General features: G+C 33.0%; 16 protein-coding genes and 10 non-coding genes across 34 annotated transcripts; 14 read left to right on the top strand and 12 right to left on the bottom strand.

Annotated features, from left to right (window-relative positions):
* Positions 1-6230: 6230 nt before the first annotated feature.
* On the bottom strand, positions 6231-8236 carry LOC132054691 (uncharacterized). The gene is made up of 3 exons (XM_059446663.1): positions 8054-8236; positions 6635-6797; positions 6231-6533 (listed from the first exon to the last, which is right to left on the bottom strand). Exons 1-3 carry the CDS (start codon positions 8176-8178, stop codon positions 6408-6410), a joined length of 414 nt encoding a protein of 137 aa, XP_059302646.1. The 5' UTR covers positions 8179-8236; the 3' UTR covers positions 6231-6407.
* Positions 8237-9820: 1584 nt separating this feature from the next.
* On the top strand, positions 9821-15977 carry LOC132052832 (phosphatidylinositol/phosphatidylcholine transfer protein SFH11-like). Of its 2 annotated transcripts, XM_059444525.1 has the most exons (7): positions 9821-9988; positions 10927-11423; positions 12817-12989; positions 13489-13593; positions 14233-14489; positions 15068-15288; positions 15429-15977. In XM_059444525.1, the coding sequence occupies exons 2-7, from the start codon at positions 11079-11081 to the stop codon at positions 15801-15803; spliced, it is 1476 nt and encodes a 491-aa protein (XP_059300508.1). In that variant the 5' UTR covers positions 9821-9988; positions 10927-11078; the 3' UTR covers positions 15804-15977. The 2 variants fall into 2 exon arrangements, with proteins under 2 accessions (XP_059300508.1, XP_059300509.1); XM_059444526.1 differs by lacking the exon at positions 13489-13593.
* A 3833-nt stretch (positions 15978-19810) lies between these two features.
* On the top strand, positions 19811-19899 carry LOC132055054 (small nucleolar RNA snoR8a). The gene has a single exon (XR_009414517.1). It is a non-coding gene; the product is annotated as a small nucleolar RNA snoR8a (small nucleolar RNA).
* Positions 19900-32707: 12808 nt separating this feature from the next.
* LOC132054690 (uncharacterized) lies at positions 32708-36155 on the top strand. Its single transcript, XM_059446662.1, has 3 exons — positions 32708-33400; positions 33885-34052; positions 34304-36155. The coding sequence occupies exons 1-3, from the start codon at positions 32855-32857 to the stop codon at positions 35981-35983; spliced, it is 2394 nt and encodes a 797-aa protein (XP_059302645.1). The 5' UTR covers positions 32708-32854; the 3' UTR covers positions 35984-36155.
* A 3707-nt stretch (positions 36156-39862) lies between these two features.
* On the bottom strand, positions 39863-39934 carry TRNAH-GUG (transfer RNA histidin (anticodon GUG)). Its single transcript has one exon. It is a non-coding gene; the product is annotated as a tRNA-His (tRNA).
* Positions 39935-48867: 8933 nt separating this feature from the next.
* LOC132054034 (histone H4-like) lies at positions 48868-49219 on the top strand. The gene is made up of 2 exons (XM_059446116.1): positions 48868-49025; positions 49141-49219. Exons 1-2 carry the CDS (start codon positions 48868-48870, stop codon positions 49217-49219), a joined length of 237 nt encoding a protein of 78 aa, XP_059302099.1.
* A 1281-nt stretch (positions 49220-50500) lies between these two features.
* On the top strand, positions 50501-50574 carry TRNAV-AAC (transfer RNA valine (anticodon AAC)). The gene has a single exon. It is a non-coding gene; the product is annotated as a tRNA-Val (tRNA).
* A 967-nt stretch (positions 50575-51541) lies between these two features.
* TRNAV-AAC (transfer RNA valine (anticodon AAC)) lies at positions 51542-51615 on the top strand. Its single transcript has one exon. It is a non-coding gene; the product is annotated as a tRNA-Val (tRNA).
* Positions 51616-54404: 2789 nt separating this feature from the next.
* Positions 54405-60698, bottom strand: LOC132054033 (uncharacterized). Its single transcript, XM_059446115.1, has 6 exons — positions 60591-60698; positions 60179-60219; positions 59947-60055; positions 59831-59853; positions 59683-59712; positions 54405-54609 (listed from the first exon to the last, which is right to left on the bottom strand). The coding sequence occupies exons 1-6, from the start codon at positions 60696-60698 to the stop codon at positions 54405-54407; spliced, it is 516 nt and encodes a 171-aa protein (XP_059302098.1).
* TRNAV-AAC (transfer RNA valine (anticodon AAC)) lies at positions 58154-58227 on the top strand. Its single transcript has one exon. It is a non-coding gene; the product is annotated as a tRNA-Val (tRNA).
* Positions 60699-62047: 1349 nt separating the features above from the next.
* Positions 62048-62121, top strand: TRNAV-AAC (transfer RNA valine (anticodon AAC)). Its single transcript has one exon. It is a non-coding gene; the product is annotated as a tRNA-Val (tRNA).
* A 4121-nt stretch (positions 62122-66242) lies between these two features.
* Positions 66243-66316, top strand: TRNAV-AAC (transfer RNA valine (anticodon AAC)). The gene has a single exon. It is a non-coding gene; the product is annotated as a tRNA-Val (tRNA).
* Positions 66317-67398: 1082 nt separating this feature from the next.
* LOC132054032 (uncharacterized) lies at positions 67399-68811 on the bottom strand. Its single transcript, XM_059446114.1, has 3 exons — positions 68707-68811; positions 68288-68322; positions 67399-68143 (listed from the first exon to the last, which is right to left on the bottom strand). The coding sequence occupies exons 1-3, from the start codon at positions 68809-68811 to the stop codon at positions 67399-67401; spliced, it is 885 nt and encodes a 294-aa protein (XP_059302097.1).
* A 6393-nt stretch (positions 68812-75204) lies between these two features.
* Positions 75205-76294, bottom strand: LOC132054031 (protein yippee-like At3g08990). The gene is made up of 4 exons (XM_059446113.1): positions 76187-76294; positions 75615-75722; positions 75470-75525; positions 75205-75385 (listed from the first exon to the last, which is right to left on the bottom strand). Exons 1-4 carry the CDS (start codon positions 76292-76294, stop codon positions 75205-75207), a joined length of 453 nt encoding a protein of 150 aa, XP_059302096.1.
* A 5483-nt stretch (positions 76295-81777) lies between these two features.
* On the top strand, positions 81778-88025 carry LOC132054029 (uncharacterized). Its single transcript, XM_059446111.1, has 2 exons — positions 81778-82148; positions 87532-88025. Exons 1-2 carry the CDS (start codon positions 81840-81842, stop codon positions 87856-87858), a joined length of 636 nt encoding a protein of 211 aa, XP_059302094.1. The 5' UTR covers positions 81778-81839; the 3' UTR covers positions 87859-88025.
* TRNAV-AAC (transfer RNA valine (anticodon AAC)) lies at positions 83671-83744 on the top strand. Its single transcript has one exon. It is a non-coding gene; the product is annotated as a tRNA-Val (tRNA).
* A 1577-nt stretch (positions 88026-89602) lies between the features above and the next one.
* TRNAV-AAC (transfer RNA valine (anticodon AAC)) lies at positions 89603-89676 on the top strand. Its single transcript has one exon. It is a non-coding gene; the product is annotated as a tRNA-Val (tRNA).
* A 779-nt stretch (positions 89677-90455) lies between these two features.
* On the top strand, positions 90456-90529 carry TRNAV-AAC (transfer RNA valine (anticodon AAC)). Its single transcript has one exon. It is a non-coding gene; the product is annotated as a tRNA-Val (tRNA).
* Positions 90530-91279: 750 nt separating this feature from the next.
* LOC132054028 (protein yippee-like At3g08990) lies at positions 91280-92674 on the bottom strand. The gene is made up of 5 exons (XM_059446110.1): positions 92588-92674; positions 92309-92388; positions 92063-92171; positions 91915-91970; positions 91280-91818 (listed from the first exon to the last, which is right to left on the bottom strand). Exons 1-5 carry the CDS (start codon positions 92672-92674, stop codon positions 91473-91475), a joined length of 678 nt encoding a protein of 225 aa, XP_059302093.1. The 3' UTR covers positions 91280-91472.
* A 2998-nt stretch (positions 92675-95672) lies between these two features.
* Positions 95673-97059, top strand: LOC132052831 (NADH dehydrogenase [ubiquinone] 1 alpha subcomplex subunit 2). The gene is made up of 3 exons (XM_059444524.1): positions 95673-95818; positions 95978-96084; positions 96742-97059. Exons 1-3 carry the CDS (start codon positions 95733-95735, stop codon positions 96843-96845), a joined length of 297 nt encoding a protein of 98 aa, XP_059300507.1. The 5' UTR covers positions 95673-95732; the 3' UTR covers positions 96846-97059.
* A 2879-nt stretch (positions 97060-99938) lies between these two features.
* LOC132052830 (protein yippee-like At3g11230) lies at positions 99939-101893 on the bottom strand. Its single transcript, XM_059444523.1, has 5 exons — positions 101624-101893; positions 100909-100946; positions 100716-100821; positions 100553-100608; positions 99939-100470 (listed from the first exon to the last, which is right to left on the bottom strand). The coding sequence occupies exons 1-5, from the start codon at positions 101729-101731 to the stop codon at positions 100392-100394; spliced, it is 387 nt and encodes a 128-aa protein (XP_059300506.1). The 5' UTR covers positions 101732-101893; the 3' UTR covers positions 99939-100391.
* Positions 101894-106176: 4283 nt separating this feature from the next.
* Positions 106177-108681, bottom strand: LOC132052828 (uncharacterized). The gene is made up of 4 exons (XM_059444521.1): positions 107300-108681; positions 107107-107212; positions 106958-107013; positions 106177-106877 (listed from the first exon to the last, which is right to left on the bottom strand). The coding sequence occupies exons 1-4, from the start codon at positions 107347-107349 to the stop codon at positions 106553-106555; spliced, it is 537 nt and encodes a 178-aa protein (XP_059300504.1). The 5' UTR covers positions 107350-108681; the 3' UTR covers positions 106177-106552.
* A 145-nt stretch (positions 108682-108826) lies between these two features.
* Positions 108827-109457, bottom strand: LOC132052829 (probable histone H2B.1). Its single transcript, XM_059444522.1, has one exon. The coding sequence runs from the start codon at positions 109390-109392 to the stop codon at positions 108958-108960; it is 435 nt and encodes a 144-aa protein (XP_059300505.1). The 5' UTR covers positions 109393-109457; the 3' UTR covers positions 108827-108957.
* A 5888-nt stretch (positions 109458-115345) lies between these two features.
* Positions 115346-118802, bottom strand: LOC132052827 (uncharacterized). 5 transcript variants are annotated; one of them, XM_059444518.1, is made up of 6 exons: positions 118635-118802; positions 118437-118498; positions 116173-117188; positions 116025-116090; positions 115739-115937; positions 115346-115627 (listed from the first exon to the last, which is right to left on the bottom strand). In XM_059444518.1, the coding sequence occupies exons 3-6, from the start codon at positions 116977-116979 to the stop codon at positions 115563-115565; spliced, it is 1137 nt and encodes a 378-aa protein (XP_059300501.1). In that variant the 5' UTR covers positions 116980-117188; positions 118437-118498; positions 118635-118802; the 3' UTR covers positions 115346-115562. The 5 variants fall into 5 exon arrangements, with proteins under 5 accessions (XP_059300501.1, XP_059300498.1, XP_059300500.1 ...); XM_059444515.1 differs by having other exon boundaries at positions 116173-117177; XM_059444517.1 differs by having other exon boundaries at positions 115739-115947; positions 116035-116090; positions 116173-117177.
* A 3180-nt stretch (positions 118803-121982) lies between these two features.
* On the bottom strand, positions 121983-128445 carry LOC132054027 (zinc finger protein ZAT9-like). Its single transcript, XM_059446109.1, has 2 exons — positions 127923-128445; positions 121983-122567 (listed from the first exon to the last, which is right to left on the bottom strand). Exons 1-2 carry the CDS (start codon positions 128397-128399, stop codon positions 122031-122033), a joined length of 1014 nt encoding a protein of 337 aa, XP_059302092.1. The 5' UTR covers positions 128400-128445; the 3' UTR covers positions 121983-122030.
* A 7766-nt stretch (positions 128446-136211) lies between these two features.
* On the bottom strand, positions 136212-139420 carry LOC132052825 (protein SOSEKI 5-like). 4 transcript variants are annotated; one of them, XR_009414031.1, is made up of 5 exons: positions 138931-139420; positions 138762-138831; positions 137820-138662; positions 137065-137212; positions 136489-136627 (listed from the first exon to the last, which is right to left on the bottom strand). XR_009414031.1 is itself a non-coding variant. In XM_059444513.1 (4 exons), the coding sequence occupies exons 1-4, from the start codon at positions 139151-139153 to the stop codon at positions 136504-136506; spliced, it is 1260 nt and encodes a 419-aa protein (XP_059300496.1). In that variant the 5' UTR covers positions 139154-139415; the 3' UTR covers positions 136212-136503. The 4 variants fall into 4 exon arrangements, 2 of the variants coding, with proteins under 2 accessions (XP_059300496.1, XP_059300497.1); XR_009414032.1 differs by having other exon boundaries at positions 136490-136627; positions 137108-137212; XM_059444513.1 differs by lacking the exon at positions 137065-137212 and having other exon boundaries at positions 136212-136627; positions 138931-139415.
* Positions 139421-141124: the final 1704 nt, after the last annotated feature.

Raw genomic sequence — 141124 nt, 5'->3', positions numbered from 1 at the left:
AACAAAACCAAGTTGTTGATGTCCTAACAAAGGAGGGAGAAAGAACGAAATTTTTTGGTGACCCCCTGATTTTGATTGTTTATTCGGTGTATGCCACTTTATTTTTTGGGCAGATATTACACAAATTCCGGAAACGGTCTCTCTTCCCCCAAGCTAAGGGTAAAATTTGCGTCCACTACGCTCTCCAAACCCCACTTTAATTTTTTGGGATTTCACCGGGTATGTTGTTATTGTTGTCGTACATTACACGCACCACTTACACTAGAACAATTGAGTCTCTAATATTTGCAGGATTTGATAATCACGGACCAACTTGGAGCACATCTCCAAATGCTTTGTAATTTATTTAGTTTTGAATGCAATATCTTTTCCTACCAACAGAACAAAAAGTAAGTGTTGACACCCAATTTTGCCCCTCCTCTGTTCTAATTAATAAATCAATATCTTATTTTTACCTTTATTTTATTATAATTTCTACTACTATATTAATAGTTTTAAGTATTAACACGTCGTACATCGCTACTTACTTATTATGTATGAGATATAACTTAGGTAATATTTTACTCTATTATCGCTTCGTTTATATTTTATGTACTAATGCTCATATTCTATATTAACGTTAAATTACGAAATCTATTATTATGGTCATTATTATTATTATTATTACTACGTAATATATTTGATCTAATTTAGAAGCCAAAAGAAATACGGGAGAAAAGATATTTCAATCCAAAAATTCGGACCACAACAACCCATATTTTATACCCAAATTAGCCCATTGCCATTCGGACCAACTGAGCCCATTAATGACCAGGCCAAACCAGCCCATCCGAAATACCCGACCCGACCCGACCGGCCCAACATTTTTACCCCTAAAACCCTTCAGCCGCTTCCCTTTTCTCTTCTTTCATCTCTCTCCTCTCTCTCTTCACGTCGCCTTCCCCTTTCTCCTCATCTTCATCTCTCTCATCCCCTTTGAGCAAATTCCAAGCTTTTCTTAGCCATGGCAGATTTTGCTATGCTATTTCCATACAAGTTTCTCCCCTCTCTTTGTCTCAACGCTCACAACCTTCTCTCTTCTTCTATTTTAAACGAAAAGCCAAGCTACTTTCTCTCCAACTCAGACCATGCCTCTCCATTTCTATGAAATCTTTTACTTTAACATAAAAAATTTCAGAAAAACGAACAGCTTTACTTAATTTCAAACGGCTACTTCACTTCAAATCCCGCCCAAAAAACGAGTGAAACCCTAGTTTTCATCTACTATAAAACGGCTCTAAGTCCGTAGCCGAAGGAGGGGGATTTTTTTAGCCGGCAGCTTACTCAAAAAGTTCATACGACTTGATAAATCGTTTTGGTTTGCTCTTGAACACTTCTGATAGAGAAGAACTTCTGGGTTGTTTCAATCCGAACTTCGAAATCGTTCGTGAGTTAAGAGAGTAGATTCGACGTCGACAACCCCGTTCACTGCACCACAAAAAGGTTAGATCTAGACCTTACTCCATTTTCAGTTTGTTAGTGCGTTTTATGTGAAAATAGACATGTCTTGGACTCTGCCATTGGTTCATATCCGAATTTTTTTTGTTGTGAAAAGTTCATGAAATAAATCATGTCAAGGCTTTTATGGAGTTTCGGAATATAAAGCTTCATTTGATAATGTTTTAGCCTTCAGCCGTTTTAGGAATCATGCTTTGTGAAACTAATTTCTGCTTAGGTTATAATCTTAGTTTATTTCTGCTATTGGTTGTGGTGTCTATGTTATTATGTTAGTTTCTTATCTAGGTGTGAAATTTGGGCTGTTAGCTTATAGAAATGTAGCTTTTTATTAGTTTTATATGCTCTTCCTGATGCTATATGATAGTGGTTTTTCATCCATGTTTGGTTAGATAGCAGTTTGTTATGTGTGGATAGATGGAAGGTGTATAACCTCTGAAATGCAGTTCCTACTCATGGTGTATGATACTCTACGTTTGTTCAGTTATTTTCATCCCCATTTGATGTAATTATGTGATTTATGCCTTCTTGCAACTTGTTTGATGGATTTGCTGATTTGGAAGCTTGCATTGGGGTCTAAGGTTAATTAGTATTTGAAAATGATTATTTAGATTGGAATTTGGTATTTGTGTGTGCTAAAAGTGTCCAGGATCTTTGTTACCTAATTGTTTAGTCTAAAAATGACATAAAACTGGTTTTGAACCCTTTTGTGATAGCTTCATTGAATAGGTTCCCATTAGTGAGATAGTTGAGATGTATTTTATCCTTTTATAAGAGGTCAACATGGCCCTTTTGAGACTATTTGCACTAGCTTACACTCACCCAACTTATCAACATTCATATTGTCTTTTTCTGAAAAAATGAGTTTTAAGGTAAAATGGTTGAAACTGGGACAATGTTTTGATTTCAAAAGGTTCCATGGTTTAATTTTCCTGTTGTCTAGTCTGATTTGTTTAAGCCCTGTTTGCTCTTTATTATAAATTGGGACTCTGTCTTCAAGTCAAGTGTTGGTTTTCATCATGAAGGTCCTTTACAAATCCTGTTTCTTCCCAGTGTTAGTTGAGAATTATTGTTGGTGAGAATCTAGTTGATATAGTAGCGTTTTATGATTGCGGAAGGTTATTATAAGTTTTTTTTTTGGTCTAAAAGAATGGAGTCAGTCCCTGTCATGCTATCTTACTCCACATAGTTTAAACAGGGCTTGGAATATGAAGAATAGATAGTAATTTGAGCAGTTTTGAAGGGTCAAAAAGGATAAGGTAGGTTCTGGGTTTTCCTTTTAAAATAAGTGCCATTGTGTAATACATTGGGATGTCTGTGTGCCTCACCTAATTTGAAGTCTAAGCTTGTGTTTAGGGATTCACTTCCCTGGGAAGATGATAAGTGTGTAATTACAATAGTGATGCTTGGTCTGAGTTTGTGTGAAGACTCGTTTTCTTGAAACTAAAACTGGAACTGTCTAGCTTGTTCTCTCTAAACCAGTGTGTGTGTGTGTCAACTTTTTCCCTTCTCTTAGTCATGGCTGTAAAATGCTCGTCTTTCCTGGAAATCTGAATCTATATGAATCTGCCCTTTTTTTTTCAGCAAACATAGGAAGTTTGTTCTTATCAAGAGTTGTTCTAGTTTGGCCTACTTGCTTCCCCTTTTCTCTTTCAAAGACTAAGTTATAAAAATGTTCATTAGCTTCTAAAGGTTGCCTACAGTTGACTGTCTGATCTTTCCCCTTTCAAAACCAGAATGTCAAGCTTTTCTTGTTTAATTGAATTAACTGACACAATAGTAGCCACTTCATGATTTTTATCTTTGTTTCTTCCGCCGCTATTTGTGCCAACAATGAACCCCATCCATTGTGTTCAGGTGATTTGGTTTGAGCCTTTGGTTTGAAGAAGAGAATGTGAATAAGTTTATAACTTCACTTGATTTCAATTCATTTACCATTACATATGTTAATATGATAACCTGTTTAACCTCTATCCTATTAAATGAATGTACCTCCATTTGTATGTTAATAGGACTAAACCAACGCATAGAATGTGATAGCTAACTTATGTTCATATGAACCAGTAGCTAAGTTAGTAAAGCCCTGTCTCTATTTCATTTATTCAAATATGCATATAATATACACAATCTACTAATCTGTTTCGAGTTTATATTTTGCGTGTCTAATCTTATTCATTGATTATATACTAATCCTTTTTCTTTTATTTTATGCATGACCTTCGCACGCGAGTCCGAGGGACTCGTCTTCCGCATTCGATGTTGGGCCAAGGCCCAACGAAATATCATTTCCCCCTCTGTCCAGTTCTGTCCGCAGCCTATATTCAAAAGAAAGAAATGAGTTTTGGGTCAAAGCCCAATAGTATGATTGATTTTCAATTGGGTCTTGAATAATGGGCCAGATCCATTTAATTTTCTTCCCCTCTCCTTTATTTTATTGTTGTGTATTTTGATTTGTTTTGTATGACTAACACCTTATCTTATTTCATTTTCTTAACTTAGACGAATTCTAGTGAAACTAGTGGTTTAGTTTTAGTATAAAGGGTAATTAATCCAAAGGAAGCTAGTAATTAATCCCATAAGCTTCATTTTCTTCTTTTATATTTAAGTTATTTATAGTATCCACAATATTTACTTCTAGAATAATTGATAGTATAAATTCATATTTTCGAATTAAAGGAGTCATATTCTTATTATCTTAATTTCAAAACATCACTAATACGCAAGTATAAACTCAAGTATATTTTATAAATAACTCTTCAAGTTTGAATCAATCACGCAACTTTTAGCTAAGCATAGTTAATAAAAAATAATAAAAAGGAAAAGAAAACTCACTTCCTTTTGAATCCTATTTATAAGCCTAGATTTTTCTACATTGCTATATTCATATAATGTGGTTTATCCAAAGTTCAAAATTGCTAAATCTCATCTCAAAAGCTATTATTTATGAGCAAATTATCATATTTTCTACAAGTCTTATTTAAATAGCATTATTATACTCTTCCTCCAAAATCTTAATAACCTTTATAAGTCTTATTCTAAAATAGCCCCTTTAAGATCTTCTATTTTCTATAAATCTTATTTTAACTAACATTATTTTCCTTTAAAACTATAGCAATATTTGTAAGTCATTCTTTTTTAATTTAAACACTATATTTAGCCTTAATTAATTAATCTAAGTTTGGCCGGTAAACCGTAGTTAACGGATCCTAGAGGATGCCTAACCCCTTCCCTTTAGGATAATTAGAACCCTTACCTAGAATCACACTGATTAAGCAGACTATTAACGGAGGTTAGTTATCTTTACCTTAGTTAATAATTAGGTGCCCTAATTCACCTTAAAATCAATTAGGTGGCGACTCCTAAAATAAAGCAAAATAGAAATCTCCAATATGTTGTACCTAATTTGACCCCGGTTAAAATAGGGTATAACAGTAAGTAATAACAATTATAGGCCCAAATGTGACCAGGGAAAACCCCCAGGCCCCGGGAGAACGTTTCATAAGACCTGGGACCTGCCTCAAAGCCACAGGTATCCAACCTTCCAGGTTGACGTCATTCTCTTAGCTAATAGTTTAGCAGTTTAATTCAATTTCATCAGTCTCAGTGTTTTTGGGCTTGCTTAATGTTTCTGGGCTTGCTTTAACTGAATTGCCTGTTAATTGAAACACAAATTCAGTTTGATTTTGCGCGGATTGGCCTTTTTTTGGGGTGGTCTTTAATTTTTGTCCCTCAAAATGCTCGTCGCAATTTGCACGATTGTCCTTCATTCGGACTGGTCTTTAACTTTTTCCCCTCAATTTGATGGTCTTTAATTTTTGCCCTTCACTTAAAAAGGTGACCGAAATAACCCGAGGTTCTGGGTTCGAAACCCAGCAGAGTCGAAAATAATAATAATTTCGCAAGGCATAAGTTTCTTTGAACCTATGCCTATTCGGACGAAGTTACATAGAACCTATGCCGGAGACGGCAGACTTTTTGCAAAAGTCTTGCCTTTCCATTTTTATTTTTTTTGACTGAACGGGGGTTCGAATCCAAAATCTCGGGGTATTTTCGGTCATCTTTTTAAGCGAAGGACAAAAATTAAAAACCAACAATTTTGATGGCCAAAAATTTTGAATTGAACTTTGATGGTTGCTTAAATGGCAACCTGGGCCTAGCGGCACTGGGAAATTATCCGATCAGCCAGTGGAGATTTTTACAAGCTGAAGGCTTTAATTAGCTACTGGGTTAGTCCCGTGCATCAGGAATTGTTTCCTCAAAGGTTGAGCTGGATTTCAAATTGCATCCTCAATAATTTAATCCACCATGGAATCTGTTGTCACTCATTGAAAGAATTAGGAGGATTAATACGCTGGAGAATTTCGTGGTACTAAATTAATCTGGAAGAAATGCCAGCTGAACCAAAAGGAATGTTAGGATGGACAAATTGCAATATCCAAAATTTTGTCTATATGATCAGTTTATGTAAAGTAGTTACAATCATAACTTAGAAGCTACCACATCCAAATTGTAGTCTAAAGGAGAGGAGTCGTCTCAACCTTAGCATAGTTTTTGATGCACCTACTGCTCTTGAAGAATTGAATTCAATTGGAGGGATTAGGCATTACGCCCCTCGTTATTTTTAATCTACGACGTAGGGTCGACTCAAGGCATAACTCCACGTTGCATGGTGGCTATTTTCTTCTTCTTTTTTCAAAAATGCGGCATAAACAATAAGCTCATCCACATACATGTGGTTTAATAAAATCATCTGTCTATAAATATTACAAGATTATCCCACTTTTTTAACTACTACTTTATTCATGATTTACTACACAACAAGGATACAGTTTATTACACAACCAAACTAACAAACTGGGAACAGCTGAAATTATCCTAATATCATTATGAGCTTTGATGTGTAGTACGACTATTTAGGATCTGACATGGCTTCCCAATCTAACGATGTTACCATCAGGATCTCTCACATATCCAACTTTCTGTCCCCATTTCTTCTCCTCTGGTTCGCTCACCGCCAATGCTCCATTTTCGATTGCCCTCTGATCCAGAAACAGTGACAAATTCATAAAAACAACATGCCCAAGTTAAATTAACAGTCCAAATGAGAAATTGAAGTGATTAATGGAGCATATTCAAATACCTTGTAGGCAGCATCAATGTCCACATAATCGAAGCAAAGCTCAACGGGTTGTCTATCACCCCGAGATTGAGGGGTCTGGACCTGACCCGTTATGTCATCTGTCTCGTGCTGGTGCACCGGTGTGAATGCTATTGTGGTAGCTCCGCTCTCTAATTCTCCCCATCTACAACCAACCAACCATAACCAATAAGTTATTAATTTACATTTATAATGTAAAAATTCTTTAAACTGACCGCGTATATGGATTTATATAAAATGCAGCTTAAGTCAGTTGAGAATACTATTTCAACCAACTCCTATCGAATAGGTACCAAAATTGTAGCTCTCCTTAGACCGTAAATCACTCTCAACACACGTCCTATACTCATTATCATGAAAATTTGGTATACTCATTATCATGAAAATGTGGTATGGTACCCGTCCTTAACCTTACTTGGCACTGTTAAGGCCCACAATGTGGGGCTAGATTGACTTAAAAAGGCCTTTACTCCAGATTTTGGTCGAATCTGGAGGTACGAACTTAAGGGGTCTTACTTCACATTCGTAATTTGTTATTTCCCTCCATTTTGAATTCTTCCATTTCTCATTGAGACCACATCCAAAGCCAACAGTATATATGGATCATATTAGATAGTGCATAATAAATCAAACTTCCTATCTTAAAAACAACGTAGTTGTTAGTCTTTTCAATAATTAGATACAGTTTATGTGGAGGAAAATAAACAACGATGTCACAATTTTTCGTCATTCCGTAATGTGACTTTAAGAAAAAAATAACAACGTTTGACAATCCAACCAACAAGGTCGTTGTAGTATAGTGGTAAGTATTCCCGCCTGTCACCCTGGTGACCCGGGTTCGATCCTCGGCAACGGCGATATTTTTAGTGAAACTTTATCTTTGAACATCAAATACTGTTGTGTTGTCTTGAAAGAAGCTTACAGCATTCGACAAGTTGAAATCATTATCTTCGAGATAATAATAATATGTCATCAATGGTGAATCTATTTTTACTTATTTAACAAATCAAGCAAACGGACATAAAACAACTATTTAGTATGTTCTGTTGAAAATTAAAGCAAACGCTCATCAGGGGATCAGCCAGCTAGTGGGACGAACTAGCTTTCGTCGAAAGCTACACTATATATACGAGGTTATATTAATTTTTATGTATATATAGTAATGTTGAATCCGGAGAAACAACTTTGTGTTCTTACTTCTTCAAATTTTCAATTAATTCGTTGAAAATCTTGGTACCATTCTTACTAACTTTATATAGGATCAATTGTCATCCAATATGGTAAAGACCTAAAAACAATTCTCCTAAAATCAAATCTAAACGCACAAAACATAGGCAAATTAAAAGCAAAATCAAACTGATTTAATAGCTGATAATTATATATGGAGGACAGAAAACATACTTGCGATTTTCGTCTAAGCGACGAACGTTGTAGCCGAAGGCTTTAGCATAAAAAGCGACAGATTTAGCAACATCTTTACAATATACCACTGTATAAGCAAATGCTGGCCCCAGATTTGATGCCATTCTTTCTTCTTTAATTTTTTTTCCTTCTCGTCTATCACTATTTTAGGCCTTTTTTTTTCCAAGCAGATCCATAACACTCGTTATTGGCCGCCTTTATATGTTGCCAAAACGAAATATGATACAATACACGTGGTAATTGGAGCTGAAAGGTTTGGAACACGTGTACGTGGTGCATGATTTGAACAGGTTATGTGCCACGTTACTCTTGTGTGGATTATTTTTTTCGTTCAGTAAGCTGATTAACTTCGTCGATTTTCGGTGACCAGTATTAAAGTTATTTACGCATGAATTATTTATACAATGATAGATAGGTTTTTGAAGTCCGAGATTGATACACGTTTGACGAGATAAAAAATAATTAGACATCACTTTAAAAGTTATATAGTAAGTAAATAAATTCTTATGATAAACCTTATAAGTAGGTAAATTGATAAAGGTGATATTTGCCATACTACATGTATATCACGTTAAATTCATTGATAGTACAAGAATTTATACATTGTAAGATCTACAACTTGAATTGTAAATTTTTATGCAACTATTTTTTATCACAGATGTTGGTTGAGACGCTGTCCAGTTTGGGCTGCTCATATGAGATTAGACCTGTGGGCCAGCCAGCCAGATCCGAGTTCTTCAGTTTCCAGACAGTGAAACGGGCAATTGGCAGGAATGTCTTTCTTTTGGGGTGGTCTTTACTTTTTTGGCATTAAGTTGGTGGTCTTTAATTTTTGTCCTTTGTTAGAATCCCTTAATTTCGAAGTCGAATTCCAGTTCAGTCAAAAATTAAAAAAAATCCGCAAGGCAGAGTTTTGCATGCTTAAGGTAAAGTTTGAACTCTGTTTTGCCTTAAAAATCTCAAACATTACCTAAGTGTTCTCAATAATGTGTCAATTCTCATCCCTCAGCCTATGGAAACAGATAAAAAAGTTACTCAGCTAACACAAAGCAAAATCGCCTAAGTAAGTCCAATTTGGAGAAGAACACTATCAAAATGAATTACCTCTCACATATCTGCACAACAAGCGCTTTAATCGAGTTTCAAACTCTGCCTTTGCGAATACCAAACGTCTGTCTTTGCAAAATTCCTTCTATTTTTTTTTGAAATTTGACAACCGTAACTTCGGGATATTAGGCGAAGGACAAAAATTAAAGACCACCCCAAAAGAAGGACAATCCGCGCAAAAAAATGTAGTGAAACGTGGCAAAAATTTGTTAATGCTTAGAACATCTTAAACAATTTAATCATTAATTGCCTTGATTAAAAATAAAAACAGATTAAAAAATTCCTTGTTAATTTACTTTGAGACTAGCTGTATGATCTATTGGGAGAAAAGGATTATTCAGAAAATTTTCAAAGCAAAAATATAATAGAAATTATTCTATATTTCATTTAATAAAATTGTATATTAAACTAATTGCATAATAAATTTAATGTTTTCTTAAACGAAAATGGACATATACCAAATCCAAACTTCCCAACCATAAAATTTTAATGAACTTCACGTGGTCGGGACTCATAGTATCTGCAAAGTAACACTTTCAATCCCTACCCCAATTTTCTGTTGTCTTTTTATTGGGTCCCATATAAGTAGCACTCTCAAGAAATACGACAGTAAAGGCGAATCGAATATATCGACAGAACATCAAACTAATCAAAAGTCAATTAACACATAAAGTTAGCTTTTTCTCTCTCCCTATTTTTATGTACTAAGGGCAAACTGAACAAAAACAGAGCCGAAAATCCAGTTCCTTTTACACGATCTTCAAATTTGAGATCCACAAATCAAAATTCTCTGCCTATTTCCTCAAGGTAATGCTTCTTGTAGTAACATCGTATCAATTATTCTTGATGCTGTTGTTCTGTTTTTGATCCTGTCTCCTATAAAATGGTTTTGATTTCTCAGTTTCCCGAATTAGTATGTGACGTGAATATGATGTTTGTACATTGTCTCATTTCATACTTGTTGACGTAATTATTTGGCATAAAACGATCGAGTTATAGATATTTGACGTGCGTTCAGCTAGGTCAATTACCTTAAAACTAAACAGAATATTAACAAATAGGAAACAGACAGGCTAATTCACTAAGCTAAACAAATACCCTAATAGTATCTGTCATAATCTTCGCATCTGAATTTGATTTCACTTGATTTTGTTACAATTAGATCGCGGTTTTCAGAAATTAGAGGGGCTTTTTAGTCGTGATTTTTGTGCAAAATGGATTGCAGTATTGTTGTGAATTTTTAATCATAAGAGCTAAGAACTAGTATGAAATGTGTCTGAGGTGTGAGCAAGTTGGCCCGGACACCACGTTTATTAAAAAAAGAAAAAAGACTAGTACGAGATGAGCTCGAGTAGAGTAGGATACAGAGAGGATTCATATCACTGACCCCAACTTGTGTGGATTGAGGCTTGGTTGCTTGCTTAATTGATTGATTGGACATGCATCACTCGCATAGAGAAAAAGCATCTCGCATTAGCAGGGTAGCTTAATTTCCTTTATATTAACAGGATGGTCTATTTCCAGAAAGCTCAATGAGTTGAGCAAATTGGTGGAAAATCTTAAAACCAGAACTGGAGTGGTCTTTCTATTTTATGTACCTTCGATACTTTAGCGAAGGGAACTTAACTCTCTTTACTTGTTTGTAGGACTTTAGCTGTTGTATTGGTGGTCTTGGAATAGATTTAAAATTCTCATCATGTGATATATTCTTGGTTAATTGTCATCCATTTCATGTTCCATTTCAGGGTAATGCTGGATATGTGAGGTCTATTTCAAAAGTTTAGCGATGGTATCTCCCAAGATGTGGTCTTACCATTACATATCTTCGGGTAAAACTTTTGGCTGATATCTAGCATTTGTTTCTCCAGCTGTTGTGCCAATCTCTCATTAAGCTCTTATGGGAGACTCCTTTAATCCCACCCCTGGGACAAAGTCTTTGGTCACAACTGCTGTCACTACTAAAAATGAATCTAAACAGCATATCATTTCTTCTGGCTCGAACCCTTTTAAAAATATAAGGCAGATTGATCTGATAAAATATGGGAAGCAGAGAAGGGGAAGTGCTAATCAGTTAGTTTTCTTTCTGGTTAAAGTTGCTGCCTTGGAGGCTGTGCGTAGGATCTCACGGTCCAAATGTCCATTTGTATGGTCTAGCCTACAAGCTCTGCAAGTTGTATGCTACCCGCCACTTAAGTGGATGCAAAGGTGGAATCCTTTTCGGGTTCTGGTTGAAGGCATGCAGGTTCGTATGCAGTTATCCAACTCAGAAGAAATAATGTTGAGTCTTGTGAACTTCTCTAGGTGCATTCAGTCATTCTGGAAAATGTTGTCTTGCCCGTGAATGGGTGCATCAACTTTGCATTTATGGAAGAAGTATATGATCCTATATCGCCTAATATTATTGGGATGTCTAGTGCTGCTTTTCATTTGTGGGTTTATACACCAAGTTGAGAGAAACCATATAAAACAAAATAGAGTTATATGTGTATTACATATTAAATCCACTTAATTTATGTTAAAATCAAAGATTATTGCTCTTTTGAACAGACTATTTTATAGATATATGGTGGTCTATCCTATAGATTCCATTTGCTTCAGAACAATGATGAACCAAGCATAGATGTATTTACAATATTAACTGTAGCATATTGCAGATAGCTGTAGTCTTTATGTGACTAATACAATAGCCAAGTGGAAAGCTAATTTAGCACTAACATACTGTCCTTTGAGACCATTTTATGTATCTAAGGATCAATTGAATATAGTTGATAAGAATAGTTGATAAGAATGGATGTATATGCACAGAGAAATAGTTTCTTTTTCTATATGGATCAGTATATTTGTGGAGAAGTAAGTAATACTTCAATTACCTTTCTTCCAGTGCATGCATCCCAGGGGTTAAGTAGTTGGTCCTTCCCAAGTAAACAGAATCTAAAGATATTTTCTCTGTTTCCTGATAGAGTTCAATGTCACAAACAAGTGCTTCTTTCCCCTGTTATTCAATCCATGAACCCATTGCTCAGCGATCCTCTTCCACGTGAAGTTGAACTACAAACCTCACTTGATGTTTCTACAATCAGAGCATGAGCATACCTGTATTATGTACGTAACAACTTTTCTGCAAGCAGAAGGAGTATCTAATATCTTTATGTAAGCCTTAGGCTTGTCTAAGTTTTTAGTTTTTTTATTTTCCCTTTTTCTAAGTAATATCACGAAGTCCTTATGCTCATGCTAAGCCTGCGGAAGAATTTTCCTTTGCTGTTTGGTTCTATAGCTCTCTACTTCCATTCTACTCTGTGACAACCAATGACTACATCCCGGTGTAGTTTCTTACTTTCTTTTTCTATATGGTGTCTGATTTAATTTATAAAAAATAACATGCTTCGCAAATAAAATGGAATAAATAGCAGATCCTGAAATTAACATGGTTTTTTTGTAGTTAAACATACACTGTAACTTAAAAAGAGTTGAGAATTTATGTGTATATTGTCAATTTCATGCATTTTGTTTGATTTTCCTGCTCAATTTGGGAATATGACTGTCACTCTTACATGCTATAGAAGTCTCTTTTTCTTTGAGCTATCATGCGTTGGATGTTGTACGAGTACAGACTTACAGCATGTCTTTATGGTTAGATGCTATCGCGGCCACTGCTAGTGCTATCTATCGCTACAGCTTTGTCTGATCATTCAGAATTCAATAATGATACCTCAGATAGCACTCAAGTTTCCCCGGACACCAATGATACGCGTGCTGATTCAGAATCTCAGCTAGAAGTCTCTTCTGAGCAGTCTATCCCAAGTGAAAGGTACAAACTTGATATATTGCTCAAAGTGTAATGAACAATTACTACTGTTCTGTCTCAATCTATATGTGCAATAGTTATAATCAAACCTGAAGCATGATCCGACAAATCCTGTAAAAAATCGTCTGAACTGTAATTGTAGCACCATAGGAATCATTATGTGGATAACTAATACATATAGACAGTTTTTTCTCTTCTTGTTTCCTTATGTTGGAAATAGAAGATAGATCTCATATGTTAATGATAAATGTACATATAATGTGCTAGAACTTCATTCCAACTTTTAGGGCGTAACATATAATGTACTAGAACTTCATTCCAACTTTTAGGGCGTAACAGGTTAGCGTGTGATGTCTTAAATTACCTGCGTCGTCTTGAATTGCTTCTGGATTTATTTCTTAAACCATTGTTTGATTTATCCCTTGACATCTAAGCCAACTCAGACCAAGGTATCGAGACTGAATTGGTGGTTGATGAGTTATCCACTTCCATGCTTTTGCAGGGTTGGCAATGAAGTTTCTCAAAGTGTGTCTTCCACAAGTTTGGCAAGTTGGTTGCTTAAGCTTTACAAAGATCTGGAAAAGCAAGGAATTTGCCTGCCAGAGAGGTATCTTTTTGACAAACCAAACTAGAAGAGAACTTTATTGGAATATCATGAGTCTGATGTTCAAGTGCAAGAATGTGCGACTCCATAGCTAGTCCTAGATTAATGTCAAGGCTACCAGTTCAATTGTGAAGAATGCTTAAGGCGTAACAGAAAATGGAGAGAGTTTCTGCTCAAGCGTCTCTAGATACCCGTTAAGCATGATTATCTACACCTGTAATAAAGCGTCAATATCCTAGAGTGACTACTTGGTCTCTCTTGGTGACCAACCTATCACTTTTTACTTGAATTAAGAAGCAATAAAGCTCACTGTCTAACAACACTCCACTTTCCTCTTCATTTAGCCAATTATCTACTATTCTACCGAGTTTTATTTATGTTAGTGTTCTATCATGATGTTGTTTGGTTCTGTGGTGTACTAGTTGTCTTCCTAGTCCTCATATCATATGAGTTTCCATTTCCAATTCCCTTCGATCGTCAGGTTGATCTATAAGCTCCTGAATGCTTTTGTTCCATTCAAAAACTTGTCGAGCGGTGCATATATAATTATATATGCCACTAGAAGTTTTTCGCACAAAGAGATATTTTAAATTTATTGGTTTCTCTTCTTGCAGTTAACATGACACAATAGTGTTTATGCAGAATTGACGAAGAGGAACTCCATCAATTTTTTACGGCTGCAGATGGAGATTTTACTCGCTTACTTTCTTCAGTGAAGAAGACAATTCGCTGGAGGGAGACTTACAAAATTCTTTCCAGACACGAACTTGAAGTGTGGTCAAAAATGGTCTTTTGGCATGGATTTGATCAGCAGCATCGACCCTGCCTCATTGTCCGCCTTGGCTTAGCGTGCACCAGCTTGCCATCTCGTGACAGACCTTGCTTCGCCCAAGCAGTTGGTATGCTCTTTCCCTGGTACAGTTGATATCTGCCTAATTTTTAATATGATTCCCGCTTTTGCTTTAATTAGATGTATAACTTTCAGAAGTTTCCATTCTGATTTTTGTTTATCAACGTAGGAATAGGAAAAGCCACTTTTGTTTTCAGCAGTTGAATAATTTTGAAAGTTCCCCCGCCAGCTGTTTATGTTTAGTATACACATTTTCTTTGCATATATACTTGCTTCAGTTGGAAACAAAACAATAATGGAGGTACAGTTTATCTATTACTGCTCAATATCGGAGGCTGCAATACTTGGCACGTCTTTGCCAAATTATATGTTCCGTTGTAAGAACTTAAGCCAAAATGATCATGACAGAGAGCTTCTTCTATAAATAAATCACAAGAGAAATATGATCAGGAAAAAGGGAGTTACACACTTACACCTATCAAGTTGGATAATAGTTTAGGCATTTAATCAATCAGCTTATAATGTGGGCTTCTCTATACTGCTAGTTCATAGTTAAACTGATTCCAGGTCTTGTCAATATTTACCTGAATAGGCAAATTTAAAACAATGGATATTTTCTTTATGAAGTATCTCAGGTGGAGCATGGGGTTCTTCATTTGGTGGACCAGCAAAATTCTCAAATTACTGTTTTGGTAGACTGTGAAGGATTGACTCCATTGAGACTTCCCATGCAAATGCTGAGATCCTGTTCTACTCTTTTGCAAGATCACTTCCCAAACCGTCTAGGCTGTTTATTCGTTATACGCCTTCCTCCCATTGTTCGAGTTGTCGCACAAACCTTTGTGCAAGTAAGCTTCATATATACAATAATTATTATTTTGTTCATTTTCCTGCTTCATTCTTATGATTGGAAGTCATGGCCAATTTTATCTGCATAGAACTCCTTTTCTGGAAACTCAAATATAACTACTCTTGCACAAACATACAGATTTTCAAACCCGTCACTAGGCAAAAATTGAGATTTGAAGGGGAAATGTACCAAAAGATTCTTGCTGAGTGTTTGCAAACACTCCCATCTTATCTTGGTGGGCAGTGCACATGCTCAAGATGTGCTAACTTGGACATGACCCAGATGCCTAATACGAGCATGAATGACCATCAAGAGACAGCGATAACTGAGATTATTAACAATCCTCTGGATCTAACACCACTCCATTCAGGTGAACAGACTGAAATTCCGACAAATTATACATGTGATCAGATCCTAAGAAAGGGCATGCTAGGTATCCTTATATTCTGGGTTTTTGTTGCTTTAATTGCTGGAGTATTTGATCCAGAAAGTCGTCCTGTTTTACCTCCTTAAGCTATGCTTATTACATACTTGTACTTGTCATTGCTCATCTAATTTTCTTGGCAATATCTGTAACTAGTATTGGCCACAGTATCGAGGCAATTATCTGTCGACAAATCTGACAAAGTTGTGTACTGGAATTGGATGTTTTGGTGCTTGTTCAGTAAAAATTTCTTATGCGTCTAATTGTTCTCATTTGAAACTGAAGTGTACACTGTTTTGATTGTACACTATGCGATCACAAAGTAGTGAAAAGACCTCTTCATCATGTTAGTGAAAAGACCTCTTCATCTTGTTTAAGCATTGTAAAGTGCGCCGGGTATTTTCTACTCGGGTTCCATCATTTGTTTGTATTTTGGTGCGCATGCAGGAAGGTGTTGAAAGTTGAAACACGAGTCTATATGTGTGTCAAAGTTGGAACTGAAGGACAGTTTTTTTCCAGGTGTCTTTTATGTTAGTTCACACAATTTATAGTGTCTGTCTCATCATTCTCCCCTCTTAAAAGTAGCACCATAAAAACGAGGGTAAGATAAGGAGACCAATGGACCTACGACAATAAGCATGCAATGCTACATTGATTCTAGAAAACATATCACACATCGGGCCCTCATTTCGCAAATAAGAACTCTCCAAAGGCCGTTCCACGACCAATACACAACAATTAGCACCGGGGTCGAAGAAAAAAGTTATCCACAAAACATGGCTAAGGAGACAACTATTCACCCCGCAAATACCCCTCTCAATCAAGGATGCACCCTCAACACAAAACATGCGGAAAGGTCTTTGTGCCACACTGATTTTGGCCACAATGACCCAAATGAGGGTAGTTTAATAAATTCAAATAGGTATCTAGGTTAAATTAATAATTTATATTTAGTCTCTTGCATTTCTGCCATTTCTTCCCAAAGTTCATTAATTCAAAATACATGGAATACTCTCTCATCAATTTAATTTTGGTTTTTTTTTCCAATGCATTGAGAATCTCAAAAGATGCACACATACTTTTCTTTCTTAATTACTGAAAAAAAAAAAAATCTATTCTTCATTAAAAAAAAAAACTTTTTGAAATTTTTCATACATGGCTTACTTAGTTACTTGTAACTTAAAATTAATTTTTAAAGTTATAACTTTAAAATAATGACATGTGTTAGTCATTTTTCCTACTAAAAAAATTTTAAAATTAGAAATTTCAAGAGTTTAAGCTATATGTTGAACGTAACTTTATTGTTCTTTCACCGCCATCGCATATGAGAACTCAAAATTTGATTGTCATGGGTGGACTATTACATTTATAGTAAATGAGTCAGTAGTCTAAAAATGATAATAACATTTATATTCAGACGGTTCGCGATAAAATTTTGCTTATAAATATGCAAGCAATCAAGAAACCGAAATTTGTTGAATTTATTAGAAAATTCCCTCCCTTTTTTTAATAGAATAAAATTTGAAGATAAATGGTAAATAAATTCTTTCTATTTTTAAAATTGTGCATATTAATTAGACAAGTTGATGAAAAATCTATAGCTTTATTTTGATATTTTTTATTAGATTTAATTGATTACTTTATTATTTTTAATATTTTATGGTATTAATATCTTTTTGTTAATATTATATTCTAAAAATATTAAGATTACTAAAAAGTACTCAAAGGCATTTTTGACAGCTATCACATTTTTACATAATCAAATCAGAAGAAAATAAATGCATATTAACTAATAAAACTCACTAGAACTATTAACAAGTTCAATTAAAATTTTCAACTCTTATTCTAAATTAAGGGTGAAAGATAACTTATTCTAAATCAAGGGGTGAAAGATAACTTGTAGTATAAAAGAATAGAAGAACAAGAGGGAAAAAAAACATTATGGGAAAAAATAAAAAGAATAATGTAAATGAATACAAATGTAGACAAAATAAAAATAAAAATAAAAATAAAACCATGAAAGGTTGAGAGGGTAGAAAACCGAATACGTAAAAAGCAAAATTATATTAGCCTTATGAAGTTAAATTTGGATCTCGCTAGTGGAGAGACACTTTTTCAAAATTTAAGGCATCGGTAATCCCTCACCGTTACATGTGACTCCATCTTTGTGTTAACAATGCTTAGTTTATTTTTCTAAATTTAATATCTTTTTAATTATATTTATCTAATTTTCTAGAATATTTTCTAAGATTTGATTTATATTTTTTAAGATAAATAACTTTGCAGATATAGCAATAACATAATAATAAGAAACTTACTTTTACTATTTCTTTTTTGTTTTCAATATGTAGTATTCAAATTAAAAAATGTAACTCTACTTAATTGATGTATTATATATCTAGATCTAATACTTAATTTGAAATAAATTAAAATTTTCAAACAAAACGATGAGTCTTTTTTACGTTTTCTCCTCTATTTCTTCTTAAAATTTTGAATTGTTAATCTTGTTGCAAAACTTTAAGCTTTGGTGAGTGATAGACTTACCAACATTTGAAGTGCGAAAGAAAAAATAATCATAATGTTCTAATTCGACCATCCGATGCTTAACTAGTTGAATTACATATTTAAATTCATTTTTCAAGACATATTCAAGTATTTTTGAAAAATATATTAAATTAATTTTTGTTCTGATAAATTATTTATACGTATTCAACAGGTTTTATAATGCAAATATAATGAAAAAATTGTTGCGCTACGACAAATAATCCTTCTTTATACAAATTCTCGAATAAAGTTTTTAAGTAAAACTTCAATAGGCGAGATGTGATATTGACCAGAACTATATATTAACTTCTGCCGGAATTTATAGTTAAAACTCTAGTTCCGCTTTTTGACAAGAAAATATTAGTGTAGTAATAGTTTTTTTCTTTGGTGAGAGGGCTGGGAGTAATTTTTAACGAGGAAAAATTAATAATATAATTAATCATTTTTTCATCGTTTTTTAATATAATTCTTTTAATATTAGTTAGTCCTACAATATATTTTTTACCGTCATAATTAATAAAGGAAATAAATGAAATTGCAAACAAATATTGGGATTTAACATTTTAAATTATACTTTTTTTTTCTTCCTTTATGTATGCCAAAAATATCTAATAAAAGTTCGCACAACGTTTATAAAGTATTTGATTTCTTTTATACAATTATATAAAATTTTGGACCTATTCATGTTTTCATATTACCTCCAATTATTTTAAGTGCTAGGAGACAACAATATTTAAAAAATGAGCTAATTATTTTAATAATGATGATTTTTCTTTGATTAAAGTTGGCGAAAAGGATCAAGCAAGAAGAACATTCTATACATTATGTTATTTCAAATTTTTCTATTTATTTCTCCTTGAAATTTTCAAGTTGAAATCTACAAAATATTTTGACTTGAATAAGCATAAGTTAATGTATTTAATAGTGTGTTTTGAAGGGAAAATTATTGGTGGAAAATTGCTGGTAGCAAAAATTTTACAAGCAAAGGTTATGGTGGTCTTTTTATAGGTGTGATCAAATTTGGGCCAAATTAGTGTGGTAGTTTAGCTCATTTCCCTTCTTGTTTAGAGCAGTTGTCTTTAAAGTATGAATTGTTACTTGGGGTCAGTTTTGTGGGCGTCCTTTTTGTTATAAGCAGCATTTAAAATATAGAAAATTATATTTGGCATAACTCATTTTGACACAAATTGGCATAAATGGGGGCATTAAAAAGAACTTCACACGACTTTTAAGGGCATTAAAGTAACTTAAGGGCATAATAGTCACTTACTACTTTTCTATAACAAAACTACCCTTATGTGAAAAAAGAAGAGATGAAGTTCAAATTTCACTCTCTCTCCTCAAGGTAATTATTGTTTTTCTTCCCTATGCATTGAATTTCACTCTCTCTCTCTACTTAATCTAATTATTGTTTTTCTGTCCAATACATTGATTAGATAAATTTTTGCATGCTTATTTAAAAAAAAAAAATATTACTCTAAAAATGTCATCTTTAAATAAATCGGATAATTATCATATTATTGACATGTTGAAGAAACTCAAACTCAATTTAGTGGCTAAGAAATTATAAAATAATTCCACGTTCTGAGTATTGTTGTCACTGCATGATAGACCCCTTTACAACCATAGAATATGAGCACCCACCTACCTTGTCTACCTCGTCTTTCTTTTTCCTATGAATCGGTACCCATTTTCTTCAGTGATAGCAATTGATATGCAATTGGTTACCATGTGTGATATTTAGTGTTTAATTTTGGGTACAAGATCAGTATGTTAATGGGTAGTTCTCGTTGCTGATCTTGTCCATAAAATACTTTATTTAGTTTTATGCCTATAATCCAGAGTTTTGAAAATTTTGAAGAAAAAAGATTAACTATCATGAAAGAAAAGCTTTGAAGCTTTGGATGGTTATTGAAAAGAGAAAGAAGAAAAGAAAAAAGAAAAAAAGAAAAGAAAAGAAAATAGCTGGGTTTTAATTTTTTAAAAGTTTTATGGGTGAGTAATTGAGTAATTTAATCGAAAAAAGTCAAGTAGGTGCCACGTATGAATATTAAGGTGGGACATGGGGATTTAACGGAGTAAAGATAAACATGGCTTTTTTAGAGTAAAAGGGCAAATATGGCCCTAAAGTAGGATAGTAAAGGCAAATATCTTGAAAAAATATAACGAAGGACAAATATAGCTTATTTGTGAGAGTATAAGGGCAAATCTGACCCTTTTCCGTTAATTGAAACACTGAATTATCTCAATTTATCTAAGTACATATTATATAGAATTGGGTAGCAATTAGTAAGTTTAGATCTAATTCAATCAATAAAATAATGGATGTGATAAGTAGTCACCACTATGATTGATCAATTGAAATATTGAATTCCTTCAATTTAGCTAAGCGTTACATAGGATTGTGTAACAATTAGCAACTTTCGATTTAATTCAACCATTTAAAAAAAAAAAAAAAAATAGATGTAACAAGTAGTCAATACTATGGCTGACTTTAATTGAAACATTGAATTAACTCAATTATTTAAATATTAAATAGAATTGAGTAACAATTAGTAAGTTTAGAACTAATTCAATCAATCTAAACAAAAATAGTGGATGTCACAAGTAGTCAACATTGAGGTCGACTTTAATTGAAACATTGAGTTGCTTCAGTGTAGCTAAGTATTATATGGGATTAAGTAACAATTAGCCACTTTTGATTTAATTAAATCATTTGAAAAAAAAATAGATGTAACAAGTAGTCAACACTATGGTTGACTTTAATTGAAACATTCAATTACTTCAATTTAACTAAGTATTATATAGGATTGAGTAACAATTAGCAACTTTTGATTTAATTCAATCAATTTTTTTTTTTTAAGTAGATGTAATAAGTAGTCAATACTATGATTGACTTTAATTGAAACATTGAATTATCTCAATTAGTTAAGTATTAAATAGAATTAAGTAACAACTAGCAATTTTAGATCTAATTCAATCAATTTAAACACAAATAGTGGATGTAACAAGTAGTCAACACTATGGTTGACTTTATTTAAAACATTGAATTCCTTCAATTTAGCTAAGTATTATATAAGATTGAGTAACAATTAGCAATTTTTTATTAAATTCAAACAATTTTTTTTAAAAAAAAAAATAGATGTAATAAGTAGTCAATATACTAGGGGTAACTTTAATTGAAACATTGAATTATCTGAATGTTAAGTATTAAATAGAATTGAGTAACAATTGACAAGCTTAGCTCTAATTCAATCAATTTAAACAAAAATAGTGGATGTAACAAGTAGTCAACACTAAGGTTAACTTAAATTGAAACATTGAATTGCTTCAATTTAGCTAAGTATTATGTATGATTGAATAACAATTAACAACTTTTGATTTAATTCAATCAATTAAAAAAAAATAGATGTAACAAGTAGTCAATATTATGGGTTACTTTAATTGAAACATTGAATTATCTTAATTAGTTAAGTATTAAATCGAATTGAGTAACTATTAGCAAGTTTAGATTTAATTCAATCAATTTAAACAAACTAGTGGATGTAACTAGTAGTCAACACTAAGGTTGACTTTAATTGAAACGTTGAATAACTTCAATTTAGCTAAGTATTATATATGATTAAGTAACAATTAACAAATTTTGATTTAATCCAATCAATTCAAAAAAAAAAAAAAAAAACGTAGATATAACAAGTAGTCAATATTATGGTTGACTTTAATTGAAACATCTAATTATCTCAATTAGTTGAGTATTAAATAGAATTGAGTAACAATTAGCAAGTTTAATTGGAACGCTGAATTTCTTTAATTTAGCTAAATATTATACAAGATTGAGTAACAATTAACAACGTTTGACTTAATTCAATCAATTTTTTTTTAAAAAAAATAGATGGAACAAGTAGTCAATACTACGGTTTACTTTAATTGAAACATTGAATTATTTCACTTAGTTGAATATTAAATATAATTGAGTAACAATGAGCAAGTTTAGATCTAATTCAATCCATTTAAACGAAAATAGTAGATGTAACAAGTAGTCAACACGATAGTTGGCTTTAATTGAAATATTGAATTATTTCAAATTAGCTAAGTATTATATAAGATTTAGTAAAAAGTTTGCTAAGTGTTGATTCAATTTCATCAATACTTTTTTTTATATATAAAGATGTGGATGTAACAAGTAGTTAACACTATGGTAATGGTTGACTTTGATTGAAATATGAATTATCTCAATTAAGGTAAGTATTAGATATGATTGAGTAACAATTTATATTTAATTCAATTAATTTTAAAAAAAATAATGGATGTTACAAGTAGTCAACACTACGATTGACTTTAATTGCAAAACGAAATTATCTCAACTTAGTTAAGCATTAGATAGGATTCAGTAACAATTAGCAAGTTTTGATTTAATTCAATCATGTTTTTTTTTAAAAAAAAAAATAGTGGATGTAACAAGTAGTGTCCGCCGGGGACATCCGATAAAATTGAAACGATACAAAGAGATGTAACAAGTAGTCAACACAATGGTTGACTTTGATTGAAACATTGAATTATCTCAATTTAGCTAAGCATTAAACATGATTAAGTAAAAAGTTTTGCAAAATGTTGATTCAATTCAATCATTTTTTTATTTTTTAAAAAGAAGTGGATATAACAAGTAGTCAACACTATGGTTGACTTTGACTGAAACATTGAATTATCTTAATTTAGCTAAGTATTAGATAGAATTGAGTAACAATTTGCAAGTTTTAACTCAATTCTGTCATTTTTTTTAAATGGATGTAACAACTAACAAGTAGTCAATACTATGGTTGACTCTAATTGAAATATTAAATTATCTCAAATTAGCTAAGTATTAGATATGATTGAGTAACAATTAGCAAGTTTTAATTTGATTCAATCAGCTTTTTTCTTTTAAAAAAAAAAAAAAAAAAAACTGATGTAACAAGTAGTTGACACTGTGTTTCACTTTAATTGAAACATGGAATTATCTCAATTTAGTTAAGCATTAGATAAGATTAGATTGATTAAATATTTGTAAGTGTTGATTTAATTCAATCAATTTAAATAAATATAAAACAGTGGATGTAACAATTAGTCACCACTATAGTTGACTTGAATTGAAACATTGAATTATCTAATTTAGCTAAGTATTAGATAGAATTGAGTAACAATTAGCGATTTTTGATTTACTTCAATCAATTTTCTTTTAAGAAAAACATCGGATGTAACAAGTAGTCAACACTATGGTTGACTATGAATGAAAGATTTAATTTAGCAAAAATTTAGATAAGTATTAGATATGATTGAGGAACAATTAACAAGTTTTGATTTAATTCAATCAATTTTAAATATTTTTTTTTAAAAAAAGGACAAAACAAGCAGTGAACACTATGATTGACTGTAATTCAAACATTGAATTACTTCAAATTAGCTAAATATTATATAGTTGAGTAAATTTTTTTACTAAGTTTTGATTCAATACAATCATTTTTTTTATATAATAAATGAAAATTCGTCAAAAAATTAGACAACTTTTGTATGTAATTTAGTTTTTTTTTTTTAATTATTTAGAAGATATTTATAGGGTATATCGACATGTAGTTTGTATTGGTAGACCGTACAAATAGGTAGACTGTATAATTAAACTAGGTGTATGTATAAAATGTATAAAAAATTTAGAGGAAAAAATTGAAGTGAATCTTTACACAAGATCAATTTATGGGTTCTAGGTGTTGAAAAAATGAAATGCTTAAGTGTAATAATTGCTTTGTCTTGGAGGGAAAAAATTTGGAGGAAAATATCAAATGTTGAAGCTATTTTTCATTAAGGATAAAGTAGAGTTTGTACATATGTTGTCATACTTTGTGCTAAAATGACTTGTGCCATTTAACAGCACCCAATAACTATACCTTCCTAAAGAGAAAGGATTGGAATTAAATAAGTTAAAATGGAGTGCAACGAGTATTAAACATTTATACACAATTAGTTGTGATTTGATGTATAGTTATTGTAAAATAGAGAGGAACTGGAGTGCAGTTTCACCTTACAGCATTTAAAGTAGGTTTCATGACTGTCTAAATCCCACCAAAGGCTCTTTCTTCTTTAATTTTACCTTCTACAACAATATTAATAATTACGTCTCAATTCTGAACAAGTTGGAGTTGGCTATATGAAACCTCACTTATGCACCAGAGAAAAGAACGACATTTCCACTTTCCTTTCTCATATAAGAAACAAGCATTTCACAGCCATTCAATTCTAGTAAAAATGAGGTTGAGGATTTTCCATTCAAATGTGGAAGGAATTAATTCAACATCTCTTTGGCTTCCCTGATCGGGTTGCAACATAATTCGGTGGAATAATATCATGCCCATGTTCCCTCCTCTTTCTAGCATTAGGTGACATGATACTAGTGCCGTGACCACAAATATGAATTCGTTTTAATCTGTCTGGGGGCCTAATGTTCTATTTTGGTGCTCGTAAGTAATAAACATTTCCAATTATACTCTTTTCTGATTTTTCCCTTCCTTCTTAGTTTGTTATTGAATTTAATGTACAAAAATAATGAAAATTGAAGTATCATTGAACCCACATTTGTATTCAAGAGTTCCAAAATTTTCATTTTGTGATTATGGAAAAAAGGGAGCATCATCGAGACTAGGAAGAAACCTTTTTGTGGGATAGAAACCTTATATGCAGAGTTGAATAGCAATTATTCTCGTGTTTAAGTTCAAATTTCAAATATTGTATACTTTGACGCACATTGTTGTGCATATTTTACGCAAGTTGAAGGTCATCCAGACATCCACTTTGATTGACTCCAGTACGTATCCAATTAGTGTATCGAAATTCCTCCAATTTGCTTTATCATGTTTTGGCCTATGAGGATGCAGGTGGCACTTCCATTTACATAGATTTCAAGGACAGACGCTTTTATATTACACTAATAACGTTGTAGTTAATAAGAATGTTCGTGTGCTAAAAAGCAAAACAAAAGATAAAAAGTAAGGTGGCTAATGTCAAAGAATATTCAAATATTGGTGCTTACCAACCATGCACTAAGATTTCCTCAGTCATCAAGAAAATTAACAAAAGTCGAGAACTAATGAACTTGGTGACCTTTCACTGTAACGATAAGCTATAATCCTCATTCCATCATACAAAACCTAACTTTTCAATATTTTCATTTTTATTTTATCATCGTTATTTTTCTTTCTTCTTGTGTCATGGGAATGAGGAAAATAATAGAAAATAGCTTATTGTTTCGAGGAAAAATAAAGAGTAGTTTAGTTGTTTTTTAGTTGCATCCTCATCAAGTTCCGGCCACTGATAGGACAATGCATTATATAGAAGTGTGCCAAGCATTTAATTTGCCATGTCCTAACTGCATATGTCACTAACTGCATATGCCACCATCTTGCTCACTTGAAAAGATAAAACTTTTGCTTTCTCTAAAATGCATTTTTTTACTTTATAAATATGATGACCTAATTGAACTTTTCCCCCAGTTTTCCTACGTTAATTACAAATGATTGGAGAGTTGAATGTTAATTCTAGTCTGTCACCTGAGGCATCAATACCCTGCAATTCTCCAAAGAAACATAATTTATTAACGTCAGAAATAACAATAACAAAAAACAAGATTCTCTCAGATAATAAAGAAATTCCATTCTTTTATTATTATTTAGTTATTTCCTTATATAAGAAAACAAAAGAGAATAAATAAGATTCTCTCGGCTCATTCGGAAGGATCTCAAATTTATATCCATGGTGAATTATGTCTCTAGCATGACCATTTTTCTATCTATTTTTGTTTTTTGAGATCATGCCTCTAGGAAATCCGCACATCGTATTCTTGCCTTTATTAATGAAACACAATTGTTTATTACATTAATACAATTCGCAATAGGTTGTGGAATTGGGTTTTTGATTCGCAGTAAGGCTAGAATTGTGATCAAGCAATTGGTAGCTAGTCTAGTACCACAAAGTGATTGAATAGGCCGGTAAGTCATCAATCCTATTGGACAATATTGTAATGTACTTTATTGTCGGTTATTAATTAAGAAATGTCATTTTATCACAAGTTTTAATTAGGCAGAAGCAGTGATAAGAGGGCTAAAGCATGGATGCGTCTCTGCTTTCCTATTTCGAAATTAAATATACTCCCTCCGTATACTTTTACTTATCCGCTTTTGACTTTACACGCCCCTAAGAATTAATAAATGAAGTATGTATTTTACCATATTATGTATTTTACCATATTACCCATATTAATTGGTGTATAGTCTCAATAAACTTAGGAGATGATTTGAAAATGAGTAATTAATGTTAAGGGTAAAATAAAAAAGGTGAAAATTTATTTTTAGTATAGTGAACAAGTAAAAATGAACGGAGGGAGCAGTAACTAATGAGAATATTTATAGTATTAAAAGAAAGTTACATTCACGAAAAAGACACATTCATATAGATTGCAAAATATTTTTCTCATAAGTCATGCGCCAGCTACTTGCATGGAGTGTTATCGAAGCTTAGCAGGGGTCCCTTTTTTTTTTTTTTTTTTTTTTTGTTGGTTAGAACTGTTTGTAGTATATTCATGACAAACGCATTATATGTTTGTTTTTAAAGAAAAGTGGTAATATTTCTCTATATTTTTTATCCCTTTTTTTTTTCTCTCTTTTGTATTGTTGTGCAAAATGAAATTGCTTTTGCCATTATCGTTATGTTCACTCTCTTGCCTTTTCTGGGTCGATATTTGTTTAATTTCACTTCAGTATGAAATGGACGGAACATAAGTATATCATATCAGAAGAAACACAGTGAACAGTAATCCCTCATTTGTTTTTAGTAATGTGTGTGAGAGTTCTTTCGTATAACAAGGGTGAATTCTATTTTCATTGTCCACTTTTCTCTGCCCTTTCTTTTCCCACTGTGTAATACAAAATGATTCAAGTCATGTGCACTCATAATATAATTTAGCTTGTATAATATTGTATATCGGGGCACGCGGCGTAAACCTATATATTTTTTAATATATCCTATATTTATTAAATAGATCTAGTTATATGCAGTTATCTTTTATATATCCTTAATATCCTTGGACACATGAGCTGAGCTAGAAGTCCAGCTGTCCAGGTACGGGTTTGGCCAAATCCAGTAATTTTTTAGTTCAATTCCTTTATTTGTATTTCAAAATTCACTAAATATGTATAAAAAATAAATTCAGAACTCAATTACTAATGTGTGATATCGCTATCTTAAACGATAAAATTCTAATTCTGGCTCCGCCTATGTATTTTTAAGTTGTTGATACTATATACTTACAATAGAAATTTGGAATGGCAGGAATCTGTCAATCGAGCTTGGACAAATTCAATTTCCTAAACTTTAAGTCCTAGACTAGAAGTCTAAAAAAGATATTTGGCTTGGTATTAGATTCAGATTTACTAGATACAGGTGCCTTAGTGATATAATTCAATACGCATGTAGTGTTCTTCCTAGATACGAGTGGTGAAACTCCCCTTCTCCAAGAATATTTCGAAATCTTTGAGGTTATAACCTTTACAAGACAACAAAATCGAATAATATGACTTCACTTATCTATGTTACGTTATCCTGCTGAATTCAATCGACTTGTCATTTTTGGGGGAAACAGGAGAGAATTGTAGGGCTTCTCTCTTAAAATATATTGCCAAGAAACCACAAGACAAAACCTAGTAAATTCTGCATCTAATGCTATACAGACAGCACTGTATAAAAATATGACACAGAGGAATGAGGATCAATGCAACAAAGAATTGTTCGATTTTCTTAAGGAAAAAAAAAATGGAGAGGGTAAATTACATAGAAAGTTATAAAATTTATAGTTTAATTGCAGGGAAATTATCAAACTAATTTTTCTAACCAAAGATTAATTAACTTTCACCAAATCCTAAAATATGAATTTGGCCCCAAAAAAAAAAAAAAAACAGTGAATGTAGGCCAGAACTCATCCAAACATAATTTAAGATCATTTTCCATTAAAAAGATCGTTTCAACTAAAAGAAATGCTCTCAACTTTTTTATATCTAGAGGTATTCATCTAGTCTCCCTCTACTCTTTGTATTTTCTTATTTCTTAAAAGTTCTATTGCTACAAAAAATAAAAGGTAAAAGAAAACCTAATTAGCTAGTTATTTGGTAGAGTTGCATGAGAAACCAACCATGTAAAATCATAAAATAATTAAGCTGCAGGCAGCTACCAATTTCAAGGAAAACATATATACATTCTATTTTTTATGTCAGCTTGTTAGAAGACGGTTGGTAGGTAGTGATATATGCCTTTATTTATTTATTTATTTATTTATTTTCTTGCCTTAATTTATTTCTATGTGCACGAATTAACACAATGATCCACCAACAAAATAAAGTTTATGTGACATGAGATATAACCGCACCTTGTCTCTCTTTAAAATCCAAATGTAATATTCTAAACTCTTATGTATTGAAAGTTTGAAACGCTAAATAGAACTTTGTAAACCACTTCAAAAATACCTTTTTCTTGCACAAAAAAAGAAAAACTGTCATGACGTAACAGAATTTAATATTAGACAAACTCTTTGCTTTACAGAATAAATTCTTAGTCACTTGACACATACACATACAATGAATTTCTTTGAATATAGTTTGCTAAAAATAATAGTATGAATTCTATCCACAGAAAAACAAAAAAAATATGTACTAGTATATTATAGGAAGAATACGATGTGCAACTTTTGCTTTAACAAACTTGGTGTGATGTTTGAAAAAGCTACTACTAATATTCTGGGTATTTTAATTTGCCTAATCCGATTTGACCCTTTCCCATCTTCAAAGATCATTTCACAGACTCAAGCAGCATAACCTAACTTATTAATATAGTGGAATTCCTATAGGGTAAACCACTCTCCTTTTACACATAAAATGCTTTTATTTAAATATTGAGTACTGTTTCATAGCTTTATTTCACGCGGTTAATTATTTTTTTTTGTCCTGAAGCAGTACGACAAGCTTAGTTTCGCGATCTTTCCTTATAATTAGCAATTAATTGGGCGATTGGCACATTAACCCCTTATAAGTCCAATGGTAAAATTGTTTCATGTTTGGCATCTTATTGTTTAGTGGATACTAATAGTTATTTTGATCATCGGTAATTAAAGGCTTTAAGCGCAGAGTGGTTCCAATCTTTGTTTGCACTGATCAGTGAGTAATAGTATACTATTAGATAATTAGATTGTGCTCGAATGGTTTATCTAATCTTTGTTTTCCATACGAGCTGGTCGTGCAATGATTAGAATAATTAAGCTAGCCCATGTGATTAATGCTAACAGCCAATTAACAGAAAACTCTTAAGTGCATAGATCTAGGAGATAATTGAGATCAAGGTAGAATATTAGTAAAAGATTCTCAATCTTGCTTTTTCAGATAGAGCTTAAACCGTCTTTAAAATAAATCTTTATAATCTCTCTATTTGTCTTCTTCAAAAAGAACATTACGTAATCTGAATCTTCCGTTGCTATCTAAGAATAATTACGCAAAGATAATTACTAATAAGCCATTTAATTTATATATCTACAAGATGCTAATGAACTATCTCTACCGTTGATTTGATATAAATCCAAAAATTATTAGTAACCTCAAGATATGCACAAAAGAAAGACATTATAAACCGTATAAAAAAAACAACTTTTAAAGTCCCTTCACTTGAACGACTTGAGAAATATGAGAAATGCAAAATATCTAATAGCACGAGAGACAAGAGCAAGACAAAAATAATGTACAAATGAATGTAGTGTTCAATTGAGGAGTAACAGGGAGATAAAATTTGTAGAATTGCTTTGTCGTCATCTCATGATTATTATTTTTTCTGGTTTAGGATACCAAACAGGACTCTATTAATGAAAAATGAAGTTGCAAGTGATGGCAACTGTTGTTAATAGAGATTACTGTAACATTCAATATTGTAGCTTTCAATCGCAAATATTCACAATTGCAAGAACCACGACACCTGTACGGTAATTAGGGACGGGAGCCATGAATTATGATTATTTACATTGTAATGTCTTGTCCAAATTAAGAATTTGACGTCTTTATAGCTTAAATTAAAATGAAAATAGGAGTAAACGTCCTCCATTTGTGTCTAATTTGTTGGTGTTTGTTTTTTGTACTTCCTATGTTTTGCATAAATAAATTTAAAGGTGGTCTATTCATTCTTCAAACTCTCTGATGCCTCTTGCACATTTTTCATCAAAGTTTCATACTGTTGATCTGGACGTATAAAGTAAAAAGAATCACAAAACTTTTAGGACGTGCCCGTATTAATTGTACGTCACAAGTTAAACTTTTGGAGTATATATTACAGATTCCTCTTCTCTATTCTCCTTTGAAGGATATAGCATGTGTAGAATAAACTGTTTCATGGTTTAAATTATTTCCTCACATTTGCTTTTTTTTTTTTTTTAAATTATTATCTACACATATATTGTACTAATTAGTTAAGTAAGAGTACCGAAATGTGAAATTTGTTAACGCTTGATGGATCGCACTTAAGGTAGCTCAGGTCAGAGAAATTAAATTTTTCTTTCTTTCCTTCACAAATTAATTCTAAAGGTCTAGAGTCTACTATAACCCTCCCCTATAAGATATATGCAGCATAAAATTCGGGTGTAAGTAAACGTTTGATCTAATTAACAAATGTAGGTTATGTGCAAGTTAACCTTATAGAGAGCCTTCTTTTTTTAACGTGGCATATATGGGGGCTTTTACCATTGATATCATTTATACAACATACGCAAACCAATATGAGTGCGTATAGTTTGATCACCATTTTGTTCTCCCATTTGAATTAATCATTGCGGTAATCCAAATTCATATCCACTATTTTAGCTAAAGTGTCTAACAGCTTGTTTGGATGATTGTATTGTATTGTATTGTATTGTATTGTGTTGTTAGTTTAAATACAATGTTTGTTTTGATTGTTACTTAAATTTTAATGTATCGTATCGTTAAATCCATCATTACATAATGATGAAAAGTTTCATTTTATGTAACGACCAATTTGGTGTTATTGATTCGTTACCTTATCTCTTTTTCTCATTTTTATTATCTAATAATTCTATTTTATCATTTACCCTAGTTTTTCATGGTTGCTCTATCCCGTACCCTACTTTTCTTGTAGGTTTATCCTTCAAATCGTTGATATGTGAGATTATGTAACGATGGAAAACGATAAAATAGGTCCAAACGTTGTGTTAATCAAAACAATACAATACGATACAATACAATACATTACAATACAATACGATGCATTATGAAACAATATGTAACAACCATCCAAACAAAGTGTAAAAGAATCGCAATACTACCGGAGGATCATTGTTATCTCGTTTAAAAACCTTTTAATTATCCTCATCAATATTTTAAGAGTTTAAGTTTGGTGAACTGTCGGTGTATGAATTTTTTATACCATCAGATAACAACGACCTGCTATAGCAGGTTCAAAAGACCTTGAATGGAACCCATTCTATTGTACATTCTTCTGTTAGTCCTTAACAATCACACTTTACCAATTTTATTTCCTTATTTTGAATTAAATCTAACTTTCTTAAATTTTCCTTTCTGTCTTGTTTCTAAAATTTATTGGTACTTTGCCATGGAAATTAATTGCTTTGAAGTGTTCGTTGCAAAGGAGGGAAAAAAGGATTACATTATTATTTGTATCATGGGAATGTTATGAATTAGGTGTTCAAAAGAAAACAACTAATGAACTTCAGTATTCAAAAAAAACCGAGGGAATAAAAACAGGAAAAGAAAAGAACTGCGACAACGCTGCATTTTGCTGCTGTCATGGCAGTGAATTGGGGAAGGAAATAATTTAGTTACAGTTCAGCTAGGGTTCAAATTGCCTTTGACTTCTAAATTTCTAATTATAATTTTAAAAAAGATGCTAATATTATTTAAGAAGAAAATTACATATTTATCTTTAAAATTACCTGATTGTGTAAGAAGTCTGCTACACTGATGGTGCACCAAACTTAAACTCATATTTTAATCCACTCCCCCCCCCCAATCTCCCCGGCCCCACGTAGTTTCTAGTTTATACAAATGTTCTTGGATTGGTGTAGTGTCCACCCCCTCTCCCCACTCCCATAGATGTGGGTCCTACTATGAGTGGTGGAGCTGGATTTCACTAAGGGGTTCAAAATATGAAAAAGTAAATACACGAAAAAGTCAAAGGGGGTTCAACGTCTACTATATATACATAAAATATAATTTTAACCATGTATAAACGGTGTAATTTTTCGCCCAAGGGAGTTCGATACCCCCTTGGCCCTTCTTCCCTCCGCCCCTGCCTACTATATATTGCCTCACGTGCTGTTCTACATATCATTTTCCTCTATAAAAACACCCCCCTCCTACCTCTAAAATGCACATCCCTCTTTTTCTCATTCTCATTGAGAGACGCAACACAAGCTTAGCTAAACTTAGCAAAGATCCAAAAAAATAAAAACATTATTCAACTTCATTAAAATCTTAGGTTATTTTTCCTTGTTTGTTATCTCGAGCACTTCACAATGGCAACCCCAACCTTTGAATCGAGTCGAGCTCGAGCCATGTGGCGGACTTGCCTTGCCTCTGCCCTTCGAACCGCCTTGGCTTGCACCATAGTTGGTCTAACCACCCTTTTCGGACCACCATATATCAAGAAGCAAGTCGCATTCCCAGCTTTTTCCTACGTTACTGTTATTCTTATTGTGACCGATGCAACCTTAGGTGACACATTTCGTGGCTGTTGGAATGCACTTTACGCCACCATTCAAGGTGTTTGCCCCGCTATTCTCAGCCTGTGGTTAATTGGCCCGGCCCGCCTCACAGCCAGCACCACCTCCATCGCGGTGGCTATTAGCGCCTTCGTGGTGGTTTTACCCGAAAACACTCACTTGATAGCTAAGCGCATATCACTAGGCCAAATTGTTATTGTTTATGTGATAGCTTATATTAATGGTGGCCTAACCGAAACTATTATGCATCCTCTTCATGTTGCGGCTAGCACAGGGCTAGGAGCTGTGGCTTGTGTTTTGGCCTTGATTTTTCCCTACCCATTCCTGGCATGTTGCGAGGTGACAATTAATTCTTGATACACCTTATTTTCTCGTGCATGGTTTGTTTGAAAATAAAATAATAGTGCTACATCTAGTTGGTACACTTTAATTACCACCTTCTGTTACATGCATTTCGTGGTGTAACGCATTATAGTACTCCTCACATTTTCAAACATTAAGCATGCACCTTTCCTACTAATCGGGCGTATGTCTGTGTATGTGTATAATTTTATTTTTAGTTGTGGACCTTGGCTATTCCACTAGGAACTTGCTATCTCTCACCATGCTATTTGTCGAGTAATTCTGCCTAGCAAAGTTTAGGCAGATGAAAAAAATTAACGAGCTTTTTTTGTCTCATTTGAACCCTGATCTCTTATATGATGTTCTTCACCCACTTCACTGTCATGATGCATGTAACTCGGACGCTCGCCTGATTAGATTTCTTAACGATAAATAACTTAATACTAATGATTTCGAATAAGCAGATTCTTCTATGTTTCAGGTGAAACGGAATTGCAAGCTCTTTGCTGAAAATGCTTCAGAGAGGTTTAACTTGTTTGTGAAGGCATTTTCAGCTGAGGACAATACTTGTGCACTTGCTTTCATTTCTCAAGCCAAGTCCTTGATCAAAACAGGATCCAAACTTCTCCAGAGCATTAAAACCAAGCAAGTAAGTCCCATGAAATATTGACATATTATTTACTTACTTATGGAGTTCAATTTCTATAAACGGACAATGTACAAGAATTTATAATACTATATATCAAGTCACTTAAAAAATAACATGAAAAATAAGGTAGATGATTAACCTGTCACGGTATGTTAAAAACATTAATACATGCATATAAGTTAATTTCATTATTAACTATTTCTCCTACATTAAGTGTCCTGATATATTTTTTCTGGTACAAATTATTCCAGGAAAGCATGAGGTGGGAAAGATTTCCATTCAAGTTTCTAAGACCATATGGAGAGAACCCTGGGAGCAAATTTCAAGATCTTCAAACACCTTTAAGAGGGATGGAAATTGCCTTGGATAATTCTCCTTCATTTCCTGTTGGAGTTCTTAACTCAGAGCTAAAATCTGGTCTATACATGCTAGGAGAACACATCTCAGAGAAAGTCAACAGCATGTCCCTCGAGTCATCAGCAACTGTGCCAGAGTCAAATCCAGAAAATTCCCAGAAGTTCTTCCAAACACTTCACACAATTCAACCAACAAAAAAAGATCTTCCCTCTTTATTCTTTTTATTTTGCATGAACCTGTTCATAAACAAACCAATTGCCCCGTCACCACCCAAAGAAGGCTCCACCAAGCAAGAAAATCAAGAAGGGTTCTTGAAAAAATCTTGTACCAATTACTTGTCCATTACCAAAAATAACAAAAGGTTCACGCCAGCTTTCAAATGTTCACTCTCATTGGGCCTTGCTGTTTTTTTGGGATCAATCTATAGCAAGGAAAATGGATTTTGGGCAGGTCTTCCAGTTGCAATTAGCCTAGCAGGATCAAGAGAAGCAACTTTCAAAATTGCAAATTTTAAGGCACAAGGGACAGTGTTGGGAACAATATATGGTATTTTAGGATGTTTTGTCTTTGAGAAATATGTGCAAATTAGATTCTTGTCTCTTCTCCCATGGTTCATAGTGAGCAGCTTTTTGAGACAAAGCCAAATGTATGGCCAAGCTGGTGGGCTTGCAGCTATTATTGGGGCACTACTAATTCTTGGTAGAAAAGGTTTTGGCCCACCAAGTGAATTTGCCATAGCAAGAATAACAGAGACTTTTATTGGACTGTCCTGTTCCATCATGGTAGAAATTTTGTTACAGCCCACAAGAGCTTCAACATTAGCAAAATTTCAACTTTCCAAGAATTTTGAAATCTTGCATGAATGCATTGGGTCAATAAGCTTTGGATCATCGGGAAATTTAGTTGAAAGTCAAAACAAACTGAAATTGCACATAAATGAGATGGGGAAATTTATTGGTGAAGCTGAGGCAGAGCCCAATTTTTGGTTTGTGCCATTTCATGGTGTTTGTTATCGTAAGCTTATGGGGTCATTGTCAAAGGTTGTGGAGTATCTGCATTTTGGGTCACAAGCTTTTATGTTACTTGAACAAGAATCTGGAGGAATTGACAATTTTGTAAATAATCTAGATGGTGATTTCAAGCTTTTCAAAGATTTTGTTGGCTCTTCCATCAAATGTTTTAAGGAGGTCAGTTTGGTCAAATCACTAGCTCTACTTGATAAGGAATTTGAGAAGAAGAAACTTTCAGTTGACGTTGAATTAGGAACATCACCAAGTAGCTTTTATAATATAATAAGGTCAGCAAGGGAAGAGGAGATTGATGAAAACTTCAGGTCCTATTTTCAACATTCAAAAGAGTTTGTGGACCAAATTGTTAATGGTGAGGAGTTGAAGGGCCAAGTGCTGTTAAGCTTGAGTGCCTTGGCTTTCTGCATGGACGGACTTGTGAAGGAGACTATAGAGATTGAGAAGGCAATTAAAGAACTTGTACAGTGGGAGAATCCTTCAAGCCATGTGAATTTGCATGACATTTCATGCAAAGTACGTGCTTTAGCCAATAGTGTAGCAAATTAGTAGTACGTGTAGAACTTATGAAATTATTAATTAAAAGATACTACATTAATGATACTTGAGGATATCATATTTGTAACTATCAATTGAGAAAATAATTTACTGTACTATTTATATAGATTCATAATAATTTATATGTTCCATCTTACATAATTTTGTTTTGAATAATGAAGAAAGTTCATCATTTGCAGTTGACTTCCAGGCCGATGGCTTACCCCAAAAACAAGTTTGAATGAGATTGTAGTTTATCGTGGAAATACAAGACTAAGATGATGTAAAGAAGGCTTATTTGTCTAGTAAAAAGAATTCCCACATTAAATAACTTCCAATTTTGAATATCAAATATTGGATTGTGCTAAAAATTGATTTTGATAATTAACAAATAATATTTGATAAACCAAGTCCCTTGAAGATATGTTAATGATGTTAATTATGATAACCTGTCAAGCCGATGTTGAAGAACCAGGATCCTCTACATATCGTTGATCAGAAGTTGCAAACATGTACAATTCTTATGCAAGTAGAACTCTTTGGCGATATTATTTATGGCAAGTTGACTTTATATGATACTAACATTTTTTGCTGAAGAAACTCGCGTGTGTGAAAGAGAATTGTTTAAGGAAACCAAGTTCTACTAGGATTGATTTCCTTAACTGAATTATTCTAGATTTTTGAGCAAAAACTCAAGAAGTATTTTCGACTTATCTTCATGCATATATAAATTAAAGGGTCTCATGCTATCACAACTCACTGCAAATAGCCATCACTGCAAAAAGATGCTTTCGAGAAACCAAGCTGTTGAACTAAAGAACCTGATCGGAGGAAGATCTTTTGTTCTTTACTTGTTGAATTTTTTGTTCATTGTTCTTAAATTGTAACTTATATTATTTTTAGTAGCATTTGTGAAGGTGTATAATTCTGGAAGTTTAATTTGTTTTTGCTGTCTAGACTAGAGTTAATAGTTTCGAAAGTGTGTAGCTGTGGTCAGAGTTAATTGTAGGGGTTGAGGTACTAACGCTAGTCCATTTAGTTATTCATTTGTAGCCTAAATTCGATTTTACTATTTAGTGAAGTTTGAGACAAATCCTACACAAGATAACTCGTGATTTTTACTCTCTTGAGCAAGAAAAATTTTCACGTATAATCGTGTGTGTTCTTTATTTATCACATTTTACGCGTGGTTATGTTTCTAAATACTTAGGTTGAAGAACCAAGTTCTTCAACAAGCAAAAATCTGACATACACAATTCACTCCATCTTATGTACAGAGACACTCTAGAATAACATAAAGCATATAGAGGATAAATAATTAAATTAAGGGGCGAAGTAAGAATCTTCTAGTACTTTACGGGACATAAGTATTTGCTTTTGTGGGGGTGGGGGGGAGAGAGGGGAGGGGATATGGCCTTTGGGATGTGGTTGAGGGAGATATACAGATATGGTGTATTTATGCATGTCTAGTTAAAAAGCACTAATGACCCATAAATCTTTTCAATTGTCATTTGTCCGGCATGCAGCAATGACCGATAAATCTTTTCAATTGAAAGCTTCAAAGTACATTTAAGTTGTACGTCTCTTTTTTAGCGCAACAGTGAAAATACCAAATTTGGTCAAACGGGAGCCTGTTGATGAATATGCGTTTAACTGTGCCAAATTTCATAGCACAAAACTTGCAAGCTACGAGGAAAAGAAAGAAAAGAAGGCACTTGCTCTATGATGCCATCATATATGAGTTAATTATATCAAAAGAATTCACTACTGATTTTCTTCTGGTTCATGAAAAGTGAAAAGTGAAAAGCAATGATATATATACATCATATGGTAATAAACAAAATTAAAGGTAAAAGCCTTTTTGCTGTCCACAGTTTATTTTTGTGAGTTATCAGATATTAACACTAGATGATCAAAAAAGATCATACAACATGAAGAACATCTATGCGCACTAAGTAATACTCCCTCCATTCTTTTTTCTAGTCTCTTCAACTAAAATTATATTTTCCCTTTTACTTATCCATTTTAGTATATTAAGCGTAATTTCTATTATCAAGTAATTATATATATAAAATGCTAGCCAGTAGTTTATTGAATATAAATTTTTAAAATATAATTAATATGAATAATTTGATAAAACAAATCCTTAACAAATATTTTTTTAAAAGAGTGTCAAGTCAACCTAGGACAAGTAAAAAAGAAACAGAGATAGTATAATGTATTAGAGTAAAAAGAAACAGAGGTAGTATAATGTATAGAATTTGTTTCCTTTCGTTCATCCCGGCTCTTCAAAGGCTAAAAGCACGCTAATGTAAAGATAAATTAGTAGTACATGCATAATTTAGTGGATTCAGCACAAATTGCACATATACCGAAAGGTCAAAAGTGGGTCAAAACTAATTCATGGACTATTATGTTCCGTTTACCTATCACTGCTGTGATGAACTCTTTAATTTAAAACTAATTTTCCTCACCAAGGAGACAACCAAAAAACAGAAGACAAATAAATTTCATAAATAGAAGAGCAAAGTTTGCTTCTTGTCTTACATACTAGGAAACTTCGCTCAAAATTCTTTCCGACAAGATATAATGGAATGCCATTGTAAGCTTTTAAGAAGTCAAGATTGCGCACCTTAAGAAATCCCAAACTTTTTTCTTGTTTCCTAGAAAAAAATACTACTCCCTCCCTTTATGTGAATCCATTTGACTTGGTACGAAGTTTAAAAAATTAGAGAAGACTGTTAAACTTGTGATGTAAAATGAGTCACATATATTTTGTGTAGCTATAAATCGTTGTATAAAGGTAAATTGTTTCCAAATATAGAAAGAGGTCATTCTTTTTTACACTGATTAATAAGAAAATAGATTCACATAAATTGAAACGGAGGAAGTATTAGTATGGCTTTTGCTAATCGCCGCATAGTTAAAATAAATTAACTAAGACCAGGGCCGGCTCAAGGCCAAGGCTACTAAGACAATGGCCTTGGGCCCCCAAATTTTTGGGGCCCCATTTTTTATCATGTTTTATTGCTAATTTGTTTAAAAAATTATTGTGACTTATAATATTTTTATATGTAGTTTCTAAATATGTAAATTGTATTTCAAAAAACTTAAAGATTGTATGTCCGAATTCCGGATACAAATAATAAAATTTGACTCCTAAAATTCAAATTGTGTCACAAAACTTGAGATAGAGGGAGTAAACAATTTTTATTAAAAAAAAAAGAATTTTTTTTAGCGACGTGATTGATTAGCTATATTGTTGTCACTTGAATATTTTTTTAGAAAAAATTGTTATCAACTTTGTATTGTTCTTGACGATTGTAAAATATTAGTTAATGACTTCGCATCTAAAAAAACTTTAAAAATAGACTTTAAATAAACACATATATCACAATTTTTTCTTTTAATAAAAATAGGGTCTCTCTTGAAGTTTGGCCTTAGGCCCATAATCTTGTTGAGACGGCCCTGACTAAGACGGCGACTTAAAGTTATAGTATAAGCTTTTCTGAAAGGTGATGATCACTGAATGTTCGCATAAAGGGGAAGATGACGAAGAAGGGCCTAATAGGAAAAGCAATACAGATTTTTTGGAAGCTAGCAATAAAAATAAGCTATAACAAGTACTGTAATTGTAATTGATTGTAGTAGTTTATACTCGGGGTATAATCAGATGTAATTGGTAATTTATGTGTAAATAGTATTACAAACTGCATGCTAGCTAAATTTTGTAAAAAGATATATTTGAACTATTTTTTGTTGAGGACTTTTCTGGACTGGTAGTTACTTACTGAAACTGGGTTGATCTCTTGTTTAAGGACCCAAACCTACCGGCCCTAAATGAAACCCAAATGAAAAAAATGAGTAGTGAGTATTAAAAATGCAACTTCTTGTGGCTGCTGGGATTTGAGCCCAGGTCTCCACGGCCACAACGTGGAATTCTCACCACTAAACTACAGCCACTTGATGTGTGGCATGTTTCTTTTCTTAGTAGATTTTTTTTGAGTTCAAAGAGCAAAAGCAAAGTTGGGACAAAGTTCTTAAACCTATGTTACTCAAACTCTCCACCAATGCTTCTGCACCAGTGTTGGATCCTCCAAAAATTTACTTTTTGAGGATCCGACACACATCCGTCAATATTTTTTTAGAGTCCGAGCAACATGGTCTCTAACTAACAAAAATGCTAATATATTGGGTAATTATCAAACAAAAAAACACTTGATATATTGATTTATGCAATTAGTACTAAGAACATATGTTTTTATGATTTTAGCTATAAAGCATCCCTTATGAGTTCTAATTATATTAGATGCTTGATTAAATTTGAGAAGTAAAAGAAATGTTTTTAGTGATAGAATCGTTCATCTTTTTTCTAGTGTTATTCATAAATAGACAAGTCTCAAATATTATCATGCTGAGTGCATGTGTTTGAGCCATTAAAATGGTGGTATCAATTATATTAAATAGCTAGAAAATGAGTTTCTCATAATTTCAAATTAGGGTTATTCCAACGTCAATTTCTTAACTTAGATCACCACTAAAACTTCCTTTATATGTCAATCTCTAGTTCAATTTCAAAATGTTCTCCATTTTTTATATCACGTGAACTATGTGATTGGAGATGTAAGAAATATGTCAACAGCTCAAGTCGTTCAGCTCAAGTCGTTTTTTTCCTCTGTTTTGACTCATCGATCCATCAAAATCATGACTACCAAATATCTCGGTATGTCCTTTTTTGAGGTCCCCTTTATGTTTTATTCTCTTCTCAATAACTCTTTCAAGCATTTCTTCTTCCTTCTCCTCGTCATTCATCTTATTCCTACTTCTTCTTCTTCCACCTTTTTTCTCTCTTTTTGATTTGAAGTTTAGTTGCCATACGCTTTGATCCTAATTTGTGTCTTTCTTCATTTCGTTATGGTGAGCAGTGAAGTTGCTGGATAGGAGATAACTAGAAGTGTCAAATGGACGGGTTTGACTGAATTTGGGCGAGTCAAAATGGGTTGAATCAACAAATGGGTAGACCAATATTTGGGATGAAATGAGTTAGGCTGAAATGGATTAAAATGCACGTCCCAATCCAACCTTCCCAATTATAACTAAGTTTTATGCTTTATATGTTCTTTTATAAATTTTAGTATCTTATAAGTTTGTTTTTTTGTTAAGACTTTATATAACATATCAAATAAAAAAATATTTTTTTGAAAATATTTTGACAACATTTCTCATGAGTCAATTTGGACTATATATCAACCAATTTTTATTGGGCTAAAATGGGCTGAACTAATAAATGAACGGGTCAATAACCTGCCCAAACTTGAACGGTTGGACGAGTTATGTTTTCACAGGCTAATTTATCACCTCTAGAGATAACCAAATTTGTGGAACTAATTTAGATCACTTAGCTAAAGTTGTAAAACAAACTAAATTACTTGTAGAGAAACTTATGACCAAATTTTAGACTACAGCGAAAAATTTGCCAGGTACTTATTATAAAGGGCTTAGAGCCCGTTTGGATTGGCTTATAACGTGCTTATAAGCTGTTTTTAGCTTTTTTGAGTGTTTGGCTGACCAGCTTAAAGTTATTTTGTGCTTAAAATAAGCTCAAAAAAATAATTAACAAATAGCTTTATCTAAAGCAACTTATAAGTTCGATTTTTTAAGCCCTTTCAAACAAAAATCTTAAGCTATTTTTGTAAAACTTCTTAAAGCAGGGACAAAATAGAAAGAATAACCTTACAAGGCTATTTGAGTCAGTCAGTCTGTCGCATCCATAAAAGCCCATCCTCTCCTATCCATTAGCCCATTCCTATACGGAAAGATATCGAGCCTTATAGATGTGGGATAATTTTGGCCAAAGTTGCTACGACACATTTTACTTTTTTAGGAGTCTTATTACCCTCGTAAAAATTTTTAAAATGCAATAACTACCACCCTAAGCGTTTATGTGACAAGTGAGTGTATTTCACTCTGTTTAGGAGAGTGAGAAACATAATATCTGACACGTGTCATTTTTTAATTGGGTACTTCACATTTAATTACACCAAATTAATTAACATTAAAGCTTAAAGTTTTTTTTTTAAACTGATTTTGTTTTTCTTTATATGAAAAAATTAGTTTTCCAGATTTAGTTTTAAAAAACGAGTTTTCCACATTTTAAAAAAAATAATTAGTTTTTTAAAATTTTTATAAAACTTCAATTTTTTTTCACATTTTGATAAGAAAAAACTCTTTTTCCATATTTTTAAAAAAAATAATCCATTTTATTTGAAAAATAAAAGTGTCCTAGAATAATGTAATCATGAAAATCTAGATTTTTTAAGACATTCTTTAAAAAAAATAAGTTTTCTCCATTTTTCATTTTTTAAAAGAAAATTTTGGTTTTTCAATTTTTTAAAATTGTCATGTAAGCGAAAGAGTTAAAAATAATTAAAAACAAATAGAAAATAAATAAATATACATGTGGCAAGGAGTGTATGTTACTCTCCCATAAGAGAGTTGATATTCAGTTTCAGAGTGATAACTATTCCATTTTTAAAAAAAATGAGGGTAATAGTACTTCTGAAAAGGTAAGATATATCCTAATAACTGCGATTAAAGTTCAGGTGGATAATAGTGTCTTGTCCCTATAGGCATCACGTGTAACTTCTACCCTCTAGCTGCTAGTTATATTCTTGTAGATTTCGCACATTCTTTTCTTTTTCATTATTGTGCTTATTTAGCTGAAAAATGAAGTAAACTAACATAAGCAAACGTGTTTAAGGGTGAAACTGTCAAATAGCCTTTTTTTTTTTTTGGACTGTTAGTTAAGTTTTAATCAACGTATCAAGATTATGCAATATTTAGTTACTTTTTAGTAATAAAATTCTGATAAAATATCCTTAGTTAAAATACGGGGAAAAAAATCAGAAAATATTTATCTAAGTTTGAATATTTATCAGTTTGAACTCTATTGATTATATCTAAAGTTTGAAGTTCGTGAATTGTTCATGGAGTTTTAAAACTCCAACAAGTGTTCACACATAAATTGTGAACGTTTGAACTAATAAAAGTACGATTCATGGAGCTTGAAACTCCAACAAATTATGCCGAAGTTTTACTTGTAAAAGCTTCAAACTCAAGCATTGTGTGTTAGAGTTATTTCGTGTTTTAACTATAGGTATTTTTGTTCAAATTCATTACGCATTAAAAAGTGATTACTTTTCAGTTATATTCGAAACGGTAGCTAAATTTTAATTATTTGCTCAAAAATTGGTCATCCATCAATTTTTTACGGTAGTTAAGGAGTGCTAAAAAAAGTTGAAGTAAGAAAATTATTTAACTCAAATTAATAATAGTGTCTATCTTTGGAGCGAATATGATAATGATTGAATATAAGACCTTATTTGTTTGCACCCAATAAATGTCTGAATTTTAATCTGGATCTCAAATATTTAGTACGTTTATTTTTAAGCTCTGATCTATCAGTAATTGTGTTTATTTTTTATATATATTTTTTATAATTATCTGTTGAGCCTAAATATATCGTATTGATTAAAATCTACTACAAAGTCTTAAAATTATTTAATTGTTGTCAGTTCAAAGTTTTTTACAAATATAGTATTGCACCGCTATTCCATCCATTTTTATTGTTGTCGTTCACCATTATCAACTACTACCACTCACCAGCATAATCAATATAGTTGGTCGTCACAATTACTGACTACCGTTTACAATCATTATCACCAACACTATTATCACAACGACGATCAGTTGGCCATCGTTGTCTAACAATTACGCCATTATTCGTCACCACATGTTGTCAACCACCACTATCACTCATGAGTCCTGAATTCTAAACCTTAAGTTATTCAATACTAAATAAATAATCTATACACAAAAATAAAGTTTGGGAACCTAAGCTACATTCAATCGAAACTGTCGCCGACACTCTAGCTCCGCCCTGCTTCTAACTCATTTTGCACTAAACTTAAATTCATTTAAGATTTTAATAATGTATTTTATTTTCACCTGTATTAATAAACTCATGTTTTCATCTGTTAGAATCATCTAACACAACAACAAAAATTCCATTAACTTCAACTATATACTGCAATAAATATAACCTTAATTTAGAAACTTTACAAAAATTAACATATTGATCCTACAAGAATATTAGTAAATAAAAATTAAATTACATTAGTAATGTAAAACATTTTAATAATTTTAGGATAATAAGTGTATATGAGCTCACTAAATAAGCAAAATGTGGGACGTTTTAAGGATAAAAGATATTGTAATACCTAGGCCCCGTTAGGACATGTTTTCAAACCATGTTTAGACATGCAATTTGGATATTTTAAGTTGTATTTTCTCTTATAGACATAAAACCCCCACAAATTGTGAAAACTATCAAAACATTCTCAATTCTTATACAATCTTACCAAATGAGCAAGTCATAGTTCATAACAAAATTAGTACACTACCAGTAGGCCTTTCTAAAAAATAGAACATCAATTAATCAAACTATAGTTCAATAAAAACGAAAATTTAACGTGAATAGTAATGTAACTACTCTTTAATATAATCCTCCCACATAAATTAAAGGTTGGTAGACATAAATAAAGGTTGGTGGAAGTTAATGAGATTGGTAAATGATTGATGGGGTAATTGTTAAAAATATCTACCAACTTATGGGTCTTTTTTACAAAATATAAACTTATGGGTTAAATTTTATATTTAAAAAAGTTGAAAGCATGGTTTCAAACCCCAAATCATTTTTTTTTTTTTTTTATGATTTGGGGTTTGAAACCATGAGCCCAAACCAGCGTTTGGACATGTGTTTTCAAACAATGGATTGTTTCAAAGCATTGTTTGAAAACGCATGGCCGAATGCCTATCTAATAAACGCTTTAGTTGTAAAGGAAATTTGGCTCCAAAGTTATCCTAATTTTACCTGAACGTATAGGGACAAATAATATATTCTCGCCATCCAAAATATAAAGGCAATTTGACTAATTTCGAAGCTAAATTGAGTTGGATTAATTTAATATTTTAATATTAAAATTTAGATATTCAAAAAATATAGGAAAAATACTATAAATTGCAATTCTTCTATCAATATAGTGAAAAGATTCTTAAAATATTTGTTAAAATTTATGTAATTTGACTCCGAGAAGTGAAACGTAACAAATATTTTGAAATAAAGGAGTAAAAAATAATTTAATAAGCAGCAAAAATAAAATCACAAAAAGTCACTATTATATTGACTAATTACAGAGGCCCAAGTGGAATAACGAATGATGCTAAAAATGAGAATATGTAGGGAGAAGTAATAGCAACCCCAATAATAAAATGCCCAATCAATTGTCTTATAAAATAAACGAGGGCAAAAATGAGAACAAGGAAAAGAACAAAAGCCACCTTTAGAAGCTTCATAGGATGAAAGTTAATGTGCGGACTACAAAAATCTTTGATTCCCTCTTATATATATTTATAAATTACCATAATCAACAACGGTTACCACCAACTACCACCATTGACCACCAGTGTTGAGCTTTCTATCCATCATCGCTACTAACTGCTTCCTGCAACTACATACACCACGATCAGTCCACTACAATCTCTAGTCGCCACCCACAAACATCAACAACCATATAGTTTTTTTAAAAACATATTATTGATAGAGTTATTAAGCCCTTTATCCTAATTTATATGATACTTTTTTTTTCTTTTTTTAGTTAGTTAAAAAAAGAATGACACTTTTCTATGTTTAACAACAAATTAACTCTAAAATTTTCAATTTACCCTTAATGCTATGATTTCTAGCCACAAAGATTTATTTGGCTTGTTTTAGACCACAAGAATAAAAAATCTTCTTTTCTTTCTTAAACCTCGTGCCACTCCAACACCCTAATATAAATTCAGACGGAGGGAGTAATGTTCAATTTTAAAGACAAGTTGTTTATATTTAGGTGTTGAGAAATCAAACAATTTTAATTATTTTAGTATTTTTTAGTATTCAAATCTTAATACAACATCAAAACATTCAGGTGTGTATTAAGATTCATACGTTCTAATCTTGATATACATCTTAATACTCAGATTTATATCTAGATTCAGACATCTTACTCTTAATAATTTAAATAAAGATTACGCATATAATTTAAAATTAATTGGTGTAGCTACCTCTAAGAAATAATTATTAATAATAACTATCTTTTGATTTATTTATATTTAGAAGCTAAATTAATTTTGTAAATTACTATTAGCAGCTATATCAAAATACATAGACCTCTCTCTATTCTCCCTCAATACGCATTTCAGATTTTTCATCTTCTTAAAACCCTAAAAAACTTTCTCTATCATTCCTATTCACTAACCCAACCGCCGCTGCCCCACTGCTGGAGCTCCGCGCCGAACCACGACAACAACACCTCTCTCCTCTCCCTCTCCTTAACACGATTGCTGGAGCTCTCCTCCAACGAGCAACCGGAGCTTCGCGAACCACAAGCAACCAACACTTTCCGCCGCCATTGCTTTAGTCATACATGCCGCCGTTCACCGGAGTGAGTGAAGCCTGTTGCGGTGATAAAAAAGGGAAAATGATCAAAAATACCCCTCTACTTTGAAAAAAAGGGCTAAAAATATTCTCCAAACTTATTTTGGGTCAAAAATACCCCTTACATCCTTAAAGTTTTCAAATATATCCTTGTCTTGATGGAAATTATCCCCCAAAATAACCCGAAATCATTTTTTAAAGCCGCTCCATCATTTAAACCCAACCCAACTAAATAATAACCCACAAGATCCCCTTATTCCCCCAATTTCCTCAAACTTCAAACTTACGTATTGGGGGAATAAGGGAATCTTATGGGTAATTATTTAGTTGGGTCGGGTTTAAATGATGGAGCGGGTTTAAAAAATAATTTTGGGTTATTTTGGGGGATAATTTCCCTTAAGACAGGGGTATATTTGAAAACTTTAAGGATGAGAGGGGTATTTTTGACCCAAAATAAATTCGAAGGATATTTTTAGCCCTTTTTTCAAAGTAGAGGCGTATTTTTGAGCCTTCTCCCGATAAAAAATTTAGGACTAGCATAGAATTTCACCACAACGTTTTGATACTTTGACAAGGATTGATAACTTATTTTCTTACTTTATCTACTCAATTTCGACCAGATAATCTCATGAAAAAAGGACCCTTCCCCTGCCACAATTGAAAAGGTAAAAGCCAAATGCTTTAGCTATACGATCGAATAAGACAATAGAAATGTTATGAAGCATCATGTGTTTAATTGATGCAATTTGAGATCAAATTAAACTGAGATCTGAAAGGAAGAGTGACGCCAAATACAATGTGTATTTAATATATTTCGCTGGAGTGAATGATTTTTGAGATCAAATTGAACTCAGATCTGAAAGGACGAGTGCTACCGGAGTTGTATACAACTAATACACAATATATTTTGTATTTCGCTGGAGATCCGACTAGTTTTTTTTAGTGTAAAAAATACAATGTAATTTGTATTTTTTTTTAGTGTAAATACGGTGGTAAGTTTTAGCGGAGATGCGTATCCGTATATGAATACAATATTTTTTTTGAATAAATACGGTGTATTTTAAAAGGATTTGAATGTATTTTTTTTTAGTGTAATATACATGTGAATGTATTTTGTATTTAGCAAATGTACACAATGAAGATCCGAATATAGTCAACGGTTTTGATTGTATTCTTCCTTTTTAAATACACTAGCCATTTTTTTTACTGTATTTTTTTTTATATTTGACCGAAGATTTGACCGGAATTCATGGCTTCTTCTCCTTCTTGTATTTCAGAATCTTAGTGTATTTTTGTCATTTTTTAAGTGTAAATACAAGTTTAATGTATTTAGTTGATTGCATTTCGTCTAGCCGTAATCCCGCCAGGCTTATTTTCCCCTAGAAGTATCTCATATACGTGGAGGGAGGTAAGGGATTGGGCAAGTACCTAAGTGTATTCGAGTGTATCTGCGTGCATTTGAGTTTATTTCGTGATGCTGTGACTATATGTTACTGCTATATATTTTAAGGACAAGGCAGGACTCTCTATGGTTTTGGTGGTTAGATCGTATTTTTGTTGAATGTATTTGACTTCATATGTATTTCAAATGTACACAATGAATTTAATATTTTGTTGAAATACATTCAAATACCCACTTCTTTCCTTTTTCGAATATAGTCAACAATGTTTAACTGCAAGGTAGCTCAAATAGTTTTAAATACAGTTAAATACATGTCTTAATTTTGACATCGAAGGGTTAGAATTTTTTGTAATCTAGGTTTTCTTTGTTTTCTCGCAAATGTTGATTGATATTGTAACTCGGTTCGTTCTTCATCGAAGGTTCAAGGAAAGTTAATCGAGTTAGTAAGAATATCAAAATACATATCTCGAGGTGAAATAAAGGATTTGAAAATGCCTAATATAAGTATTTCAACAAAATATGTAGGTACTGATTGAAAACAAACATTTAAAAGTAGTTATTTATGTAAAGTTGCCATTCTTTTCTTCGGCCCACTAAATAGTTATTCAAAATATGTTAGTGAGAAGATTAGATTCTCGTAAGCCTCTTTCCTCTAATTGAAAAAACACAATCCGCGCCCACACCCAAAGAAGAGGTTTTCACCGTAAGATCACATCCCAATCAACGACTCATATTCAGTCTCCACCTCTCACATGGATCACCACTATTATCCGTTGATTAAGAAGTACATCCCCAAAATTTTAGCGGCTACGATTCTCGCCCCGCCACATTTCAAACCGCCCACGAAACCCAAATCCACCAAATATAAATACCCACCACCATCCACACCGAATCTCATCATTTGTGAGTTTCATTCCAACCCTAGAAGTGTCATTATCTCCGAATTGGTCTGTGAAAATGTCAGGTCGTGGAAAGGGAGGTAAGGGATTGGGCAAGGGAGGAGCCAAGAGGCACAGGAAGGTGCTTAGAGATAACATCCAGGGTATTACAAAGCCAGCAATTCGTCGATTGGCACGTAGGGGTGGTGTTAGTGAAGCATTTTACTTGTATATCAGGTGAAGGTGTTTAATGGTTGGAGTTGAAACTGATTTATGAGGAGACACGTGGAGTGCTCAAGATCTTTTTGGAAAATGTGATTCGTGATGCTGTGACTTACACTGAGCACGCTAGGAGAAAGACTGTTACTGCTATGGATGTTGTCTATGCTCTTAAGAGACAAGGCAGGACTCTCTATGGTTTTGGTGGTTAGATCGTGGAGTTTTTGTTGTTTGGTAGTAATTGTAGATTTTAGTTTACATTTGCTTTGTTGCTGTGTTGGTTTCTCTCTCTAGTGTTGTTGTTATTAAGCTCTAGTTATTGTAATTTCTTATTACATATTCAACGAACAATCTTCATTTTCTGAAATTACAATTCTTGTCTTCCAGCAAAATATTATTGTTATCAATTGAATGCACCCACTTCTTTCCTTTTCGCTTATTTCATTTTGTTTTACTAGTTTGTAACAATGTTTAACTGCAAGAAAGTTGGGAGAAATAATGAGAACTGAGAATATAGTCATGAGAACTGCCGGGAATATGGAGTGTCCGATGCCTTCATAAGTACTCATTTAAGATTTTGCGGAAGTTGATTGGTGGATGAACTTTCACTGTGTGGGCAGTTTCTAAGCTTCATACTAGTTGTGTACAATGTCTTAATTTTGACGGCCAGTTGCTTTTTTGAAGGGTTAGAATTTTTTGTAATCTAGGTTTTTCTTTGTTTTCTCGCATCTAATTACCTTGATGTTGTTTGATATTGTAACTCGGTTCGTTCTTCCCTTGATGGTGTTGTTGATTGTTAGACTATTGTAATTTTCTCAATGTAAGTGCAGTAGGTGAGTGATGCATAGGTCTCTTATGGCCACATATCCATCACCCCTGCATATGACCAATTAATTATACAATGTTACATGTTACACGATTAGCATCTCAAGTCTTAGTTAAGCTACTTTCTGGTCGATTTATAACTTATGAACACAATCCGCAGTCGTGCATAGCTTGTAGTGTTGCTTTGCTTCTACTTGTATAGTAGGACATGTTAATTTGCAGTTCTTACTCATGATGTAATTTGTTGAGGTGAGCTAGAGATATCTGCAGACTTGATGCTTCTTAATAAAAGATATTCTGATTAATCATCATCTAATTTATTTCTATATCTGAAAGTTCAGTTAATTTCATCAATCACCATTTCGCCAGAAGAAGCAGTCACATTACAATCATAAGGTGCCTTTTTTCCTAATTTTTGGAAGCTATCTCAACAGTTAAGTCTTTGCATATTGTATAAAGTCTAGTTCACGGTCTCAGATCTTTGAAATGAATTATAGACCAAAAACAGAACTTTTGTAGATAAACTCAGGCTTAATCCTTTCCATTTCCGGGTTTTCAAATGCCTACTTGGCCAGCATCTTGACCCTGTTCTTGGTTTACTATATACAAGCATTAAAAGGTCTCTCTTGTCGAACTAATGAACCATCAGAGTTAATATCTACCAGCAAGGTTTCGTGGTGTAGTTGGTTATCACGTCAGTCTAACACACTGAAGGTCTCCGGTTCGAGTCCGGGCGAAGCCACTTCTCTCAGCCTTTTTGAGTTTTCTTTCGTTTTCCTTATTGTCCAAACAGGAGAGATTACCTTTGACAAGGCAGGGTCTTCTACCATTTTCAGAAATCTAAGTTTTTGCTTCTTCTGGCTCCAACATTAACATATGAAGCCTCAAATATGATTTTAAACTTGTTTCCAGATTGCAATAGCAACTTTGCCAAAAGGTATACTTTGCTATAAATAGCTTTCCAATAAAAAGTAGAACTGGATATACAAAATGATAGTTTAGTCCATCACAAGAACTGGATTTGTACTTGTATTAGCTCTTATGCCTTCAGGCAGTGATAAACTTCAGTGCTTGTGTCCTCCACCTTTTCACTGCTCAAATATCAAAAATACTTCATTTACAAAATGAGTTATGAGCATTTCAACATGAAAAAGGGAAATGATGACAAGATAAATTATTAAACAGACCAAGTGCAAATTATCTTTCTCACTGGAAAATTCAGAAGTCTAGTAGTCACGAATAATTAGCAAACAAATGAAGAGGAAATTATTATGTAAAACTCTAAACTTCACAATGAGTGAAATCAGAGATAGAAATTCCCTCGAGGCTTGAACAGGAAGGAACCTTTCACTACGTATGTTTATGCTGAAGACTTCAGCAAATAACAATCGCATCCTAAGAAATTGACATGAATCGGATAAGAGGAGGTACACACTTTTTAGGAAATAATTGCCTATAATAGAGAGGGAAACAAATAACTATAAAAAGATAAGGGATTGCATGTAGATTCTACCAAGCAACTGTTCAACTTTACAGATTTCAGAAGGTTGCTGCAGTAACACAAGTGGTTCTCTTGTTGAGAGGCGGACATCTTCAGAAATCAAGTTGCCGCTTCCTCTACGCCTTGGCTCAACATTAACATGAATCCTTAGAAACGACGGAGTTCTGCATTTGGTAAAATCTATAACTGGAACTACTTGCAGCATCAGGGTTTCGTGGTGTAGTTGGTTATCACGTCAGTCTAACACACTGAAGGTCTCCGGTTCGAGTCCGGGCGAAGCCATTTCTTTTTATTTTATTTAAGTTTTCAAAGTCCAAAACAGGACTGGTGCTGCAACTTATAATAGAGAGGGTCTTCTTGTTGAGACTAGCATCTCTAGATTGCAATAGCAGTAACTTGCCTAAATAAATACAACTTTGCTATAAATAGCTTTCCAAGAAAAAATTTAGTTGGATATACAAAATGATGGTTTAGTCCAGCACAAGAGCAGTGTTTGTTTTAACCTCTTAGGCCTTCAGTGCTCTCAATCAGCAAGCAACATTCAGCACTTTAAGTAGGGATTTCAGAAGGTTGGGTGCGCAGTAACACAAGTGGTTCTCTTGTTTTAAAATTAATTTTGTGCGGGGCGGAGTTAGGGATTTTAAAACATTACAAAATCCTAAAACATACGACTACCGCTAATGAAGTTGTTGGTTTTATTGAGGTTGATCCGCTTCCTTTATAGATTTGCCTTGGCTCACACATTAGATTTGTATTTAGAAGAATGACCTCGAACTCCATCGTTAGAAACGAAGACAAATGGATTAAAGTTTCTGCATTTGGTAAAATCTATAACTGGAACTACTTGCAGCATCAGGGTTTAGCACTGGTGAGTTGATTATCACGTCAGTAGACTCCACACTACTGAGGCTTTGAGTGTGCTCGCTTGGTTATGGAATGAAGTAAATGGTAAGTAATTCTCTCAATGACTTATTATGATAATAAGGTTTTCATTTTTTTTTTTTTTTATATTATATTGATTAATTGGATTGCATACGTTTCTTTTTAGGTTTGACTTCTACGGTCGACAAATTTTCATGTCCAACATTACTTGACGAAGAGGAAGAGCTTCTTTTATAGCTACTTTATGTATCTGGTAAAAAGATTCAAAAAATAGCAGTGTCAATATTCTTTATGTTTGTATTGATTGGAATGTGTGTTGTGTTTAGTCCTGATGTTGAGGAAAAAAATACTTGGTATTTTACAGTTGTAGTTTTTCTTTGTTCTTGTTTCTTATGATGTTTGTGTGTCTGCTTTGGAACAGTCCAAGGAAAAAAGCAGACACATCGCAGAAACTCAGGTTCACATCATCATTGTGCTGCTTTGTTCCTCACTTGTTGCATCCACTGTTCAGCAAATACTTGCCTATTGAATTTTAAGAATGACAAAGAGTGATGGTTGTCAATTTGTTGGAAATGCTTGTTAGAGCACGTTAGACCATTGTGTGCTCTTTACTTTATATTGGTCAAGCTAGATATTGCATCATTGTAAACTAATTTCCAGCATTGATTATTGTTAAGTTGTCAATCTTATTTGTTATTAGTGTATGATGTATAAATCGAAGCCATTATGCAACAAATTTTTGTCTATATCTTTCAATTTTTTATCTCTTGGTAATACCATCATTGTTAGATTTCAAATTATTTCCCTTGTTGCTCAAGACTAAACGATTCCTCAATTTTTGTGTTTCTAATTGAAGAAAGTGGATATGATTGATATGGATAAAAAACTATCATTCCATATTCTATGGTTTAATGAGCTATATAAGAGATCTAAAAGTTTCAGTCCATTCACAATCAAAGAATGTTTAGGCAGTATATGTTTGTAAATTTGTCTCCTGGTATCTTTCAAATTTTACATGAAAAAAAATCTGGTTGTAATTTCCAAAAAAAAAAAAAAATTAATAAAAAATAAAACAAGAACGCGGGGCGGGGCGGGGCGGGTTTATGTGGGTGTGGGTGCGGGGCGGGTTTTCGTGGGTTTAGAGGCAATGCGGGGCGGGGGGGCAATTATAATTTTGTGGGTTTAGACAGAACACCGCACCCGCACCGCACCGCACCACTGCCATCCCTAAATAACACAAGCCAACAACAAATGTATAATCATCCCTCTTGAGTTCATTTGGACTAGCTTCTCCACTGCAGCAGTTCGAGCTCGACATGTCTATTTACCAACTAATTAGCAACTTTATTTGAACAAGCAAATATCAAAGATTAATTAACCACATCAAATTCAAGGCCCTTGTCATAACACTATTACAAGTTCTCAAAACATATTTCCTTATTAGGACAGAATTAGCCAGCTTTTCCATTTATTTGTATTACTAAAACTCAGTCCAAGCTCTTGTTCAAACTTAGTCCAAATTTGAATGAACAGTTCATCAAATTCCAAACTGATTAAATCCATCAACTTCAGTCTGAGAGTTAGTCTAGAATAGACAATAGTATTCAATTTGATTGTTGGTAGTTCCCAGAAGGCTTATAAACAGTGGTATTAAGGCACCAGCAGTAAAACAGTAGGTTAGACCAGGCAAATGACTACAAATACCTGCAAGTCGGCTTATTTATGGAGCAAAGATTATAGAAGCTGTAAAACATACTACAGAAAAGATACTTCTTTTGTTGTTTACCAGAGAGAAGAGACCTCACATACTAGTAATTTGAACAGACTTACTTTTTACGATAGTGTCCATTTTCAATTTGCTATCATTGCCAAATGCTTAAATCCATGACAGTTAACTTGCATCAAGAAATAAAAGATAAACAAGAAGTAGAGAATGGTTCGTCGCACAGAGCTCAGACATATGAAGTTCATTGTCAGATTGTCTTATTCCAACATGAGTACAAATATGTACTGTAACCCCACCAAAAGGGAAAACAATATCACACAATTATGAATTACTCTATTTGAAAAAATATGAACTTTAGTGAATGCGTTCACTGGTAGTGTCTATATTCCTAGTACGCTGTTTCTACAGTTTGATCAGCATGATCAGTGAGCTGCCAATGTCTGCATTTTCATCAATGGTTGGTTCATAGGTCTGGATTGAGATCAATATTATCTATAACATCAGCATCCCCATCTTGATCAGCATTTTGCTCATTAGCGGCTAAATCCTGTTCATTAGGAACCTGTTCTTGATCAGCATTTTGCTCATTAGCACCTTCATCTTGATCATTGGGAGCCTGTTCATTAGCGCCTCCATCTTGTTCATCATTCCAGTAACTAAGCCTGTGCCTGCCACAAAATACTCAAATGTATTAATACCTTACAAGTTATACCGCATATGTGTACAGTCTAAATCTGCAAATTTGTAATTAGGAACTCACAATTTCATAAAGAATCTTCCTTCTTTACAGTACCTGATCAGCGGTTGGGGGACTGAAATTTGGAAAAATCTTAAGTTCTGTATTTAAAAACAAAAAAGAACAACAAAATCGTCTTGTTCTTGAAAATCAAATGCTCCCTAATATTAGTATCTTACAAGTTTCCACCCTAGCAGCATTCCACATTGGACGCAGTATGTATCGGCTAGTGTATGGCCATATACTTCTTTATGATGTCTCACGTCGTCTGGTACTTCAACATTAAACCTGCATATATAAAGTTATGTAACGTTTGCATGTGTGCCTCAGACCGCAGAAAAAAGTTTAGGCAAATAACAAATCACAAGATGCTGTATCGTGTGTAAAACCAATTTCTAAACATGAAATCATGAGACTTACACTTTGTTAAAGATCCCATGTCGATAGGTTATCTGCAAAATGTACAAGAAAAGAAAATGAGCATAATAAGTTGTTCTGTGCTTAGTCAAGAAATATAACAGAGTACTGGATTCCATGCTTAATTAGTCACAATTCATGATTCAAATAGCCGTCGAAATTAAGGGATTGAATCTTAAATGTCCCCTTTATGAAATCAGTAGTAATTTCATAGTTTTTCCTAAGCGAATAGTTAAGTTAAGAACAATTTAGAAGAAATTGCTACATTTTCTTTGGAGTATCAAAGAAAATGTCTGTAGGCCATAGAACCATTTGGTATGTTCACAAACAAGTTGATAGTAATAAATTGCAAAAAATGATGCAGAGAGAGTAAGAATCCATACATTAGTAATGTGATCCTCGATGAATGCAATTCTAGTTCTGCAGATACCACAACAGATGCAATCATTAGACTGGATTTGGTCGTATTCAACTAAAAAGTGTCTTCCCATTGTATCAATTTTGTTGGATCAAGAACCAACTGCTAATAGATTTGTTTCACCTGTTTACAGAACAAATTAACTTCAAGAAAGAACAAAGTGGGAAGAGAAATATCAAAGATGCACTGCTGAAAAATTAATGGAAAAAAGAACTTCGAACCATATAAAGAATGTAATAGGAACAGAAGAGAATTCAAGAAATTAAGAAAATGATTGGTGATTATAATAGAGTAGATGCATACTTGTGAAATGATGAGACTAAATTGAAATAGAAGAATCAGTTCTTGATTCTTGAATCCAAGTTGAGATGAGTTCTTGACCGTTAATTCAGATAGGAGGGAAATTTGTTTCAGTTATGTTTCCTTTTCTTTTCTTAGTTGAGATGAGTTCTTGACCGTTAATTCAGATAGGAGGGAAATTTGTTTCAGTTATGTTTCCTTTTCTTTTCTTACTTATGAGAAATACAGTTATACTTGAATTATATTACTGTTGTGTGAATTTTTATCTCAAAAATCAGAAACTGATAAGGAGTTGTGTACTATTGTAGTTTTTTTTTCTTTTTTTCCCGAAGTGTATTATTGTAGTTCTATATGAACTTTTTAGTAACTTGGGTCAATATAAAAATCAAATATTGTAGTAAATTTTAGAATAAAAGACACATACAAAGAGGTCTTTTTTCTTTTCAATTCAATCAGGCAAGTATACAATAATAGAAAGAACAAGTAATCACCAAAAAGTAATCACCAAAATAGTTTAACTCCAACCAAAATCATAAATTTACTTACAACAACTAGAAAATTAATAGGAGTGGCTGATAACCTGATATATGTGACACTAGTAGGTTAATCTCAGCAAACTTAATACTCAGTATTATTGAAGAAAAATCATCAAAATAATTTACTTAACCACAAAATTACTCAATTTTTACTCATTTTCATGCCTATTTTAATTAACTAATTTATTTTAAAACTTGTAAAACTCCCACGCAAATAAACCATCCATGACCCTACCCACAAACCTTTTAAGCTTAAAGCTTTTCTAAAAGCCTATTAAGAGCTACACGACTATCAATTACTCTCTCCGTCCCAATTTATGTGCACCATTTAACCAAACAAGAAGTTTAAGAAAGAAAGTAGTAAAACTTTTGAAATTTGTTATCCAAAACAACAGGGCCGGCTTTAGCATAAAGCGGCTAAAGCACAGCCTTAGGCCCCTCAATTGTGAAGGCTTCCTTTTTAGTAGCAATTTTGAATGGAAAAGTACTACAAAACTAGTGTATAAACAAAATTGTTTAGTGATGATTTCAACAATTGAGTATTATTTTTTGAAATAGGATCCTATTAATAGTCTTTTAGATACAAAAAAAGTAAGTTTTAAAGATCAAATATGAAGAAAATTCAAGGAGTACAAAAAAAACTACTCGATATAAATCCTAGATTATTTTACACATTATAGGGTTGTCATAATTTAAATTTGATGCATAGGGACATGATTAATTCTCGTACAAAAGTTATGTCGTTCTTTGGAGTGGTACTATGTATCTATTCATTGTTTTCTTCTTCTACTAAGCGGCGTAGAGTTTTAAAAGAACGTATATCCAGTCTATCTCTTAAATCATCGTCATTGTATACATGCCAAAATACAGCCTGATACGTGGCAAAGTAATATTGGAACACTTGGCAGGGGAAGACGTAACGGTATGAGTGGACTCATTTATTTAGGACGAAGAACTCCGGTAGTAACCAGAGCTAATCTACCAAAAGCAGTGACACCGGGTCATTAATGAAAGAATAATATTACATGACCAGCCGTATACGGAGCAGACGTTATTATTAGGCATTAAACAATATTTATTGGTCTTTATTGCCATTAATTAGAATGTAATGATAGCTTAAGAAGAAGATTATTTGTACTATAAAAGGAAGCTGAAAAGTCCTAAAGCCATCATCGTATACGATATACTATACTTTATTCTTTTAAGCTTTTGCTATTTAAATTGTTTCTCTTAAGCTATTCATTTGCTCCGGAATCTTATTGTAACTTTGATATTGTCCTCACCGGATAAAGCTCATCAGAAGATTTACTCCGAGGATAACTCAAGCCCAGACTTAATTATTCCATTATTATTTATTTCAATCATTTCACTTACTTAATATCACGACCTATTCTATTAATTAGTTATTTCATTTCTGATAACGAAACAAATCACATATCCTTTAAACCCCTAAATAAATGTAACTGTTCCCTTTATTTTTAGGTTAAACAGTCATAACATCATATTAAAACAATTAGATTAATTATATAGGCTTAAAAAAGTATGTATGCAATTTTTTTTAAAAAAATAAAATATCTTTTAAGGCCTCTTTTCAAAGTTTGGCTTTAGGCCACGAAGATCCTTGAGCAGCCCCTACAAAACAAGTTAAATTGTTTCTAAATATTAAAAGGTAGATTTTTTTTTTGGGACAGACTAAAAGGAAAATGTATCACCTAAATTGGGACAGAGGAAGTAGTATGATGATAATCACAAATGATCGAGGATTGGTTCTATAATTACTAAATTGGAACAAACTGAGGCGTCAAGGTTTCGTGGTGTAGTTGGTTATCACGTCAGTCTAACACACTGAAGGTCTCCGGTTCGAGTCCGGGCGAAGCCATACTTGTTTTTATCTTATTTAAGTTTTAGTTCGTTTTCTTTAATAAGCTAAACTGGCCTAGTGCCTGCAACTTAAGACGTCATGGTCCTCTTGTTGAGAGGCTGGCATCTTCAGAAATCAAGTTTCTACTTCCTCTAATATGATTGTTTAGTCTTAGCACAAGAACCTGGATTTATATCGACATTGCAATAGCAACTTGCCAAAAGAAATAATTTGCTATAGATAGCTTTCCTTAGAAAAATAAAATAAAAAATGAAGAGGCTGGCATCTTCAGAAATCAAGTTTCTACTTCCTCTAATATGATTGTTTAGTCTTAGCACAAGAATCTGAATTTATATCGACATTGCAATAGCAACTTGCCAAAGGAATAATTTGCTATAAATAGCTTTCCTTAGAAAAAAAAAAAAATGAAGAGGCTGGCATCTTCAGAAATCAAGTTTCTACTTCCTCTAATATGATTGTTTAGTCTTAGCACAAGAACCTGGATTTATATCGACATTGCAATAGCAACTTGCCACAGGAATAATTTGCTATAAATAGCTTTCCTTAGAAAAATAAAATAAAAAATCAGTTGGATCTACAAAATGGTAAGCACCAGAGCAGGATTTGTATTAGCTCTTACACCTTCAGGCAGCGATAAACTTCAGTGCTCTCAATCAGCAGTTGTTGGACATTACAGCAACACTCACAAGCCAACGACAAAATATATTGAATTCATTTGGACTAGCTTCTCCAGTTCAGCAGTTTGACACGTGTCTTTATTTACCAACTAATTAGCACCATTTCTTTGCACAATCAAGGGCCTTAGTAGGTTCTCAATCATATTTCCCTAGAAAGACAGAATTAGCCAGCTTTATCCATTACTTAGTATTACCAAAACTGAGTACAAACTTGGATGAATAGTTCATCAGATCCGATAGTGAACCAGCTTAGCTTTCAGGTGCAGAAAGCAGCAGGAATGAACTAATTGTGGCTATCGTTTAGTTAAAACTTGCGACATCTAAATATGCACTTCGATAATTGTAAGTCTCCTAGTTCAATAAGTACACGAGAAGGCTTATAAAAAGCTATTAAGGCACCAGAAGAACATGCAAATGATTACAAAAATAATTACCACAGCTGCAAGCAGATCAGCATCTTTATGGAGCAAAGTTTATAGAAGTTGCAAAACATACAACACAAAAGATAGAACAATAGAACAATTGCTTACTAGAGAGAAGAGACCTCACATACTAGTAGTAACTTTTAACCAGTGGATTCTTTTGCCAAATGCTTCGATTTTTGACAGTTGACTTGCATCAAGAAACTAAAGATAAACTAAGCAGAGGTCATCAATTTCGGTGTCATTAGTAAACATATAAATTTCATTGTCTGTTGCCTTATTCCAACATGAAGTATTATATTTGCGCCTCCAACTTGATCATTAGCACCTTCAACTTGTTCATCGTTGTTTACCGTGGATCATTCCAGTAACTAAGCTTGTGCCTGCCACAAAATACTCATTTGTATTAACACCTTACAAGTCATACCACATATGTCTTTATTTGCAAATCTGTAATTAGAAACTTACAACTTCATCACGAATCTTCTTTCTTTATGATACCTGGACGGATGGGAAACTGCAATCTGGAGAAATCATAAATTCTGTATTTTAAAAGGAAGAACAAAATTGTCCTGTTCATGAAAATCAAATGCCCTTCAATAGTAGTAGTATCTTACAAGTTTCCACCCGAGCAGCATTCTACATCGGACACAGTAAGTATCGACTAGGGTATTTCCATTTACTTGTTCGTGATAACTCATGTCGTCTGGTATTTCAACATTAAACCTGCATATATACGCATATATAAAGGTTTGTAACGTGTGAATACAAAAAAAAGTTTAGGCAAATGACAAATTTCAAGGTGCTGAAATCCCAATTTTAAAAATTGCATGAAATCAAGAGACTCACACTTTACTGGAGATCCTTCTTGGCTTAGAGTTTGACATGTCCTGCAAAGCGTACAAGACAAGAAAATTAGCATAACAAGTTGTTCTGTGCTTAGTCAAGAAATATAACCGAAAAAGCAGGAGTACTGGATCCATGCTTAATTAAATCACAATTCATGATACAAATAGCTGAGGAAATAGTTTTTCAGAAGATAGAAAATAATTTTTCCTAAACAAATGGTTGAGTACAATTCAGAAGAAATTAGTTCAAGATTGTCCTAAAGTGGAGTCTCAAAAAAATGTCTGTACCCTACAGAACCATTTGGAGTCTTCACATTTAACATAAAATAATATTTGAAAAACCCACAACATTTAACATGAAATAGTACTAGTATACATGCAAAAATTGATGCAGAGAGAGTGAGAATACATACAGTGGCAATGTGATCCTCAACGAATGCAACTCGAGTTCTGCATATACCACAATGGATGTACTCATGAGAAGGGATTTGATTGTATTCAAGTAAAAAGAATCTTCCCATTGTAACAACTTTGTTGAATCAAGAAGCAACTCCTAATAGATATGTTTCACCTGTTTACACAACAAATTAACTTCAATAAAGAGCAAAGTAGAAGAGAAAATATCAAAGATGCACTGCTGAAGAAATATCAATGGACAAAAGACTAACAAATGAGTTGGTAATCAATGAGAATTAAAGAAAGTGAAAAATGGGTCTGAGAAGAGAATGTTGATATACAAAACCCACTTCTTGATTCTTGAATCCAAGTTGAGAAGGGAAATTTGAAAGAGAAAACCCATTGTACAAATGTTCTACCTTTATTTCTTTTTTATTTTTTCCCTTAACAAGATTTTAAGTTCAACTTACCCTCCAAACTATTTTCTTTTAAATTTCTGCCACTAGTTATATTGACATTTTACTATGCCCCCTTAACCATATGCACGGACTAAAAAATGTATAAAGAATAAAATACCCTTATGTTTCCTTTTCCTTTGCTGATGAGAAATATAGTTATATTTCAATGGGTACTATTGTAGTTCTGATGATTACACAGCATAAAATCAATATTGTAGTAATTTTTTTTTAAAAAAAAAATAACAGAGAGGATTGTTTTCTTCTCAATTCTATCAGTCTATTATCCAAAAAACACATTGTATCACTAAATAGTTCAAGTTCCCCCAGAATCATAAAACCAGAGTGAAGCTAGTGTGTGCCAGTGTTGCGGGGTAAAGCAAGGCGTTTTACATAGCATGAAACGAGGTGTAAGCCCGAGGCATGATGCGTAATCCCCATGGATCTTTAAATTTTTAATTCATAATGTAGTAAAATGATATAATAAATATGCAATAGCACGACTTGCTATTTAAGGCACGACTTGCTATTTAAGTTACTCTCAATCTTTAACTATTAAGCATCATTCATTTATTGAAGAATTATGAGTGTCAACGGTGTTAATTAAGGAATTTGACACATAATTTATTTAAGAATCACAGGTGTGCCCCAAACGTTGAGCGTTAGATGTGTTTAGGCATACATTCGGGCTCATAGGGCGTCAGCCTCAAGGAATTAAGCCCCACACGTGAGCCTCGAGGAGTTTTGCCAGTGCCCCGCCCCTAGGCTAGTCCTAAAAATATGTTTTAAAACACTAATGTGTATGATTAAGGGTTCGGTCGAACATAGTAACTTTGTATTTGTCTTAAAAAATTAATCATATATGTATAAATTACTAATAGAACTCAGTGACGTTTAATCTGAAATGGCCAGATTGTGTTTAATCTAAGTTTTTATATCTAAGTATTTGACTAATGTTTGATGGTCGAAATTATCTGAAACGTAAGAAATAGAAGAACTGGAGAAACCTATACCACCAAGGTTTCGTGGTGTAGTTGGTTATCACGTCAGTCTAACACACTGAAGGTCTCCGGTTCGAGTCCGGGCGAAGCCACTTTTCCTTTCTTTTTTGAGTTTTCATTCGTTTTCCTTATAGTCCAAAAAGAACTTAAGGATTACCTTTAAGCAGGCAGGGTCTTCTTATTGAGGCTAGCATCTTCATAAATATAGTTTTTTGCTTCCTCTACTCCTTGGCTCAACATTAACATGAATCCTCAACTATGATTTTGTTAGTCTAGCAAAAGAACAGGACTTCTGTATCTTGATTGCAATAGCAGTAACTTGCCTAAATAAATACAACTTTGCTATAAATAGCTTTCCAAGAAATAAGTTCAGTGGGATCTACAAAATGATAGTTTAGTCCAGCACAAGAGCAGTATTTGTTTTAGCTCTTAGGTCTTCATTGCTCTCAATCAGCAATTGTGGGACATACAGCATCACTACACAAGCCAACAACAAAAGTATAATCACCCTCTTGACATGTCTAATATTTACCACCAAATTAGCACATTTAGTTGGACAAACAATTATCAAAGACTTATTAACCACACAAACTCTGTTCAAACTTGGTCCAAACTCGGATGAACAGTTCATCATATCCAAGATTGATTGTATACAACATCAATTGGCAGTCTGAGAGAGTCTACAATATACAATAGTGAACCAGCTTAGCTCTCAGGTGCAGAAAGCAGCAGGAATGAACTAAATGTGGCAATCACTGTAGTTAAAACCCGGGACGTTTGAAGTATTCACTTCGATTGTTCGTAGTTTCCAACAATAAAAAGTACACCAGAAGGCTTAAAAACAAGCAAACAGCTATAGCTATCCGTCAGAAATAGCTGCATTCCATTGCAGGCTACTATAGAGGCATATAATTTGCCAGGTCTAAGAAAGATATTGAATCGAAAAAAGGTAACAGCAGTAATACCATAGCTGCCAGTCGGCATCTTTATGGAGCAAAGATTATAAACGTTGCAAACCATACATAACAAAAAATAGAATAATAGGATAATCACTTACCAGAGAGAATAGACCTCACATACTAGTAATTTGAATAGACTTAATTTTTACAACAGAGTGACTTGCATCAAGAAATTAAAGATAAAGCAGCATGTCGAGAACGATAGTACCAGAGCTCAAACATATAAAGTTTATTGTCAATTGTCTTATTCCAATATAAAGCAATATGATTTCCATGCTTAATCACTAGTCGTGATACAAATAGCTGTTGAAATTAAGCGATGGAATCTTACATATCCTCTTTATGAGATCAGTAGCAGTGTCATCGGAAGATACAAAATGGTTTTCCTAAAGGAATAGTTAAATATAAATCAGAAAAAAAATCAAGATTATCCTAAATGTAGAAACTTAACGAAAGAATCTGTAGCCCACAGAACCATTTAGCGTGTTCACAAACAAATTGATACTTAAATAAATTACAAGAGAAATTACATTTACTACTACTACTATACATGCAAAAATTTATGCAGTGAGAATGATAATCCTTACAGTCAGAATGTAATCCTCGAGGAATGCAACTCGAGTTCTGCACAACGAATTTTCATTTTATTCAACTAAAAAGAATCTTCCCATTGTATTGACTTTGAGGATCAAGAATCAACTCTTTCACCTCAACAAAGAACAATGCGGAAGAGCAATATCAAAGATACTCTGCGAAAAATCGAGTTTATCAATAGAAAAAGACTAAATTGATATAGAAAAATAAGTTGTTGATTCTTGAATCCAAGTTGAGATGAGTTCAATGTTGACCGTTAATTTAGAGGGGAGGGGAATTTGTTTTTCAGTTATTCCTTTTCAATCACTCTTCGTCAACAAGAATTGATCAGGACATCAGGTAAACAGGCGCGGAGCCACATATGGCTAAGGGGATTCATTTGAAACCCCCTTCGGCGGAACACTGTTTATACAAATTATTTTTTATCTGTAGATAGTACATGATGAACCGCCTAGGGCTTCTTCATGTGTTTACTTCTTCATATTTTGAACCCCCTTATCGAAAATCCTGGCTTCGCCACTGCAGGTAACATTGCAACTGCTATTACATTGAGCAGTCACTGTTGCTTGCAAGTTATTTCCGCTCAATTGAATGCATAACTCAAACGAGAGGAACAAATAAAATAACTGGATACCTGAAGAAGAAAAGTTGTTATCGACAAACTCAAGCTTCTGGACAAATCTAAAGGTGCCAAAGTCACTCTAGGCAAAAAATACAAAAAGGAAAAAAAAAAAAAGTGGCTAAATAGCCCAAGCTAAGCTAAACATTCCGCATCAACATCAGGGGTAAACCAAATAGGAGCCGGTAGAATCTTCTGTATCTTGCCGAGATCAATGGGCAAAATACTTCCTTCTTTATAGTCATAAATGCCCAAATCATGACCTCCATAATTGAGATCCTCCCTATACTTGCAAGCTGAGGTCTGATTATCTGTAAAGTAAATAGAATTGGGCCTCAATTCAGGAAATTGGGTGGTTGTGAGAGCAAAACCGGTATTGGAGCCAATGAAGAATGCGCGATTGCCAAGGCTACCCTCTAAGTGTTGAAGCTCCACATGATCATCGTTTATGAAATCAACCTTGAAAACATTAAAAGTTAGAGTCTGGTAAGGAAAGTGACCATCCAAATTGTCAAGGGGCAATATAAGAGTCCCATCTTGGTCAATGGCAGCTGCAATGTAGCGCGTAACAATAAAAAGCTCATGGCTTTGATGATCGTATACCAAGTAATCAGGATCCCAACAATAGGATAGATAGTCATCATCCACGAAAGGTGTAGGCCAATCATAACAGGGCACCATATCTTCACTCTGAATGGGAAGCCTCTTAATTGGATCCTTATGGAGATCCCAAGCTTCTAGAGTAGCTGAGAGCAAAAAATAGTTTCTTTCCACTCTCGAAAACAATTTGAGTGTATTGAGCGTATTGATGTAAGGGCCCATCTAGGGGAATCCAGCAATTGGCATTGGCATCTATTCCTCCAGGCTTCCTGCAGAAGGCCAGTCGATCAAGGTGGCCATAAATGACCATGGCTACGCAATCGTCGTCTATAGGAGAGGACGAAATAACCATATTAGATGATGATGCATTTAGACAATTGTTGTGGAGTAAGGGGAACAGATTGGTAGTCAAGAAAGCTTTCGATCAAACCAGATTGGCTGTTCCGAATGACGCCCTTAACAACAGGAAGAGTTTCAACAGAGGGAAGGTTGATGTTTTTTCCAGAGAGTGGGTTATAAATAAAAACACTAGACAATCTCTTTGTTCAAGCCACCCCTGAAATAATGATCCCAAACAAAGGGAGTCACCATCAGGTGTCATTATCAATTGGTCATCCTCCATCACCACCTCTTTCACATCCCTTTCCGCAAGTCTGTAGAATTTGTAAACGCTACTATTATTGAATTTCGGAGGTAGCATCAACCACGGAGCCACTGTTTTTCTCACTTTTATAGGGCTACGACAACAACTATTAGCAGCTAAGGCAGACGACAAGATAGACAAAGATTTGCAAGCACCCTGGATTTTCGTCATAAGAAGAGGAGAGGGGCGTACCACCAATGAACAACTCGCCATCCCTGAATGAGAGGAAAAATTTCCAAATTACTTCGTCGCTGTTTAAAGTATATATTATAGTTCAAAAATCCTAGGCCTAGTAGGCTTCGGTTTAAGCAAAAATCCTAGGTTTAGTAGGTTTCGGTTTAAGCAACGTAACTTTTTTGTTTTTGGTTTTTTTTACAAAAAAAAAAAATGAGTGGGTAAGGAAAGAAAACTGAGTTCGTTTTTGAAAAGGATATGTACTTTTTTTTTTTTTTAACCTCATATACTATTGTATGTACTACTTATAATTTGTAATGTAAAGTAATTCGACTAATTTTCCAACCATAAAATCACTTGACTATTTTACTAGGTATATAGTTAATACAAGAAATAAAATAGGAACTTTCCGACCTTTTATGAAATTAGTGAAAGTTTAGTGATTTTATGGTTATAAAATTTAATTTGACGACTCTCCTGATAATATTCCTTTAAGTTCATTGACCTTATGTTTAATTAACCCAAATCTATTTGGTGTTGACTTTCCGACATTTGACGTACTAGTATTGGTGTAGGATTCCATCTTGGTGAAGAATACATACAAGGAAGCAGATAGGGCACCAAGGTTTCGTGGTGTAGTTGGTTATCACGTCAGTCTAACACACTGAAGGTCTCCGGTTCGAGTCCGGGCGAAGCCATACTTATTTTATTAATTTCTATTTTGACGTTTCTCTATCGTTCTTCTCAGTGGCTAAAGTTACTGCATAATTTTAAGCCAAACAAGACAGAAGCTGCAACTTAATGATTCCTTCCTTTCCTTAAGTCAGGATCCTCTTGTTGAGTATTCACTACTTCCGAAGTTTAAGTTTCTGCTTCTTCTTCTCCTTGGCTTAAAATTAACATGAATTCTCAAATATGACTTGTAGCTAGATCGCAATAGCAACTTGCCAAAAGGAATTCTTTGCTAGGAGTTGTTAATTTCTCTAATGATTATATCAATTGGATCTACAAAATCATAGTTTCGTCCACAGCAAGAACCTAATTTGTGTTTGCTTTAGGCAGTTGTAAACTTCAGAACTTGTGCACCCTTCATCCTGATATATCAGTAAACAAAAACTCAAAGAGCAGTAGATATGTTGCATATAGCAGATTTAGAGACGTCCAATTAAACGGATGCCAATTACCAAGCATCGCCATATTACAAACTAACAATATGGTTCTAACCTTTTCTTAAACATCTTGCCGCATGCTGCGGCCTCAGATGCAGAAGTCAACAGGAATGAAAAAAAAGTGGTTATCTGCTCATAAATCAACTCCAGGATGAGAGTAAAAGCGTCATTAGATCCACAATTTTCAAACATATCTGTTAAAATCTAACTTCACCGCATCTTTCTTCACACTAATCATCCATATTTTTAAGCTAAAACAAACTAAAGTTCACTAGCATTTACTGTCAAGCAACATCCAAGGAAATGTAGTCAAATGCTTGAATTCTTGACAATTGACTCACATCAAGTAATGAAGACAAACAAAGCAGCAAATATAGAATGGTAGTACCCTAGTTCAAATATGTAAAAAGTTCAGTCTCAATTGCTTTTTTCCAAAGTGAAGTAATAAAATGTACTGTAATCTCAAAACCAAAAAAGAAAGCAGAATATCACACAACTATGAATTAATACTTGTATAGTATGAACTCCAGTGGCTGTATTCAGTGGAAGTGTGTATCTTTGTAAATTGTGGTAAGCTGGTTCTGCAGCATGAGTAGGCTATCAATGTCGGTTTAATTGTCTGGATTAATATTGTCCATTCCCTCAGCCATATCTACATCTGTATTAGGAACTTGTTGATCATTGGCGCCTCCATCTTCATCATCATTTTGCACATTAGCGCCTGCATCTAGATTAGCAACTTGTTGATCATTAGCTCCTGCATGTAGATTAGGAACTTGTTGACCATTACTGCCTGCATCTGGATTAGGAACTTGTTGATCATTAGCGCCTCCGTCTTCATCATCATTTTGCACATTAGCGCCTGCATCTAGATTAGCAACTTGTTGATCATTAGCGCTTGCATCTAGATTAGGAACTTGTTGACTATTACGGCCTGCATCTAGATTAGGAACTTGTTGATCATTAGCTCCTGCATCTATATTAGGAACTTGCTGATCATTAGCGCCTAAATCTATACTAGGAACTTGCTGATAATTAGCGCCTAAATCTATATTAGGAAGTTGCTGATCATTAGTGCCTACATCGGGATTAGGAACTTGTTGATCATTAGCGCCTCCATCTTGATTAGGAACTTGTTGATCATTAGCGCCTACATCTTGATTAGGAACTTGCTGATCATAAGCGCCTCCTTCTTGATTAGGAACTTGTTGATCATTAGCGCCTCCATCTTGATTAGGAACTATTTGATCATTAGCGCCTACATCTTGATTAGGAACTATCTGATCATTTGCGCCTCCAACTTGTTCCTCGTTAAAATGAAGCAAAGGTACATCATTCCAGAAACTAAGCTTGTGCCTGCAATGAAACACTCATTTGTATCAAACCTTACAGGTCATACCGCATATGTGTACAGTCTCAAAGTTTAGGCAAATAACAAATCACAACATGCTGAAATTGTCTGTAAAACCCAATCCCCAAACATGAAATCATGAGACTTACATTTTATTAAAGAGCCCTGCACGAATGTTTGGCCCCTGCAAAATGTACAAGACAGAAAATTTGAGCATTTCAGATATATTCTCTTTATGAAAGTAGCAATTTCATCAAAATGATTTTAAGTACAACTCAGAAAAAAATAACTCAAGATTGTCCTATATGTAGAGACTCAAAGAAAAAAAAATTGTAGCCCACAAAACCATTTGAAGTGTTCACAAACAAATTGATACTATAACTAATTGCAAGAAAAATAATTCAAGATTGTCCTGTATGTAGAGACTCAGGAAAGAATCTGTAGCCGATAGAACCATTTGATGTGTTCACAAACAAATTGATACTAATAAATTGCAAGAAAAACTCAGAACTGAGACTATTACTAGTATACATGCAAAAAGTGATGCAGAGAGAGTTAGAATGCATACAGTAGCAATGTGATCCTCAGTGAATGCAACTCGAGTTCTGCACATACGACAACGGATGCAATCATGAGAAGGGATATGATCGTAAAGTATAAAGAGTCTCCCCATTGTATCAACTTTGTTGAATCAAGAACCAAATTTTAATAGATATGTTTAACCTGTTTACAGAACAAATTAACTTCAAGAAAGAACAAAGTGGAATAGGAAATATCAAAGATATACAAAACCCCACTTCTTGATTCTTGAATTCCAAGCTCTGTAGTGACCGTTAACTCAGAGGAGGGAAATTTGAAATAGCTTCACGAACCCCATTGAACAAATGTTCTACCTTTATTAGGAATAAATTTTATTTTTATTTTTTCCCTTAACAAGATTTAATAATTTATCCTCCAAACTATTTTTCTGAATCTAGTCATATTGACATTTTACTTTGCCTCCTTAACCGTATGCACTGACTTAAAAATATATGAAGAATAAAATACCGTTACATGTCCTTTTCCTTTGCTGATGAGAGAGTTATATTTCGATAAATGTTATTGTTATATTTATGCGAATTTCGATCTCAAAAATCTGAAACAGATAAGGAGTTGTGTATTACTGTAGTTTTGTATGAACCTTCGAGTAACTTGGCTCAGCATAAAAATCGATATTGTCGTAAATAGTTCAATTTTCACCGGACTCATAAACAAGGGCAGAGCTAGTGTGTACGATTACGGGTTCGGCCAAACTCTTTAATTTGGTCTAAATCTTGTATTGGTCTTAAGAATCTATTGAAAATGTAGAAATTATTAATTTAGAACCCTGTAATGTAAAAGGACCCTGAATCCATAAGCTTCAAAATTCTGCTTCCCCTATAATAAAAAATTTATTTACCTTCCGTTATACTTTATCACCATCGAACACCTTACCGGCATACATAAACCAGATTGACACCCCACCCGTTAAAACCCCATGCCCCTACATAGCTGTGACATCTGTTTTTGGAATTTAAAATCCACCCGACCCACAAGACAAATAAAACCCTCAAATATGAAGTATTACTTGCCATTAGAACAACAATTGCGTCTACAACTTGCCAAATGAAGGAATACTTTGCTAGAAGAAATGATAGTTTACGTATCAGTAATTTACACAGAACTCAAACTTCGTGAGACAAAGACAATAGTATATAGAGCAGTTGCAAATGTAGTCAATTGCTTTATTCCACCTGAAGTAATAATATGTACAGTAATCTCAAACCAAAAAGGAAAAATAGAATATCACACAATTATGAGTCAGTATTTGTAAATCTAGTGAGTGCATTCATTGGAAGAGTGTATGCTCTCGTAAATCGTAATAAGCTGGTTCTGCATTTTCATCAGGCATCAGTAGACTATAATGTCTGCACTTTCATCATTAATTAGTAGGTTCATATATCTGCATTTGGATCAATATTATATATTTCATCATTGGCAAGTCCATCTTGTTCATTAGGAGCCCGTTGATTAGCGCCTCCATCTTGATCATTAGGAGCCTCTTCATCATCCTCATCAATATCTAGTCCTTCAACATATTGGCCGTTACAATAAAGCGAACAAAGCAAAGGTACATCATCCCAGAAAATAAGCTTGTGCCTGCCACAACATACTCATTTGTATTAACCCTTGCAAGTCACACCCCATGTGTATAGTCTCAATTTGCAAATTTGTAATTAGAAACTCACAATTTCATATAGAATGTTCCTTCTCTAACATACATGGACGGTTGGGGGACTGAAATCTGGAGAAACCAAAAATTCTGTATTTTAGCAAAAAAAAACAACAAAATTGTCTTGTTCATGAAAATCAAATGCTCTTTAATATTAGTAGTATCTTACATATTTCCACCCGAGCAGAATTCGACATTGGACACAGAAAGTATCGAGTAGGGTATTTCCATTTTCATATTGACGATATCTCTCACCGTCTGGTACTATTACATTAAACCTGCATATATACACATATAATGTGTGCATACATAAAAAAGTTTAGGCAAATGACAAATCTCAAGTTGCTGAAATCCCAATTTCCATAATTGCATGAAATCATGAGACTTACACTCTATTAAAGATCCCTGATGGAAAATAGACTGGCACCTGCAAAGTGTACAAGATAAGAAAATGAGCATAATAGTTGTTCTGTTCTTAGTCAAGAAATATAACAGAGTGCTGGATTCCATGCTTAATTAATCGATTTAAGGGATTGAATCTTACGCATCCTCTTTGTTAAATTAGTAGCAATTTCATCAAAAGATAAAACATAGTTCTTGCTAAACGAATGATTAAGTACAATTCACAAGAAACTAATTCAAGATTGTTCTTACGTTACGAATCCTTACTGTCATAACGTAATCCTCAACGAATGCAACTGGAGTTCTGCACCTACGACAGTGGATGCAATCATGACGAGGGACATAATGTAAAAAATGTCTTCTCATTGTATCAACTTTATTGAATCAAAAAGCAACTCCTAATAGATTTGTTTCACCTTCTTTCCAGAACAAATTAACTTCAACAAAGAATAGAGTGGAAGAGGAATATCAAAGCTGAAAAAATTGAGTTTATCAATGGAAAAAAGACTTACTTTGAACCAGATTATGAACGTAACAAGAACCTAGCTGGTGGAAAATGAGAATTCAACAAAGTAGAAAAGTGGGTGGGAATTGTAAGAGTAGAAATGCACAAGACTGAATTTAATTGGACTGAGAAGAGAATGTTGATATGGAAAACCCAATTCTTGATTCTTGAATCCTAGTTGAGAAGAGCTATATATTTACCGTTAATTCAGAGGAGGAGGGAATTTTGAAATAGCTTTGCCAACTGATTGAACAAATATTCTTTTTTTCTTTTCCCTTAAAAATATTTAAATTTTACCCTCTAGACAAGTAGTATTATTTTTTCAAAATATTTCTGACACTAGTCATATTGACATTTTATTTTGCACCCTCACCCATATGCACCGACTTAAAATTGTATAAAGAATAAAATACCACTACGTTTCTTTTCTTATTCTTTTTCTTCTATTTTACTCTCGTGAATACAGTTACTCCATCTCAAGGCAAATAAAGCGATTGCCTTTCGCGTTAAGTACTACTCATATTATTCTATATAATATATTAGTTATGTAAATATTATTAATATGTCTATATGAGAAGATATAACTTAAAATATCCAAATTGCATTAAAAAAAGATATCCAAAAGTATTACATAAGTTGTCCAAAATCGAAAGGGATATTGTTTAAGCCCTTAAATATTAAAGAAAGAGATTCAACTCCATAATTTCTACTCAAACAAGTCACAACTTTAAGAAGTCCGGATTCGCTAGTTGAGGATTCGTTACTTCTGAAGACAAGTTTCTGCTTCCTCTTCTACTTGGCTCAAATATAAGAACGGGAATTATATCTGGACTGCACTAGCAACTTTGCTGGAGGAAATGGCTTTCTCTACGAATTACTTAATTGATCTACACAATGGAAGTTTAGGCAGCAGTAAACTTCAGTGCTTGTGCACCTTCATCTTTATTCTTGTGGGCTTACATATTTCAGTAAACTAGTTTTTGGGCACGCGCTTTGCGCGTGTACCCATTTCAATGAATTCATAATTTTTAAAAATTACAAAAATATTATTGAAGTGATGTTGGGTTTAACATAAAAATAAAAAACGTATAAACTCCTGAAAATGATGAATGGTAATCTTATTAAGTTCACACAATCGCATTCACTACTTGACTTGTATATAAGTTGTAATTAAACTCTTTGGTATGTATATTCATTTTTTTCATCTTCCACAAATGAATTTAGATTTTGCATGATATGTGCTTCGTCTCTAAATCAATATGATTTTTATTTTCAAAAAATATTTTTCTTTTTAGACAAAACAAATAAAGCAATAAGATCCAAAATTTGACCAAAATAATTAAGCTTAAAAATTTAACCCACATTCGAAATGCGTTAGTGACATTTAGCCATGTATTTTTCATCTTTAGATCTTCTGAACGCCTCCTCCTTCTCGTCGTCACTAAGGATGTCTATCTATAAATCACACCATTATTTAATTTTGATATAAGTAGGAGACCGTTTTAAGAAATTAAACATATTAAGGATAACAAAAGAGGAATGGAAACGTACTCAATAAAATACAAACTAATTTGTGTAGATAAACCTATGGGAAGAACCTAATAACATATGTTACTTATGTAATTACCTAGAGGCTATAGGTATCACATAACACAGTAAAGTACTGAGCACGCAAAGACGTAAATCATGATGCTCTCCTAAAAGAAGATGATATATTTATCATGCATGTAAAGACTGAAAAAAGAAATGTTATAAGATTTTGATATATACTCACAACCAACATTCACAAGTTATCACAATCACTATGGGTAAACTAATAACTTGTTGTAAAGAATAAAATCTCCAAAAAATTTGTTTGTACATCACAAACACGTAGATGAATCCCAATTTGTACAAAATTTATTTTCTTTTTTACTACCACATGTCCAAGAAAAAATTAGTAAAGCTACCATCTTTCAAATGAAAAAAAATTGAAAAACAAAGAACTAAGTAAAAATATATATCACTTAAATGAAAACAACATCAAATAGCAAATAATGTCTACTTTGCTTTTAACCTTCTTGGAGAATTTATTTGACACACCGAAATGACGAATACTCAGATACCTATATGCTCCAAAAAATGTCCAATTTGCTGAAATTCTATCAGAAACCACCTATATATGCAGCATAAAAATTTGAAAAAATTAAATGATATAGAACGAACAAAGCCCATATTGATCTTTCATTATAAAGAATCTGATTAAAATAAATAGACTTAGTGGAAGAATTACCATCTAGAAACCGTTTGTATCCTTGTAGATGAAGTTGATATATATTGTTTTATCAATAGGAACTCTTCAGATTCTAGTTTAATACTATTAAATAAGATCAGCTTGGTTAATGTACCCGTTTAAGGAGGAATCAATTTGTTTTCACTCTTTTATCGGTTGCAACTTTTAAAATTCATCAGTTTTTTATTCACGGGAGAGGCTTGGTTAATGAAAAGAATTAACTTAATGCACTCATTTATTGAGGAAAATAATTTGTTTTCAAGAAAACTCTTCTGTTTCGAATGTGCTTTACTGCAAGCGTTTCCATTTATTTGAATGACTTTCTATCTTCCATTACTTAATGAAAATGTAGTACTTTTCAATTAATCTTCTTTTGGAGTTTTATAACATGACCGAAAGAAATTAATAACTAACAAATGTTAACTAATTATGTATAGCAATGAAAAGGCTGGCACGTAATGTTGATCAATGCACTAAATTATAAAGAGTTGCAATTATTGCTGCTAGCTCGTGTAATTAACCTTCATGTATTTAAATATTAGTACTATTTAATATTTAATTAGATGTTTTATTTACTACATTTTGATTTAGTAATTTTGATTTTTAAGATAGCAAAAAATCGTAATCCAACTTGAATATACTGAAACACTTTTAAGATAAAATGATTATACTCAGCAAACACAGAACTCACAAAGCTGTAAATATACCCATAAAGCAGATTTAAAGATTGTCAAATTAAACAGATTTCAAGCATCGCCGTAGTGGTTGTAACCTTTTCTCAAACATTTTCCACATGCTGAACCCTCAGATGCAGAAAGCAACAGGAATAAACAAAAAGTCGATTGTGTTATCTGTTCATAAAAGTAAACTCCATTAGATCCACTTTTATCAAACATGTGTTAAAATCTAACTTCACCACATACTGAATAACTGAACATCCACTACAACAAAATATGCTTTTAGCGGCAATAACTTAATTGCTGCTAATTATATTCTAGAATCAATTATTACCTAAGAATATCAAACTTTAAATAAACAATAAATGCCGCTAAAGGCTTTAGCGACCTTGATCTAATGGCATTAACCAATCTTTGAATGTTTTTGTGAATAACTATTAAAGCTTAAAAGCGAAAATATATTGCCACTAAAAGCCTCTTTTGGTGCGGTGATCATATTTTCCCACAGTAGTCATCCACCTTTTTTTAAAAAAAAAACGAAAGTTCACTAGCATTTACTGTCAAGCAACTCCACGTCTTCAAACAGAGAAAGTTGTATAGCAATTGCGGTTAAGAAAATACATCTCTGACAGTTGACTTGCTTCAAGAAACTAAAAGATAAACCAAGCAGCATATAGAGAACGGTTGTACCAGAGCTCAAACATGTAAAAAGTTGAGTGTCAATTGTTTGTTCCAACCTGAAGTAATAATATGCAATGTAAACCCAAAATCAAAAGAGAAAAAAGAATATCACACAATTATGAGTTAACATTTTGGAAAGTATGAACTCTCGTGACTCTATTCAGAAGGCTATCAATGTCTGCAATTTCATCATTTTGATCAGCATAAGTAGGCTATCAATGCCTGCATGAGTAGGTTCATATAATCTATTCCATCAGCCAGTTGATCTACATCTTCATTCAGTTCATTGGCGCGTCTCCATCTTCATCATCCTCCAGTTCAATTGCGTCTCCATGTTGATTAGCATTTTGCTCATTAGCGTTTCCGTCTTGATTATTAGGACTCTGTTGATTAGCTCCTCCATCTTGATTATGAGGAGCCTGTTGATTAGCACCTCCAGGAAGAAAATTAAGCTGGTCCCTACCACAAAGTACTCATTTGTGTTAACACCTTACAAGGCATACCGCATATGTGTACAGTATCAATTTGTAATTAGAAACTTACAATTTCATCACGAATCTTCCTTCTTTAATATACTTGTTCGGTTGGGGGACTGCAATCTGGAGAAATCGTAAATTATGTATGTTGAAAGAAAAAGAAGAACAAAATTGTCTTGTTCATGAAAATCAAATGCTCTTTAATATCTTACAAGTTTCCACCCGAGCAGGTTTCCGCATTTGATGCAGTAAGTATCGGCTAGGGTAGGGCCATGTTCTTGTTGATGATATATCTCGTTCTCCGGTACTTCAACATTAAACTTCCATACAACACATAATATAAAGTTACATACATATATGCTCAGACCGAAGAAAAAAGTTTAGGCAAATAAAAAAATCATAAGATGCTGAAATCATCCGTAAAACCCAATTTCCAAACATGAAATCACGAGACTTACACTTTATTAAAGGCCCGTGCATGCATGCCTAGGTTCTGCAAAATGTACAAGACAAAAAGATTGAGCATTTTATACAGTTATGTCACCTGTGCTTAGTCAAGAGATACAAAATGGTTTTCCTAAAGGGATAGTTAAGTACAAAATAAGAAAAAAAATCAAGATTGTCCTGAATTTGGGTATTAAAGAAAACGTCTGTAGCCCACAGAACCATTTGGTGTGTTCGCAAACAAATTGATACTACTATAATAAATTGCAAGAAAAACTCAGAACTCAGACTATTACTAGTATATAGGCAAAATTGATGCAGAGAGAGTGAGAATACATACAGTAGCAAAGCGATCCTCAACGAATGCAACTCGAGTTCCGCACATACCACAATGGATGTACTCATGAGAAGGGATTTGATCGTATTCAACTAAAAAGAGTCTTCCCATTGTATCAACTTCGTTGAATCAAGAACCAACTCCTAATAGATAGGTTTCACCTGTTTACAAGAACAAATTAACTTCAACAAAGAACAAAGTAAAAGAGAAAATATCAAAGATGCACTGCTGAAGAAATATCCCTGAAAAAAAAAAAAACTAGCTTCTCACCAGATAACAAATGTAACGGGAGAAAAGAGTTGGTGGTCAATGAGAATTCAAGAAAGTTAAAAAAATAAAAAATAAAAAGTGGGATTTTTAGAAGTCAGTTCTTGATTCTTGAATCCAAATTGAGAAGAGCTCTGTATTTACCGTTAATTCAGAGAGGAGGGAAATTCGAAATAGCTTCCAGCCCCTGATTAATATTTACCCTCCAGACTTTTTTTTTTTTTAAAAAAAAAAAAATATATCTGAAGCTAGTCATATTGACATTTAATTTTACACCCTTAACCATAGTCCAGATGCACCGACTTAAAATTGTAGACTAACAAAAAGTTGTTAAACTCCTCTATTTGGTAGGTCATTACTCATTACCTTACTTGAGGTGTCTAAAATAATCTTTTTAACAAGTTTAAAAGTTTGTCTAGGTATTGATCCGCCACGGAACAGAGCAATAAAAAGTGAATATAGTGCACACATTGCATAGTGCTATCTAGATGAAATTGGATAGTAAAGCAAGCAATGATCAGTATACAAGATAGGCAGAGCATTACAAGGACTCACACTAGTATAGTAGGAGTATCTTGTACAATAGGCAACTTTTCACTAGGATCTAGAAGACATCTATTAAGAAAAATGTTTGCATATTCATGGTTTGTTCCATGTGTCTGGATTTTAATCAAAATTATCTATGATTAAAATTATCTATTGCACGATCAGCCAGTTGATCTGCATCTTCATTTAGTTTATGGCACCTCAATCATGGCCAAGATCGTTCTGATTAACGCCTCCATATTGATCATGATCATATTTATTAACGCCTCAATCCAGCCTCCATCTTGTTCATCGTTAAATTCTTCATCAAACATCGGATCATTATCATGTTCATTGATGCCTCCATCTTGATCACTATCCTGTTCACTATCGCTTTCATCTTGATCATGATCATGTTCATTAATGGCTTCATCATCTTCTTCATCATTCATAGGAACATCATTCCAATAAACAAGCTTGTTTCTGCCAAAAACAATTATTCATATTACTTAGTACCTTACAAATCATATCGCATAAGCGTAGGAGTTGCATTTTACATAATGGTAAGAAACTCACGTCCTCATCAAGAATCTTCCTTCTCTAATATACTCGGTCTGTTGAGGGACTGCAATCTGGAAAAATGTAAATAAAAAATTTTAAAAAATGCAAATTCCCTTGTTCTTGAAAATGAATAAATTTAGTAATATTAGCATCTTACAAGTTTCACCCCTAGCAGCATTTCACATTCTTCGCAGTAAGTATCAGCGACTGTTTTGTCATTTACTTGTTTATGGTATTTCTCTGGGTCCACTTCTACATTAAACCTGCATATACACATTATATTGTAAAAGGAATGACCCCAGAAAAATGTTTAAGCAAATGACAAATCCCATGTTGATGAAACTAAAATCATCATTGATACCCAATTTTCCAAATTATTTAATTGAAATCATTAGACTTACACTTTATTAAAGACCGCTGTTCTGTCATTATCCATCTGCAAATTGTACAAGGCAAAAAAGTGAGCATATAGCTGATTTTGTGCCAGACTACTGAATTCCATGCTTAATCACAATACATGACACAAATAGCAGTTGAAATTAATCAATTGAATCTTAAATATTCTCTTATGGATTCAGTAGCAATTTCATCAAAGATCCATATGTTATCAAATACAATAGTACCCCAGAATGTAACTTAACAACTAAAGTAATTCAAGATTATCCAGAGTTTCATAGAAAATGTCTGTCAACAACGAAATAATGCGCAAGAAAGAAGCAGAGAGAGTAAGAATCTTTACTAAATCAATGTGATCATCGACTAGTCCAATTCGGGTTTTGCATACACTACAAAGGACGAATTCCTCTTCCCGGAATTCATCATATTCAACAAGATAGCTACTTCCCATTGTATCAACTTTGTCGTGAATCTTAATAGATTTGTTCAACTGGTCGACCTGTTAAAGAACAAAAATAATTCAAAACAGAACAAATGGAAAAGAATCAAACTGCTGAAATTCATAGTTTATCAATGAAAAAAGACTAGCTTCTTACCGATATAAAGAACTTAACAAGAACAGAGTTGGTGTAAAATGAGAATTTAAGAAAGTAATAAAATGGGTTGGATTTATAATAGAGTACACGCCTACTTCTCATATGATGAGAATAAGATGATATAGAAAATCAGTTCTTGATTCTTGAAAGTTGAATCCAAGTTGAGAAGAGTTCTATCTTGACCGTTAACTCAGAGAGGAGGGAAATTTGAAATAGCTTCACGAAACTGATTGAATGAATGTTAATTTTAAGAAGATTTTACAATTTAACCTCCGAACTATATATCTTATAATTTTTCGACACTAGTCGGATTGACATTCTACTTTACCCCCTTAACCGTAGTCCATATGCTCTAACTTTATTTTTTTGTTTCTCATTTAGGGTGTGTTTGGTAATGATCGGTTGTCCTATTTTTTCTTGTTTGATTGCACTTAATATCTTGGAAAAAATGTTTTTCTATGAAAAATATTTTCTTTAAACATCTGGAAAACATTTTTCAAATTAATAAAAACACCCCGACGCATTCCCGACCCACCTCCCCGGTATGCCCCACACCCACAAAACCCAACCCCACCTCCCCACCACCCCGCCCCCCCCACCGCCCCAAAGAACACCCCATCCCAACTCCACCAACTCTACCTTTCCACAACTACACCCCCCCCCCCAACGTCCGCTCCTTCGAATTATCTTTTACATATATTTTATTTTACTTCAATAAAAAATTTCTTACCTCCCACCACCACCACCATTCGACCCACCCCCACCACCCTCCAAAAATTTTATTTTTTTATTTTTAAAATGTTCTTAGATTTTTTTTTTTACACCACGCAGCACACCCCCGACCCAACCACCCTCCAAAAAAATTAAAATGACATTTTTCAACTTGCGTACCAAACAAATAAGTAGGAAAACCACTTATTTTTTGAGATAATATTTTCTTGGACAACATACCGTCATGCCAAACATACCCTTAGTGTTTGCCATTTGGGTACCCGTTTGGGATCTGACTATTCGAGTGCCAAGAAGTTTCACTATGGGATAATAGCGCTACCTACCAAAAATGACCTCATTCTTGAGGCTCGAACCTGCGAACTCTGATTAAGGATGAAGAGTACTTACTAGAGGCAGATGTAGACACCAAATTCATCTGAAACCAATACCTTCGACGCGATGCATAAGTGAATGTATAAAGATCAATTAAAATTGCAACGGATAGTATAAATGAACCCATAATTTTTAAGAATATTATGGATTGAATGCTAAAAAAATCTTAAAAGTTTAAACTCATAGAGCTTCTATCTTAGATTCATCTCTCGTACTTACAATCCCACCACAAACTTTGGTGGTACCATCTTGCCCGAATTAAAAATGTATAAAATACTTAGTATAAATTATCGTTGTGTTTAGTTTTCTTTTCCCTTTTTTCTTCACTAACGAGAAGTACAATTACATTTAAATCTAGTTCTTGTCCATTACAGTTCTCTCAATTTCTTCAATTACCCTTTTAAAGGAGAGACATTTGTCAAAATTTAAAAGTTGAAAGTTGCGATTTTAAATAATCTAAAAGGTACTATAACTAAATTTTAAATCTCAAATTTTGGTAAGAAAATGATTGCAGTTCCTGCAAATTAAATTAAAACTTTGTTTAAAGTGCTAAATTACAATAATTATTATAAGTTTTCAAGTTTGGTAATGGTCGAATTCTTACAAAATAAAATAAAAACCTTGTTTGAAATCCTAAATTTCAATAATAATTCAAAGAGTTTGAAAAAATGTAAGGAATTATGTAAAGAAAAGGAGGCGTATCCGTTATTTCAAAATTGTTACTCCCTCCGTTTAAAAATAAATGAATTTCTAGCATATTTTCTATAAATAAATGAATTTTACGAAGTTCAAAGATGTATTAATTAATTTTGTCTAAAATTATCATTCTTTCTAATGGTTTTTCCAACTTCCAACATTGACAATCTCTAATTTTAAGAAATATTTGGAGAAAGTAAAAGAATAATATTGACAGATTATCCTTGATTAATATCATTAATTAACTTTCTCAAGAGTGTGCCACACCCCAATATTCATTTTCTTTCTTAGAATAAAGGGAGTACCATTGAGGTGTCATAGAGGGAGACTTTAAGAATTCAATTGTTACGAATTCAAAAAAATTCTATTTCTGCTGGAAAACATTTACTTTTCACCAAAAGTTTTGTGGAACACATTCAGACTCTAAAAATAAGCAATTCTGGTCTTTCAATAGATTGGCCAAACAAGGTAAAAGGTTGGAATGGAGCATACAATTTTCACAATCCAAACCCATGACATGTACGTATTGTCCATTTTGGTCCAACAGACCATATAGATTTGTCGCTTGGGCCACACCGTTAGCGAACCCAAAAGTGTCTATACCACATGAAATTGTGACCACTTCACTTTTTTGTCTCTTTGTGATGTGGAACTTATCTAAGGTGTTATGGACGAACTTTTTCAAAAACTTACCACTCTCTTTTTGATGTTGGATTTATTTAAGGGGTCATGTAAACTCCTTCTTTAGAAATTTATTAGCCTAGGATTATGTCAGTTCTTCATCATTTTCAATGAATGCAATCAGTCACTTTCATCTCTAAATTGAAGATAAAGTACGCGACATGAAAAGAACGGTAGTACAAGACCTAAACAAATGCTTATTTCGAACTAAAATAGTTAACTTTACACTTTCTCATTTTAGTGAGAAACATTTACATAAAGTTCTTTGCACTGGTGGAGGCCACGGTTCAAGCCGTCAAAACAATCACAGAAATTCAAGGTAAGCATCGACAATGATACCCCGCGTCCGATCCTTTCCCGAACCCCGTGCATAGCTGATGCTTAATGCATAGGGCTGCCCTTTTCCTAGCTATTTGACAAGCTTGTCTTATGACAAGTTATTTTTTCATTGTTAGTAACAAACCAGGATAGTTCTAACTTCTAACTGGCCCATATTTTTTGTTTTTTCTCATAAAGAATTGAGATACTATACTGCAAGAAAGAAAAAACAAAAATGCTCTTAGGCGAAGATGGATTAACATCAATGGATCTTCTTTCACACGGATCCCCATTTAAATCAACGACTCATATTCACTTTCCGCCTCCCACATGGATCGCCATTACTATCCGTCGATCCCCAAATATTAAGGGCTACGATTTTCGGCCCTCTACATTTCAAACTGCCACAAAATCCACAACGCCCAAATATAAATAGCCACCACCATCCACCTCATTTCTCGCAATTTCATTCAAATCCGAAGTTTAATTATCATCAAATCTCTTTGTTAAAAATGTCTGGTCGTGGGAAGGGAGGCAAGGGATTGGGAAAGGGAGGAGCAAAACGACATCGTAAGGTCCTTAGAGATAACATTCAGGGCATTACTAAGCCTGCAATCCGTCGATTGGCACGTCGGGGCGGTGTGAAGCGTATATCAGGTCTGATATATGAGGAGACACGTGGAGTCCTCAAGATCTTTTTGGAAAATGTGATTCGTGATGCTGTTACCTACACTGAGCACGCCAGAAGAAAGACTGTTACTGCCATGGATGTTGTTTATGCTCTTAAGAGACAGGGCAGGACTCTCTATGGTTTTGGGGGTTAGGGGTTAGAGTTTATGGATTAGATCAGTGGTTAGGTAGTTAATGTAGGTTTTATGGAAATTTCTGTTGCTTTAGTATTTTGCTCTATATGTAGTGTTGTTCTAGATCTGGTTCTTAAGGTCCAGATATTGTAATTTCTCCTTACATATCGAAGGAACAAAGTTCACTTTCTAGAAATTACAGTGGTTCTTTTCCAGCTGATTATTATTGTTAATTGATTGAATTGACTTAGTAGCTGTGCAATCTGATAAAGACTGTATTCTCGCAACTACAAGTTAGGCATTTATACATTTGTGAAATTCACCTGATTTCCTTATGTGTTCTGTCCCTTTCTTTTGGTTTGTAGCATTTGATTAATTTCCTAAAGTTGGGAGAAATGATGAGAACTGAGAATAAAGTCATATACACACCAATATTATGAGCATGCTGATTGGCGGATAAGCATCAACTTTGTGGCCAGTAGCTAAATTTCATGCTTGAGAGATTCAAACTAGAGAGGACCATGTTTTAATTTTGACAGCAATTTCTTGGTAATTTAAATGGCTAGAGTGTGGTTTCAATCTTAGTGTCTTTTTCCTTATTTTAGTAGCTATTTACCTTGGTACTGATTTGTTATCTTAAATAAATTACCACTTCCTTCTTACATTGATGTTGATTGTTGACTTTTGCTATATTCTGAACTACTGATTGAAGAGTATGCTGTTAAAGAGTGCCATTTCCACATGGTTTTCAAAGGTGATTAAATTTTATATAAATGAAGATGGAGAGGCACATATTAGAAAGGTGTTCCTTCAATCTTCATGGTTTGTCATCTTTAGGATATTTGACTTGACATCTATGTTTGCTTTACCCTTTATTTGAATTGGTGGAGTGAGTTTACTGTATGCATATGGTAATATAAGTTGGGTAGCTTAGTGATGCATAGGTCTGACGGCATCATACTTAGACACCTTCATTTGACAAAATACACAATGTGATCAGACTAGAATTTTAAGTCTCTGTTAGTGGTTATTTTCTGGGCGATTCATAACTCGTGACCACAACGTTGCTTTGCTTCCACTTGGATAGTTGGGCGTGCTAGCTTTTGAGTTTCTTTCGTATGATGGTTTTGGCTACTCATAGGATTGCATCTTTTGTATAAACTCTAATGCAGTCTTTCTGAAGTAGGCAAGAGATATCTGCAGAGTTTGAAATCTATTTATTCCAAGATCTGAAATTTTAGTTAATAATACCATCAGATTTTAGCTAGGAGACTCTGCACATATTGCTCATCCAGACATGTCCACAAAACAGAAAGTAGCATGACGGTCACATTTCACTCATCAGGCTCCTATTCCTTTTGTTCTTAATATTTGAAGCTCTCTACACAGGAGGTCTTTGTGCTATTGTTTTAGGTCTTCATCGTGGTATCAGTCCTTTGAAAAGCGTTAGACCAAAAATAGATCTAGAAAAAGAAGCATTCCACTTGCAGTGGTGAATGGAAAAACTCAATAGAGAGTTCAGGAGTGTATCAAGCATCAAGGTTTCGTGGTGTAGTTGGTTATCACGTCAGTCTAACACACTGAAGGTCTCCGGTTCGAGTCCGGGCGAAGCCACTTCTTTTTTTATCTCTTATTTGGGTTTTGTTCGTTTTCTTTTATACGCTAAACTGGATTGGGCTGGTCAAGTCTAAACATGTAACTGGTCCTCCTTTTGAAACTTTGACGAAATAACTTTTATTTGCGCACTTGTAGATCAACCAACTTACGTATTAAAAGGCTTCGATACGGAATTTCGATTTTCGGTTTCTAAAAATACTATACCATTACCGTACCAAATTAATTTGGTATGATTCGGTATTTTAAAGTACGGTAAATCGGTACCATAATTTATCCGACTTCAACTTACATATATTCATATCATGGAGAATTATGACTTCCGCTACTTAAAAAACGTCTCAATTATTATGTACTAAACACCTTACACATATATGTAAAAATATATATAAAAGTATTTTTATATATAATACTATATATAGTATTATATATTTATATATATTAAGTTAGTATTATAATATATAAGATATATATATATTTAGTATATATCATATATAGTATATCTAAATACTTTGATATGATATATCATATATATATATATATGGTATTTTCTTTATATATATAGTATATATATTAATACATATATTTAGTATATATATTAAGTATATATATATATATATATATATATATATGTATATATAAATACCATAATACCGATAATCATATATATACATATAAAATATATTTAAGTTATCCACATATTTAGTATATATGATATGATATATTGGTATATATATATTAAGTTATACATATATATGCCCATATATACATTACTATATATGTATATGGTATATAAGTATATATACTATATATATTAAGCATCATATATATAAGTAAATCATATATTTATACGCTGCCTCTACTCCTTGACTCAACATTAACAAATAATCCTTAAATGTGATTATTTACTCGTGTCTAGATTGCAATAGCAGCTTCCCAAAAGGAATACTATACTACAAATAGCTTTGCAATAAAAAAGTTCAAGTGGATATACAAAACGATAGTTTACCCTTTGTTTGGATGGTTGTTACGTGTTGTTTCATAATGTATCGTATAATGTGTTATATTGTATCGTATTGTACTATCTTTTAGGCCTTTAGGCAGTGATAAACTTATGTGCTTGTGTAACTTTGATCCTTACATATCTTAGATTTCAAAACACTTTATTTACTAAATGAGCTACTGGCATTTCAACACGAAAAAGGGAAATGATCAAGGTTTCGTGGTGTAAAATAACACACTAATCTCCGGTTCGAGTCAAGCCTTTAAAAAACAACTTATTTTAAAAAAGACTTTGAAAAAAATACTTTTCAAAAAATTAATTTGACTTTTTTTAAAGGCTAAAAGCAACTTACATATATTCATTGTGTTTGGCCAATTAATTTAAAAAGATTTTTGTTAGTATTAAATACTAATATATGAATTGTATATCTAAATAGTGTTTGGTGCCAAGCTTTTTAAAAAAATGCTTCTATGTGTATTTTTCTCAAAAAGATTTTTTTTCAAAAAAGTCTTTACTCCTTGACAAGAAAATGAATCCTATTTTTTTAGTGCTTTGCAATAGCAGCTTCCTGCAAAAATACGCTTTGCAATAAAAATGTACTCCCCAAAAGACTTATTTTCTCCCAAAATGTGCTTGTGTAACTTTGGTCCAAACACCTCACTTTTTTTAAAATAAGCACTTATTGAAAAATAAGACTTTTAAGAAAACTTTATTTTAAAAATAAAAAATAAGGTTTTAAAAAACAAACAGGCTATAAGTGCGAATTATCTTTTCTACTGGAGAATTTGAAAGTGTATTAGTCACGAATAACTAGCAAAGAAATGAACAGGAAAATTCTTTTGTAAAACTCTATCTTCACAATGTGTGTGAAATCAGGAGATGGCAAATTCCCTTCAACAAGCAGGAACCTTTCACTACATGAGTTTATGCAGAAGACTTCAGCAAATACCAATTTCATTCTAAGATATACAGATGAAACAAGGAAACCAACGTTAGAACAGAAGTTGTAAATTTGTGTTGGACCTTGGGCTGGTGTAAGGTGGAAAGGGGAAGAGAAAACTAGCTTAAATAATATACTAAAATATTATTTAAATTTCAAACTCTTGAGGTCGTTTGGTTAATGGAATAAAGTGGATATCTCCGGATTAAATTTGAGATAAAAATTTATACTTCATTTAATTATTTACTTTAAGATATCCCGGATATATTTATATTTCAAACTTGGTGTTAATCTTAATGAAAACAAATGAGGCATACTTGACAAGTTGTCAAAATTAGCTTATTTTATAAGTATATATTTTTAATTAAAAAAAAAGCAATTCATAAAGTAGTTTGAGATAATAACAGTGGTGTTTGGCTAAATCAGGCAAGAACATAAATGCATGTTATTAGCTCCCGTTTGGCCATAAGAATTATTCACTTTATTCCGAAATTTTTTTCACTTTTTTCCTGAATCAGCGTTTGGCCATGAGAATTCCGAATACAACTTGAAGTTGTATTATGGAATACCAAAAACTCAAAAAACTTGTTTTTAAAAAAAATTCACTTTTTTACAATTACATTTCACCAAAAACTATAATTTCAAAAACTATGGCCAAATACAACTCCAAAATTCCAAAACAAGTAAATTATTTTTTGGTATCTATGGACAAATGGGGCCTTAGAATCATGTGAGACAAGTTTTTTTTCTTGGCTTAATGCATATGCGACTAAACTTGCACCTTTTTTCTATTTTTACACCTTAAATAAGTGTTGTTCCTATTGAACTCCTAAACTAGCCTTCAAGTGTGTATATCAAACAATATCCGACTTAAATAACATTTTTCAAATAAAAGAGATATGAACTCATTTCTTTGACTATCTAAGCATACTATTACAAAACTAGCCATCTGGTCAATGGACCACCTTAAACCCAATTCCATATATTTTTCTTCATTTCCAAAAATTTCAAACAAGATAGTCTTCCGTAAAGTGTAAACCTCATGTAGTTTATATTACTAAATCAAATACCCCGCAATAAAATCTTTTGAATATTTTTAATTATTTGACTACCTAAATGTAACAAAACAGTAACGCCTATAAGAAATCAATTCAATCAATAATCAACCAAAAAAACCGTGGCACATGAACTGAAAGTTGGTAATTGAGTAAGAAAATGACACTAATGAAACTAACTGGATATCTGCTCGCGCATACAAAGAATAATTCTATCCTATTGCAAAGTTTGCTATGTAAGTCGGATTATGTTTGATGGACACTTGAGGGCGAATTCAGGGGTTCAATAGAAACAACACTTAATTAAGATGTCAAAATAAAAAAAATTGCAAGTTTAGGAGGTTGCATATGCATTAAGCCTTTTTTCTTTTATATGCTCTTATTATTAGTAACGAAATAGACAAGTTCTAACTGGCCCATAATTCCTTTTTCTCATAAGAAATTGATGGACTAAACTGCGAGAAAGAAATAACAAAAATGCTCTTAGGGGAAGATCAATTAACATCACTAGATCTTCATTCACAGGGATCCCCATTAAATCAAACGACTCATATTCAGTTTCCGCCTCTCACATGGATCGACACTACTATCCGTCGATCACCAAGTAAATCCCCAAATATTTAGCGGCTACGATTTTTGCCCCGCTACATTTCAAATCGCCCACGAAATCCACGCGCCCAAATCCGCCAAAGATAAATACCCACCACCATCCCCTTCCTTTCTCACCAAACGCAATTCATTCAAGTCAAAAACCCTAGAAAATTCAAATCAGGAATTCATTCAAATTAAAATTTCTCTTTGAAAATGTCAGGTCGTGGAAAGGGAGGCAAGGGTTTAGGAAAGGGAGGAGCCAAGAGGCACAGAAAGGTGCTTAGAGATAACATTCAGGGCATTACAAAGCCAGCAATTCGTCGATTGGCACGTAGGGGTGGTGTGAAGCGTATATCAGGTCTGATTTACGAGGAGACACGTGGAGTTCTCAAGATCTTTTTGGAGAATGTTATTCGTGATGCTGTTACCTACACTGAGCACGCTAGGAGAAAGACTGTTACTGCTATGGATGTTGTCTATGCCCTTAAGAGGCAGGGCAGGACTCTCTATGGTTTTGGCGGTTAGATTGTGGATCTTTTGTTAGGTAATTAGTTAATGTAGATTTTAAGGAAATTTCTGCAGTTTCTGTGTTTTGGTTTCTCTGTAGCGTTTTGTTCTAGATCTGGTTCTTAAGGTCCAGTTATTGTAATTTCTCCTTACATATTCAATGGACCAAGTTCAATTTCTAGAAATTACTGTGGTTATTTTCCAGCTGATTACTATTGTTGATAATTGATTGAAATGACACAGTATCTGTGCAATCAGATAAAAACTATGGTTTTGTAGACATTTATACATTTGTGAAATCCACCTAATTTCCTTATGACTTCTGTCCTTTTCTATTGATTTGTAGCATTTGATTAATTTCCAAAGGTTGGGAGAAATGATGAGAACTGAGAATATAGTCATATACTTACCAATATTTTGAACAAGCTGAAAGGTGGTTAAGCTATAACATTGTGGCCAGTATCTAAGTTTCATGCTTGAGAGTTTCTAAGCATTATCATTTTTTATTTTGACAGCCACTTGCTTTGTTGTGTAGTTTCTTTGTAATCTGAATGGCTAGAGTGTGCGTTCAGCCTTAGTTTCTTTTTCCTTTTTTTAGTAGTAGCTGATTATCTTGATACTGATGTATTGTCTTATTAAATACCTCTTTCAAAGTTCTAACTCAGTTCCTTCTTACCTTTATGTTGATTGTTGATGTTTGTTATGTTCTGAACTACTGATTGAAGAATATGCTGTTAACGAGTGCTATTTCCACATGGTTTTCAAAGGTGATTAAATTAATGTCTATCAATGAAGATAGATATGCACATATTAGAAAGGTCGTAAATATGATTAAAAGAGCTTATCAAACTTGTAGGCTGTGGCTGACTGGTTGTGGTTCTTGTCAAATTGAATTCAGTTGTTTTGTTGAGCTATTTTTCGAATTTGGTCTGTCCCTTCAATCTTCACGGCTATTCATCTTTAGGTTATTTGACTCGATTGCGTTGAATTTGGTTTGTGTTATGGTGCTCTTACCCTGGACATATATTTTTGCTTTACCCTTTATTTGAATTGGTGGAGTAAGTTTATCGCGTGAATATGGTAATATAAGTGTGGCAGCTGTGATGTATAGGTCTTATGGAACATACTTAGACCCCTTAATGTGAAAAAATATACAACGTGACAAGACTAGAATTTAGGTCTCGTTAGTAGCTATTTTCTTGGCGTTTTGTAACTCATGACCACGATTTGCAGTTGTATATGGGTAGCTTGCATCATTGCTTTACTTCCACTTGGATAGTTGGGCATGCTAGTTTTTGAGTTTCTTTAGCATGATGGTTTGGCTACTCACAGGATTGCATCTTTTGTCTAAATTCTAAGGCAGTATTTGTGAAGTAGGCAAGAGATATCTGCAGAGTAGATGAAGCTTCATAAGAATATGTGTATCTATTTATTCCAAGATCTCAAGATTTAGTTAATAATACCATCACATTGTAGCTAGGAGACTCTGGACATTTGCCTCAACATACACCCAGACATGTCCAGAAAACAGGAAGTAGCACGACAGTCACGTTTTATTCATCAGGCTCCTATTTCCTTATGTTCTTACTATTTGAAGCTGTCTCAACAGTTAGGTCTTTGTAGTATTGTTTTAAGTCTTCATCATGGTATCAGTCCTTCGAAAAGCGTTATAGACCAAAAATAGATCTATAAATAGAAGCATCCCACTTGCAGTGGTGAATGGAAACCTCTATGGAGACTTCAGGATTGTATCAAGCATCAAGGTTTCGTGGTGTAGTTGGTTATCACGTCAGTCTAACACACTGAAGGTCTCCGGTTCGAGTCCGGGCGAAGCCATTTCTTTTTATCTTATCTGAGTTTTAGTTCGTTTTTCTTTTATACGCTAAACTGGACTAGTCCTGACTCAGGAGTCTTGTTGAGAGGCTGGCATCTTCAGAAATCAAGTTTCTGCTGCCTCTACTCCTTGGCTCAACATTAACATGATTCCTTAAATATGATTATTTACTTGTGTCTAGATTGCAATAGCAGCTTGCCAAAAGGAATGCTATGCTATAAATAGCTTTGCAATAAAAAGTTCAAGTGGAAATGAGCAAATGACATTTCAACACGAAAAAGGGAAATGACCGCAAAATAAATGATTAAACAGACCAAGTGCGAATTATGTATCTTTTCTACTGGAGAATTCGAAGTGACTATAGTAGTCATGAATAACCAGCAAAGAAATGAACAGGAAATTCTTCTGTACAACTCTATCTTCACAATATGTGTGAAATCAGAAGATGACTAACACCCTGGAACAATTAGGAACCTTTCACTACATAAGTTTATGCAGAAGACTTCAGCAAATACCAATTTCATTCTAAGAAATTGACATGAATAACCATGTACCAATTTCGAGAGTTTAAATAACTAGTTCAAGTACTATTTATTGTTAAGGTGAACTGAAAGCTGCCCCCTTGAAGGTACTCTAAAGGGAACCTGTATTGGGGAAGAGATATATAAGATAAAACGAGGAAACCAATGTTAGAAACACAAGTTGTAAATTTGTATTCGACCTTGGAAAGGAAAATGATAGACTCATCCACATATAGTGTAATTGCTAACCGGACAATCAAGGTTTCGTGGTGTAGTTGGTTATCACGTCAGTCTAACACACTGAAGGTCTCCGGTTCGAGTCCGGGCGAAGCCACTTTCTCTTGTCTCTTTTTTTTTGAGTTTTCAATCGTTTCCTTCTACTCCTTGGCTTAACATTAGCATGAACACTAAAATATAATTGCTTAGTCCAGCACAAGAACAGGATTGTAATCAGACTGCAAAGCAACTTGCCAAAAGGAATACTTTAGCTAGAAATAGCTTTCTACAAGAACAAGCTTTTAAGCCTTTAGACAGGAGTAAACTTCAGTGCTTGTTACACTGCTCAAATTTCAAAAATACTTTGTTTACTAATTGAGGCATTTCAACACAAAAAGGGAAATGACTGCACAATAAAGGACTAGACAGAGTAAGTGTGAATTATCTTTTCTGATGGAGAATATGAAAGTACAGCGGTCATGAATAATCAGCAAAAAACGGACTGGAAATTCTTCTGTAAAACTTCCAATCTGTCCACTAAAAGAAAGTACGTACAGCATGATTAGCATTGATAAGGCACTAAAAGAAAGTCTAGACAATGCAGAATACTTAACTTTACACAATTTGTGCAAAATCAAAAGAGGACAAATTCCCTGAAACAAGTAGGAACTTTTCACTACATAAGTTTATGCAGAAGATCTCAATAAATACCATTCCCATTCTAAGAAATTGACATAATGTTATTCACGAACTACGATAGTGGAAGGATAATGGATAAATCACCCTTCACTTTAGCAATAGATTAACAACCGCAATAGAAGCAAAAATTAGATAGATTCTATCAAACAAACTGTTCAAATTTATAGCTTTCAGAAGGTTACACCTTTGCAATACAAAAATTGTTTGGTGTAGTAATTGGTAGTACTACCAGAGAGCTCAAACATATAAGAAACTCACTATCAAATGCTATCACACAATTATGAATGACTACTTGAAAAATATGAAGTTTAGTAAGTGCATTCAGTGAATGTAAAAGTTCTACATTTTCATCATTAGTTGGTTCATATTACTGGATTCAGATCAATATTGTCCACTCCATCAGCCACTTGATCTACATCTTCATTAGGAACCTGTTCATCATTAGCGCCTCCGTCTTCTTCATTAGGAACCTGTTCAATATTATCTCCTCCGCCTTGTTCATTAGTAACCTGTTCAATATTCGCGCCTTCATCTTGTTCATTAGGAACCTGTTCAATATTCTCGCCTTCATCTTGTTCTTTAGGAACCTGTTCAATGTTAGCGCCTCCAGCTTGTTCATTAAGATATTCATCAATATTAACGGCACCATGTGGTCCACCCTTTTCTTTGATAAGCATTGGATAATCATTGAAGTAAACAAGCTTGTCCCTGCCACAAAAAAAACATTTATTCGTATTAACACCCTACAAATCATTATCACATATGCATGTAGAGTTGCATTTTGCATATCCGTAAGAAACTTACAAATCCATCAAGCATATTCCTTCTCTAACATAAATGGACGGTTGGGGGACTGCAATCTGGAGAAACTAAATTCTGTTAAAAAAAAAAAAAAAAGGAACTGCAAATCGTATTGTTCATGAAATAGAAATTTGGTAATTTAGTATCTTACAAGTTTCAATCCAAGCAGCATCCCACATTGGGCACAGTAAATATCAGCTACAGCATTGCAATTTACTTGTCGAAGATGATTCTCGCTGTCAAGATTTTGTACATTAAACCTGCATACATATACAACATATAGTCATATATATAAAACATACATACATATCTATATAACATGCCTCAGACCCCATAAAAATGTTTAGTTGAATAATACTACTCTATTTTCAAAATTGCATGAAATTTTGAGACTTACACTTTCTCAAAGACCCCTGTTCTGCCATTTTGCACCTGCAAAATACACAACACAAAAAGATGAGCTAGATTACTGAATTCCTCTTTATGAACTCAGAAGCAGTTTCATCAAAAGATACTAAATAGTTTCCCAAATTGAATAGTTAAGTACAATTGAAAAAAAGTAATACAAGTTTATCCTTAATGTAGAGCTTCAAAGAAAATGAGCGTACACAAAGAATTGAAAATAATAAAAAGAAACACAAAACTGATGCAAGAAAGAGTGATTAGAAATCTTTACGATTTGAATGTGATCGTTGACGAATCCAATTCGGGTTTTGCATTCATTACAATACACTAAATCCTCTTCTCGAACACTAAAGACCATTGTATCAACGGTGTCAATCAAGAACCCACTACTCCTAATAGAATTTCTTCAACTCGTAGACCTGTCACAAACAAAATAACTTCAACAAATAACAAAAATGGAGAAGAAAGATCAAAGATTCACTGCTGATATTCGAGTTCATCAATGGAAAAAGACTAGTTTCGAACCAGATAAACAATGTAACTAATTCAACAAAGTGAAAAAATGGGTACTGAGAAGAGAATTTTTGATACAGAAAATTCAGTTCTTGAATCTTGAAACTAATTTGAGAAGAGTAATATCTTTACCGTTAACATAGAGAGGAGGGAAATCTTGAGGAAGCCAATTGGTTACAAGTCTTACATTTCACTTCTTCACCCTTATATACAGAGACTAAAGGGAGTTATTATGTTTCCTTTTCTTTTATTCCCTTTACTTATGAGAAAAACAGTTGCAGGTTAATAATTGTTGTGTGGATTTCACTAATCTGTTTGTAATAATGTAATTGTTGTGTGGATTTCACTAATCAAAAACAGATTACAAGTTTCTGTATTATTATAGTTATAAGCTACCGGAAAATTCTGGTAATCTGGGGCAGCCAAAAAAAAAAAAGAAAAAAAGTAATCACAGTAAATTTTTTTAAAATAAAAGTTTGTGTATTTTGGGGTCGGTTCTTTCTTTTGAAAAAGACTATCAAATCGTCCATGTAAAACTCACAAATGTTACGTAGGAGGTCACTGGTAATTTGTGTCATCGCTCTTTGATATATCGGGGGATAAAGAACTTACAAATTGCATTTGATGTATGTTACTTACTAATCGTGTTTGATAAATACGACCTATAACTCACATTTATTAAATCCAACTTATAAATTGTGTTTCACATTTGATGTATGCAACTTACAAATCGCATTTGATAAATCGACCTATTCGTTTCCTGAACCCAACTTATAAGTTATGTACGACTATTTGTTTGCTGAACCCAACTTAAAAGTCACGTAGGCGCACGACTTACAAATCGTATTTGCTGGATGTGACTTATAAATTGCATTTCGCTTTCTCTCTTCAAAATCACTAGCCAAAGATAAAAATTTAGCTAACTATTTACGTCAAATCAATATATGGGTAACATGTAGTTATACGTTCACTCACTAGATAGTTCAAGTCGCTGAAATCATAAATTTATTTAAAAGAAAGAGAAAGTAATCAAGTAAACATAAACTAATTATTTTAATCATAAGATAGTAATCATCCATTTTAGATATGTTATATTCTACTTAACCTCATATACTAAACTATTGTTTGTGTGGTAATAAAAAATATCTTTGAACTAACCAAAAAATCGTGAAATATTAGGTGTAGTATTTTTTTCTTCATTTAAATGGTATGAAACAACCCTTTAAAATTAAAAGGGAGTTATTGGTTAAATGAATTATTGGACAAAGGTGAATAGATTTATTTATTTTTCTATATAGAAAAGTCCTTTTATCTCTTGTTAGTTTAGTCAAAAGTTCACTCGAGATGGAAAGTAATATATTCAACCACTTTTTAATAACCGGTTAATACAATGAAACTCTAGAAGACGAAAGATTAGTTAATCATGGGGCTTCACTGACCCAAATTTTTTGCGTGGATTGACCTTCAAAGGCGCGCTATTTTAATTTTTGTCCTTCGCTTAAAAAAGTGACTGAAAATATTTCAAATTCTGGATTTGAACATCTGCTAAGTAAAAAAAAAAAAAGAAGAAATTTCGCAAGGCAAGGCTTTCATAAAATCTCTGCCTTAAGGCCTAACATTTTCCCAGAATTAGGCCTATTCGGGCAAAAGTTAGGCCTTAAGGCAGAGGTTTGCCTTAAGGCTTAATTTTGGGCAGAAGTTTGCCTTAAGGCCTAACTTTTGCCTGAATAGGCCTAATTTTGCTACGAAACTCTGTCTTACGATTTTTTTCTATATTTTTTATTGAGGCGAGGTTCTAACCCAGAACTTCGAAATATTAGGTGAAGGATAAAAATTAAAAACCACCCCGAATAAGGCCAATCGTGTAAATTGTCCAAAAGTTAGTGATCATAAATGAAAAGCATTTTTTTGCGCGGAGTGCCCTTCTTTTGGGGTGGTCTTTAAATTTTGCCCCTCATATTTGTGGTCTTTAAATTATGCCCCTCATATTGCTGGTCTTTAAATTTTGCCCTTCGCATTGCAACTTTGAGCTTTCGCGCCGAAATCATGAGGTTCTGAGTTCGAACCCCCGCTCAAGCATAAATTAAAAAAAAAAATCGCAAGACAAGGTTTGGTTCGCGTGTATGCCGGACCCGGCATACTTTTGTTAAGGAATTACAAATTTTATGCCGGACCGCATACTCGTATGCCTTATGGGCGACTTGGCATAAGTATGCGGGTCCGCATAACTTTGATAATTCCTTCACAAAGTTATGCCATGGGGGCATACTTTTAATGGGCAAACTTTTATCTGCCGGACCCGGCATAACTTTGTGAAGGAATTATCAAAGTTATGCCGGCCGCATACTTACGCTTAAGTACGCCCATAAGGCATAAGTATGCGGATCCGCATAACTTTGGTAATTCCTTCACAAAGTTATGCGGTGGGGCATACTTTTAATGGGCAAACTTTTATGCCGGATCCGGCATAAACTTGTGAAGGAATTATCAAAGTTATGCGCGTACCCGGCATACTTATGCCAAGTCAAGTGCATAAGGCATAAGTATCGGTCCGGCATAACTTTGGTAATTCCTTAACAAGTATATGCCTGTTGGGGCATAGCGAAATTTAAACTCTGCCCTGCGAATTTTTTTAAAATTTTGACTGCGTGTGGGTTCGAACCTAACCTATGAGTTTTAGCCAAGAAAAATTTAAAGATTTCAAATATGAGGGGCAAAATTTAAAGACCACCCCAAAAGAAGGGCGAATTGCCCAATGAAAAGGGCCACCGTTAGCCCAATGGACTGACTCTCAGTGAAAGTCCAGTAACAGAAAAACTGGTCCACACTTGGGATAAAAAAAAAAAAAAGGAGGAATTTTGTAAAGTGTAGGGAATAGTTGAAGGTGAAGATTGTGCGTAAGAATGGCGTGGAGATCAAATCTATCTCGGAACCTCAAAGAGCTACGCATCCTTTTCTCTCCATCATTACCTGAAAGTGCTGCCACTAGGTTTTTACCTTCTTTTTTACTCATTTACCTAAGTAATTAGCAAATGCTCCAGTGAATTATTAAATACTCGAATTCGTTTGGGATTAAGATGTTGTTGATTGATTGATAGATAAATCTAATAACAAGTAATTTTTTTATTTTTTTTAATCTTTTATATAGGTCGTTTATTGAGAAGAACTACAGAGATCTCAAGACCCATAACCCCAAATTACCTATTTTGATTCGTGAGGCCACTTCCATTGAGCCTCAGCTTTGGGCTAGATATGGTAATTATCTTTTCATTTTTTGTGCTTATTTTTCTTAATGGTTTCCTTGATTATAGTTCTAATCGGGCGCTAAATGCAATTAATTGAAGTGCTTCTTTGAATAATTTGATGCACGATTAATATTTTAGGCACTTCTGAGTAGACACTTCACAAAAATTCGTTTTTTTTTCCTTCTTTTCATTGTTTTTGTTACATTTCATCAAGTTCCTTTATATTCCAGCTTAATTGAAACTTATAAGTAAACTTTTGGTAAATGATATATTAATATTTGATCAAGATAAGGGATTGATAGAAGTCTGACTCATAAATTGCATAATAAGGATGAAGGAATTATGTGACTGTAAAGATTTGAGTATAGTGAATGGACCTCACAAGTGGTTGGGTTTCCTAGGCATGTAGAATTGTCTCGTTTTCTCATGAGCAATACTCAATCCGTTCTAATTTTTATGTCCTTCTTTCCACTTTGGGATGTTCTCCAAATTATGTGACACCATGCAAATGTTTGCTACATTCTTCTATGGACAAATTTGATGAAGTTTTATTTAGGGCCAAAGTTCGTTTCAAATCTGGTATAGTCAAGTTGCTTTAAGTGATCTTTACCCTGTTCCTGTGGTATGACCTTCTATTCTTGTATTTTTCTTTTTTAAATTCTAATAGACTTGGGAGTTGAAAGGGGCATCAGACTGGAGGGATTGACGGAGGAGCAAATCTCAAAGGCACTTGAGGACCTTGGAAAAGTAGGGGCATCATCTAAATCTTGATGACATTGGATCTGCAGAATTGTATGTCTTTACATTCAGCACTGTGTAGAGTTCTATCCTCACATTGTGCTTTCTAAAATAATCTTTTGATGCTAGTTATCATGAATCAAACTAATCTTTCATAAACTTGAATCCTGGATATTTGGCTTTTATTTGCTGTTGGAAGGCAAATGTTTGAAATTCTCTGTTTGTTAACATTAGAAGTTTGACGTTATTCCTTCTGTGCATTTAATCCTGTTACAGTTGAGATTTCGTCAAGTGTGCCATTGGTGATCAATTAATCAGTACTGCCAGCTTATGCCATCTATGTAACTCTTATAATGCAAGTTGACTAATTTGTGCGTAGAGATAACACGTAGGCGAATGAAGAGGTGCTAGCTACGTCTTCACTTCCTTTTAGTGTATAAAACACCAATCTTGTTTACTACTAGGTTGAAACAAAGGACATCGATCTTCATTTTAGTCCAGGAGGGAAGTCTTGATTTATAGTCTTGAGTTTGAGAAAGCTGACACGTAAAAAATCTTTGTCCTATATTTTTGAAAGAGACGTTATAGTGACTATGGAAGTCAGCCTGAAATACTGATATTTAAGCTCTGCAATTTACATCTTAATCTTCCTTTGATTAGTGGGGAATGGAAAGGAGGGAATAAATCAGTCTACCACCTTTTTGTGGAGAATGCATGAGTGATGATGCTAGTGATCTCAGTCCTAGTCGTAAGATGCAGAATTGCTTGACTACAGGCAACCCCAGACTCCCCAATACAATGCCTTCCTGTTAATATATTTGACGGAGGCTGTCCAATTACACACACGTTGCCACAGGGGTTTGCCCAATTGGCAAAGGTTAAGGGACTTGTGTCTTAGGTCACAAGTTAAGCCCTGTGCCAAGCGAACTAAGTCCAATATTCAAGTGGGGAAGGGTCAAGGAGTGGGCCTATCATCCCCCCATTATGTAGGCTGCAGTTGGCCCAAGGGGTTGGCTCTAGATGAATTTCTCGGTTATCAAAAAAATTTAAAAAAAAAAAAAAATCTATTTCACAGGAGCTGGGAACACAAGAAATATGCTTATGAGCCAGGTTGGTCCTTGATTACTGAGCGGTATATTTACAGTTTTAGAGCTTTATCAGGGTCAGGAAAAATATAACATAGTGATGCAATATCAAAGAACCGTGGTATATATATGGATATAAAGCCAAGTTGGATAGACTATAATGGGTAATTCTGATTGAGTTTATTAGTGAACTTCAGATTCCGGAGGATCAGAGTTGCAACTTTGTACAGTTAACTGGTTCTGAACAATACTAGACCCCCTAGTAAGAGGCTACAATCATGAAGCCTGAAAACAATATTAGCGCAGTAATTGGTAGTACCAGAGAGCTCAAACATATAAGAAATTCATTGTCAGTTGCTTTATTCCAAACTCAAGTATTAATATGCAATGTAAATCCCAAAAGGCCAAAACACCCAAAAAAAAAAAATATTATACAATTATGAAGTATAGCACTTAGTCTTTAAAGCATATGTCCTTTAGTGAGGCAATCCGTGAAAGTTTCTATTTTTGTAATAAGCTGGTTCTACAGTTTGATCAGCATGATCAATTGGTTCCGGTGTGGAGATTCAGATCAACATTATCCATTCAGATCATTGGTGATCAATTAATCAGTACTCCTAGTTTAGCCATGTATGTAACTGTAATAATGTGAGTTGACTAATTTGTGCGTAGAGATAGCACATAGGCAAATGAAGAGCTGCTAGCTATATCTTCATGCATCACCAGGTAGAAATGAAACAAAATTCTCTTCTGGAAGAAGACATTGATCTTCACTTTAGCAAATAAAACTCCAATCTCATGTATCACTTGGTAGAAATGAAACAAAATTCTCTTCTGGAAGAAGACATCGATCTTCACTTTAGTAATTCCCAGGAGGTAAGCCTTGATTTTTGGTCTTGGGTTTGAGAAAGCTGGCCTATATTTTTGAAAGATGGGACAGTATAGAAAACTATGCGAAGTCTGCCCTGCTCAGCCTGAAATACTGATATTTAAGCTCTACAACTACACCCTATCTTCCTTTGATTAGTGGGGAAGGGAAAGGAGGGAGTAAATCAGTTGACCACTTTTTGGTTGAGCAACTGCTAGAGTGCACGAATGATGCTAGTAAAGAGATCTCATTCTTAGTCTTAAGATGATGATTGCTTAACTACAGGCAACCCCAATAATTTGCAAAAGAAGAGGATACAATTTAAGCAACAGGTGTTATTTATGTGAAGTGGAGCGGGAATCAGTCAATCATCTCTTTATCCATTGTAACTTTGTAAGGTTGCTAAACAGTGTTGGGAACTTATACTGAGCCTGTGTCGTGTAGCTTGGGTAATGCCTTCGGATGTTAGAAGTCTATTGGAGAGCTGGCAAGGGCAGAAAGTAACAAAGAGCCAGAAGCAACTTTGGAGGAATTCCCTTGTGTATTTTCTGGACTATTTGGAGAGAAAGGAACAGTGCTTGCTTTGAGAATAAAACGAATCATATTTCCAGAGTCAAGAACCTCTGCTCAATCTGTTCGTATGGTGTAAGTAGAATATTTTAGAGAACATGGATCAGCATATGGACTTTTTGGATTCTCTTGGAAAATTGTAATCCGTTATTCTTGTAGGGTCTGTCTGTTTCGGATGTAATTTAGTGTACCTTCTTGGTACCTTTCTTTTAAATACTTTTAACTACAGGCAACCCCTGGCTCCCCAATACAACGCCTTCATGTTTAATCTATTTGACCAAGGCTGGGAACGCAGGAAAATATGCTTATGAGCCAGGTTGATCCTTGATTATTGAGTGGTGTAGTTACAGTTTTGGAGCTTCATCAGGTTCACGAAAATAAAACATAGCGGTTCAGATCAAAGAACCGGGATAAATATGAGGATATAAAGCCAAGTTGAATAGACTACAATGGGTCATCCTGGTTATGGAGTTTAGGAATGAAATTTTGATTCCATAGAATCAGAGTATAAATCCCTTTTCAGAAGCTACAGTCGTGATGTCTGATAACAATAATATCGTGGTTTCAATAGAAACCATCGCCGAATTGTGTGTTACTAGTTTAAACTGGTGTATAAATCCCTTTTAACAAAAAGAAACTAGTGGATGAATCCCTTAGTGTTGTTCAATCAAAGTTGCAACTTCATACAATAACTGATGCTAAACAGCACTAAATTCGTACTCAGAGGCTACAATCTTGCAGCCTGATAACAATACTATCACCAGTTTCAACATAAAACATCGCCGAATTGTGTATCAGTAGTTTAGAACTGGTGTATAACCCCCTTTTAGTAAAAATGAAACTAGTGTAGGAATCCCTTCTTTTGTTCAGGTGTGGAACGTCGCAGTGCCATATCAGGGTACATAGAGGAAACTCCGAATTTTCACTTTTAGAAAAAGCTTATGAAACGTATGGAAATTACAAAGTAAAGACCATCCGAATTTTCTCTTTTAGAAGTTAATTGATTTCTTCGAGAGAGATCCTTGCAAGAATCTTCTATGGTGGTTTTATATTTCTTCAATTACTGATGCTCCTCGTTGCTTTAGGTTCCACTGCTTCTTCTATTTGGTTTCCATTCCTTTCCTGCAGCTTCCCCCTGTGGAAGGATTAAAGGAAAAAAATAAGAATAAGTACTTTATGTGATATGAAAGCATGAGTTTGTAGCATACAAATCTCACATTTGCAACATAACCATCTCTTTTCTTGCGACTGGATCCTCTTCAAATACTTCAATCTGAAAGGGGTTTTTTTTTTTTTTTTTTTTAAAAAAGATCACGTCAGATAGTTTTGCCCATTGAAGGAATTTAATAAATTTGGGGCATAGGGTTTTGGGTATCATACAAATTTCCATCCCAGCAGATTGTTGCATTTGTTACAGTAGACATCTGCTATCGTGTGAGGACCAAGTTGCCTCTGCTTCTCTGCTTCGTTTACATGCAAATTCACCCTGCATATTTTATCGCGCAGATTAGTTTGACCTGTATGGACAACTTTCAGTAAATTATTCCAAGAAATCAGTAGTAAGAAACCTTACACTTTATCAAATACACCTCCATTCACCCCCGTCACTGGCTGAAAAACATACCAAGAATGTGAGATAATTGAAATATGGACTGTTATTTCTATCTGCATAAGATATCATTGCACCAGCATCAGTCACTTAATGGAGTCTACTCAGTCTAGCATAGTCGTATGAAGTTTACTCCTGTGATTAAATATAGTACAAAACTTGTAACGTTGTGTTTAAAAACCCACAAATAGTAGGCATTACAAGATATTACTTCTACTTCCTAGATTCTATATGGGTATACATTTTCTTGATCAATCCTTCCATCTTTTCTGTAGACGTAAAAATTGATGTCTTGCAGATTCTTGGAAAATGGAAAAAGAGAAGATTGTTGGCGGTACTTGATGAAATGAACGGCAAAAGCAGAAAGGGGGAATTAGACAGACAAAAATTCATTGTGCATGGACTGCATTTAAGCCTAGAAACTTTTATTTAATAATCGCAGTCGTCATTTTTCAAGATAAGATGAAAGATTATCCACTTTGCAAACTCGTCAACATGATGAATATATGCACATTACGCATCTGAATTGCCTAATTAAATACCCTTTTGTTTAATAAATCAGAATTGAATGAATCAGGAAGACTATTACAGTTCTTTCAAATATTATAGAGCTAATCAATTTGACTCAAGAATGACAATTATCAAGAAAGGGAGAAAAAGGGAAAGGCAAAAAGATTACCGAGTAATTGAGGCTGAAATCTTGGCAGAGAGCGACGTGGGTTTGGCAGATACGGCATATGTAGAAACGATCAGACACTTTGAACTCAAGGAGAAAGGAATTCCCCATCCCTGAAAGTTTTCTTGTGAAAGAAAAAATTTGAAGCAGAGATGATGCTGTAACACTCGTAATTGTAATTAGTGGTGATAACTCAAGAGCAGATGAAAAGGTTTAAGAGAACGGTGAACAAGGAGTATTTTATAATCAGTGGACTCCTCTCTTGTTGAAAATGAAAGGGGGATCGATGTTCAAGAAAGGTATATAAAATATTCAATGCAAATATTGCAATGGGTAAGGAAGACAACTATATATAGCATCTGGAAAGCAGTTTCTTGATGATAAGGGGAAGTTTCAAGTATTAGAAATTACAAGAGGTTGGAGAGGTTTGTGGGCTTTCATTAAAAATGTATATTTCTGTCATGCATCATTAGTTATAAGTACACTTATATCTTCGTCAGAAGGTAAGACTAATAAGGGAGTTAAGGACCCATTTGGCTCGCCGGTTGACTTCACATCAAAGCTTGCTATTATAAAATGAATTCCGGAAGAAAACTTAGAGCCTGTTTGGATTGGCTTATTTTAGCTGTTTTTAAGCCAGAATAACTTTTAACCACTTTTGTAGTGGATGGATCAATCTTTCCATCCATCTATCCTTGTAAAGTAATAACTTCGATTCGTCAAATTTATTCAAAGGTGGTTGATTTCAAGTTTTCAAATGCTAAGAATCAACCATTTGCAACTCAATCTTTTGATGTTTGTAATTGTTATCCTATTTTTTCACCAAATACTGATTAATGGTATAGCTGGCTGGGGAGTGAGGACTAAGGGCTTAATTTCTTCAATGCAGAGAGCAATCAACATTCAGACTATTCAAAGGTAGAAATAGGGGGAAAAGCCATTAGAACCCCTTCTCATTCAAAAGGGGCCAATTACTTTGAACTTCTCATTGCATTCCAAACAAATTAAATTTAGTAATTAATGTCAACACCACAGGGAATTTCTGGTGAATTAATTTGAAGCATAATATTTTGCAATAGAAATTTAGAGAACTAAAACAGAACCACAGAAGGATCATATTCCTCAAGTACTAATTCATTGTAGCTGCTGTTGGGGAGTTAGGAATCCAATAGGTCAAAGGTTGAATTAGATGAAATTCAATGAAAACCAGACGGTGAATTTATTTAAAGTAATGCCTACTTTAATTTGTTTGGAATGCAACAAAAAGTTCAAAAGTAATTGACAGTTTTCTAATGAAGGTTTGAACTGGCATTTGTCCCTAATTCTACCTTTGAATAATTGGATTGCTAAATGTTCTGTTACAAATTAATCTCAAAACCAAAAGATTTTTTTGGATGAATCAATTCAAAGCATAACATAATGAAACAAAAGAAATCTATATATAATATAAAGCTAGGCAATAGAAAGATGATGTGGCACCTCTCTTTGGCCAAGGATCCTATTTATCTTTTTTTTTTTTTTTTTTTTTTTTTTTTGAAATTTTCTTAATCATTTTATTCTAAAAGGTCATCTCTATAACTCACCTCTTCATCTTCATAACTTCTACTCTTAATTGATTAATAATATTCATAACTCACATTAAATCACCATAATTATAGAAAAAGGTTACCTTCTTTTTCCTCTTATATATTCCTTTTAAAATATTAGCTGAAAAAAAATTAAGTCACTCTATCAAAAAAAAAAACTAAAATCTAAATTAAGAGGGCGTCAAAGATGAAAAGACATGACTATCATTCCAAGTGCTTTGTTTTCCCAGGAACCGTTACACCTGTAAAAATGCTCTAGAGAAATAAATTATAGTAGTATATTACTATATTATATAAGAGCAAATGTGAGGACTTTTGTAGTCCTCACAATAATTTCCCAATTTTTTAAAAACTTTTTAATTAATTACTTTTATGTCCTAATCTTATTTATTAAGTCAATTTTTTTTTTTTTAAAGTCTACTTTTCAAAAATTATCGAACGCAGACTTTTGTAGTCACTCACAATAATTTTCAAATTTTTTTAAAACTTTTTAATTAATTACTTTTAGGTCCTAATCTTATTTATTTAAGTCAATTTTTTTGTTATATAAGAGCAAATGTGAGGACTTTTGTAGTCCTCACAATAATTTCCCAAATTTTTAAAAACTTTTTAATTAATTACTTTTATGTCCTAATCTTATTTATTAAGTCAATTTTTTTGTTTTTTGTTTTTAAAGTCTACTTTTCAAAAGCTATCGAACCCAGGGGGACTTTTGTAGTCCTCACAATAATTTTCAAATTTTTTTAAAACTTTTTAATTAATTACTTTTAGGTCCTAATCTTATTTATTTAAGTCAATTTTTTTGTTTTTGTTTTTTTAATATAAGAGCAAATGTGAGGACTTTTGTAGTCCTCACAATAATTTCTCAATTTTTTAAAAACTTTTTAATTAATTACTTTTTTGTCCTAATCTTATTTATTTAAGTCAATTTTTTTGTTTTTTGTTTTTAAAGTCTCTTTTCAAAGTTATCGAACGGGACTTTTGTAGTCCTCACAATAATTTTCAAATTTTTTTAAAACTTTTTAATTAATTACTTTTAGGTCCTAATCTTATTTATTTAAGTCAATTTTTTTGTTTTTGTTTTTAAAGTCTACTTTTCAAAAGCTATCGAACCTTCTACCTCATTTTTCACGTTCTTTGATTTTCTGATTGGTGCTCGATATCCGCATTTGAGCCCAATTAATCCGATAATTCGCACTGCATCGCGCCTATTCGGGGGGAGCGCTTCCTCCAAAGATTTTTTTCATATCCATGTTCGAACCCCTAATCCCGAATTAAGAGAGGAGTAGCTCCGTGTGCTGCACAAGTTAAATTATGTATTTGTCTTAAAAGTTCATTAACTATGTATAGATTATTTATTTAGAACTAAATAACTTCAGAAAATTAGGATACATAAGTTATAATGTCAAATTCTGGTTCCAAATTTGATTTGAATTAAATAATTTCATCAAAATGGAAGTTAAAATATTAAAGGAGTGGAATGAAAATTTTGCTTTCATATAACTATCCACTTGTGGACTACTGATGGGTATATGGTTGTTGTTGTTGTTGTTGTACACTTGTACTAACACAAATTATATTTCTTTAGTTAAAATATCTACTTTTATATCTTGAAGCCCGGGCCTCACATAACTAGTAAATATAGAAATGAAATAATCCTACCTTGAAGGACATATCCGTCAGAAGGTCGCTGCAATGCGGCGAGGCAGTATTGACATAAAGCCAAAGATTCTGCCAATCATGATGTTGTTAGCATTGAGTCACGCAACCATACAGAGATTTTATTTAGAGCATGCTGCAAAAAGAAATTCTCGGTTATTTCAATTAATATCTTATCCATTTTACTCATTACAATTTATTTGGGTTTCAGCGAATTTTGCAATATAAATGATGATATCAGATCTTATGTTACTCGGACTCTTCAAAATAGTTACTGGATGCGTGTTGGTTCATCTAAATTGTTGGAAGATTCGATACGCATCTGACGACTTTTTTGAAAGTTCGAGCAACCTATATCCTCATTCTTTGGTTCTTTTCTCTTGTCTTATGAAGTAATATAATATTAATAATATAGTGATTATTTATATTGTTCTTTTAAAGTAAGGAAATGAAAAGTTTTGACGACAATGAAGAGGTTCTCTAGACGACGATAATTTTTTCTTTGTCCATACATACATCTTTTGGCGAATAGGGTGATCTCCGAACTTCATGCAGGCTATAGCAAATTCCTATGACATCAACATATTGGTCATTCAAGAGACAAGATCGAATACCTCTACGTTGGAATTTCTCCACAAATTCGTCACTTTCACGGATGTTACAGAATGATATTCTTCAAGCGAATACATGAGCTAAACTGAAGGTGAAGAGAATTAGAGGAAGTGGAACGAAAGAAATGGAGGCTCCATGTTTTAAAGTTGAGGGGAAGAAGGGTAGGATGAAGATGTATACAAATAAGGGATGGATGTCTTTAATTGATTTATTTTCATTTCTTTTAATTTTCTATTTTTTAATCACGTTCCATTTTTAGTTTTTATGCAACATATTCATTAACAAATAACAATAAATACTAAGAAATAAAAGGCAACATAAAAGGCCTTTTAGAAATAAACGAAACATGCGACATTTTTTCTTTTTTTCATTAGTTTTTTATTCATATTTTTCTCATCTTTTTATTAATTTTCAAGTTTATATTCCATATTCAAGTTCTCATACAGTGATTTAAATAAGATGTTTCATATATAACTTGGAATAATCTCACACGTATTTTTCTGCAAAAATAATTTATGTATATGCAGGATTTAAAAAGAATTAAGGAAATAACTTTTTGTGTCAAAAATGTTTCTCTAGAATTTTGAATTATGGCATTAAAAGTACCGTAGTTTTACGACTAAAACAGAACTATATTAGCATTATATTCCAAATCTGAACTACACAGAATGGATCAAGATGATCCAAAAGTTCACCAACAACAAAAACAAAATAGTAAAATACCATCTAATACAAAATAAACCCTAATTCTAAACAAACATAACCTTCAATCAACCCAAAAACTATCAGATCTTCAAGAGCTAGTCGTGAAGCTTGATAACTATATTATCACAGTTTCAACAGAAAACATCAGTGAATATGTATCAGTACATTAAACTGATCTATAATCCTTTTTAAGCAACAAGAAGCTAGTGTATGAATCCCCTGTTCTTGTTCAATCATGGGCGTGGGATATTAGGGTACATATATCAATAGAAGAAATGTGAAAAGCCTATGAAAAGTATGGAAAAAATACAAAGTAAAGGGCATTCAAAGTTTCTTTTGTAGAAGTCAATCCATTTCTTCAAGAGATCTCCTAGCGAGAATTTTTTATGATAGCATTGATAGATTTATATTTCTTCAATACCGGCTTTCCGGTTGCTGCACTTGCTCCAGGTCCTACTGCTGCGTCTATTTGGTTTGCATTCAGTTCAGGTTCCACTGCTTCTTCTGTTTGGTTTGCATTCGGTCCAGGTTCCGCTGCTTCTTCTATTTGGTTTGCATTCAGTTCAGGTTCCACTGCTTCTTCTGTTTGGTTTGCATTCGGTCCAGGTTCCGCTGCTTCTTCTATTTGGTTTGCATTCGCTCCAGGTTCTGCTGCTTCTTCTATTTGGTTTCTATTCCTTTCCTGCAGCTTCCACCTGTGAAAGGATAACAGGAAACATAAGATCAAGTACGTCATGTGATATGAAAACATGAGTTTGTAGCATAGTAAACTCACATATGCAACATAACCATGTCTTTTCTTGCGACTGGATCATCTTTAAATACTTCAATCTGAAAAGGGTTAAAAAGAAGATTTCATGTCAGATAATTCTGCTCATTGACGGAATTAAACAAATTTGGGGCATAGAATTTTTGGTATCATACAAATTGACATCCAACTAGATTCTGGCATTTATTACAGTAGACATCTACTATTGTGTGAGGACCAAGTTGCCTCTGCTTCTTTGCATTGTTTACATGCACATTCACCCTGCATATTTCGTCGTGCAGATTAGTTCGACCTATGTAGACAACTTCTATTAAACTATCCCAAGAAATTTGTACTAAGAAAACTTACACTTTATCAAATACACTTCCAGTCACCCCTGTCACAGGCTGAAAAAACATGGCGCGGTGAGATGATTGAAGTAAGAATTATCTACATAGTAATATATCATTGCATCAGTTACTAATGGAGTCTACTCAGGCTAGTCTAGTATTATGAAGCTTACTCTGATCATTCTAGAAAACTTGTAACGTTGAGTAATAAGCGCATAAATCGTAGGCATTACAAGATCTATCTACTTCCTAAATACTAATTGGGTATACATTTTCTTGATCAATCTGTCCATCTTTCCTATAGAGGTATGAATAGATTGTGTTGCACATTCTTGCAAAAAGAAAGAAGAATGTTGGCGGCACTTGATGAAAAGCATTTAAGCCTAAAAATATCTAATAATCACAGCCATCATTTTTTCAAGAGAAGCAAAGGTTATGTTAGCTCGCAAATATGATGAATATGCACATTACGTATCTGATGTGCTTAATCAATTACTAATAAATCGGAATTCAAGAATTTGACATTGAGAACAACAATTGTCAAGAAAGAGCAGAAAAAAGATTACCGAGTAGTTGAGGCTGAAATCTTTGGAGAGAGCGACGTGGGTATGGCAGATACTGCATCTGTATAAACGATCAGACATGTTGAACTCAAGGAGAAAGGAATTCCCCGTCGCTAAAAAACGTCCTTGTGAAAGACCAAATTTGAAGCAGAGATGGTGTGATATAACTCACACGAACTTGTAAGTTGTAAGCGGTGATAATCAAGAGGTTTAAGAGAATGGGGAACAAGGAAGATTTATGATCGCAGTGAACTCTTCTCTTGTTGAAAATGAAAGAGGGAACGATGGTCAAGAAAGGTACTACATAAAATATTCAATGCAAGTACGCAATGGATAAGGAAGACAACTATATATATATAGCATCTGGAAAACAGTTTCTTGATCAAAAGGGGAAGTTTCAAGTAATAGAAATCAGAAGCGAATGGAGGGTTCTGTGGGCTTTGATTAGTGTATATTTCTGTCATGCATCATTAGTTATAAGTTCACTTATATCTTCGCCACAAGGTCAGACTAATAAGGAAGTTAAGGACCCGTTTGGCTCGCATGTTGAGTTCATATCAAAGCCTGCTGTATAACATGAATTCAGGAAAAAACCTTTATGAGAATAGTTCTTATTAGTTGGATCAATCTTTGCAACCATCTATTTGCAGCTCAATCTTTTTCTATTTGTAAATTTATTCAATTTTTTCATCAAATACTACTTAATGGTAGTTGCTGTGGGAGTGAGACTATCAGATTAGTTTCTTCAAAGCAGAGAGCATTCAACAATCAAACTGGGGAAAATGCCATTAGAACCCTTCTCATTCAATTACTTTGAACTTACTCATTACATTCCAAACAAATTAAAGTTAGAAACTAATGTTAAAACCAGAAGTGCAAAGGGCGCATCAATTTTGCAGCATAAATTTTGAAAACTCAAAACAGAGCTATAGGTTATATTCACGAACTGAACTATAAAATTAGGGAAAAATGCCAGAAACCCATCATTCAAAAAGTTGTCAACTACTTTGAACTTTTCATTACACTCCGAAAAAATTAAAGTTGGGAATTAATATTAGAACCATATGGGTTTTAAGGTGTATCAATGTAAACCATAACACTTCAGATCCAATCTTCAAGAGCTAGTAAACTTGGTAACAGCCTTTGTGCCCTCAGAAACAGCATGTTTAGCCAACTCTCCAGGCAACACAAGTCTGACAGCAGTCTGAATTTCCCTTGAAGTAATAGTAGGCTTCTTATTATACCTAGCCAATCTAGAACTTTCCTGAGCAAGCTTCTCAAAAATATCATTAATAAAGCTGTTCATAATCCCCATAGCCTTACTAGAAATGCCAATATCAGGATGCACTTGTTTCAACACCTTGAAGATATAGATCTTGTATGTCTCAACACTCTTCTTAGCCCTCTTCTTTTTCTTCTCACCAGCGTCTTTTGGGAGTTTCTTGCCAGCTTTTGGTTTCTTCTCTGCCGGAGCTTTTTCAGCCACGGTGGTTTTCTTCTCTTCTGCCGGTTTCTTTTCTGCTGGCTTTTTCTCTGCCTTTGGTGCCATTATTTTGCAAATAGAAAAATATGAAAGGAATTGATATTTGAAGGGTGAAGTGATGTTTTTGATTTGGGGCTAGTGGTTATGTATTTATAGGGGTAAGAGGTGAGATATTATTGGTTAGTTGGGGAGGTGCGAGGATTGATGAGCCGGCGTGATTTGGAGCGTTGGATATATATATATATGTGTGTGCGGTGAAGATGAGTTTTAACTTTTTGCGCAATTTCAGTTCGCGCCTTTGATGTTGGCAGTTCTCTAAAAAGAAATATTTGGCGACGGGAAAAAGAGGAAATGGGAGTGTAATATGGTTGAGCTATTTTTGGTTAGAAATAACTTTTTTTTTCTTTTTCATTTCTTTTGGTAATTTGTTGACGATTTATTATTATTTTCAGGACTGAGATTAAATAGATCAGCAGGTTGCTATCTCATTTCAATTTATATGTTTTTTGTTTGTTTTAAGAAAGGTAGATTTTTAGTTTCACCATTCACATTTTACTTTCAGTGAGACTCTCTTATAGGAGTAGATTTTGACATATTTAAGATCATAAAATTCAAATAACGTTTTTGATATATGAAATATATATATAGTTTAAAACCATAAAATTTGAAATATTTTTATTTACTTTTTAAAAATTTATTTCAGTCCAATTAAACTCATAAATGCATGCGACTTGCGAGTATTAAATTTGAAGAAGTGCAGAAAAGGGAACTACGTTTCCAAGATAAGGAGTACTTGAAATTTTTTTAAAGCCAATGCCTAAAATCAATCTCTAACTTTTTCCAAAACAGTGGCTAAATGTTACTCCTAAAACTTTTGAAATACAACCTCCGTTCACTTTTAGTTATCTACTATTTCAAAAATAGTTTTTCATAGTTACTTGTCCACTTTTATATCAAGAGAAAAATAAAAAAAAATTTCACCCTTAGCATTAATTACTCATTCCAAATCATTTTCAAATCCATAACAAGCCATGGTAAGATATGCACTTCATTTATTATTTCTTAAGGGTGTGCAAAGTCCAGAATGGACAAGTAAAAGTGAACGGAGGGAGTAATATCTAATACTCTCTCCGTCCCAAAATAAGTATCATGTTAGCAAAATTATGTCCATTAAGAAATCAATAAATACAATATAGATTTTACTAAACTACTCCTATTTATCAGAGTAGATGTTTTTTGAGAATTTAGCAATATTAAAGACAACAACTTCTTTAATGCTAAGAGCATAGTTGAAAATATTCGCTAATTTTTGTCTTGAATTCTTAAAATGACACTTATTTTGGGATAAATTTTTTGGTAAGGTGATACTTATTTTAAGACGGAGGGGGATGCATTTGATAACAGTTGTTAAAAATGATTGTTTACCCACACTTCATCCGACTTTGGGCTATTGGTACCAATCTTCTGACACCACGCATATGGTTGGGCCCACCCTTTTGGGCCAGTGCGGACTTACGCTGGGTCATTTGCACTTTTGGCATTCAAATGGGAATGTCGTTAATTTTATACTGCAAAATCGAACGTATGTCTATTGGAGCATAAGTCACGAATCATAATATTCAATATGGGAGTGCCGTTAAAGAATAATCATAATAGCCACAAGTTATGATAATGCCCTTAAAGAATTTATGTCCCTATGGGATAAGTTTGATTTTGAAGGACAAAATTTAAATGGGAGAATGACGTATATATTCATAAGAGAATAGGGTATATTTACAAAATATAACGATACTTTCAGTTTACAAAACATAACGATAGATTTCTTACAAAACATATACGAAATTTTCAGTCAAGGCTTAAAATTTTCGCTCAAAATTTTGTATATGAAAACTGTATGAAATGTGTATATCTCTCTCAAGGCTTAAAAATTTCGCTCAAAATTTTATGTATGAAAACTCTATGAAATATGTATATCTCGATTCAAGGCTTAAAAATTTCGCTCAATATTTTGTGCATGAAATATGTATATCTCACACAAGGCTTAGAATTCTTACTTTTTTCGTGTATAAAAATTGTATAGAAACGGTATGAAATATGTATATAACTGTATAAAATTTGTAAAAAGTTCATGTTAGGTTTTTGAAAATTTAATACAACTACAACAACATTGTATAAAACCTTCATACAATATTCGTACAAATTTAATGCAATTTTGAATCTCGCTTTGAAATTCTAATGAAATTGAATACAATTACAACAACATTATATACAACTTTCATCTAATACTAATACAGATCTCTTCATTTTCTAACAAAATCAGAAAAAATAGATTTTCTTTTGTTATCCATGAGGTAAAACCGGAAATTAAAATCAAGGCAAAAGGGAGAGACTTTGTCATTGTCGTCATCGTCACAGCAGTCGTCATCGTCATAAAGACACCGTCGTCAAGCGGAAATCCAATCTTCATTGTTCTGATTTTTCAAGAAAGCTTTGTTTCATTCAAATTCTAAACTTCTCAATCAAAACAAATGGAGAATACAACTCATATATCCATTCTTATATATAAAACATAAGGAGCCAATTAAGAAAAGCTTTCCACAGATTCATGAATGTCGAAAACAAGAGATATAATATGAAAATCTCACCATAAACACAAATCTACAACTATTATTTTGTAAAAACATGGAATGAAAACTGGGAAAAAGGGAAGGGAAGGGTGGCGGCTGAGAAGGGAAAGGGAAGGGTGTGCGGCTGGGGAAAGGGAAAGGAAGGATGGGCTTTTAATCTTTCCAGATTTGATATGTCTTGTAATTAAGTTGTTATGTTTTGTAAATAAAGAAAAGTATCCTTATGTTTTATAATATAGTGTCTTAAGTAGTATTATTAAGTCATTTTTCCAATTTAAATACCAGCCCATTTGAAGGCCAAAAATTAAAGACCAGTCCATTTGAAGGGAAACCGAGCAATTACTTGGTGGACGCTGTCTTATTAATTTGATTTGAACTCCGTTAATTAGTAAGTTCCTTTGGTCCAAATTGATTCCACATCATCTTCCAACGCTGTAATAAGCATACTGAACTTTACTCCTCTATGAGGGAGGTATTTACTTTTAGCTCATCTTCAAGGTGGAAATGCTTCTTGATCTTCATTATACACAATTAATTTCTTTATGTGGAGTCTTTCTTGCTAATGCAGCTATGTCTTTTTCTTTTGGGTGGAGGGATACAAAGAAAAAGCGGACTGAATTCCAAGTACTCCTTCCGTCCCATGTTGGCTGACAACTTTGAAGAGTTCAAACTTGTATTATTGGTTGATGTTATGATTATTCAAATATCAATAAGATTAGCTTAGCCTTAATTATAAAGAGAGATAAGGTAAATTAGTAAAACGTTTCTTATTTATGATTTCTTAAGCGACGTGCAAAAGAGAACCGTGACAACTAATATGGGACGGAGGGAGTATATCAGGAATATATCTGAATTCCTTTCGGTGAAAAATTGCAGTGTAAATACAAAATTAAAATTATGTTTTATGTATATATAGTAAATGTTGAACCCATTGGCTTCTTCGTATGTTTACTTCTTTATATTTTTAGACTTCCATAGTAAAAATCCTGACTTGCTGGAATATATATATCATGCTTTTATGTTGTATACAATGATTTGGTTTGTGATCACATGAATAACTAATTGGCATTAAAATTTTAGTTTGTTTGGGTCTAAGGGACACCTTGGCGTTCATTAGGCATAAAAAGTGCTTGGCACTACCGAAATGAAAACACATTAAATCATGACATCCTTTGGCTTTATTTACTTCTTGTGCTGTTTACATGTATCATTCATCACGAAGAAGCTCGAACGAAAAAGGAACCAGTGGCAAAGTTCTTGGAATTCTTTTCTAAACAGAGCTTAGTCATATATACGTATCTTTCTTTGTTTGGTTTCTTCATCTTTCTAATTAGGAATTAGCGATTTGTGGAATTTTCTAATGATCTATGTTCTATTTATATTTCTTGACAAAGGGATTTGCAGTAGTGTTTAGTGATTTTTAAGGAACGAGAAATATTAGAACGGATGTCCATCTCTCAATTTTTTTGGACATACTTGAAAATTGGATCGTGCAATTTACAACTAGAAAAATTCTTCTGTAATAAAAGCAAACGCCTTCAACAATACATATTTACTTGATGCCACCTTATAATAAGTATATAGTATATCAAACGTTGATAGATTATTGAAAAAGTTAAAAGTATATCCTTAAAGCTACAACGAAACATGAAATCCAAGGAAATAACAGAAGGCATCTTAGAAAATAGAGTCGAATTACATTCCCACTGCAACTAAATTTGGGATACACCAAAGATGTAAAGCAGAAAAATATAGAAAAGAAATAAAAGGACGTAGCCCCCTAAGAGAAAAGAAAAAAACTGCATCTCTTAAACAAACAAAAAAAGAGCCTTGAATCTTGAACTGGTACGTACGTATATCTTGTATAACTGCGTAGTGCATTGCCAAAGGGTTAGTAGTTGCCCAACAAAAGATACATGATGATGCGTCATCATGAAGAAGATGAATCATCATCATCATCACCACCACCACCACCATCATCATCATCTTCCATTGTTGTTGGAACTAAAAAAGGAGAAAATTTGGAGGAGAAAGAATAGGAAGAGGGGATGATTTTTAAAGAAAAATAAGGAGATTAGTTCAGACCTCAGAGCCTATTTTTTTTTTTAAATTAACTTTTGAAAAGTGACTATTGCTAGTTGGTGGAGAGAGGATCTTCTAAGCATATGCTTCCACCTTTACCTTTTTCTTTTCTTTATAATATTCAAAAGAGATCAACATTTGTTCTTCACTTACCGCTAATGAACTAATTAATTAAGTCAATTCCTCTCGTTCTTAATCTAGATTCGTGTCTACGTAATTTTTTTCATTTTACTTTTCTGTTTCTTTGTTTACGTTTATAGCTGAATAAGTATTGTATAAATACCTTGTCATAAAAAACTTTGTTATAGGTGAGTTTGTTTTAGGTGAATTTGTATTGTATCGAAGTTCGTCGTCTACCATGGTTCATGCTTTGTCATTAAAAACTTTTATTCAAATTTCTCTTTTCTTTTTCATATTCTTGCTTAGCCATGCATTAATTAGTTACTTCTTGTTATCATTTGCTTTATTTTTTGTCCGTTCATCCAATAACAATTTTTTTAAAAAGTATAAGTGCATCTGTATCTCTAACAGAATATACAAATTATTATTCCTTACACGTTCCTTGAAATTCTCATTAATGTTTGTTTAAGTACCCCTTTAATTTATTTGGAGTTAAAAAATGTCGGTAATGTTAGATCATAATGTCGACATGGGATAAACCTTTTCCTTGTGCCATTTTAGGTTCTACTCGAGTAGCAAATTCACCTTTAGAGAACAACACTTATTGGTTTTCCATGAAAGTGAAAACCCATGTCTTCTAAGTACTTACTTTAGATGACATGTGGTATCGTTAATTAGTAGTCTCGCTTAATTAGGACAACGCATTGTCTCGCTATTTTTATCTATTCTTTACTTATTCAATTTTTTTCAAGTATTTTCCTATTCTCAATCTTCTCATACATATTGTAGTGGAGGATGAAGAGGCGTCAATTTGTTTTGTCTTTGTTTTATTGTCGTATTAGCAAGCAATGCACCAATGTTGCATCTTTCATGTAGTAGCAGACAAGTTGATTAAGCCCACGTGGAATTAATTAATTTCTGGATGGAGCTGGCAACTAGCTTATCATGTTTTTCACTTTTGGCTGAATACGTCAATAATAATAGTCCTAAAGTGTTGATTCTCCCTTTAACTAACAATTAGGGTTGAATATGTGTCTATGCTTGTGGGTGTCAAAAGCTGCCTTTGTTTCTAGTGACTGAAAATTACATAATGGAAATAGAAAATCTTATAAGGCAAGTGAAAGGTACAATTAGCTTGGTAAAATGGGGATGAAGAGAACTTCAACTTTTATCAATGCAATCTCAAAGAGGGAAACTAGAACATCGACGCTGCCATTGCAATCGGTATTCAATATGGCACAGACTTGTTGATAAACGTTTGCACTGTCAAAATACAAGGGCCGAAGCATATAGCGCACATGTTTTACACCACATTCCTTACAGATACATGACACTAAAATAAGTTATTTGTTTCTTATTACACGGACAGAAAATATTTTTGATATTACCATTGATCCAACGTTGAACTTACAGATTCAATTCTTCCTTCCCATATATTCGCTGAAGCTCCCGAGTTGCAGCTTGAAATGATTCTGATCATGAGAATTAGTTCAGTATGAAATTATGAATCATATGTCGCAAATAGTTCACACACACACACACACAGAGATCCAATTAATTAGGACATTAATTTGGATGACTACCTTTCCAAATCCGGAAAGCTTTTTGGTTGATGGGGGAACCAGTCACGTTTTGAATTGTATCGAACAACAAACTTTGTGGCGTGCTCCTTAGCTCCTGAGCTATCTGGTAGACAGTTTTTCCACTCTCAAAGTATATGTGATTGTTTGGGTGCTTCGTCTTGCAACCAGCATGACGCTCAAATTCATAAGCATTAAGCACCTTCAAATGCGTATATACTGGCAAAATTACGACACAGAGAAAAATATATATAATTACGTAAATGAAAAAGCTAAATGAATCACTTGCCTTTGAATAGTTACATGGCTGACAGCTGCATAGGTAGCCAGTGCCTTTTATAATACCAGGAAGCTCCTTATAAGTTATAACACACAGGAAGACTGCAGGTAAGGCGCTGAGAGCAAAATTAATGACATTTGAACAGAGAGAAATGTACCTGCCGGGACAAGACGTATTTTACAGGTACCCCGTCAAGAATTCCTGTTGTTAACAAACTTCTAACATTCGAAGGAAAGCTGTTAGGAGCACCTTTATGTGCATGTTTAGACTCTGATTTGTTTTTCGGCATGGAATCAGTTCTAGGTTTTGAAGACTGAGAGGATATATCAGCTGCATTAGCAATTGATTCGTCCAACTGCTTGTCACCATGTGTTTCTGATGTGTGACCTGAAGATTGATAATGCAAATAATCGTAACTGCTAATTGGCCTTGCCAGAGCATCAACATCAGACACCAATTCAAATCCAAATATTGTGTCGGAATCCCCTCTGGTATAGGAGTCAGCATTGGATCCGATGGATCTAGTACTTATAGCCCCGTGATTATAAGCCTGACTTTCACCGTCCTTCCCATATGCCTGACCCATGGATAAGAAGGATGTTTCACTTGCCCTATTGTGCACCTGACTGATAGGCATATCAATGTTGTTTTCAGTAGGTGAACGAAAAGCATTTTCTGTATCCCCCACCTGATGAACATTAGCTTTTCTGATTCTACTGTCGCTTATGCATATCTGTGGTTCTTCAATAGCGTAAGACATTGATAAACCAACTAATGGATCATCTCCAACTTGGTCGTTGATCACCTTTTTCCTTATGGTGGAATTTCTCGTGTTACAAGGAGACATGCTTCTCTCGGTCAAGTCGACTGGCCTAGTGGTATCAACTCCAAACAGACTATCAATTAATTGGTTCGCCCCTGATTGAAGACCAGAAGAAGTCTCCCAACATGAGGAATTTGTCATTGAGATTCCCGAAGTTGATTTGCTGAGTGAAGTGTGGACAGCTTGTTTTTTGTTAGGGAATAACTCTGGTTCAGCAGCACCGGAGAACAATTGGTGAACACGTTTCGCTTCGATTCTTGATGAGCTATCAAAAACTGCTTCTCCATCAGATAGATGTCCACCACATTTCGGTATCCAAAAGTCCTTGTCATGGAAAGACTGGAAAAGATCTGATATGAATGAACTAGATAAAGTCGATTTTTCACATAATAATCTATAACCAGAAACAGGAATGGCAGGCAGGGTTCGTGAATTGTGAAAATAATCGAGTGTAGAAAAAGGGGGGGGGGGGGGGGGGGGGGGAGTTGGGAATAGCATGATGATCTGACAAGAATTCCTAAGCATTAACCAACAGAAGGAAAAGAATTAATAACTGATAACTTGATGCTAAGACCAAGTGTGAGCCACATCAAAAGGAATATTGATCCCTGCTTACATTTTCAGCTTTAAGAAATGGACTAGAGCTATACCGAAAATGGCAAAACTAAAGTTAAATATTGAAGAGGAAAATTAAAGCAACAACAAATCACAGTCATTGAGACAGAATTTGGATCGATCCACTTATTGGACGCCTGAAATAAGAAAATCAATACTCCTTCCATCTCAAAAAGGATGACACTCTTACTATCCAATGTCAAAAAAAATTCCTTAGACTACTATTTTCGTTGTAAATATGTAAACTTTATTTCATAAGAATTATATTGTTAGCTGAATTTATTCAAAAATCAGAAATGTTAACCCTTGCACCACAAAACCAGCCAATCATTTTGTCAAAGAGAGTACAATTTTCTTTTAGTAAGTGTTGTGAACGATATTGGCCCGAAGGGCATGTTTGGAGGTATTGTTAAGAATGGGCCTGTACCAGTATTTTCAAAACAGCCCAACGCTAAATTAAGTGGCCATGTTTGGGATCCGGGTTGATAAATAGCGACTGGTGGGAGCAAAACAGGTTATGCGTATGGTTATGACGAAACTGCCTGTTCCTCTCGTCCCGTTTCTCAGAGTCTTAACTTCTTATCCTTATTCTTATCTCTATCCTTAGTTACTTGATTTTAGTATTTCCCGTTGTAATTAAGTAGTTTGGGTGTTATAGTTGTAATTTGGCTATCAGTGATTATATATATTTGTGTTGAGAATTCTGGTTTGTTATAGTAAGTAGCCCAAAAGTTCAAAGCTGAAGTGCATTTTTGCAAATGAAAATTTTCAGCTACAATACGAGTAGAGCAGCGAATTGGAAGCGTAATGAAAAAAATAAAGATCCAACTCAATACAACTAACAATGAGAAACTAACAGCTTTTCTTTCTACCTAGATATCACTACAAATTCCGCATAACTCGCAGCAATGAAATAAAACGAGTATCAAATAAAGGTACCAAACACTCAAGTTATGGAGCTTTTAATAAACACAAACACTTACCATCTTGCAGCTTTTACTTCAACTAATCTCACAGCCAAATGCTCATAAATCAATTACCTACACTTCAAATTCATCATCTCAAAAATTACAACTTTTTTTTTTTTACCACTCTATTATTTGAAGCGAGTGAATGAAAAAACTGAGTTAATTTACAAGCCCTAAATTGTCAATTACAAAATAGGAAAGAGAGGATCGTACGTCTGTAGATGGACGCTATCATCGGTGAAGAACACGTGTCATCATCGGAGGCGACTGTCAGTTTTGAACGAGAGACGCTTTTTTTTTTTTTTTTTTTTTGGGAATGGGTAGAGCGATTGTTATGGTGACTGAGGAGCAGACGATCGGCTCTCTGGGGAAGCCACGTAATTATTAATGAACCCTGCATTATCAGATTATACAATTATCGCCTTAATCTCCGTACACGTGTATTTGGTCTGATTAATCGTAGCCGTTCACGTGGCTTTTGGTCTTTAGATTTGGGCTTTTCGGGTCATGGTGACGTCAATGAATGATGACCCCATAGACCGGAGCCTACCACTATTTCATAGAGTTAGGATTATTTGGCTTAAATAGTGCTAGTTATGCAAGAGTTATAAAGCAACATTATTTATGAGGTGAATAATAATGTTGAAAATTAGAAATATTATATGATGAATATAAAGAAAAATTGTTATGCGGATAATCTTTACTTTAAAAGCTTTATTGTCTTTACAAATTTTTATCTACACTAATAGACGTTTTCTTAATGTTTTATGTGACATAAATAAGTAATACACAAAAACTTTCATAACTTAGGGGTTGTTTGGTTTGAAGACAAGTAATGCTGGGATTAGTTATGCTGAAATTAGTTATCCTGAGATTAGTTATATTGGGATTAGTTATCCTATCCACTGTTTGGTATGTTGTATTAGAAATAACATGTATTGCCTAATTTTTAAGAAGAAGTCGTTTGTTTACAAAAATATCCTCCACCCTATTTAGCCTAAAATGCCTAAAATTTCCCCTCGGGGCTATTTAGTCAATTTCCCTATTTTGTCTTGGGATAAGTTATCCCAGGATTATTATTCCACCCTCTGATGGATATAAGTTATCCCAGTACTATTTTTAATGCCGAGATAACTTATCCCAGAATTAGCAACTAAACAAGTGATAAGGTGGTACTAAATTTTTATCCTAGAACTACTTTTGCTTATACTTCATACCAAACGTTCAGTGGTCGTTTGGTGCATGGCCAAAATTATCCCGGGATTATAATTCCGGGACTAATTTATCTCATATCTTGGGACTATTTTATACCATCTAGGAGATGGTATAAAATAGTCCCAGGATAAGTGGTATAAGAAGATATATCCCAATTTATATCATGGGATGCATTTTATACTTTGTTTGGTATAAGGTATAAACTTATCCCAAAATAAATTTATACTTTTTACCAAATATGATACAAAAATTAGTGTTGGGATATCCCAACTTATACCTTCTACCAAACGACCCCTCAGAGTAATATATAGAGTAGCAGCTGCAGTGCTAGAGTTGATGGATTCATAAGAACTCAAAACACTTTTAGCTCAAATTTTGTACACGTGTTAAAGATAATAGATTTTAAATATTGTAAATGGGCTGTGATAAAAATTTGACCTCAAACTCATACTGTTTAACTTCTGGATTCGCCTTAAATTATAGGTAGGGTGGTTACGGTTTGGTTAAAAACCAATTCAAACCACAAATTGATCAAATAAATTGATAGTTATTTGGGTTTGATTGGTTTGGTTTTGAATTTTAAAAAACAGATGATATTTGGGTTGGTTTGGTTTGGTTTTATTAAAAACAAATTAAAAAAAATCGAACCAAACCGACTAAATAATATACACAATTTATATATATTATTTTTATAAATAATTTTAAATACTTTGTTTACTTTTTCATCGAATTTTTCTTTATTTCTATTAAACTAATAAACTTTACACCTTAAGCCCATTTCTTAAAAGAAATCCATGAATCCGTACTTATTTATTCAAAGAAACAACTATGAGATTTACCTGAAAAAGTTGTAATTCTTATAAAACTTATTCACTTGATTAAAGTTTATAGATCTTACGACATTTTCTCCATAATCCAAAAAATTTAAAGCTCAGACAATAAAAGGATAATAACAGTTTATAAATTGAAAAAAGATCAATGAAAAAATCTTTCCTAATCGTAGGAATAATGAAAGATAGAAATATCATTAAGTTTCTTAAAACCGCACCAAACTGACAACAATCAAATCGGTGGATATGCATTACATTTGGTTTGATTTGGTTTTAATAATTTTAAAACCAATTAAATTGATTTGGTTTTGATTTTGATCTTAAACCGACCCAAACCTACCCATAAACACCCTCACTTATAGGTATATAAAGAATTACAGAGCTTAACAAAATCAACCAACAAACACTTTATTAAGTTTTGCGGCTCTTGTGATATATAGGAGATGACGATCGATGAATCTTTTTATCAATCATCTAAACGTTCAAAGTGACTGTTACGAATTTAACCAAGATGGAGGGCCCATCTGTAAATATGTCAAATTACATTTGGGACCCGAGAAGATATCTATATATATAATAGAGGAATATAATCTATTAGGGCTTATGCTATAAAATTGTCTCTTTATTTTTCTAGTTGCTTAGATTAATTCTGAAACCTTCTTTCCTTCTATTTCTTTTTTGTTTCTTCTTCCTTGGTAGATTTGATTACTAGTTTGGTGAGTATTTATAATAGTTTGAAGATGAACTCTAATACAGTCAGACTCTCTATAATGACACCCGCATATAACAACACTTTTCTATATTAGCCAAGTTTTTTCGGAACCGATTTTTTATGTTATATTTTACTTCTCCATAACAGCATTTCACCTATAACAAAGAACAACCAACTTTATAACAGTACGCTCTTTATAAAATTACCACCCATATTCCAGCTATCTTTTTTTTTTTTTTTGGTAATTTAATAATTAACCATATTTATAAAAATAGAATATATATGATTACCAATAATAAGTTTAGAGATTTTGACCAAATATTTTATCCTTTAATACACTATTTATGACAAAAAAAAATCATATGAATATATATATATATATATATATATATATATATATATATATATATATATATATATATTTTTTTAATCATTAAACGATATTCTTTCGTTATACAAAATATGATTAAGCTTAGAATTTGACAATTAAAAATGAAAATTAGATTTTATGCATCTTTTTGGCCTATAACAACGAAATATCATTGAAATGTCAATATTGTTATAGGTGTATAACAACAATTCTCTATAACAGCCAAAAAATTTCGGATCTAATGATGCTGTTATAGAGAGGTTTGACAGTAGTTATAAGTGTAATTCGAATTATCTATTTCAATATAATATAGGTTCACTGCAATTCCTTGTTAATTACTTAATCTACTCAATGGGCGTGGATAGTTTTACATAGGAAAATGGAAGATAGTTACATAAAAAAAGTTAAAAAAAGAAAAAGAAAAGGAGAACATCTTCTAGTCCTAAAAGGCCAATATATATCAATGGAAGTCCGAGGGAAAATTAGATAAAGCATCGCAAAACAGGACCAGGTGCAGTGGGCCATAACTGGAAATCATCATTCTCATCAGGAGTTAAATTAAGATCCACGCATAATATTCTCTTGCTACTATTGGACTTCTTGAAAACAGGTACTCCTTCAATTTCACTCATGGGGGCACGGTGACGTCTCATATGTCCACCTAAAGCCTGGCCCATAGAAAACTCCATCCCACAAATTGAGCATTCATGTACTACCTTACGTTTTTTGGATAATAATTTGCTGTTGTTATTGCCATGAAGAAACTTTCCAGAGTCTATCGATGATTTCAGAGATTTATGACTCGTTCGGTGGCCACCAAGTGCTTGAAAAGATGAGAATCGTTTTTTGCACGTCTTGCATTCAAATGAATTACGACGATCTTGATCTTTGGATGATAAAAGGATTAAGCAGTTAGCCATAGCTTGTGCTTCCACTTCACCCTTGTAATCTCTGCTTCTTTTCATTGCCGTCACGATGAAGATTTGAATCCTTTGAATAAAATATAATGTTACTGGAATTTAGAACTTAGAAGTGATGTGGATATACTTGGGTTCATTGCTTCACACACACATATATATAGGTCGATGAGTTAGTGGATCTAGTTGAATTCTGCGCGTTCTATTCGATTAGGACGTTCTAGCTAGTGTGTAACGTGATTTGGATTTAGTAGTGGGATTGGAAAACTTTCCGCGTATTCGAATATTTATATTTTTTAGGTAATTTTCACGTAAGTTTAAAGCAGAAAGAAGACTCCACATAAAGTGAGCTTCCACGAATTTTCCAGAACGATTCATTTTACATTCGGTCGACTTGAATATAGGGCTGATCTGAATGACAAACGTACATGAAAATGTGGTTCTAAGAAGCATAAGATGACTGACTATCAACGAAAGTTCACATACTAACTGGTAAATTCGGCTTTCACGTTCTCCCCTCCCATGTATACCTACTACGAGAAGAAATTACGCTTCCCGAGATTCAAATTGCACGTACTTTAACAAATATTTTAAAACGTATTTTTTCAACAAATATGTTATGAGAAAATTTTCAATTTATTGTAATTTTAAAATATATAAATTTTAATATTAAAATATTGAGTTAATCTAATTAGACAAATTGCTTATTTTTTCTAGATCTCTCATATAATTTGCTTGTTTCTGTCTTTCTTTAACGTCATTTATCCTATTATATGTTGCTACTATTGTCTATTATTATTGTTGTCTTAACACCTTATCTTTAGCTGAGGGTCTATCGGAAGCAAGCCTTCCTACCTCCCAAGATAGGGATAAGGTCTGAGTACACTCTACCCTCCCCAGTCTCCATCTTGTGGGAATATACTGGGTATGTTATTGTTGTTGTTACTCTCGAAAAGAAAAAAATATTACATAAATTAAAACGGTGGAATAGTTTTTAGTTTATTTTAAAAAGAAGACCAGACTTTATTCAACTTTACTTTCTCGGAGGTAGTCTGGCGGCTTGTCGCCCAAGTTAATTTTGGGACCATGAAACGAATGCATTGCAGTTGGTCTTCTACAATAGCATATGTATTCTCGGTCTTTTCTCTATGAAAACACAAAATTATGGCTCTCATTACAGGTAATGTAATCTTAACTATTATAGAAGAGCCAGTCGACTTTGGGATCGACATGGCTGCTTCTTTGCCATTAAATTAGAAACGGTGGGCAATCTGATCCTTGCATCTATTATACAACCCTTTTCCCATCCAATTAAATTTGCCTACTCAAGTTTTTTATTTTCCACGTGGACCCCACGTCCACTGCTCCTACCAAAACCGTTTCTCACCTCTCCATATTTTGAAATTATACAACCCTTTTCCCATCCAATTACCGTACTTAATGCAATTCTCTCTGCCATTATATATGAACTATGTCGTTAATTTTTAGACCGTGTAAATTAAGTAAAAAAAAATTCCATTAGTAAATTTTATTTGTCAAAAGTACCAAAGATGGACAGATGCCTTTTCCGTTTTGGTAGTATTAGATTTTATGAACTTAAAAATACGTTAAAATATAATTAACTAAAACATTGTATAAATTAATTAATTTTTTCTTCTATTAATGAATTCTTTCATTTGTCAAAAGTACCAAAAATGGCCAGATTCCTTTTCCGTTTCGGTAGTATTGAATTTTACGAACTGAAAAATACTTTAAAATATAATTAACTACTAATCTAAAAAATACTCGAAAGAAAATTGTCTTACACACTATCCAATCTCAATTATGTGAAATAAGACTTAATGATATTAAGACTTTGTTCAAGATCTTAATAACTAATACCTATTCATACCAAATAAGTGCTTAAATCTTAATGTAAATGCACTTAACGGCCTAAGGCATGAACCATTCAGATTCAGACCTCCATTAAGTGCAAACAAATGAGGACTGAGAAAAAGCTGACAAGGATCACCTTATTAATTTTTCAATTTCAAATATTTTTTTATCAAATATTATTTTAAAGTCAATTTGAATTTTTTAACTCAATATGATCAATTTCTAGAGTAAATGAGAAACCGATTTACTTTTAAATGGCCTACTAAAAATTTCATAAGCCATATAAACTATACAACATATATATCTGATCAGAAAGCTAGGCATTTTTTTATTCGACAATTTGTGAGAAATACAATTTATTAGGTCTAATAGTAATATGAAATATCGAATGATTAGTAACATTTTCAATATCTAGGATCAAATAATACAATGTGATTTCTTGCCCAAATTAATGTAATTGTTATTGGAATGGACTTCTTTTACAACGATAGATACATCAATTCTATTAGGATAATTTTTTAAATTTGTAATAGATAAATTCCTTAATAATATACTCCAAAGAAAAGAGATAATTACAGAAGAAAAGTAAGGATTTAAAGTGAAAGTTATAAAAGTCAAAAAGCATTTAAAGGGTTAAACCTACACATTTGGATAAGGATGAAACTATATTAGTTTTAGATGCAGACTCCTCAAGCGAATACTAAGGAATAACATAAAGAATATAAAATATACAAGACGAAGATATGTGTAAGTTAATCTTTACTTTAAAATATATAGGGCTACAATAAATGCTAACACATGAAAGTGATTTTCAACATCGCTGGACATAACAAGGTGCTAATATAAAACTTGATCGGAGAAGATATTTCAAATATTTCCATCGAAGAACAAAATTTTCAATATAAGGGGTGTTTTGCAGTTGAAAGAATCTAATAAAATGTTCGATTGATCAAAAAAATTTCAATATAAGGGAGAGGCAAACAAAATAAAATAAAATAAATAAATAAATAATACTGATATTTTGAATTAATTGAATTATAATTATTTCTCTGTAATAAAATGTACTCAATTTTTGTTGGGTCCGTACTAGCACGGGCTTCCGTCATCTAGTCTAACAAAATAAGATCTTGAAACGAGGCAATATTACCGCTGAATATGCAATTAATTACTATGACTAAATAGTGATAATTGGATAATTTTAAGGGAAAATGACAAGACTCTTTATTACAAAACATAACGATGATTTCCTTATTTACAAAACATAGCAACAAATTTACAAAATATAACGGATTTTCATTTTCCATACTTTTAAATTTTTTTAATATAATATTTTTCGCTCAAGGTCTAAAAAATTCGCAGACTTTTGAGTATAAAAACTGTATGAAATGTGTATATGTGAGCAAAATGTTTAATACAGTTTTCATACGCAAAATTTTGAGCAAACTTTTTAAGCCTTGAGCGAGATATACACATTTCATACACAAAATTTTGAGCGATTTTTTTAAGACTTAAATATTGTATGAAAGTTGTAACAATGCTGTTGTAATTATATTAATTTTCCAGAAACATAGCTTGAACTTTATACACGAAAGATGTGAGCAAGATATACATATTTCATAACGAGCAAGATATACGTATTTCATACCGTTTTCATACACAATTTTGAGCAAATTTTTTAAGCCTTGAACTAGATATACACATTTGATACATTTTCATACACAAAATTTCGAGCAAACTTTTTAAGCTTGGAGCGAGATATACACATTTCATACATTTTTCATACACCAAATTTTATGCGATTTTTTTTTAGCCAGTAGTAGAAAATATTTTTTTTAAAAAAAAATTGGAGCCGAAATTATATATTTTGTAAGAAATGTATTGTTTTATTTTGTAAACTGAAAAGTTCCATGTTTAAGATTAAGTGGAAAAAAAAAACTGTTTGACTTCCCAAACTGGTCAACCTTCAAACGAATTGGGATAGGGAGTATGTTTTAATACATCAAACTTGATTTGACTACTAAACGGAAAGATAACATAAGAGTTTTTGTAATCTATTACATTTCACTTGGCTGCTTCACAAACTCTTAGTCAAGATTGAGAATTTCCTTTGTTTTTTTGTTCTTCTAAAACTATGTATCGACTCTTCACATCTACAAGACATGTACGTGACACGCTTATCTACCAAAATTCACTAATAGAGTTTCCGTCGTACTTAAGATTTTTGCTGCTTCTGCTTTAATTAATTGAATATATAATGACTCAACTGCTTACGTGCATAAAGACTAGCCGCCTTGTAATTTGCTAACCGTATTCTTCATGAATTTGAAGCTTCATCTTTCACACTATAGTCTCTTGGTGGGCAAGTTTCTTTACTTTTGCCACAAGACACATACTGTTAGTATATGTATAGCTATCTTTATCTAATAAACCATTTTGAGTTGATAGTAATACATTTAATATAGATAACATAACAATTGATCTAATATACAACCGGTGAGGGGTGGCAAGGGTAAGACTAATAAAGCCTTTGTTTTAGGCCCTAAAACTTTTGAAGGATGAATTTTATGATTTTATTTTCGCTTAGACAATATTGAAGATTGTAAAAAGAAATACAAAAAATATATAATAAAAGAGAGAAACATTTTACTTTTTAAGAGAAATCGTTTAGAACTCTGAACTAAACTACTCAAATCTTCATAGTATTAAATAAATTTTTTACAACAACATCCAAAGTAATATATATAAAACACATTGCTAACGTCTTATTAACTTCTAATGCTCACTACTATAAATAATTAAACATTAATGTTACAATGTGAATTAAAAATAACAAGTATGAAAAATTAAAAGCCAACAATAAATTTTTTATTTATGTGTATATACTTAAGGTCTCGTATTAAAATTTACATCAATTATATTGAGACGTCATTGCAACCTGAATTAAAAACAAGAAGTTATCTTAAACCATCAAGAATTAGCCTGAGATCGTCTCATAGTATTAAAAAAAAAAAAAATGGGGAAAAGAAAGAAACTAATGGTTGAGTTGTTAAAAAAAGAAAAGAAAAACTAATGGCTGAGTCATTTTCGTCGGAATTTTTTTACAGCAACTACCACGGGATTGATACAGAACCAGACACAAAAAAGAAGCTTTATTTGATTGGTGTTCATACAATTCCTTTTATTGATTTTTTCCTTTCTACTTTATGACAAATTATTATTACTCCTTATAATATATTGATTATATAAAGAATTTAATGCTAAGTGAATTTCAATCATTATTATAGATGGCAAAACCGTAGCTTGTTGAGGAAGGAACTACTATAATGGAACGAAACAATTAATTAATTCTGTTATTACTAGTAATTTATTAATTGGACAAAATATGTAACAGATTTTCTATACAGAATAGCCACAAATCAATAGAAATCTTGGTATAGCTACTCTAAAATAATTAATTCTGTAATTACTAGTTTATAAGTTGGAAAAAAATTTCTATCGGATTTTCTATACATAGTAAACACAAATCAACATAAATCTTAGAGGAAAAAAAACAGAACTAATAGTTACTTTTCTAAGCCCCTAAAACAAAGAATGAACTACCGTAAACGGGATAATTCCCAACATCAAATCATTCTCATATGGTGTCAAATTCAAATCTAAGAACAAATTCTTTTTACTACCCGAATTCTTTTTCTCTGCCTCTACAACTTCAGCAGATTCATAAGTATCTTCCAGCTTTGGTTTCTGCAGTTGATGACCGAATTTATCGCGGTGCTTTCTCATGTGTCCACCCAAAGCTTGTCCAAGAGAAAATACTTCGCCACAATAAGAGCATTCATGCTTCTTCATCTTAGATTTAATTGGATCTGCGGCTGTTATGAGTTTTGGTTTCTTGTGACTTGCTCTATGGCCACCCAAGGCTTGAAAGGATTCAAACTGCTTCTTACAAGTCTTGCACTCGAAAAATCGACGTGCTAGTGAACTATTCTTCTCTAAGATATCCACACAATTAGCCATGGCTAGTGTCTCCACTGTTTCTCTGCTCCTCTTTATTGTCATGGCAAGAGTGCTACAGCTTAAATTTGTAGTAGTTGGAATAATAGCGTGGAAGATTTTCAGTTGTCTCGGGGTGTTTGAGATTTATATATAGTAGGAGTGGTAAGTAAATGGTTAAAATAAAATTTAAAAAAAAAAAGGAGGAGTAGTAAGTAAATTACGTTTCTTGTGCCCTAAGGAAAGAGAGAAGAATTGTGATAAGCTAAAGACCATTTTCCGCGTCAACGTCAATTTAATGTACTAGTGTACTTACGGATAGATCTGGTAATGGTATTCTAGATTAGCAGTGTAATTTAATACTGCTATATGTTATTAAGGTTAGTTACCATTTTTATTAGGTTACCATCAATTATATTTATTATATAAATTTACTTATAGTTACCTTAACCGAATTGATTGCGTGAATATTTTTATGTTAAGCACCTTTATAAATATATAACTCACTTGCATGTGCACCCCTTGTAGAAATCATATACTAAAGAAGATTTTTATTCACACCTTTTGATTTAAGACAAGAATTAAAATAAGAATAAATATGTCCAGAATTCTTAAAAAGGAAAATAATCACTAAATATTAGGGTATATTAATTAATCAGTTGTCCTAAATTTTTTATTTCCAACATGACAATTATAGTAATATTTGATATATGGGAATTTCTCATGTTTTTTAATAATTTCATTTTGTGATTTTTTTTTCCAGAATGCTTTGTCATGTTTTCTATACTATTTTGCCATGGTTTCTTCACTATCGTTATTTCTTTTTCTGACCTACTTTGATATGTTTTTTGTTGAGCCGAGGGTCTATTGGAAATAACATCTCTATTTCCCAAGGCAGGGATAAGGTTTGTGTACACTCTACCCTCCCCAAATCCACTTGTGAGATTACACTGAGTATGTTGTTGTCGTTCATTGCTAAAAAATCTCTATTTCCCCTTGAATTTTCCACTGAAAAATGTTTAATGACTATTCCCACTGAATGCCAGTGGGAAAACCTAAATAATAGTGTTTTCATGCGAAAAAATTAGAAAGTTTCCTAGCGTTTAAATGGGAACTTATTTCCCATCACGTGTTTTCCCAGTGAGCTGGTTCGGTGGGAATTAACGAGGTGGAAAATCATATTTTATATAGACAAATTTCTCACTGAATGTCGATGGGAAAAACATCTATTTGTAGCAGGGGTTGTTGTTGTTTTAATAATCTGCTTTTCTGTTGGTTCCGTTTCAAATATAAGAAAATATTTACTTAATTGGAGTGACGTCTTTTAAAGTAAGATTTTCATTATATAAGGGATATTATAAAATGCTTGATTTTAGAATAGAGGAAATGTATGATCCACCACTAATTAGTTATACTTAGTGTATTTACCTAAGACTTACTCTCTATAAACGTGTAGTTACACGTTATTCTCAATCACAATAAAAAAAAATATTAGATAACATTATTTATTTTATTTAATTAACCTAAATTAAATAAAATAAACCTATACTAAATTAACCTAACTAATATACTCTTTTTTTTTTATTCATTTTATGAGAATCCTCTTTAATAAATTCACCGGATAATGTTCTCACTACTCTGCAATTTGCAAATAGTGGTGTTGTTCCAACATTCTACTTCCAATGAATTCGTAAGTAATCAACTACCAGGATTACTGTACTCTTAATCATAAACTGCCAATATGTTGATGCCTTCATATCAGGGGTACTATTCCTAATATACACTATTAGTTTGTTTGGCCAACTTATTTTTTCCCAAAAGTGTTCATTTTAAAAAAGTGAGGTGTTTGACAAAGCTTTTAGGAGAAAATAAGTGTTTCCGGGAAATACCAAAAACAGTTTTTCAGAAGCTAAAAAAAATAGTTTTTGCTCCAAAGTACTTTTTTGGAAAAATACTTTTGAGAAAAAAAACACATAGAAACATTTTTTAAAAGTTTGGCCAAATACTAATTGTTGCTCAAAAGTGCTTTTTAAATTAATTGGCCAAATATAAACTGCTTTTCGCCAAAAGTACTTTTTAAAATAAGCTGATTATAGAAGTAAATAAGCTGATTTTATAATAATGTAGATAATTTCTCGTGACTTAAGAAAGTGAGAGGAGTGTGTTGCTGCTAGACTAATTTCCAGGTTAAACTCAGTTTTCGTTAGGTTAAATTGTACAACACTACAGCTGAGTCCGAGTAAATTGCTCAATATAACAAGTCTGCTTTCTCAGGCAATTCTCCAATTCAGTTAGCTAACGAGTTTCCTTTTGTTTCTTCTTTTTTGTTTTTGCGGTCAATTCCAAACGCAATGTATTTGTACTGATTTGACTTGTGAGATTGTGACGACTAAGGAGCGTCAATAAAGAAACTTCACGGTTAATAATATTAACAGAATATTTAATGGACCAAAAAACATACTCTTTCAATAAGAAAAGACTCAATACATATCCCCAAACTTGCAAAGAAATTTTCCGCACACGCTTTAACTTTGCATGTGACTCATTCAATACACGTCCCAAGTTCCCAACTAGTAAGAAATTGAGTTTGAGGAACTTCGACACTGCCACTGAATTTATTTCACTTTCCGCCAATTTGTATCTTGTGACTTGTGAGTAATTTACAAATAATTAAGTTTTAGTCTAACGGAAAATAATTTTGTGAATTTTCTGTTATAATGGATATAATTCAATTGCATTAACGCTACGTGCTTTGGTTGATTTTACTTTTACAGTAAACAAAGTTCAATGGTCATACATAAATTATTATTTTTGTTGGGTGATTAATGCCCGTCGAGGCCTGCAGCATATGACAAAGTAGTGTCTTAAAATATATTCTTGAGCAATTTTGATCCTTTAAGTTTATCAAAAGTTAGCACTTTTAATTTTCGGTCAAATATTTTAAGATTTAACTAGAAACATCAGGAAAGTCTCATCAAATTCTAAAAATCTCAACATAAAAAGACTATGCTAAACACCAAAAATAGCAGAAATTGCGCCTGAAGTAGCTGCACCAGACTCTAGAAAATAGGCTAGAAATAGCATAAATTGCAAAAATTACATCTCGAAATATGAGTTTCACAAAAATCCCCTTTTCATTATCTCTGTCAAATCTAATGGACAGATTTCGTTATTTATTTGATAAAGATCAGAAATACTTATCTTTAACAAACTTAAATTATTAAAACTGCTGGAGAGCATATTTTAAGAACTAATTTGAATCTACCCAAAACATAAGTGCTGGATTTGTGGAAATTTAGTTGATCTAGCCTGACAGTTGGGCCAAATTATAATATTGCGCCGGCTTAAAACGTACTATTTGGCTACCTAATGCCAATATTTTTTTATTTTCTTTTGCTAAATAAAATTGGAATTTTTACGCGTTATACCTATTTCTAATACATAATTAGTGGTAATAACTACCTTTTATTTTAATTACTAATTTAACTATTATAGCTATACAGTAACTTTCAATTACCATTTCACAAATACACCTAAAAATTAGCACCCCCAATCCCATATCCCCTTTTAATGGTATATTAATCACTAATATACATTACCATTCTCTCTCCTTTTTCATAAATTTTTACCTTCAAAAGAAAGAATCTTGTATCCTCTCTTCCCCTTTCTACAAAAATTTCACTTTCATTCTCACCAATCAACAAGTTTTTTAGGGTTTTGAGAAGATGAAAAATATATGTATTTGTGTATGTTCTATGATATAACTACCAATTATTGTGTTTGTAAGTTTTTCTATATATAAGTTTTTTCTATATATTTGTGTATTTTGTTCAAATTAATTCCGGCCCATCTAGTTTCAACTGGCAAATACATGGTAAGTTTTCTATATATTTATGTATTTTGTTCAAATTAATCCCATCAAATACATGGGTGATGCAAATTGTTACTCACATAAATACATGAGATTTAATATAAAATACATGGGGTTTGATTGGAAACTTCAAATACATTAGTTATGCTATCAAATACATGGGTAAATAAAAAAATGAAATCAATATTGAAAACTTCAAATACATTACCACTAAATACACGGGTGATTTAAATTGTTACTCACACAAATACATGATATTTAATATAAAATACATGGAGTTTGATTGAAACTTCAAATACATTAGTTATGCTTATCAAATACATGGGTCAATAAAAAACGAAATAAATATTGAAAACTTCAAATACATTGTTTGTTGAATGTTTTCAAATTTTAAAATTTTTGATTTTTTGCGTTTGAATGTTGAAGATTGGATGAAGGAATATTAAAAAGAAATCTAAAATCTGATTTTGTGGAAGATTATGGTAAAAAATTACCAATTAATAACTAATTAAATGATCCCGCCAAATGGCTTAAAATCAAGATATGTTTTCTTTTTTTGTGTTTCTATGAATTTACACGCATCAAATACATCCGAAAAAAATACCTTAATTTGGGAAAACATAGCTACAAATGATAATATTTAAAAGGGTAGTTATAAATGATAGGAAACTACCATAAGGTATTTGCATTTGAGTAATTTTACCAATAAAATTTGGGTCAAAAGAATGCCAATACTATTTAGAACTTTTATGTACATGTCAATTCTCAGATATTAAAATTTGGGTCAAAAGGATGCCAACACTATTTAGAACTTGTATCTACATGTCAATTCTCAGATACTTTACTTGGGCAAAAGGTGGGCCGCCAACCCAACGTGTTTCTGGGTTTGTGGCCCATTGGCAACTGTCAACCCTTTCCGACATTCTGTTTCCAAGTAGTTGCACGGTTTCCCTTCAAATGGTTGCCCTTCGAATGGGTTGATTTTTGGGCTTTATCCTTCAAAATCAACTTACGCTAACTGGGATAAGTCTTTAAGAGCACAGCTGGACTTACGCCTATATAAAAGATTCGATTTCGAAAGACAAAAATTAAAGACTTAATAGAAAAGCAAATGACCCATTTGGAAATTAACGGCTAAACCGTACAATTAATTTTTTTATGGAAATTTATATTTTCTTCGCATCAAACAAAATAAGTTTACGAATTAGTGCTGGCCCCAAACAAAATTTAAAGAGCAGCCCATTTGGAGGCTAAATACAATTAAATGGAAACTAAATCGAAATTCCAAACAATTACTTTAACTATGATGAACCTACGCACGATAGTTGACACATACATTTAAAACGAAGGTCTGAAAATATCATCAAGCTTTATCTAGCAGGCAATTGTGGCAAGTATTAGGAGGTATAATTTCTGGGCTTGAACGGTGCTTGATGTGCTGTGAAGAACCATCGTACCCACTAATTGAGAACGTGACATTAGTCTTAATAGTATAAATGTGCATTTCCAAAATATATAATCTCGGATTATACGAATAATTTGAGGGAAAGCTACAGAGTGCTAGCTTCTCCACTTGCTGCTATACATAAGTCCATGTCACAAAAGAAAAATAAAAGAATTGTATTCGACCGTTGATTATTTGTTTATATTTTTTAAGTACATGGGAATTAAGGTTTACAGTAATTCAATTTGTTTTGTAGTTAAGACGGTGGGAGGGCCCAATTTTAACTATTATACAAACATGAGTTTGGAGGTGGTATCGTCGTCCACCTCCTACTCATGTTAAAAAAAAAAAACACGTGGACCCCATATTAAAAGATTAAGTAATATCCATGTAATTCCCAAAATATCCCCATTAAGTCAATAATGGTGGATTCATTGTCACATGCGTATCAGCCCATTAGTGGGAAAGAATGAAATTATTATGACAACAAAAAAACATGGACCTCATATTATTGCTTTTGTTCAAAGGGTTAAGTAGCCAAACCATACAATTTCCTTTCTTTTCTTATATATTAGCCCGAGATGTAATCTAGATATTTAACTGTTGTATTTTCTATTCCGCCATGTCATTTATTTGTTATGTTTACTAAAATAAATATACTTAAAATATTTATATTTTAAAATAAGATAGAATTTAATTACTTTTTTATTTTTATTCTTACTCTAATAAATGTGAAAAGAGATTAATGTTGTAAAAGAAAAAAAATATTAAATATAGATCAAGTAATAAATAAGGTAAATTAGTCAAATTATAATTCTAATTGACGTTTACCTAAAAAAACGTGCAAAAGACAACACGACAAGTAAAATGAGCTAAACCAAGAATATTCACCAAAAATTAAAAAATAGTAGTTCTTCATTTAAATAGAAAATCAAATATCTACTTTGTTTCGTTTTAAACATGTAAAATTAATTTAATAATTTGAACTAATTTAAATTTGATTTAATTTTAGAATTATTCAAATCAAAATTTGATAAAAAATAATAAGTAATGTTTAGGTCCAATCTACATACATTAACAATAGAATATTTTATACCTTTAAATTAATCAAATTAAAATTCAAGTTATCAATTCATGCTTAAATATTGCTATTGTTTTGTCTCAAAGAGGGGAAAATAGTTTCCTCTTAAACAAGTCTTCTCTTTTAAAAAATATTAATAAATTTTGCAAACTTTGTATTCGTAGCAAACATTAATGTAATAAAGTTATGGATACGGAAAGACAAACTACAGTGTTATATTAATCGTGTTTTGAACATACAACTTATTAGTAATATAAGTAAAAAGATTCAAGCGAATTTTTATTTAAAAAGCTGACAAAATAATGAATAAAATAATTGTAATTTGAGAAATTATATAACCAATTAACATTAATAAGAACAAATTTTGAAATAAAAGAAAAATATATGGGTCAAAAAAATAATTTGATGTGTAACTATATAACAAAAACTTTAATAGAATTTAAATTAAATTTTAAAGCAAATACATTTATGATGTGAGACTACACGATAATATTTTCACTAAATTGATATTAATGATAAAAGTACTTATTAATAATATATCATAGTAATTATGAAAGAAGAACAGAAGCAAATATTGTATCATGCTAACAACTTTCTGCTATCTGTCGAGATAAATTACGCATTTGAATTATGCGCTGAACTTTCTAATTTTTATTTGTGAATGGTAAATAAGAAATAATTGATCTTCAGGAGAATAATGTATAATGACTCACGATTGTTGTATAAAATGCAATTCAATCTAAGAAACAAATATATATCTTTGCAAACCTAATAAATTTATAGCATTAAGCGATAGTAAAAAACAGATAGAATGTTAGATTCTTAGTACTTTACAACTTAAGAAATAAATGTTCTCATAACTAAAAAATAATAAGTTACGTTACTTTATTAAATTATACTACTAAGTTTTGGTTAGGATCAGTAGAATGTAAAGATTTTAACGGAACAAAAATTTTGAGATGAAATAAAACCAAATAATTTTCTATATATATTTCTTCGAACGAAAATATAGTCATACTAATATTATATTTGTAGCTCATATTAGGCCTATTGGGCCTGTAATTCTCTAGTGCTTTGATATAGGCCAAGGTTGACTACAATTCAACAACGTAGAGAAGAGGAGCTGTACTACTGTTCAAATTCGACATGGAACAAGCTGTCACCTTCACAGTTTCACACCTTAATTTTTATTTTAAGAACGTTGTCAACTAAGTTGCCGACTTAGCAATTTCACACATGAAATTCCCTATCAATAAAAACTTGTCATAGTGTTGCTCTTTCCGAAGCTTTGTAATTTAATTTTAGAAGGCCAAGGGTCAACGCAACACATTTCTAGATTTATGGATTCACAAAGATCTCATGGCTGGATATGCACCAAATTTCTGATAGCATAGCTCCTAGAAACTGAATGTAGAGAAGCATCGAGGAATTGGTATTGCACTCAAGTTGCAAAATGTTGAGAGCAGCACACCAAAGCACGTGTTTTCAACCAAAAGAAGCTTTTTCAAATTCCTTAAAGGAAGAACAGTTTTCTCGTCAAATTCCTAAAAAATGACTAGGAGTAACAATATTTTCTTGTCTTCTTCAATTTTGCTAGCTCTTCTTTTTCAGTTTCCATGACTGAATTTACAAAACTACAACTAAGATCAGTAGTCATTGTGTTCATGAATTTTCCTGCCGTTTCCTAATATACTGATTAACTACTACTCTATCATCTATTCATCTTGCTACCATTTTGATCACTAGCTAGTATTGCTAAAATTAATGGCAAATGCTACTGTAAGGCATTAGACAAGTCACTATTTCCTTCCTTTCTGGTCGATTGATTCTTTTGCTTTCTCAGATAGCATTTTGTTTTCACTTCGTTTTCTCTCCCAATCGATTCCAATTTTGTACTCCTGCAGACAGAGAAAAAGAATCAGGATTCAGATATTCACAGAGGTTAAAAAAGCAAAGAATCCGTTTGGAGATATACATAAATGATGAAAAATGCATCAATTGTAGGAAACCCCACAATGATAGGATAGCAATGTAAATAGGACAATAAAGTTAAGAGATTTTTTTGTAAAATTACCATGTGAAAAAGAAACCCCTTTATGGATCTTCTAAAGTTACATAAGTGGATGTTGATACTTGATATGTAGCATTTGTAGATCTCAATTTCAATCAAGAAAGCAGGACAAAAGTTATGTTATACAATCTTGAAGGGAAAGTCTAACAAATTGGTGAAAATATATTGTCACACACTATCAGTAATGAGTTCTCCTTCCAGCAATTGAGTATTTAATTGACGTGTTGTGGTGAGTATAATGATGCAAAGCTCTATTTTGCTTACGTAGAGCAGATTAAATAGCTAAGTCCAGACAGACCTGCAGAACCTAATTCAGTCCTATCATTAAGATAGCAATTGAATAGCTGGATCCCCACGTCAATAGTACTGCAAATTGCTGAGTAATCCACCACGGCAAGGAACCTTCATATACCTACCACTCATATTTTTTTTTTTTTAAATCTATATCAGTTTATACATCGACTTATTTTACGAAATATTATGCTATATTCTATCAAAGACATGAACCGGGTAACTCTATCTACCAAAACTTAGACATGTGAAGAAATTACGTAGTACGAGTAGTATCTTTGCCTCCACTAAAAATTTAAACTTGAAATCTCGTGGTTCTTACCTTAATTCATTCTCACTCTTCACTGCCGTATTCCTACCATTCCTTGGAAGCAAAGATAAAGCAATAGTGACCCCAAGATAAGCTTATCTACTCATGTCCCTCTTTCTCATGTTCTTCACTGTACTATTTTGAAACCAGAGCATACTTCAGATGTAATAATATCATTGTTATGCTAAACTGTTCATAGGTACGTTAACTTACTGTGAAAGTTCAACTCATTATCATGCTTATTAGTGAAGAGATGGGTTGACGAACCAAATAATACAGTATTCTTTTGTTTCAAAAAGATGTTTAATTAGACACAGAAGATAACAGTTTAATCATTTAATTTTGACACGAAGCAACACAGTATGCAAAAATAAACATAGTACAGACTACAGAGTAGCTAAGAGGTAAATTGACTCACCTTTCCACATTGTATGAAGAAGATCTCTTTAGAGCTGGAAATTTCTCCTTCTTCATCTCTATTAAACTCCCACTAAAATACTCCTTATCTTCCAACTTAATTCTCTCTTCACTTCCGTGATATTCCACCATTGGACTCTCTACATCCTTCACCACTTGATTAGTACACCTGCCACGTGGCACCCGTGTTTTATATTGTGAAATTAAAGAACCGGGCCCACAGTGCTTGAAGGTCATGGAACCACAATAGAGTAATTGCATCAGAACGGAAGATGCTTTATTACTCTTTCCGCTTGATTGAATTTTAGCCGTTGGATCTTCGCTGATTGTATGTGGCCGTAAGATTACTCTTCCATCAGCCTTCATCAACGTTTCTAGCGTTTCAGAGCTTGAATCGGACGGTGGTGGTGAGATTTCACCTCTATTCAGCTCCGTTGACCGGTCCGGTTCTTTACCATCCAGTTTAATTGTCCGGTCTTCTCTCAACTCTTCTTCTTCTTCTTCGACTATTCGCATTGCTCTTCGACGACGTCGTTTGTCATCGGTTTGAGTAGACGCATTGGCGGCGGCTCTTCCGATGAATTCGCCGGAAACTAAGTACTCATGGAAATCAGAGGAACTCCAGGACTGGTTACGACGTCTTGCTACAACTGGAAACTCACGATCTTCACTCATTTTCTCAGGCACTGGATTTCTAGAATTAGGACATTCGATTTCATCCTGTTGTGAAGGGAATGAATTATTGAGAAGCTCTGATCCTTTAAGAACATACTCTTTACCATGTGCTGGGTATATAAAATCGTCCTCTGTTAAATCGTGCCACACGAATCCATTCCTATAGCTTCTGAATTGTCGAAAATAGTAAGAAATTAATTTCAGCTCCATATGGGTATATAAACAACGCAATAACAGAAATTTAAGTAGAAATTGGAAAGTAATTCACCTTTTAGCAGACCAGGAGTACATAGAGGCCATGCCTTTTCCACGAAGACAATTCAAGCGGTTGATCACATCTGAATGAAATGTCAAACAAAAAAGAATCAGAATATTTGAAATACTATGAACACACGCTATATGAATATCTTCAGCTATGAATTAAATAATATGCACACCTCTGAGATAGAGACCATCAGGGGAGGAAATTAGAGGAACTTCCATGAAATGTGGATGTTCAAGTTGGCCATTTCTGGAGAGATAGTAAACAACGGGCACTTTGTTGAGCTTTTTATGGTTTGGAGGTTCAGTCCAAACTTTAGTGCTTTCAGGGCTTGTTTCTCTGCCTTTCCATTTCTTATGCATTTGGAGCTCCGTCGTCGTTCTCGAAGTCACCGACATTGTTCTTCTTCCAATAGCTTAGTTTGAGAAACTTATAAGAAATAGAACCTCCTCGATTTATTTCTATATGAAGAAATTAATGATTTTCGAGGTTGAAAGCTTGGAATTCAGTGAGGTTGAAACTGAAAATGTAGAGATCAGAGTGAATGGCGGGGGTTCACGTTTATAAGGTGAGTGTACGCGTTTGGACTCTGGACGGTGGATGGAAGGAGCGAGGGAGTAGAGTTTCAAAAATAGGATGCTGCAGTCTGCAGACAACAGCTACATGACAAATTTTGAGAACTTGTTGATTTCATTTTTCTTTTTTTCTTTTGGCACTTCTTTTACTTTCTACTCTCCCTCCCGTATTAGTTGTCAGTTTGATTAACTTTTAGGTCTCGTTTGGTATGATGGATAGAGAAAAATAGTTTTGGGACAAAAATTAGTATTGTCTTATTCATCGTTTGGTTGGAAAAAAACTCGGAATAATTAATTCCGGTACTAGTTATCCCGGGATAAGTTATTTCCAACCAAACGAACCCTTAAAGTTAAGTAAATGGCTATGCAAAAATTACTACTACAAGTTTCATTTTTTTTTATGTGAATTTAATGAAAAAGAAATTTTAAAGTTTTAGTTAAAGTTCATATAATTTGACTCTCAAAATAAAAAATATGACAACTAATTTGAAACGGAGAGAGCAATAATATTTGTATTGTTAGTTAATTGAATCAAGGACACGCTCTTTTCTATGATAAGGAGAAATTCCGCACACATGAACTAGTGATTAGCTTATTGTATTTTGAAAATGGGATAAGGCAATTCTCCTCTGAACTATCTAAATTTCTTCTGACAACCTTCCTTTCCCCAAGCCCTATTACCCAAACTTATTTAAAACGGAATAATTACCCCTAAACGTTGATGTGGCAAAGAGAGTGTAATGCAACTTTCTTTTGGAAAAGAAAACATAAAAAAAGGGAAAAGCTTAATTTTTTTTTTCTTAAAAATGCATTTTCTTAAAATTTGAAAATAAATCTAGTCTTCCACATTTAGTTTTAAAAAAGGGTTTTCCACATGTTAAGAAAATAATTAATTTTTTTCAAAATTTTATAAAAATTGATTTTTCACATTTTGGCAAGAAAAGCACTTTTAGGATTTTATTTGAAAAATAAAAGTGTCCTAAGAAAATGAAATCATGAAAATCAAGATTTTTTAAGACATTTTAAAAAATAATCAAGTTTCCATATTTTTAACAAATCCATTTTTCCATATTTAAAAAAAAAAAATCATTTTTCAGTTTTTTTTTCTTTTTCAAAAACGGGTTTTAAAAAAAAAACAAATTTTCAATTTTTTTTTTAAAAAAGGGTTTTAAAAATCATTTTTTAAAAGAAAATTCAATTTTTTAATCCATGTTTTTAGTTTTTTTTTTTTTTTTTAAATGGGTTTAAAAAAAATCAAAATTTCAAATTAAAAAAAGAAGACGGGTTTTAAAACTCATTTTTTTTAATGAAAATTCAGTTTTTTATTTTTATTTTTTAAAAAAATTGACACGTAAGCAGAAAAAATTAAAAAAAAAAGAAGAAAACAAATAAATACACATGTGGCAAGGAGAGTGTATGTCACTCTCATATGAGAGTGAGCATCGAACTTTTAGGGGGTAATTATTCCGTTTTAAATAAGTTTAGGGGGGTAATAGGACCCTGGGAAAGGTAAGGTGTGTCGTAGCAAATTCGGGTATAGTTCAGGGGGTAATGGTGCCTTATCCCTTTTGAAAATCGAGGAATAATATGCTTTCATTTTTTAATGTATTTCTTTCTGAACAAATTTTGTCATTAGTAAAACCTCTTATTTCTAGGTGAAAGCATTAATAGGTGAAATTCAAGATCTAAATTTGATGAATTGAATTCTTTAAGTTATGATTATGGAATTCAAGGAATTTTTAATTTTTGTTACTTTTTATTTAATGCTCAGTATTTAAAGTATTGAATTCAGTT

This window comes from Lycium ferocissimum, chromosome 4 (genome assembly GCF_029784015.1).
Source record: "Lycium ferocissimum isolate CSIRO_LF1 chromosome 4, AGI_CSIRO_Lferr_CH_V1, whole genome shotgun sequence".
NCBI classification, from domain to species: domain Eukaryota; kingdom Viridiplantae; phylum Streptophyta; class Magnoliopsida; order Solanales; family Solanaceae; genus Lycium; species Lycium ferocissimum.
The sequence above is the reverse complement of the archived record's forward strand: the minus strand, read 5'-3'. Positions and strand labels throughout refer to the sequence as shown.

Bases quoted from the DNA above. Each gene is read 5' to 3' on its own strand.
- LOC132054034 (XM_059446116.1), top strand. From the start codon at position 48,868: ATGTCAGGTCGTGGAAAGGGAGGTAAGGGATTGGGCAAGGGAGGAGCC. The intron at 49,026-49,140 runs GTGAAGGTGTTT...TGAGCACGCTAG, and splicing joins GCATTTTACTTGTATATCAG to GAGAAAGACTGTTACTGCTA.
- LOC132054690 (XM_059446662.1), top strand. From the start codon at position 32,855: ATGGCAACCCCAACCTTTGAATCGAGTCGAGCTCGAGCCATGTGGCGG. The intron at 33,401-33,884 runs GTGACAATTAAT...TCTATGTTTCAG, and splicing joins CATTCCTGGCATGTTGCGAG to GTGAAACGGAATTGCAAGCT. The intron at 34,053-34,303 runs GTAAGTCCCATG...AAATTATTCCAG, and splicing joins AGAGCATTAAAACCAAGCAA to GAAAGCATGAGGTGGGAAAG.
- LOC132054032 (XM_059446114.1), bottom strand. From the start codon at position 68,811: ATGGGGAGACTCTTTATACTTTACGATCATATCCCTTCTCATGATTGC. The intron at 68,323-68,706 runs GTATGCATTCTA...TACATTTTGCAG, and splicing joins CTGAGGATCACATTGCTACT to GGGCCAAACATTCGTGCAGG. The intron at 68,144-68,287 runs GTAAGTCTCATG...GTTTCATTGCAG, and splicing joins GCAGGGCTCTTTAATAAAAT to GCACAAGCTTAGTTTCTGGA.
- LOC132052829 (XM_059444522.1), bottom strand. From the start codon at position 109,392: ATGGCACCAAAGGCAGAGAAAAAGCCAGCAGAAAAGAAACCGGCAGAA.
- LOC132052827 (XM_059444515.1), bottom strand. The intron at 115,938-116,024 runs GCAAGTGATTCA...ACGCATTTGAAG, and splicing joins AGCCATGTAACTATTCAAAG to GTGCTTAATGCTTATGAATT. The intron at 115,628-115,738 runs GTAGTCATCCAA...TCTCATGATCAG, and splicing joins AGCTTTCCGGATTTGGAAAG to AATCATTTCAAGCTGCAACT.
- LOC132054031 (XM_059446113.1), bottom strand. From the start codon at position 76,294: ATGGGAAGACTCTTTTTAGTTGAATACGATCAAATCCCTTCTCATGAG. The intron at 75,723-76,186 runs GTATGTATTCTC...GTTGTATGGAAG, and splicing joins TTGAGGATCGCTTTGCTACT to TTTAATGTTGAAGTACCGGA. The intron at 75,386-75,469 runs GTAAGTTTCTAA...ACTTTGTGGTAG, and splicing joins GGAAGATTCGTGATGAAATT to GGACCAGCTTAATTTTCTTC.
- LOC132052832 (XM_059444525.1), top strand. From the start codon at position 11,079: ATGGGAGACTCCTTTAATCCCACCCCTGGGACAAAGTCTTTGGTCACA. The intron at 14,490-15,067 runs GTATGCTCTTTC...TTCTTTATGAAG, and splicing joins TTGCTTCGCCCAAGCAGTTG to TATCTCAGGTGGAGCATGGG. The intron at 15,289-15,428 runs GTAAGCTTCATA...ACAAACATACAG, and splicing joins TCGCACAAACCTTTGTGCAA to ATTTTCAAACCCGTCACTAG.
- LOC132054033 (XM_059446115.1), bottom strand. From the start codon at position 60,698: ATGGGAAGATTCTTTTTACTTGAATACAATCAAATCCCTTCTCATGAG. The intron at 59,713-59,830 runs GTATCATAAAGA...ATTTTGTGGCAG, and splicing joins GCAGTTTCCCATCCGTCCAG to GCACAAGCTTAGTTACTGGA. The intron at 54,610-59,682 runs GTAAACAACGAT...ATTTTGTGGCAG, and splicing joins AGTTACTGGAATGATCCACG to GCACAGGCTTAGTTACTGGA.
- LOC132052828 (XM_059444521.1), bottom strand. From the start codon at position 107,349: ATGTTTTTTCAGCCTGTGACAGGGGTGACTGGAAGTGTATTTGATAAA. The intron at 107,213-107,299 runs GTAAGTTTTCTT...CGAAATATGCAG, and splicing joins GGAAGTGTATTTGATAAAGT to GGTGAATGTGCATGTAAACA. The intron at 106,878-106,957 runs GTGAGTTTACTA...ATCCTTTCACAG, and splicing joins GACATGGTTATGTTGCATAT to GTGGAAGCTGCAGGAAAGGA.
- LOC132052825 (XM_059444513.1), bottom strand. From the start codon at position 139,153: ATGTCGGTGACTTCGAGAACGACGACGGAGCTCCAAATGCATAAGAAA. The intron at 138,832-138,930 runs GTGTGCATATTA...CATTTCATTCAG, and splicing joins TGATGGTCTCTATCTCAGAG to ATGTGATCAACCGCTTGAAT. The intron at 136,628-137,819 runs GTGAGTCAATTT...CTCTGTCTGCAG, and splicing joins TCTTCATACAATGTGGAAAG to GAGTACAAAATTGGAATCGA.
- LOC132054027 (XM_059446109.1), bottom strand. From the start codon at position 128,399: ATGACAATAAAGAGGAGCAGAGAAACAGTGGAGACACTAGCCATGGCT. The intron at 122,568-127,922 runs TAGGGGCTTAGA...TCTAAGTTCTAA, and splicing joins CGGTAGTTCATTCTTTGTTT to ATTCCAGTAACATTATATTT.
- LOC132054028 (XM_059446110.1), bottom strand. From the start codon at position 92,674: ATGGTCTTTAGTGTTCGAGAAGAGGATTTAGTGTATTGTAATGAATGC. The intron at 92,389-92,587 runs GTAAAGATTTCT...GTTCATAAAGAG, and splicing joins TCAACGATCACATTCAAATC to GAATTCAGTAATCTAGCTCA. The intron at 91,971-92,062 runs GTAAGATACTAA...TAGTTTCTCCAG, and splicing joins TGCTGCTTGGATTGAAACTT to ATTGCAGTCCCCCAACCGTC.
- LOC132054029 (XM_059446111.1), top strand. From the start codon at position 81,840: ATGTCTGGTCGTGGGAAGGGAGGCAAGGGATTGGGAAAGGGAGGAGCA. The intron at 82,149-87,531 runs TAGGGGTTAGAG...CATTCAAATTAA, and splicing joins CTCTCTATGGTTTTGGGGGT to AATTTCTCTTTGAAAATGTC.
- LOC132052831 (XM_059444524.1), top strand. From the start codon at position 95,733: ATGGCGTGGAGATCAAATCTATCTCGGAACCTCAAAGAGCTACGCATC. The intron at 95,819-95,977 runs GTTTTTACCTTC...TCTTTTATATAG, and splicing joins CCTGAAAGTGCTGCCACTAG to GTCGTTTATTGAGAAGAACT. The intron at 96,085-96,741 runs GTAATTATCTTT...AAATTCTAATAG, and splicing joins TCAGCTTTGGGCTAGATATG to ACTTGGGAGTTGAAAGGGGC.
- LOC132054691 (XM_059446663.1), bottom strand. From the start codon at position 8,178: ATGGCATCAAATCTGGGGCCAGCATTTGCTTATACAGTGGTATATTGT. The intron at 6,798-8,053 runs GTATGTTTTCTG...GGTTGGTTGTAG, and splicing joins CGCTTAGACGAAAATCGCAA to ATGGGGAGAATTAGAGAGCG. The intron at 6,534-6,634 runs GTATTTGAATAT...TTTCTGGATCAG, and splicing joins ACATTGATGCTGCCTACAAG to AGGGCAATCGAAAATGGAGC.
- LOC132052830 (XM_059444523.1), bottom strand. From the start codon at position 101,731: ATGGGGAATTCCTTTCTCCTTGAGTTCAAAGTGTCTGATCGTTTCTAC. The intron at 100,947-101,623 runs GTAATCTTTTTG...TATGTTTTTCAG, and splicing joins ATTTCAGCCTCAATTACTCG to CCAGTGACGGGGGTGAATGG. The intron at 100,822-100,908 runs GTAAGGTTTCTT...TAAAATATGCAG, and splicing joins GGAGGTGTATTTGATAAAGT to GGTGAATTTGCATGTAAACG.